Raw genomic sequence first — 144,179 nt, forward strand, 5'->3', positions numbered from 1 at the left:
CCCCGTGACCGACACAGAACACACACACACACACCCCGTGACCGACACAGAACACACACACACCGTGACCGGCACAGAACACACACACACCGTGACCGGCACAGAACATACACACACCGTGACCTGCAGAGAACACTCACACCGTGACCGACACAGAACACACACACATATACAGTGACCAGCACAGCACACGCACACACACAGTGACCAGCACAAACACACACACTGACAGACCAGCACAGACTCAGACAATGACCAGCACAGCACCTCCCATGCCTACTGATCAGCACAGACCCTGACACACATACACATGACTTACCATCATCACATACACATACAGACACACAGACTAACCTGTAGGAACCGGCTCCAAAAGAAGGGTCTGTAGACCAGAGCAGAGAGGAGCAACCACAGAACATCTGGCTGCTCACAGGCGCCCTCTGTGGCCTGATCTGAAACTGCAGGTTCCTTTCTTAATGCATCAGAGCAGCTACATTCAGCCCAAATCATGAAAATAAGCCCAGCACAGGAGGCAGTTGTTGTCCTGCCTGCCATGCCAGCCTGCTCTTGTGCTAATGAGTTGTCGTACAGATGTTGTTCTTGCATATAATTACCTTGGTGAATACGACATTAACTTGGAATATTACGGCCATCCATGTTCTATATAATGTCATGTTATGTGGCAATCTTAAGTCCCTGTATGACATAAAAACTTACTTAGAACTTAGTCAGGGAAAACCATAGAAGAGATTTAAAACATTTTTGAAATACCTGTGTTAGAAACATAACAAGGAGGAAGGGTGATGAAACCGCCAGAAGAATTATCTTGGAACATGGAAGGGAGAAGAGCGTAAATGCAACAGATAACATTTGTATAATGTGGGCTTGGATGATAAGAAAAGAGTAAAATAACGTGCTGTGCTGCATGGCAACCTACTATTACTATTGAATGGAAAAGCACTCGGCTTTGTAACAGCTTTTCAGCTTTTTTGTAAATCTAATGTCCAAGTGAACCAGAAGGCAACAGAAAAACCATATATATTTTTAGTTGCACTGTACAGATTGCTGCATAAAAGCATCGTAAGCATAGGTTTGCTGGGTAGGAATAGTATTTAAAACGTGTATGTCGGCAATAAGTGCTGTAAATATTCACAGATATTTCGGTACAACAAACAGTCGCACCAATTGGCAGAAACAAAATATCTGCATGTATCTAAAACCAACTACAGAAATAATACTCATTTCGGATTTACCATCAACATGGAAATACGCACTAAAAAGAAACGCACCCTCAATAGTACAATAAATTTAATGCAATTACTACAGTGTGTCAATGTGTCAAATGCCCACTCACAAGATGTCAGATGAAAAAGAACAGTTTCAGCACCAGTGCTAGTTACTTGAGAATCCGATGAATAGAAAAACCTCCAGTCCTGAGCAGTAGGTGTCACCAGGTGGATCTACTTGAGCAATAATTTTCCAGCGATAGCAGGGGTCGGTCGGATCAAGGGTGGATGTAGAGGGATCGGGGGATGAAGATGGAATTAACCCCACTCACGTCGTCCTGCTCGTCTAGGAAGTATCACCAAGCATTTCCAGGGTTCACAAAGTCTGCCCTACTCGGTGACACCACACGGTGTGACCGGGTGATCGCATCTTCACGCTTGCACACTGAGTGGGGTGAATTCCATCTTCAAGTAGGGTCCGTACGAGAAACAGCCCAAATTCAGTTTGAATATACAAACAGGAAAAACCTGTTTGCTTTCAGAAGGGATTTTAGTAGATTACTAACTAACTATATATATATATATATATATATATATATATATATATATATATATATCCTTTTTGCACCTCCAAAATAATGGGTGGCCGGATCAGAACGAGGGGAAAAAACAGTCCCAAATAACCTGAGTCTCGCCCTTGTTACCGTATATATTCCAGTTTTCCAAGTCTTACATTTTTTTGATCCACAATTTGGATCTCTTTGAAATTACTACACCCCTGGATTTGAGCATAAGATTGATAATGTCCCGTACCTCACAGCTCTTCGGTTTTTGTTTGTTTGTTGTTTTTAAGTGTGCAGACAGGGCGTTAGCGTATTCATTAAAAGAAGCTGAGTCAGCATGGGCTTTGCTGCTGGTGGACGTTGTTTAAACATTCAGAAAAAAAGTAATATTGTATTGTGCTGAGGTATAAAACCAGGAAACACCATCTCGATCTCTACTAATGAGGAAGAGCAAGTGTTGCTGTTTCTTACATTAAAGCTACTGAATGACATATTAAGCAATACATAGGGGAACGTAGAGGAGGCTGCACTAAAAATGTCATCTGTTGTCATTTATTTAAAGAATATTTTTCACGTTAATACCGGTGCATTATTTGCCCTGATATAACAGAGCTCTGGGGATCTGCCCCATAGTAGGCATTTGAGCTTCAATATAATTAGTGCTCTGCATTTTTATTACAGTATTTACCTATGTTCACCAAGAAATGACCAGGTTTTCTTTATTAGAGGAATTGAGTTTTTACTGACACACCTATTTATCAATCCACTCAATATATTTGGGGGTACTTGTTTTTGTTAAACTCTTAATACGATTGCTGTGTACCCTGCAGCTCTGACATTGTAGCAGTTCCTGTAAAACACAGAACAGACAAACAGTGGAGGTCGGCAAATGAAGCAAAGACATAACGTGCTCACGTCACATTGTTGTTGTTGTACAAATAATAGGGTTGCCGGATGTCCCGTACACACAGTTACTTATTTCATTGATTTGTCCCGTATCCCGGAAAGGTCTGTCGGGACGCATATTTGTCCTGTAATTTAGTGCTTTGATGTGAAATGCCTGAACTTAAAATTGCTGTAATGAATTTAGTCATAAAAACGGAATACATTTCTACCTGACTGTAATATTTACCTTTTTCGATAGATGTCGCCTTACTAAATTATTACAATAATGAAGTTAGGACACCTCTTGGTTATCTCATAATATCATGACCCCCACTCCTATCGGCGTTACTTTTTCTCCCACCGCTACTTGTTTATTCAGTGGGTGTCTTTCCCCGCCCGCCCGCCCGCCACCCCGCCACAGAGAGGATAAAAAACAAATAATATAGTGGTCAAGCTGGAGATAACATTCAGCTCACAGCATTTGCTAATCATTCATCACTCATTATGATGTCACACTTTCAGACTGGATTTCGGCGGCCCGTAATATCAAAACTTAAATGTGTCAACCCCAAGAAATATACATATCAATTACTTCATTTAATTAAAAGGAGCAAACTGTGTTAGGTTTATACAGATAACAACATACAGTATACTGTAGTAAAATCTGTATATGTGTGTGTGTGTGTGTATATATATATATATATATATATATATATATATATATATATATATATATATATATATATATATATATATATATATATATATATATATATATTGTGACAAACGGCTTACTCCGGGGCTCCGCCGTCTGTCCGGGACTGTTAGAACACGGTCTTTTAGGGTAGGTTAAATGATGAGACGTCACGTACTGTTCCTTTAAACAGGCTATGCCTGGTTTATTCAGTCCCAGGCACTGAGACTGCCACAGTTTAAACAGAAAACAAAGCCAAACAAAAAGCTGCTCGTCTGAGCGATAACTTAAACTTAGATGTCCCTGACTCAGAGTTGGAAGTGGCTTGTCCACTTCCACCAACAAAATAAGTACCTTTGCAGTCTTTAGACAAACTAACAGAATGAATGAAGCGATTTGGGAAAGAGGCTTTCTCACCCCTCTGCAGTTCAGCAGCCTTCCAGGCTCTTGGGCGGGGCTCAGAGGAAACAGGAAACAGGTCTTATATACCTGAACTCTAATCAGCATGACAGGTGACAGAAAACAGGCAGCAGACAAACTGTGGAATGGAGTGCCTGTACCACGAGGCTGCCCTGTTCAGCTTAGACAGGACAGAAACTGTTCAGTATCCTGGGAGCCCTGTATATGGAGTTTATTACCAACCCCTGGTTTCTGTCACATATCCTCCCCCCCAGCTCAGACCTCGAGGGGTGAGCGACCATGGATATTAGGGAGTGCATCCTTGACAACCCGTCGGCATTGCCATGTTTGTGCCCCGACCTGTGTTCCACAGAAAATTTAAAGGACTGTAGGCTTAGGAACCACCTGGTCACCCTAGCGTTCTTCTCCCTATTTTGACACATCCAGGTAAGGGGTGCATGATCTGTGACCAATCGGAACTTTCTCCCCAACAGATAATACTTGAGTGTCTCTACAGCCCACTTTATTGCGAGACACTCTTTCTCGACTATGGAGTAATTTTTCTCCTGGGGATTTAGTTTCCTACTTAAATAAAGGATGGGGTGCTCCTCCCCTTGAGACTCCTGGGAGAGTACCGCCCCCAGCCCTACCTCAGATGCGTCGGTTTGGACTACGAACTCTTTGGAGAAGTCAGGTGTGACCAACACTGGTTGGGCACAGAGAGCTTCTTTCAGGCTTCTAAAGGCCTGTTCGGCTTCGGGGGACCACTTTACCATTAGCGGTCCTCTTGCTTTTGTGAGGTCGGTTAGTGGGGTTGCCTTAGATGCAAAATTGGGAATAAACCTCCTATAGTAGCCAATTAACCCCAAAAAGGTCCTTACTTGTTTTTTTGTGACTGGCCTTGGCCAATTTTGTATCGCCTCTACTTTGAGTGTTTGTGGTTTGAGTAACCCTCTACCAATAGAATACCCCAGATACTTGGCCTCCTCCAGACCAATAGTGCATTTAGCGGGGTTAGCAGTTAGTCCAGCAGACCGAACTGCGTCGAGCACAGCTTGGACCTTTGGAAGGTGGGACTGCCAATCTTCACTATGGATTACCACATCATCCAGGTAGGCGGCAGCGTACCGAACATGTGGTTTTAAAATTTTATCCATCATTCTTTGGAATGTGGCGGGAGCTCCATGTAAGCCAAAAGGCAGCACCTTATATTGAAAGAGGCCGTCTGGGGTTGAGAAGGCTGTTTTTTCTTTTGCCCTTTCTGTGAGGGGAACCTGCCAGTACCCTTTTGTTAGGTCTAGGGTTGTGAGATATCGGGCTTTGCCCAGTCTCTCTACAAGTTCATCCACCCTGGGCATAGGATAAGTATCAAATTTTGACACCGCGTTTAGTTTCCGGTAGTCATTACAAAACCTTGTTGTACCGTCTGGCTTTGGGACTAAAACTATAGGGCTGTTCCACCCACTTTGGGATTCCTCAATTACGCCTAGTTTTAGCATTTTTTTAACCTCTAAACTTATAGCCTCTCTCTTGGCCTCTGGGATTCGGTACGGTTTAAGGTTAACTCGGACCCCCGGTTCAGAGACTATGTCATGTTTAATTACGTTAGTTTTACCTGGCTGTGTAGAGAAGATTTCTTTGTTCCTTCTCACTAAACTCTGGACCTCTCGTTTCTGATGCACGGACAGTGTTTCAGCTATGCTAACCTCTGGGTCAGTTTCTTGATTCTCTGACGGACCTGGGGGTACTAGGGTTAACAAGACCTCTCTATCTTTCCAGGGCTTGAGTAGGTTTATATGGTAAATTTGCTCAGGTTTCCTCCTACCTGGCTGCCTTACCCTATAATTTACTTCTCCCACTCTTTCCAAGACCTCATATGGCCCATGCCATTTAGCAAGGAATTTACTCTCCACGGTGGGAACCAGAACTAGTACCCTATCACCTGGAAAAAAAATTCTGACCCTAGCACCCTTATTATACGTATTCCTTTGTGCTTCTTGAGCTTTCTCCATGTGTTCCCTCACTATGGGTAGGACTGCAGCAATGCGGTCCTGCATTTGGGCAACATGCTCTATTACACTTCTGTAAGGGGTAACCTCGTGTTCCCAAGTTTCTTTGGCTATATCCAGTAAGCCCCTTGGATGTCGGCCATACAATAGTTCAAACGGGGAGAAGCCTGTGGATGACTGGGGAACTTCCCTAATGGCAAATAACAGGTATGGTAACAAACAGTCCCAGTTTTTCCCATCCTTATCGACCGCCCGGCGTAACATGCTCTTTAAGGTTTTATTGAACCTTTCCACTAAACCATCTGTTTGTGGATGATAGACTGAGGTTCTGAGATGCTTGATTTTTAGGAGTTTACATAGCTCTTTTGTTACTTGGGACATAAATGGTGTTCCCTGGTCAGATAAGATCTCTTTAGGAATTCCGACCCGGGAAAACAGAAGTACTAACTCTTTTGCTATGTTTTTAGCAGAGGTGCTACGTAGGGGAACTGCCTCCGGATATCGGGTAGCATAATCTAATATTACCAATATATGCTGATGTCCCCTAGCAGACTTTATTAGGGGTCCTACTAGATCCATAGCAATCCGGTCAAATGGTACCTCTATTATGGGAAGGGGTACCAATGGGCTGCGGTATGCTTTGAACGGGGCGGTGATCTGACATTCTGGGCATGAGGAACAATAGTTTGTAATTTCTGCCAGAACCCCAGGCCAATAAAAGCTTCGGAGTACCTTTTCTTTTGTCTTTTCCACCCCTAGGTGTCCCCCCAATGGATGACTATGTGCGAGGTGTAATACTACGTTACGGAATGTCCGTGGTACCAACAATTGTTTAGTTGTAACTGATTTTCTTTTATCAACCCGATATACTAGGTCGTTCTCTACCTCGAAGTAGGGGTAAGCAAGTGACCTATCTGGTTGGCCATGAGTACTATTCTGGTCCCGTATATTTCCCCTTGCTACCGCTAATGTGGGGTCCTCCCACTGGGCCTTCTTAAAACTCCCAGGACTGACCTCTAGGTCAGCGAGGGTCTTATCCTGTACTGGGGTGGTAAGTGCCTGATCAACATCTTGATTTGGGGTATTCCCTACCAAAGTAGTGATGGGGAAGGGAATTTCACAGCACTCCTCCTTTTCCCCTTTCTTATTTGGGCCCTCGTCAACCTCCATTTCTGAAAAAGGGAAAGGATTTGTTTCTTCTAACACTTCGTTATGGTCTGCTATTGAACTCTGGGCGCTATTCTGAGCTGGGGACCACATTTTTAGAAAATGGGGAAAGTCGGTCCCTATTAACACATCATGTGCCAGTTTGGGTACAACACCCACCTTGAAATCTAAAGAACCAAATTCTGTTTAAAAAAAAACATCAACAGTGGAATATTCATGATTATCCCCATGTATACAACAAATTGCCACTCTTTGTGAACTGTTTACCTGTTTCTTCTTAATGGGCAATAGGTATTCGGACACTAGTGTGACCATACTCCCAGAGTCAAGAAGTGCCCGAACCCTCTTACCATTAACCTTTACAAATGCCCACAGATGGTTATTCAAGGGGTCCTCTGGGCTAGGGCCCATACATTGGGACAACAGCGAATAAGGTTCCACGCTGTTGCATTGCATGGGCTCATCATTTAGTGGGCAGATTTTTGCTGTGTGGCCCCTCTCATGACAATTTACACATTTAGGTACATAGTCTGTGTCCCACTTAGAGCCTTTTCCCGGCTCCCCATGTTGGCTATTGCCCTTAGTGTGCGAACCACTGTTGCTGGTGCTGCGTGAAGGTGGTCGCCGCTCTTCAGCTCCCCTTAACCCCGGTACCCTTTTACCGTCTCTGGAAGAGTCCTGGAACCTCGGGTAGTGGGGTTGCTCCACGACTGTGGGTTGCGGGTGCTCTCCTGCTGCATTGTACCTTTCTACGAGGGCCACAAGCTCATCCGCATTGTGGGGGTCACTCCGACTGACCCAATGGCGTAAGGCAGAGGGAAGTTTCCTCAAGAACTGGTCCATGACCAACCGTTCCACGATGTGGCTTGCTGAGTTGATCTCGGGTTGTAGCCACTTCCGGGCGAGGTGGATGAGGTCATACATCTGGCTTCGGGTGGCTTTATCCATCGTGAAGGACCATGCGTGAAACCTTTGGGCGCGAACAGCCGTGGTTACGCCGAGGCGGGCGAGGATCTCGAACTTCAATTTTGCATAGACGTTAGCTTCGGCTGGCTCTAGATCAAAGTAAGCCTTCTGGGGTTCGCCGCTTAGGAAGGGTGCGATTAGACCAGCCCACTCAGCTTCTGGCCATCCCTCTCTCTGTGCCGTGCGTTCAAACGTGAGAAGATAGGCTTCCACATCATCCGAGGGTCCCATCTTCTGAAGGTAGTGGCTTGCCCTGGTCATTTTCGGAACTGGGGCTGCCGCTGCCAGTGGAAGGTTACTGATAGTCTCCCTCAGGATCTCGAGTTCCTGCTGTAAGCCCTGAGCGAACCGCTGTTGCTCCTCTTTCAGCAAGCGGTTTGTCTCTTGCTGGTTTGCATTCGCCTGTTGCAGGGCTTCATTCGCGTCTCTCTGGACAGCGACATTGCGTACCAGCGCACTCACCACGTCTTCCATCTTGTTTGGAGAGAGAGAAAAAAAACTTTTTTTTTTCTTTTCTTTAAAGTTCTTTAACCCCCAGACCTTTTAGTGTTCTGCCCGCATTCTCCACCATATGTGACAAACGGCTTACTCCGGGGCTCCGCCGTCTGTCCGGGACTGTTAGAACACGGTCTTTTAGGGTAGGTTAAATGATGAGACGTCACGTACTGTTCCTTTAAACAGGCTATGCCTGGTTTATTCAGTCCCAGGCACTGAGACTGCCACAGTTTAAACAGAAAACAAAGCCAAACAAAAAGCTGCTCGTCTGAGCGATAACTTAAACTTAGATGTCCCTGACTCAGAGTTGGAAGTGGCTTGTCCACTTCCACCAACAAAATAAGTACCTTTGCAGTCTTTAGACAAACTAACAGAATGAATGAAGCGATTTGGGAAAGAGGCTTTCTCACCCCTCTGCAGTTCAGCAGCCTTCCAGGCTCTTGGGCGGGGCTCAGAGGAAACAGGAAACAGGTCTTATATACCTGAACTCTAATCAGCATGACAGGTGACAGAAAACAGGCAGCAGACAAACTGTGGAATGGAGTGCCTGTACCACGAGGCTGCCCTGTTCAGCTTAGACAGGACAGAAACTGTTCAGTATCCTGGGAGCCCTGTATATGGAGTTTATTACCAACCCCTGGTTTCTGTCACAATATATATATATATATATATATATATATATTTTTTTTTTTTTTTTTTACCCAATATCATGCAGGTTATAATGTTTTGAAAATAAACACTAAACAAATATTTTACAAATCAAAACTGAAAAAGTGGAACACTAAATGTACGTGATTTAGGCTGCTCCCCTTATTGGCTCTGTGCAACAAAAGAAGTGGTCTAGTTAAAATATTACAAAACAGGCATCTTTAACCCCTACAGATAGATTGCAGCCTATTACTTTGGGTCGTCTCTTTGTTCGTTACAGCACTGAAGGAGTTAACAGCCGTGCCTCTCTTGCAGTGAGTCCTCCCATTCATGTTATGAAAGCATCGCCCCCTGAGTGTGCAATGTGAGAAGCTATTATACCAGCGTTACATAACCAGCTAACAGGGACACCTCCTGTAACAACCCAAACACGTTACAAGCTCACCCCAGGCAGGCAGAAAAGCTTGGGACAGACAGCAAACAGATCTACAGATTCCCGGGAAAAGGTTGGTATACATTTTATTCTATTAGCATTGCTGTTTTACCACAAATTGTCAGACTCCTCTATACCACCTGCTGTGAAGCCACCTTCCTCTTGCTCAGGAAAACTGGAGCCCCGTTCAAATGATCAGAGATTCAGAGACTGATTCCATAACATCCATAGTAATGTGACCGAAAACTTCACATTGATCTGGTCCCCTTAATCTTCCACAGCATATCGAATACAGCCGAGGTAATCTGAGCGCGTAGTAATAGTAAGCAAATGATGCCTTTATTTGAGCTCATTTTTAAAGGCTCCTATCAGTCCAATAATAGTTTATCACATGCATGTGTGCGGTATGTGTATCTTTATTTGTACAGGCAGTCCTCGTTTTACAACGCTTCGCTTTACAACGAATGGCTTATCCAACGCTGTGCAATACATACCTATGTTCATTTTTACAACGCCAAAATGGCTTATCCAACGCTCTTGCGACGCTTTGCAACGTGTGTGTATATATATATATATATATACACATTCACATAAACAACGTTGCAAAGCGTCGTAAGAGCATATATATATATATATATATATATATATATATATAATATTATACTATATAATATTATATTATACTATATAATATATTATTTATTATGTTATATTATATATATATATAATACAGTATATACGCTATATAATTTATGTGTGTGCTGCATATCTTATTGCCTGCATAAAATATTTGGTGTATTTTAGTGTTAAAAATGCCTTCAGGAACGGAACCTTTCATTTAAACAGTGTTCCTATGGGAAAACGTGTTTCGCTTTACAACGTTTCGCTTTACAACGCCATTTTGAGTAACGCATTGTGTCGGATAACTGAGGACTGCCTGTATAGTGCCATCATGTACATATAGCTTCACAGTAGTAGTGATATAATGGGAAGAAGCGCTTCATTGTAACAGTAAACATTAGGGAAAGGGATCCCTGCATCACAGAGTTAACAATCACATTCAATATACGCCTGACTTGTTTAATAATGTGCCCATCCTATATGTTTAATCTATTTGAATGTACAGTGGTTCTTTTTGGTCATAGTGGGAATGACAACATTTAAAGCAAGCAAGTTCTGCTCAAGGATGTCTTCTCTCTACCTCCTTTGTATCTAAAATCTAGAAGCACCGTGGCTAATACTATACACATGATACATAAAGTTTGGCCCCCTGCAGACGCACTTACCAGAACGTTACACATAGCCAGCAGTGTGTGTGTGTGTGTGTGTGTGTGTGTGTGTGTGTGTGTGTGTGTGTGTGTGTGTGTGTGTGTGTGTGTGTGTGTGTGTCAGTTGTATGGTCTGGTGCATGTCCCATAAAAATACGACAGAAATATATGATCCCCAAAGGAAATCAAGAAACAGCACTCGTGGTAGTGTACAAAAAAAATATTTGCATAAATGGCACACAAAGTCCATGGGGGTTTAAAAAAAAAAACATATTCAATCTTATTTACTGCCTTAAAAATATTCCATTACTCTTTTATGGTTTTATCTATTTGTTTGCTTGCTATGAAACGTGGATGTTTCTATTTTCTTTGGGTCATATCATCCTTATCGTATCTGGTATGAACAAAAAAAGTAGGATGGAGGCACACAAGTACTGCTGCAAAAATGACTGGGTTTTACTACGTAGTATCAGCAGAGCTGCAGTTATGTCTCGGGGTTACAGTCCCTTCCTCAGATAAGTCACATGGGTCTCATATTGTCTGAGGAAGGGGCTATGACCCCGAAACGTAACACTAGTTCTGCTGATACTATGCAGTAAAACCCAGTCATTTTTGCAGCAGGACTTGTGTGCCTCCATCCTACTTTTTTTGTTCATAGAATTATAGCCCTCTATTTGGAACATGTGCTACCTTGCACCAGGAGTGTGGATTAACAATTTGCAGTTTTACAGAAGAGATTAAACATCCAAAGCATTCGGTTGCTATAGAGACATTACCCTGTCTCCGTAGCAGTATCCTGGAATGGACCAATTGCTTGGGCGTAGAGATCACGTGGTACTACCGGCCTTCAGTGACGGGAATGCGAGGGGTAATGAACACGATATCTCCCTAGAAAAATCAGCAAGTCCTTCCCTGTATGTCATAAGGGTTCAACGGCCTTTATGACATACAGGGAATGTGGTATGGGCAGCATTAGTTAAAAGCTTTAGGTTGTTTTAAAAATATAATCGTACCATTTTTGTATGATTTCAATTTTTCACCTACTAGATGTGCCACTGACTTATGTGAACATTGGCTCTAGGAGGGATTGTCCCTTTATTTTGCAACTGCAAACCGCAGCACCAAATTTATCCAATACAAAACACCGTATTCCTTTCTATAGAGTTGTTTTTCTTTAATGAATCTTATGCTGCTTTTTTTTTTTTTGCACCTGATCTGTAGCTGGGAGACTTCCATAAATAACCAAACCAAATTAATTTTATTTTATTAAATGGAGGTCTAGAAATCGAACTCTGAACCCAACCGCAAATATGTAAGTAGATGCAATACACATTTCTGCACATGAATAGGACTGTACGTTGAAGACAATGTCTGCTTTCTTTTTTTAAAGGCTAACATGCTGAAGACAGTGACACAAGCTTTGTTCTCATCTGGACTGGAATTACCAAAGTGGACAGCAGTGGGAAATGAGGTATTATGTCAGACGGTGCTTTTGCCTAAGCTGTACAGTGCCCTAATGACGTACCTGGTGTGGCATTAACCCTGACACGCCAGTGGCCCTTATGATTTACCAGGTACGTCATAGACACTCGTTTTCTTAGGGGGTACGAGGGGGTTGATCTATCTGACTGCTCCAACACAGCGGCCAGTCTGATCGAAATGAAAGTGGAGAACACCAACTTTTCCAGCATGAGGAGCAATCACATGACCTGAAGTGCCGTAGGTCCGGTGACACTGGCACTGTTAGACACCCAATACTGCAAAGGTTAAGCCAGTTCTGCACCATTATCATTGTGGATGTATTCTGTCCTGAATTTTTTTTTCAGGTTATCAAGAGAACGGTGGTAACTCCAATGTCCACACAGATTAAATATAACAGTCTTGGGTAGGTTTTGGGTATGACTGTTGACTGGTGATATCAAATGTCATCTATTTCATATCCCATCTGTACAAGAAATACAGATTTAAAACTTTTGTGTCCACATACCATTTTCTGGTTACAAATCAGTGAGGTCCATGTGTCTATGAAAAGATAATTCTGCTTTGGTGTAAAATAAAATCTGCAGTATTGAATTCAGCACCATCGCTGCCAGAGAATAGTGGGGCTACAGCTGCCTTTATTGGTTTCCATTCTTTCCTGGGTTATTCCATAACATGTTTATATTAGACATTGTTGAACACATTTTAAACTTTATTTAATGCTCTAAAATCAATAGAATGGATGCATTGCACTGATCTGTTTTTGGTACTTAAAACACCAGCAGATAAAGTGGCTTGACACGTTTTACTGTATATATCTACATAGATTTACATGTAAAATTGAACATACTACATCGCATCTGTAGTTTTATAAAAAAAAAATTACAAAAAGTACACCAGGTACTGAATATTTCTTTCTTTGACCTTTTATTTACAAGACTCCATTCCTTTATGATTCTTAATATTTGGGTAGAGATCCCTTTTAATAAACCTTTCTATGTATCTACAGGTTTGGCTTGGTAATACACGACCATCCTTTTCTGCTAACGTAAATTATAGTTTTGGGCCTTGTGATTTAAAGGCATATTTAATGATCTCTTAAGAAGAAATTATAACATTAAATTGGAAATCCTGAATATTTTGAAGGGTATTGGGTTTTCCTATGTGTTGTTTTTAAAAATATATATTTAAAAAGCTCAAGTTAAAAGTTTAACCCCTTCACTGCCGGAGGTGCCCGTAACACCCTGCAAAACGTCACTACATCTTTAACACAGCTCAGGCTAAGGGACTGGTGATAGCGGAAGAAAGGGTATTAAAACATATGTAATACTAAACTCACCACATTGTTTAATTGATGGTTGTTTTACTTAAGAAAGTCCTTAATTTTCCCTCCCATCCCCGTTGTTACTTTGCATTCTCAGCATTATACTGCACATGTAATTGTTCGATGTTTCTGATTTGAAGGCTTCAGACTATGAGACTCGACAATATGAACCTGCAAAATGGGCGAGCACAGGGGTGGCCTGTGCGAGAGACTGGGACACGGCTGTCAGTACTGGATTCATGCGGCTCTTCAACTATATCCAAGGAAACAACGACAAAGTACGATTTTGTTTTGGACTGAATGTCCTTCTAAAGTAAAAATAAATAAATGACTTGCCATGCATGGGGTAACCAGACATGGGATGTGGGGACACTTGGGATTATTTTGGATTACTAATGATGTCCACTGTAAAGTAGCACCTGGTTTGGCTGACACAGAGGTGGTGGATGGGAGAGAACGTTTTGTTTCTGTAGCCACCACTTTGCCAGCTTTTTATGGAGAGCTGACTGAGTGACCCTTCTTCGCCTTTCACTCTTTCATCTGCATATCTCCATTCCCGTATGGTCCACTACTAGACCTCGGGGCAGCAGAATAAGAAGGCAAGCTGTCTTCAGATTTGGGACACTCCACTTAGATGGGAACAATCCCATACAATTCAAGATCATGCACATAGTTTCATTAATATGTTTTATTAGCTATAGTATATTCCATACATTAAGGTGGTCAGGCTGTAATAGTTAGAAGTATCTAAACCCAAAGAAAATGCAATAATGGAGAGTAAAAAAAATACATATCACTTAATTTAAAAGACCAAACAACATTTTACAAAGCTCACTTGTAAAATGAGTGTATTGTCGAGTGGTAAAACAGGTCAGACTACTGCCAGGACTGTCTCCTCTCACAGGCTGTGTCTCCTTCATGGGGCAGGGATTCATTATACACGCTCAGGGAGAACGGCCCGCCTGCACACAAAAGCAAGGTTTCTGACCCTCTTTCAATTATTCAGGAGAATGAGGTCGGTAATCCTTTTTCTGCAAAGATAACTGTGAGGTAGGAGGGATTGCATCTGTATTAGTGAATATAAACAAAAAAAAACAAGGACAAAAAAACAACCTTTCTCCCACCGGCAGGCAGCTCTGGGGACCTGCTCAGCTGAGACTGGAAGTTGGGCACAACTTTCGTGGTCATCTGCCAGGCTGGGCCTTCCTGCACGGCGTGGCTGGGCCCTCCTGAACGGCGTGGCTGGGCCTTCCTGCACGGGTGGCTGGGCCCTCCTGCACGGGTGGCTGGGCCCTCCTGCACGGCGTGGCTGGGCCCTCCTGCACGGCGTGGCTGGGCCCTCCTGCACGGCGTGGCTGGGCCCTCCTCCACTGCCTGGCTGGCTGGGTTCTCCTGCATTGCTTGGCTGGGCCCCCTTGCACTGCGTGACTTGGCCCCCTTGCACTGCCTGGCTGGACCCTCATGCATTGCTTGGCCTGCCCCTCCTGGACTGCATGACTGGGCCCTCCGGCACTGTGTGGCTGGGCCCTCCTGCCAGGCGTGGCTGGGCCCCCCTTGCACTGCCTGGCTGGGCCCCCTTGCACTGCCTGGCTGGACCCTCATGCATTGCTTGGTCTGCCCCTCCTGGACTGCATGACTGGGCCCTCCGGCACTGTGTGGCTGGGCCCTCCTGCACGGCGTGGCTGGGCCCCCCTTGCACTGCCTGGCTGGGCCCCCTTGCACTGCCTGGCTGGGCCCTCCTCCACTTCCTGGCTGGCTGGGCCCCCCTTGCACTTCCTGGCTGGCTGGGCCCCCCTTGCACTGCCTGGCCTTCCTGCACTGCCTGGCTGGGCCCTCCTCCACTTCCTGGCTGGCTGGGCCCTCCTCCACTTCCTGGCTGGCTGGGCCCCCTTGCACTGCGTGACTGGGCCCTCCTGCACTGCCTGGCTGGGCCCTCCTGCACTGTGTGACTGGACCCTCCTTCATTGCTTGGCTGGCCCCTCCTGCACTGTGTGACTGGGCCCCCTTGCACTGCCTGGCTGGGCCCCCTTGCACTGCCTGGCTGGGCCCCCTTGCACTGCCTGGCTGGGCCCCCTTGCACTGCCTGACTGGGCCCCCTTGCACTGCCTGGCTGGGCCCCCTTGCACTGCCTGGCTGGGCCCCCTTGCACTGCCTGGCTGGGCCCTCCTGCACTGACTGGCTGGGCCCCCTTGCACTGCCTGGCTGGGCCCCCTTGCACTGCCTGGCTGGGCCCTCCTGCACTGCCTGGCTGTGCCCTCCTGCACTGCGTGACTGGGAGCTCCTGCACGGCGTGCCTGGGCCCTCCTGCACTGCCTGGCTGGGCCTTCCTGCACTGCCCTGGCTGGGCCCTCCTGCACTGCCTGGCTGGGCCCTCCTGCACTGCCTGGCTGGGCCCTCCTGCACTGCCAGGCTGGGCCCTCCTGCACTGCCTGGCTGTGCCCTCCTGCACTGCCTGGCTGGGCCCTCCTGCACTGCGTGACTGGGACCTCCTGCACTGCCTGGCTGGGCCCTCCTGCACTGCCTGGCTGGGCCCTCCTGCACTGCGTGACTGGGACCTCCTGCACGGCTTGGCTGGCCCCTCCTGCACTGTGTGACTGGGCCCCTTGCACTGCCTGGCTGGGCCCCCTTGCACTGCCTGGCTGGGCCCCCTTGCACTGCCTGGCTGGGCCCCCTTGCACTGCCTGGCTGGGCCCTCCTGCACTGCCTGGCTGGGCCCTCCTGCACTGTGTGACTGGACCCTCCTTCATTGCTTGGCTGGCCCCTCCTGCACTGTGTGACTGGGCCCCCTTGCACTGCCTGGCTGGGCCCCCTTGCACTGCCTGGCTGGGCCCCCTTGCACTGCCTGGCTGGGCCCCCTTGCACTGCCTGACTGGGCCCCCTTGCACTGCCTGGCTGGGCCCCCTTGCACTGCCTGGCTGGGCCCCCTTGCACTGCCTGGCTGGGCCCTCCTGCACTGACTGGCTGGGCCCCCTTGCACTGCCTGGCTGGGCCCCCTTGCACTGCCTGGCTGGGCCCTCCTGCACTGCCTGGCTGTGCCCTCCTGCACTGCGTGACTGGGAGCTCCTGCACGGCGTGCCTGGGCCCTCCTGCACTGCCTGGCTGGGCCTTCCTGCACTGCCCTGGCTGGGCCCTCCTGCACTGCCTGGCTGGGCCCTCCTGCACTGCCTGGCTGGGCCCTCCTGCACTGCCAGGCTGGGCCCTCCTGCACTGCCTGGCTGTGCCCTCCTGCACTGCCTGGCTGGGCCCTCCTGCACTGCGTGACTGGGACCTCCTGCACTGCCTGGCTGGGCCCTCCTGCACTGCCTGGCTGGGCCCTCCTGCACTGCGTGACTGGGACCTCCTGCACGGCTTGGCTGGCCCCTCCTGCACTGTGTGACTGGGCCCCCTTGCACTGCCTGGCTGGGCCCCCTTGCACTGCCTGGCTGGGCCCCCTTGCACTGCCTGGCTGGGCCCCCTTGCACTGCCTGGCTGGGCCCCCTTGCACTGCCTGGCTGTGCCCCCTTGCACTGCCTGGCTGGGCCCCCTTGCACTGCCTGGCTGGGCCCCCTTGCACTGCCTGGCTGTGCCCCCTTGCACTGCCTGGCTGGGCCCCCTTGCACTGACTGGCTGGGCCCCCTTGCACTGACTGGCTGGGCCCCCTTGCACTGCCTGGCTGGGCCCTCCTGCACTGCCTGGCTGGGCCCTCCTGCACTGCCTGGCTGGGCCCTCCTGCACTGCCTGGCTGGGCCCTCCTGCACTGCCTGGCTGGGCCCTCCTGCACTGCCTGGCTGGGCCTTCCTGCACTGCCCTGGCTGGGCCCTCCTGCACTGCCCTGGCTGGGCCCTCCTGCACTGCCCTGGCTTGGCCCTCCTGCACTGCCTGGCTGGGCCCTCCTGCACTGCCTGGCTGGGCCCTCCTGCACTGCCTGACTGGGCCCTCCTTCACTGCGTGACTGGGACCTCCTGCACTGCCTGACTGGGCCCTCCTGCATTGCTTGGCTAGGCCCTCCTGCACTTCCTGGCTGGGCCCTCCTGCACTGCCTGGCTGGGCCCTCCTGCACTGCCTGGCTGGGCCCTCCTGCACTTCCTGGCTGGGCCCTCCTGCACTGCCTGACTGGGCCCTCCTGCACTGCCTGACTGGACCCCGCTCAACAATCCGGGGACTCAGGACCCCATGAAAGCTGTTGGCGGGCCTGCACATTTATAAAATAGAGTCTGAGCATATTTGATAGATTTATATTATGATAATTCTCTGTTGTACCCTGTGGGCCTTATAATGCCAATTGCAGCGAGATCGCAGGAAAAGTATAATTCATGTCAATAGCAGTTTTCCCGAGATTGTGCTACAACTGCTGCTATCGCAGCTTAATGGATAACGCTGTCTGTGTGTGTGACGGTAGCTTTGTAACAGGCTATTAATAATACACACCAAATATCACTGGGTTGAACTGAACGAGGCTTAAATATGATAAAATGTAATTTATTCCTTGAAAAAGGTGAACACACGAGATATACAAATAACAGACAAAATATGGACACTCACTTAAGATGGAAATGATGAAATAGTCAGAAATCGTGACTAGCAGTTCATACAGCAATCTTGAAAATCACAAAAGACACGAAAGACAATAGCCATAGGCTGAGCCTGGTTCTTATACAATTATTTCCCATTGAACACAACCTAAACCCAGCCTCTCTCATAAATCAGTGGTGAGATTGACTGTTTTCCTCTGAGTAAAACTCCTCCCACCCAAGGACGTTTAAAAACGGCTTTTCCTATCAAAATAACTTCATAACTTCAGTTCAGTAATACTTACTGGCACACGAAACATATTAATACATTCCGGCACGCATGACGCTCCCACTGAGACTAAATATTACCGTGTAATACTAAAATTAAGAGAGATATTAATATCAGTCTCTTAGGACCTGCCAGACATCATGTGTCTGTAATCATTATTTGTGGCTCGGTCCCCCGGTTACACATATGTAACTCTTAACATGTTCAGCCGAGGACATCTCATAATATTCTTATATTTAATAAGGTCACTCATTCAGAGATCTCCTTGCGTAACCGCACCCCTGGCCCCATCAAGAAATCCTTTGAAGCTGGGCTGTGTGTAGTGAACATTTGTCACCGGTGCTATATTTCACACCCAATGCCCCAGCCTGGGTCCTAGCTGTCTCTACTAGCCAGATGTGTTAACATACACCAAACCCCCTCTGTACTTTTCACACCCAACTACAATCAAGCCTTTTGAAGCCCGGATATTTCTGAAAAGACACCACGCATCCTAATGTATTTTCCTAAACTGCAGCTCATTAACCCTTTAAGCCCCAGTGTGTGTGTGGTGCAGACACTGGCCCAGAAACAATAAATTTATACAGGGGAATAAACAGTTGGATGGCTGAAGCAAGTCAAAAACACATTACTGGACCCCAGTCCAGTTAACCCCTTGCTTCCCAGGTGAGAGTAGAGGGTGGCCAAATGAGGTGTAACCGTTTTAATCCCGGGCCAAATCCCCTCTCTCTTGACACCTCCCCTGCTCAATGGGTGCCTGGGGCCCCAGCTGCCTTCCCTGGCACTGGGACACCACTGGCGTCCTTGAAGCACTCAATAAGTCCTGAGGGATTGGCCTGGCAAAATTGTCCTCCGGCATTGTCCAGTACATTGTCCTGGCCACAGTGGACAGTGAAGTCCAGATCCTGCTGAGCAGGGCTCCACCGTGGCCCACGGGCATTCTCCTTTGCTTCCCTCTGCCCCCCACCCCGTGCCTGGTGCACCAAGTCCATGGTGAAGGGGCATCTCTGCAGACCAGGCCGCATACTGCCCAGAGACTGGCATGTCTCTGCACCAGCAAGAGACCAGCTATAAAGCACAGACCGTCCCTTTCCTGTCAACCAAGTCTGGGAAAGAGCTATGTCACTATCCTGTAGGGACCCTACCTGCCGTGGCCCTGTGCCCACCTGTAGCTGCTCTGCTATACCCTTGACTCTCCTCCCTGGCTGCCTATCTACCCACAGCCCCTCCTCTGGGAACCCTGGGGAATCTGTCAGGGGGGTCACTCCTGGCCAGTCAGAACAAGGGACCTCCTGCCTACCTAGCCCATCCCTAGCTTCTGCCAGCTGCCTGACACCCCACTGACCTCCTATCTCCCCCTGCTCCACAGTGTCTCCCTGCCTAGCCTCCCCTAGGCCCAGCACCTCAGCCCCTGCTGATGACTCCTGCTGCTTACCTCCCTGCAGCCCACCTGCACTCCTCTCCCCCCTGGGCAATCCTAACCCAGACACTGGAACTACCTGAGTGCACCTACCTCCCTGACCTTGTCTCCCCCTTACCAGGGATGAGCTCAGGGGCACCTCTCCAGATGCAACCGCCTTAGCTCTTGGCTGGCAGGTATCCCTGGGATGGCACAAGCTTGCCACTGCCCATGATACCCCCAGCCCATAGCCAGGCTGCAACAGGGGGTTGCTGGTCTGAGAAACCCCCTGGGGCTCTGCCAGGGTAATGGGGGACTCTAGCTGCCATACCTGCTGCTTTCCCTCCCCGGCTACCACTAGCCCTTCTTCTCTCACTGAGATCTGATGCTGGCTACCTACCTGCAGCCTCCCCTCACTCCGCTTCTCCCTAGCTAATCCTAACCTGGATCCTAGGGACACCTGAGTGAGGCCATCTCCCTGACACTGCCTCCCCATTACCGGGGATGAGTTCAGGGTTGCTGGTGCAGATGCACCCACCTTAGCTCCTGGCTGGTAGGTGATCCTGGGGTGGTCTAACTTTGCCACAACCCCTGATAACCTCCAGCCCATAGCAAGGCTGCAACAGTGGGGCTCTTAACTGAGAGTCCCCGTGTTGCTCCGCCAGGGTAATGGGGAAATCTGGATGGCTCACTTGCTGCCTTCCCTCCCCGGTTCCCACTGGCCCACCCAACCCTCTCCCAGGCAATCCTACCCTAGAACTGGGTGCTAACGGGGCTAGCCCATCTCCCTGAAGCTGTGCCCCAATTACCGGAGGTGAGCTCAGGGTTGCTGGTGCAGAGGCACCCACCTTAGCTCCTGGCCGGTAGGTAACCCTGGGGTGGTCTAACTTTGCCACAACCCCTGATAACCTCCAGCCCATATCAAGGCTGCAACCGTCGGGCTCTTAACTGAGAGTCCCCGTGCTGCTCTGCCAGGGTAATGGGGAAGCCTAGCTGCCCTACAAGCTGCCCTCCCTTCCCTACCCCTATCTCCTGCCACCCCCCGGTCACCCCTATAGTGAAACAACAGGGTACAGTCATAGGAAAAAATAAGTCAGGGTCAGTCTGCGACTTGGTCTGGCTTACCTCGCTGGTCCCCGCAGAGACCGCCGCCTTCGTTGGTCCCGATTGCAGGGGGACTGGAGTGGCCGCCGCCGGCATCATCTGGGCCGGGCAGCAACGGGCCGCTGCCGCAACAGCGCCCGGGCTTGGTTCAGGTAAAACGGTGCAGGACAAGGGTCCCAGGTCTTTGTGGAGTATCACGGCTTCCGCCAAACAAGGTAAAATAACCCCCTCCCGCAATCCCTGTCCCTCCCCCCACTCAGAAAGGGCTCCGGCACTTTGCCGGAATCGCGGCTCTTCCGCCGCCGTCATGGGCGAGCCCCGGGTAGCTGCCGCAACAGTACCCGGCTTTGGTGCAGGGTCCCGGCGTGGATTGTGGGGCTCCGATCATCGCTGGGAATCGCCGACTCCGCCAAACAATGTAAAACACCCACCCTCCCCCCAAATAAAATTGCCGCCAGCAGGATGCCGGAATGGCGGCTTCTTCGCCGCCGCCGGGATCTGATGGGTGGCGCCGCTAACGGGGTTATCTCTTCCGAAGCTCGTGAGCGCTGGCCCTGAGGGGCTTCTTCGCCCGACCGCGCACGGTCCGGGCACCGGGCATTATTGTGGCCCGTGTGTTGGCAGTGCCGTAGCGCCGGCCGGAGCTTCTCCGCCACCGGTGGACTACCCCCCGCGAGGGGTTGCTGAGTCCAGACCGGAGTTGCTTGAGCGCCGGGCTCTGGGAGGGGGTAAGCGGGTCGGTGCGGCACCAACGCCATGAACTGGGTCCACTTCGCTGGAAACCACGTCTTGCCCAAAGCACACACCAGTGCTAGCTCTTTCAGGGAAAATGGACGGGCCGCCGCAACGGCCGTTACCTCTCCTGGTGCAAGACTTCCGTGGTCTCCGAGACCACCCGCTCCCTCCACAAGTCTCTTCCGTCCCGGAGCTGGGTCCCATCCCTGCTCTCCGGGCGGTTGGATGGTTACAGCGGCTGCAGCTGTGGATCTTTGCTCAGCCTGCCGGGTTTCATGCTCACCGATCGCTGCCTCTTTCTCAGCCTTGCCGGCTGCTGGTCCCCGCGCCGACTTGATACACTCCTCCGGTTTTGGTGCCCAGCTCCAGTCACACGGATGGCCGGCACTTTGGTTCTGGAGGCAATGCTTCTCACAAGTAGGGGAACAGTGAGGAGGTGCCATATCTTGTGTTATATGTTGTACACTGTGTGTTCAATATCTTTAGTCCCAGGAACTCGCAATTACTCTTGAGTTCCCACTATATGACAGAGTCCCTCAGAACACTGTAATATAGGTCCAGTTCAATCCCGCCGCTGCCACCAGTTTTATTAATGCCTGAGACGGCCGGGCCAAATCCCCTCTCTCTTGACAGTGTGTTTAACATTTATCCCCATCTCTTGCTTTGTGGTTTGCTTTGGTGTTTATCTCATAAAGGATCACATATAGTACACACTTACTGCACAAGGTGTCATTATACAAAAGAAATGGAGGTAAAAATTTGTGCTCTGGATCTGTAATTGTGAAATTTACCAGGTAAAAGAAAAATCATACTTCCGTTACAGCATATAATGGTTTCTACTCACTGTATGAAGTTAACAGCTGTATATAATAAAGGATTTATTTCCTCAAATTGAGATATTGTCACCATACTTACTCTAACGTGTTTCCAGTACATGAATGGCAGAATTGGAGTAGTCCTGCAGTATATTACATGCTAAGCTTTGGCACTTTCCATGGTTCTCGTCTGCTTCCAAACATTGTGAATGTACTTACAGTCAGTCCTCGGTTATCCAACGGAATCCGTTCTGGAAGTAGCGTTGGATAGTGAAACCGTTGTAAAGTGAGTCGCATGTTAATCAGTGGCGGTGAGCGTTGGATAACCTATTCAGGTGTCGAAAAACGGCCCCTAGGGTTGCATTGTAAAGCGCTGGATATGCCATTCGTTGTAAAGTGAAACGTTGGATAGCGAGGACTACCTGTACTTGTTACTATGTGTCAACTCGCCAAAATGTGCCATGTTTCTCTGATACATTTAGTTGTTTTTCTTCTGCATGTTATCATACTTTGGTTTCACCCTTTAGCATTTTTCTCTTTATTTACAACTTCAGATAAAACATATAGCTTCATTACATGGTTTTCTTTGGCTATGTTTGATTTCACTTGTTTACGTGGGTTTCCCTTGTATTTACGGTTGTTATAATGTCTGCTCTTTTAATTGATTAAATAAATGACGCCATATGCAGTTTCTGAACGTAGTAACTTCCTCTCGGGTGGGTGACATTTGTGTTGGGGCCCCCGGATCTATCCCAGTTTGTGCATGTCTGTGTTTCCCAAGCTGCGGAGGCTGGATAGCCTTATAAAGGTAGTGGTTCTGTACCCGATTTGTAGAAATGTTAAACCTGTGAATGCTTAAAGCAAGTTCTTTTGCCTCATTTTAGGAAGGTTAATGCAATATTCATGCTCTAAAATTATCCCACGTTGCTTAAAAAGAAAGTTGAACTGCAGGTTGGCAAGTAGTGGCACTTCTGGTTTGTAAATAAAACATTCTTTGGTGTACTCTTATTTTGTAAATAAAAAAGTACTCTTTATGACACATGAAGTCGTTACGAGTACCTCAACGGGGGCTTATGTGCAATAGTGAAAAAACGCTGCTGTATCATCACACTTTCGCAACTGCTAAATTGTTATTGTTTCTGTGCAGAAGTGAAGATAGAGATGACCGCGCCAGTGACCACCTATGTAACTCCCGGAGCGGGACCATCCTGTGAATCCACGATCACCGTTTCCTTTTTCGTCCCTCCTGAACAGCAGGCCGATCCACCCAAACCCTCTGAGAACAACATCTGTATTGAAGAAAGAGCGCAAACTACAGTTTATGTCCGGTATGGACTTCTCAGGGCTGAATATAAGGGGCTGTCTTACCTGTTACCCATTTGAGAATGTTTGTTATTCTTTATTGGTCCTCAACAAAACAAACAAGGATATAATGCTGTACTAGTATATCGTGCAGCATTTGAAGCGCCAATCTTCTGCCCATGTTATTGAAGTATTTACATTGGCGTAGCTAGCGCCCCTCCTTATTATGGAAGGGTGATGAGTTTTTATTGTTTTTTAGTGTTGACCATTCTTCTTTTTTTTAAATGCAAAATGATGAGAAAACCGAGCACTACTTATGGAAACAAGTAGCGTAAAAAATAGAGAATGTGTATTCTATAAAAAAAAATGTAAGTTGATTTATTGGTCATGAAGATAAGCTAGTGAAGGTGTCACCCCACCAACGCGTTTCACGTCTAAGCGCTTTCTAAAAAAAAGAAGGGGCGGGATTTCACCCATACTATTAACCCATTGACTACCAGAGCAACCTGCAACGCATTGAGGGAGTCAAAACAAGAGATGGAATGGAAGGACATAAATGCCCCTATTTATTATACTGTGAAGTGTTTTTCTCCAGGCTGGAGAAGATTTCAGCTCCATTCAAATGCTATAGACTAAAATATCCTCCAGCGTGGGACGCCAAATGTCTTCTTTATTTTTATTTTTTTCTTCAAACTCAACAAAATTGTTAGTAGAAGAAACCGTCTGCAGAGCTCAAAGGCAAAGTACCTGATGGCGTATGCCTATGGTGAGCATGGTAGGAGATGGAGGAGTGTAAGGAGGGAGAGGGTGTTGGAGAGATAACTGCTAGCCAAACTGAGACCGACCAAGGTCCGTTGCATGTAGTGCAGTGTAGTAGGGATGAGCCTGGAGTGTACAGGTACTCACGATGCAGCCGTCCTCTGTTGCTCTCACTCCCTCTCCCCGTGTCAGATGCGTCGAAGGTAAGTGATGTCACTCCCCGGCGCGGGCACGATCCAAGGTAACAGGAAGAAAGTCAGCGATCGATGCAGCAGCCGCTCCAAAACAGTGGGACTCACCAGGTAAAAATTAAAAGCAGAGATTTATTGGGTTACATTAAAAATGAGAACACTCAGGACAAACAAAAATAGGAGAACCTCCTCCCACGCGTTTCGGGCATGAATTGCCCTTTCTCAAGGAGTATGGCATAGGCAGTGGGAGGGAGCTATTTAAAACCTATGTCATACTCTTTGAGAAAGGGCAATTCATGCCCGAAACGCGTGGGAGGAGGTTCTCCTACTTTTGTTTGTCCTGAGTGTTCTCATTTTTAATGTAACCCAATAAATCTCTGCTTTTAATTTTTACCTGGTGAGTCCCACTGTTTTGGAGCGGCTGCTGCATCGATCGCTGACTTTCTTCAACAAAATTGTTGTTTGACAAATGCCGTAGTCTTTGCTCATACAGCAACTTGAAGAGAAACAATATACAATTTTTTTTTACAGAAGGGGAATTCAAACAGGTTGTATGACTTAAGTGACCTGGAATGTATTCACTTTAGATAGCTGTATTGTAGCTTTCCTTATAACTGATGAGATATGAATATATCATCAATATAATGGCTTTGTATTTGTTTCTTAAAGGTCCTTTGGAGGGTTTACCAACGCGGCAAAGAATCAAGAACAGCTCCTGCAGCTGTCAGAAAGCTTGAAACGGGACGGGAAATTGTTTGATGAAAATGTATACTACACAGCCGGCTACGACAGTCCATTTAAGCTATTCAACAGACATAATGAGGTGTGGCTGATAGCACAAAACTGAAAACCCAGCTTCCCATTAATAAGAGAATAACTAGAGCCACACATATGTTAATCCTTTGCTGAGCACCCACACAGCAATTTGCATTATGCTAATAGACTTTCAGAGAAAAAAGATGAAAATGTGCTCTAAAGTACTTCTAATTATGTGTGCGCAAAGAAAAACAAGTGTCTTGTACACTTTCATCCATACACATCTGGAAAACCATCCAACAAGCACTTATAAAGTGCTGAGAATTTGTCCCAGATAATATATTCAGCTCAACAGTTCTCAAAAGTGTCCAGAGATCTCTAGAATAAGAATACAAAAGGTAAGCTCCGTGGAGGTCCTCAGTGCTGCTCCGTTGCTGGGTAGACCATTCTCATCCAAGGAAGAAACAGCACAAAAAAATAAAATAAATCCTGTTGTGTGTAGTAAGTAAAGTATGATATCCAGAAATAAACTGGTCATCAAACTACTCACAAACTTCATAGTTTAAAGTAGTATGTATATCTGTGGCTTGTTTCCGTGTCTCCATTCATCATGTGGGGGCTCTCTGATGTCACGTCCCCAGTTTCACTTATCTGGGTTACTACCAAACCACAAGCTATGATATGCTCCCTACGCGTTTAGAAAACTCAATTCCCTTCATCAAGGCATCTGATATATACCTATGTACCTATAGACTGATGGATTGACCAACACATATGAAATCAAGGATTTCAAAAATCTATAACATCAGCAACAAGGAGGTATACGTATAAATAATTGTTTCAAACAAATAGAAAAAAGTTAATTGTCAAAAAAATCAATATCATCTTCTAAAATCATTGTTGGCATGTGTCATGGAACAAGTAGTCCCATTTCTGCTCTCTCTGATCACCCTCCCCTCCCTTCTTTGCAGCTTCTGCCTGTCAGTTCCTGGTTTCAGCTGCATGTATATTTGCTCTGCACACACACATAGTGCCTGTGTGATTTATACAATGTTTCTATTCCTGTCTCTGTTCATGAGGTCTGTGAGTTGCTATAGCAACCTCTGAGATCTTTCTCAGAATGAGCTATTCTGCCCTCCGCCTGCCTTGCTGACAGTAAGTTTGTCCCATCTCACTTCTAGTGTGACCCTTGCTCATCACTTCCTTTTCCACCCTGGACACAGTGAGTACAGCATCTGCCTGCTACTACCCTGGCAAGGCCCAATCCTTTTCACCTTTCCCTACTTTCAAGCACTCTCACTATAGAGAAACCCTCTCACAACACCATCTACAAGTGCCTTTGTGTATCTATGCTTTCCCCAATAAAGTGAAGAAAAGACAAAGAACTTGATGTGCTTGTAAAAGGAACGAGTTGAGCTATCTGGGGCTATTCACACATCACACGTGAGCCTGGCTTCAGAATAGCACGTTATTACATTTGGTGCACATTTCCTTATTCTTTGTATGGTGTGCGTTATATTCATTGTTTGCAAGTACTTTGTATGCTAAGACGGACAATTTTGACACATTTATGGGGCACATACTTGGAAGTTTAATATTGTTATTTACATATGTGTGCTGCAGACAACATCCAACCTCAGCCTCTCACTCCACCCTCTTGCGTCATTTCTTTCTTTTTAAAAAAGAAGTTGACGTACACATCGCACAACACATCCAACTTGGTTTTATACAATGGTGCATTAGGACACATGTATTTGCATCCTGCTCCCTGGGTTCACCTAAAGGCCGCCTTCAGTCAGTGAAATGCAACAGCTACAATATAACCTTACACTACTACGGGTAACATTGCATATTTTTACAGTTTTCAACTCGGCTGCAGTCTCCTGTTAGGAGCACTGCAACACTTTCCTGTTTCTGATTATTTGTTGCCCAAACTCTTGCACTGCTGGGCTCAAAAAGAGGTGTTTCAGAGCCTGCTATAGCAACTAAAGGATGCTCAGTACATTCAAACGCATTACAAATTGCATTTTTTTTTTTATGCAGTAAGTATCATCTAAAACTACACAACTGGCTTATTTAAAAAAAAATAATACATATATGATTTTGAATGTATTTCTGATTTATGAGACATAAATTGCTTTGGTATTGTAGATTTTGAGAATGACAACTCTTGAAAACCAGAAGAAAATGAAGACGCCTTAAAGCTTTGGTTCTTTGCCTATATTCTGCAAGTCAGACGAGCCTTGTTTTTTAAACCTGTTATTATGACTGAATTAACACTGAAAGTTGAGGTGCCTCATAACTTTTGAAATAACATTTAATTAATTACATTGTGTGTACCAGACTTCAACATAACCTGATTTTTGTCATTTGGCATTCTTTCAGTAATAAAAATGAAAACCCATTGCAATACATGTGCATGTTTTCTTTATTATGTAGATCTTTAAAGATGTAAATGGGGAACAGCGATGGCCCAAAAAAGATTCCTGCAGATTTCTCCACATTCCCATTTCCTCCTCCTATACAAACGCATATAGGAGCCACATTAGGTGCCTCTCCATATGTATCAGAGATACTCTCGGAAACTAAGCTGACAAATGTTTCTACTTCCACCTTTACGGACGTCAAAAGAACACACAAATCTCTCCATTTCACCTACAGATTTCACCGATATCAGTTTCCAGTATAACATTTACTTTCTCTTTTCCACTTCTTTTTTTACCCATTCCTGGGAGACAGCCAGACAAGGTTCTGTAGGCTGAGCAGGTCGGGGAGAAGCATAGCACCTCCACCTCCCTCACTTACCAGATGACCTGGAACTCAGCACTAGATACAAGCTTCCCTCCCCAGCGTCAGGCTTAGGAGAAATACTAACCTTTTTAAGTTTGTCTCTTTCCTTCATTCCCATCCTCTCAGCTCCAAACAGAATACATAAATTAAATAATTCCATATTCTTTTTACCAGAAGTTCTCTAAAAACCTGATAAAGCATCCGCTTTGCGAATTATTTTACTTTCTATTGTCTAGACTAGTTTTTAGTGTTTTTTTGTTTGTTCTGCTTTATTGGTGTATTGGATTCGTGGAAGCATAACAAATAGATCTTGTATAACGTGCAGCGCCATTAGCAGTGGCCCGCATGATCAGCCTCTTCTCACACCGGCATCTGTAGCAGGAACGAAAGGGAGCGGGGGCCTCGCTGCAGATATGGAAATGGGGCCGGCCCCACTTCCGGCACAGGTGGGTGCGCAGGCCGGCGTGAGAAGAGGCTGAGTATCACGCGGGCAAGGTTACATTTTTCCAGGGGGAGAGGAGGAGGATTTGTGAGGGGGAGGATTGTAAAGGGTGGCAGGTATTGTTGATGAGGTGAAGGGATTGTGAGTAGGGAGTTGAGAGAATAGGAGGGGGGGGGGGGGGGTGAGGAGAGGAGAAAAGGGGTGAGAGAAAAAAAAAGAGTGCTAGTAGGGGCTCATAGGGCTGCCAACTCTGGGGGCCCAGGTGCAAACTCCAGTCCTGGGCAAAGTTGTTGGCAGCCCTGCCTGCTCCACACAGGCTGTCGCCGGCCCCGCCACTGCAACACTACGGCAGAGACAAGGAGGAAGTGGCTCCCAATTTGTTTCCCCCTTTTATTGGCCTGCCTGAAAAATGGTTGGCTACCCCTGTCTCGGGGCACTACGGATTTTCAAACTCATTTATTCAGTCAATTGTTCGAGGTCACGGCCGTCACCGTGGCCTTTTTCAAGTGTGACTGTCGCACTGTGACAGACGAAAGTCGAACAATTGACTGAATAAATTAGTATGAAAATCCGTAGTGCCCGGAGTTATCTTCCTCTACTTGCATTCTGGATCACGGACAGGTATTAATTCCCTGAACCAGGAGCACCGGTAATAGTATGTATTTCATTTCAATTGTATGGTGTGCAGCACAGAGCTTGTATTTTGTATTACCCCTGTTTCATATCATAACTATCACTTAGCTCTGTCCAACATATATCATTACCCATTTGTTGCCATAAGGTCATCTAAAATAATGAGAGACTAAGTAAAATGCCATGACAAATCATAACAGGGCAGAGATTAGGCTCTCTATTCCGGATCATATAAGCAGTAAATCATGGTTTATTATATAAAATGCATAAATATAGTAGCACAATTTTGTTAAGGAAGCCGTGGAGCCAGAAGCGCAAAGGCAGCATGGCTGTGGGTCCGAATAAGCTGTAACCAAAAAGGACTATGTTTTTATTTTTAAATATCTTTTTATTGAGGAAAAGATATACATGGAACACATAAAATATACGTTACCAGCACAGTATATTACAAACAATCACATTATTATCCAAATGTTCATACAGTTGCCTTAGAAATATACAGTCGTCGTATATTTTATGTATGTCTATTTATATAGCGCCATTAATGTACATAGCGCTTCACAGCAGTGATACACGTGACAGTCATATAAATAACAAATAATACAAATAACAGATGACGGGAATAAGTGCTTCAGACATAAAAGTAACTTTTAGGAACAGGAGTCCCTGCTCTGAAGAGCTTACAATCTAATTGATTTGGATCTAATGGATGGGAAGGTATCCTGGCAGTTCAACACATGTACAGGATCTAGAAGTGGGTTCACCGGTGCGCTTGTGAGCTGGATCCCAGAGTCGGGCGCATTCATAATAGGTGTCGGCTAAGAGACCTCAGAGACTAAGAGTGCGCCCTGGCAGGGGACAGATTCAGACCTGGCCTCCTGGCTCTGTTGTTTTTCCGCTGAGTTCCTCTCAGACGAATCGTGTGGAAGGGAAGCTGTGATTTCGGCCTCACTTTCTGTGTAAGGAGTTTCTGGCTGTGGAGATTCCCCAAACCATTTCCGCATATAAAAGTCAAATCTGCTATTCGAACATTTCTCCCAAGAGTTCTTCTATTTCTTTTATTAGCTCACATTGTGCTTATGATAGTCTCTCACTCCTGCCCTCAGTCATATCCACAGACATGTTTGCCACAAGGACAGTCACAGTATCATCACTGGGCACAGAGTTTAAAAAAGTAGCTTAAAGATTCTTTGTATTCCCAAAACAAGCATACAGTAGAAAACAGAAATAATAGTCAGTGGTGGGTTCTACAATGTGGTGAGATTATAGCAGTCTGCCACCCTATCCCAGCATATAAAGAAGTTACTAGAAGAACACAGACTGTGTGATATGTGAACACAGCGCTCCCCATTCAGGCTGGTGCAGAAATTGAATACCCAGTAAACAATCCACCACAGAAAATGTCAGCAACCTTAAAAAAAAAAAAAATATATATATATAGTCATAGGTATTGAAGTTTGCACTCACGTTTTCACAGAAGGCAGATGCTCGTCTCATAGAAGAAATGTAGGCATATAGTGACCAGGGGGATCCTGATAACAAACAGACAGCACACCGCAGATATGATCCAAAAAAATATGTATTGTGAACACAAGGCAGCCAACATTTCGGTCCTCGTAGAGGGACCTTCCTCAGGGCAGTATATACGGGTATATTATATATATATATATATATATATATATATATATATATATATTATATGTATGTAACGGTGTTTCCCCCAACCGGTGGGAGATTCTGCCATTACAGTGTGAGTGGTGCACGCTACCTGTTGGTAAGCAGGAGGGCTGAGTCGTCCGCCGATGTTTGTGGGGATACAGGACAAGCTTCTGTAGGTCAACATAGGCTGCAGCTCCATGGCAGGGAAGGTGAGCCCTGGCTATGGTATGCTGGAGTACCCTGGGAACTGCACCCAGTCTCCCTCTTTCATCAGCACTTGCTCTGGAAGCGTACCTGATAACTTCCAGCCTTGGGTCGCTGAAAGCCTGTCCTGTTGAGCAGTATCTCAGCAGCGCCTCCAAATGTAACAGTGTTTCCCTCACCCGATGAGAGATTCTGCTATTACTGAGTGTGTGGTGCATGCTACCTGTTGATTACCGCAGACGATGGTGCAATGCTCCGGTGCCTATCCCCCACAAAGGTATCCCTACCCTCGTCAAGCCAGAGCAGTTATCAGGCATCTGTGGTGCTTCACCAGCCGACGTGTACCCCTACAGACCCTGCCAAAGATGGAGCCTGTACCTGTGGCATTTAGCGACGGTGCGGTCCCGAAGACAACGACTGTGCAACCCAAGCGGCGGAGGAGCGTCCCATTCGTGGAGTTCTCCAGCGGCCGGGTCGATGTATCCGCATCCCAGTCAGCGAGTTCCAGGGTTCCCAAGATACAGCTGAGCAGTGAGAGTCCATCTACTTACTCCCAGCAGAAACCGATGGAGACTTCAAGTGAAAGGATACCAGATGACAGCGATCTCTACGCGGAGGACGGTGACACCACGCCGATCCAAAAACTGGATGTTGACGCACTTCTGGTGCGGGACGTTGATCTCTATCCGGATCCCGCCAGATCATCTGACGTCAACAGAGAGGCGACCGCCGGGGCGCACGAGGAATGGCCGATTCCAACTCCGGTGAGTACCGCTTCCACCAGCACTGGCGTGGGACGTTTTATTGACTCTATGCGGGCACGTATGGAATGCGAGCAGGCTGCGGTGAGCACTAAGACACCCCCCCAAACACTTGGCCGCGGGCCCTGACCATTAACTGAGCCACAAGCCAAAGCCAGACGCGGAGCCTCACCTAGTCAGTATAGCACTGGTAGCTAGTCAGGGTGGACGTCACACCAAGGACTCTGACGAGATTTTAAGGCCTCAAATCTTGTGGCTAGTACTCTCTGCACTGCTCTTTCTCCACCCCCTGAGTCTCAGAGCTCTGCTAGGTGGACTCGAAATCGTCTGCGATCAGGTCTTTATTTTCAGCAACCCTGGGGTAGGGAGATTGAGTTTGAGTATAGTTCTGATGGAGATGAGGAACTAGGGGGATCCTCTACTAGGGCCTTCAGGTTTAGGGAAGATATTCCTTGCAGGGTCCCTGTTCGGGGTATCAGGATGGAGAATTGAGATTCTGAGGTTTCAGATGAGAATTGTGATACTGATGGGGAATTTAGGCATTGTGATTTCGATTTCAGTTTGGATGACGATTCTGGGATATCAGTGGACGACACTTCTGAGTTTGGTCTCCCTACGCAGAGGTCCCCCAGTTCTAGAGCAGACCCTCTATGTGGTTGCCTGGCCTGTTGAATGGAAATCTGCTTGGAGTCTTATATAAATAAGTGGAAAGTAGGGATATCCATACACATGGACCGCGTAGAGTATGTTTTGAAAAGACCACCCTAAGAGGGTATTTTCTGTAACTGTGCCTGATAGTACTGGGGCACTTGTTAACAAACCAGACCCGGAGCATTACTACTGATTAATTGGGTTCTCCATGTTGGGAGGGACCTGGGTTTTTCATGGAATGCTGTGATGTAATTAAAGTTATATGCACTGTAATACAGAAAAGTATGTTTCTTTTACATTATGATTCTCATACTGTTGTTATTGATTCTCCAGTTCTATTTAGGATATGCATCTGAAGGATTGTACCTGCAAATGTCGGTCCCTGTGAGGACATGGGAGTTTTCACCAGAGGGATAGTGTAGCCAGGACTGGTTTTTGGCTACCAGTCTACCCTCACTGGCAGTAAGCCCTGGTAAGAGCAGGCCTGCCAGTACTTATCATGGGTTTTCCCCACTCCCAGCAGTACCCTTGAGTGACAGGGGAGGAGATGGAACCAGACCTGAGTTCACCCAATGCTAGGTCAGACCTGGTGCCCTCCTCCTGGCTGTACTTAAGGGGAGTGCCGCCCAACTGTAGTCAGGGCCTCTCCCCACTTGAGAGCGACATGTCACACACAGGTTGTCTGAATACTGGCCTTCCCTGTTCCTCTGCCCCTTGGGGGAGAGTGAGTGTGCACATTTCCCCTGATCCTGATAGAGGATCAGAGAAGAGCAAGGACTGCTGCGGGGGCCCTTGACCCAAAGTGCAGGTCCAGGGACCATCCAACAGCTGGATACCAACCCAGAGACTGCATAGGGCAGAGGCCTGCTGTGACTGCATTGAGCTGAACAGAATAAACCGTTCCAGTTATTATACATCCTGCCTGGTGTGTGATCTTTCTGGGAAAGGCAAGGGGATTGTGTTCTACCATAGGAGAGCCTCCATACATCTGGAGCCTGCGGAAGATGGAGGCGCTGTACAACTAGAGATCTATGTCGGGTATGTACGGGCTAGAGGGACCATGCACAGGATGACAGGTAATGGGAGCCTAGATTGAAGGTGCACCCCTGAACCTAGCCCTGGTAGGGGTCTGGAATTAACTCCAGAGCATTGAGGGTAAATGGAGTGCACAATCCCATCACCCTTGGAAACTATGAATAAGTGACAACGCCAGTTGTGCCTCCCTGGGCAGCTGTCTGAGTCCCAGGGAAGAAGTCTGAATGTATGTGACAGAAGTCAAGAAAACTTGTCCTGTTTGTGCAACAAAGTTCCTGGTGCTTTTATTATTCCACTTTCAACACTTACATCACCAGCCCGCCCGGGCGCCCGCACCCTGAGAAAAGGTATGAGAGTCTGTGCACCAACATCTGCACCTTTCCACACTACCTCACTGCAACAACTCCACATTGAGCCGGGCGAGGTGGGGTTACACTATTTCATTATATGTACACTGTAATTAGTTTTATAGCGAGTGCTGATTTTATATTGTTTGGTTTCCTATTCACCTTCTGTTGTATATGCCTAGAGGGCGCTGTAACATGCAGAGTGAATGTGTATCTTCTTAGAAACTCTGCTTTGTTTATGTTTCCGTCTATGGATAAATGTTGGTTCCTGTTAATAACATGTTCCTGCGCTGCATGTTGCTGCAGCAGAATAATGTGTTATGACAAGTTACCGCTGCATTCTTTTTAACCAATCACACACTACCCAACACCTTCTGTACGAATAGCCTCACAATCGTGTTTGTCTATTAATGTGACAACAACAAAAATCAACAGTGAATGAATATGCATAACCCTTATGGGAACAAAGTGGGATGCTCCCAAGCCACGGAGTTGCACTTTCTAGAATCCGTGAAATATACCATGTTTAGTATCGTGTATTGAAAATCATATAAAAATGTGTGCCTCCAATGTAGGTCTTAACTACTAAAAGATACGAGTGTGCTCAAATTAGAGACCATTTGTTTTTAATTTCCGCCGTCGCTGCAAAGAAAGCACCGTGTTTGCTAAATGCATGGTTGGCATTTTTACAACTTGCCCATCTAAGCATCACGATTGCAGATAGAGCAGGTTATCAAGTGAAACCCGAGCAATCTTACTGCAAACTAACACAATAAACTCTGTGCCAGAAAGGGAAGGTCTGGTATTGCATTTGAAGTGCTTCCTGATTGTGTTCCTGGCAAGGAGTGAGATATTTTAAAGGCACATTTGTTTTATGTAAAGGTCAAAATCAACTTTTCTAGAGGAAAAAAAACACAGGTTTGTAGGCCTGTGGGATAGATGCAGATGGGTCATTTGTCTTTGCTATAGTGTTCAGTAATCGGCATACAGATGTATTAGGCGTTACTGCTGCCATTAACAGAAATGTTGGGGCTCAGGCCAAATTAAAGGAGTAGGGCCCCCACGGGGAGAGGATAATGTGTCAGGGGGGAGGTAATTATGTCCCTGAGAGGAGGGGGGGGGGGGTTGTTATGTGCCTGGTGTGGGGTGGTAGTTATGTGCCTGGGAACAGAGGAGGCAGTTAAATGCCTGGGAAGGGGGAGAGAAAGGTATGGGCAGAGGGGTAGGTAAAGAGAAAAAGGTATGGGGCAGGGGGGTAAGGGGAAAAGGTATGGGGCAGGGGGGTAAGGGGAAAAGGTATGGGACTAGGAGTGGGATTTCTATGGGCCTGGGTCGAGATTAACTGGTATGGGGCTGAGTGGGGAGGAGGAAACAGGAACATGTGGGCCAGCGACAGCCTGCGCATGCCCAAGTCTATAATGACCCGCTGAGGGGCCTGTGACATCCCACTTAGGGGTCTGGATCAGGAAAGCATTTGGGGGGGAAGGGTTGTTATCTGCTAGGGTTTTTGGGAGGGCTGGAGGAGGGTTGTTATGGGCTGGGGGTGAGTGTGGAAGGAGTAGTGGGTGGTCCCTGGGGTGGGCTGGAATGGGCTCCAGGGGGTGTCTGTCCGGAGGGGCATTGGGCCTGTGGGGTCTCAATGAAGGTACTGAGGCGGAGGGCCGTACAGATCCGTGGATCAGGTCCTAGTGGCTCGGGGGAGGGGTGTGTTATTGGACCAAAGGGTATGAGAAGTACCATGGGCTGGATGTATTGCATGAGCGTACATTTGCTTGTACAATGTTTTGTTAGTACACGCTAATTTAGTTAGTACACTCCAAATTGGTACAAACAAACAGAACGGTTAGTAAAGCAAGGTAAATTGGTATATTTATATCTTAACCTTCTCAATGCCAGATTGTTCCGCAATGCCTTGCAGCCTGCTATGGCATTTCTTTTAGTTCCTGTGACGTATTTAATGAATATTATTAATGTAGCCATGCCTGGTTTGGCTACCAGTCTGCCCTCCTTGTCATGCAGGCCCTGGTAAACAGTGCAGGCAGTGACAGGACCAATTACGGATTTTCCCCACAGATGCAGCTCCCTTTAGTGACAGGGGAAGAGGTGGGACAAGGCCTGTGTTCTACCCAATCATGGATTCAGACCTTGTACCTTCCCTCACTGTACTTAAGGGGCTGCAACCCCAAATTTAGGCAGTTGTCTCTACCGTTGAGAGAGACAGGTATCACACAGGATTGCTTGCGCATTGGCAACCCCAGTTACTCTTCCCCTTGGGGGAGAGTGGGTGATTACCGTTCCCCTGTCCCTGCTAGAGGGGTAGGGAACCTGAACTGAAATAAAAGTTATTTAGTTCTGAAAACCCCATGCCTCACATCCATATATTAAAAGGGGGGCCAAGGAGGATTGCTTTAACATATTTGAAAATAAAATGCTGCACAGCAAAATTAAAATCGAGCATGAACATTCATATAGAGAAGATGCTTGGTGCAAAATGAGGTGAATACACAGCAGAACATATATCAATGATACGAAGCCCATTAAAGCAATGTTTTTTTTCTTTTCTCATATAATAAACCTGAAGCTATGTATTTACACCAAGATTGATTTGTTGCTTCACACAGGATATTCTATGTTAAACAGCCTCTTAAATATGTTAACAGTAAGAAGACAAAATAAAGACATTTGTGAAAATGCTTTTATTTCTGATGAATGTTTTTAATGCTTATAATCTCAAACATGTTTCTGTGGCATTTTTCTATTGCGACTATGCTCTTCTTAGCTTTAAAAACAATATGATCTATTTAAAAAAAAAAATCACATGCCTAGTTTGCTAAAATGATCTATTCTATCTTTATAATACTTACAGTACTTTATACTTCAATAATTGAGAAAAATATTACCTAAATGGAAAGGGTAATATTTGAACAAAGCACTATGCAAATAAAACATTACGCATAATAGATATGATGTGGATTATCCTTGCTTAGTGCTAGCATGCCTAATGCCTTTTGAGTACAGTTTGGACATTAAAAGTATATACAGTACAGTACATTGGCTTTTCCTGATGTAAGGAGTGGAAGCAGTTTCATAAGAAGCTTACTCAGCGACTGAGCATAATTCCAGTTGTAGAGTTTTATCAGCACAATTTCTTTCCGATAAGCAACTTAAAGGAGAAATGTCTTGAGCCTGTGGTAACAAGACTAAAGAGGAGTGATTTCAATTGTTATAATAAAACAGAGAAATGTAATAGCATCGTACTTAAAAAAAGACAAGAAAAGAGAAGTATCATTTAAGTCCAACCACTTACAACCTAACTAAATAGTAATATTGCAGCCTTGAAAATGAGATGTCAGCTTTAGACCTGAAGACTTGATTACAGCTGCAACTGCCAGTTGCAGACTGCTTGCTTTGAGAATTCTGCACTTACACCCATCCCACGCTGCGAGACTCTGCAGCCAGACTAATGGCCCATCGGATTAACACAGCGGGGGTCCCTGCATTTGAATAGGACTCACGTCTAGAACTAGAACATGGGTGGCCAACCCATGACGCCGTTTGGAATTGCCCACGTGATGATACATAGTTACATTACACAACACAAACAAAGAATAGCGCTAAAAGTGTGAAAAATGAAAGTGTCGTGATGGTCAAACAATGAAGTGTATAAAGTAATAAATATATATGCTTATATAAAAGTGCAAAAAATCACAGTGAAAAAAGTGATAAACAGATAAAGTGTCCAACCAATCACAAAGGTATGATGAAATGTCCAGTATCAGGAAACAGTCTTTATGGAGTAGGCAAGCTTCTCAAGTGATCTAGCCTGATCACTATTGACCTACAAAAGAAAAGAAGCACCAGCTCCATAGCATAATACTGTAAAGGGAAATTGTATTATAAATGGAGTAGTGTTTAAGAACGGTACTCACATAGAGGGTAAAAAACACATTCAGTTGAGGCAATCTGTAAAATGCTGACATGTGGGTTGGCGGACACTGTGTTAATAACACACCACATACTGTAGTATATGAGGTTGAAAAAAGACATACGTCCATCAAGTTCAACCTACTGTATGCTAAATTTAGACGACAGATACTTTATCCAATATTTGTACTTACAGTATATGGATCCAGAGAAAGATCACCAAAAAAAACCCCAGTGAAATATCATCTAATGATATCTCATAAGGGGAAAATAAATTCCTTCCTGACTCCAAATATTTGTAATCATTATTAAAAAACAAGTATAAAAGCAGTGATCCCAGTACCGATCCTTGAGGTACTCCACATACAACTATAATAACTAAGAGCATAAAATGCTTCTTACACTCACCAATTACCGATTATATTTTTAGAACAGGTTACTACACTTGGCCCTTGCACTAGGCCAGAGACCCCAAAGGCCCCAGCTGGGCCCCGACTCCCCCTTTGAGCTTGTGGCTGCAGCAGGGACAGTAGATAGGGACACTGCCCCTGTAGCACCAAGCGTGAAGGACACAGCCAGGATACGGCGGTGACCTGGCATCTGGTGGTCTGGGACCAGATTACCACACACAGAGAGAGTATTATGGTGGGACCTTCCAGCTGGATACCACCCCACGTGGAGGCAGACTCATCGCTGATGATGACAGCATGGGACCGAACGGCCCCCTTGTCTTGCGTCGACATTACCGGGTGCTGGAGCCCCCGGCCCGTATCATCACATCACCAAGTGCACCAACAAATAACACTTTAGTTGTGGGCAGCACTGTTGCACACATTGGGTGGGTTGACTCTTGTGGACACCAGGGTAGTTGTGTGCCATGGGGCGCCTCCGTGCTTTGGGGGGATATTCAATCAGAGCATGGACATTGTGTTGGAGGGCACTGTGGGGTTACGGCCGTGCGTGGCCTATTTGGTGTGGGTTTTACCTTGTTATTCCTATTATTATCTGCATGTAGTAAACTGTTATCTATACCAGGGGGGCGCAATCTTTTCCCCCTAGCCCCGTTCCCAGCCCAGCCCCCACTTTTAAAAAAAAAAATTGAATAAATTCCTAGTAAGAACTAATAACAACATTAGTTTTTGACGTGTTTATTTATTGTATTACATTTATACTTTACTACAATTAGTCCTTGTTACATAGTTACGTGTATGTGTGTGTTTGTGTGTTTGTGTGTGTGTGTGTGTGCGTAAAATGTAGGATCTAGAAAAAACCCCAGATATAAATGACTAGTTTCTTGAACCCCTTAACTAGTGCCTGGACGCCCCCGCTTCACAATATCTAAAGCAGCAGTCCCGCCTGGGATCTTACCTGATCCGCAGTCCCTCAATGCCCAGGTACCCTCATTCCCGCAATGTTATATGTTGGAGGGGAGGTGTTCCCTACCTGTCTTCTGGGTTAGGGGGGGTTCCGATGTCTCCCGTGTGATGCTTGAGTCAGATCTGGAAGAAATCAGTATAGGTTATTTCAGTGAAGGTATAGGGCAGTTAAAATATATAGGGTAAATAAGAGATCCAGATCCAGAGTGTGAGACAGAGAGAGAGGGTGAGTGTGAGAGAGGGAGGGTGACAGTGAGAGAGAGGGAGGGTGACAGAGAAGGTGACAGGGTGACAGAGAGAGAGAGAGGGTGAGAGAGAGGTTGACAGAGAGAGAGAGGGAGAGAGAGAGAGGGTAACAGACAGAGGAGAGAGAGAGGGTGACAGACAGAGAGGGTGTGGGTGACAGAGAGAGAGAGAGAGAGTGGGTGACAGAGAGAGAGAGGGGATGGAGGGGGTGACAGACTAGCACGTGGGTAGGTGGGTGACTGACACGTGTGTGGATGGGTGGGTGACTGACAGTTGGTATGTAGGTGTCTGTATATATACACACACGCAAACACTCACACTAAGACACTCACGCACACAAGCACTCTCACTCATACTCTCACACTCACTCACACTCACTCACACACACACGGAAGGGGGGGCCACATGGGGGGCCGCATCGGGGACCAGTGGGGCCGCATCGGAGGCCAAGGGGGGTTGCATCGGGAGCCAGGGGGGGCCACATGGGGGGACCGCATGGGGGGCAAGGGGGATCACATGGGCTGCAAGGGGGGACCGCATGGGGGGGACGCAATGGAGACAAGAAAAGGCAATGGAGGCAGGCAGTGAGGGAGTACTTGTTCAAGAATACCAGGATAGGAAAGGAAGGGCTGGTTCAATGCGCGGGAGAGCCTGGCTGCTGGCAAAAAAAAAACCCCTGGCAGCGCGCTAAGTCGCGTCACACCAATCAGGTAGGGGGATTTTTTTCAGCACAGAACCGCGTGCACTGCAGGGACGACCATGAGGCATCGCCAGGGGGCAAAATCCGATCGCCGGATATATACAGTATACATATACATGCTGTGAAAAAGAAAGTACACCCTCTTTGAATTCTATGGTTTTACATATCAGGACATAATAACAATCATCTGTTCCTTAGCAGGTCTTAAATTTCGGTAAATACAACCTCAGATGAACAACAGCACATGACATATTACACCGGGCCCGTCCGCTCTGTTTATCCTCATCTAATCAGTGAATGGAGCATAGCCTGCTGTGTTGGTATCCAGTCTCATCCCCGGCCGCCAACTCTCGCGGGATTTGAGTATCAGGAGGAGATTGTGCGCGCGCATCTCCCTGACGTACGCAGCAGGAGCCGGTCTGACACACTACACGTGGATCAACAAACGGAGGGTCCTGCGGGTGAAGTTAAAGACTTTTTAACCACTGCTTTCAATCAATTTATATATTGTAAGTGTCCTTATTCTATCAGCATATACCATCATTAAAATACAGTATTATGCTATGGGAGCCGCGCTGTCCTCTTTTTGTCATATATATATATATATATATAATCAAAAAAATAAATAGATGATACCGTTCTGTGGCTAATGAAATGCTTTTATTTGTGCGAGCTTTCGAGATACACTGATCTCTTCTTCCGGCGATGTTATCAGTGTATCTCGAAAGCTCGCACAAATAAAATCATCCACAGAACGGTATCATTTATTTATTTTTTGATTATTGAAGCTCGGCTAACACGGTACTGATACCTCTACGTGTGTGTGTGTGTGTGTGTGTGTGTGTGTGTGTGTATTTAACACCATGGGACAGGTGGGCATATAGTGATACATGGATATTGCAGGGCATTTGCAAAAACCAGCCCTACTCTCCCCTGTACTCCTTGCTTCCTCACTGTGCTCTTCCCTGTACTCCATGCTTCCACCCTGTGCTCCCTACTTTTGCTTCCTACCCTCCCCTGTTCTTCCTTTCCTCCCGCCTCCCACTTGTCCACTCCCACTCCTCCTGTGTTCCCTACTCTCCTGTGCTCTTTCGTGCTCTCTCCTATGCTCATTGTTCCCCAGGACGGAGTTATAATAGTCCACGAGACAGGTGGGTCCCTCATGGGATATAGCACAAGGCACCGCATTTGCTAAAGATGGCCCCAGGTGATGGCAGCGGGGAGCGTAATTTAGGTTTGTGTTCAAGGGGATTAATGGTGCACTCAAATATATATAAACAACTACTTAAAAATATATATATACAGTGAGATGCAGAAAATTCCATGAGAGGGCCCCTCAAACAAAATGGGGCCCTAATAATCAATGATGAAATGTCAGGGAAAGAAACTCAAATGTGATATACAAAAAAATGATGTATTTCAATAGTGTCCAAAAAAGGTAAAAAAATCATAATATAATAATGAAACAAAATACAGATGATACAAACATGCATAAAAGGGCTGACACACCTGCGAAATCCTCAATGTTTCGGGAGACAGCCCTTTGTATAGATATAATTCCATGCTATGGATTGAAGTTGGGATGTGTGTATGCACTCTTTAAACTGTTTACTTATCTACAATGGTTTGTGAATAGGTTCCGTTTTAGGGTTTTGCACTGTTAGTATTGCCATGTTGCTATGACGCTCATCCTATGATGTCACTGGTGATGCCGGTGCGTACACATAGCACAGGGGCGGACACCCCTGAGGGATGTGGGAAGACACCAGGCAGCCAAGATGGCTGTTTAAAGACAGCAGATTAAGGTTTGTTCTGATTTCCTTTAGACAAAGGGCTGTGTCTCAAAACACTGAGGATTTCTCCGGTGCGTCGTCCCTTTTTTGCATGTTTGTATTATCTGCATCCCCCCCCCGTTATTATATTGTGATGTTTGTACCTTTTTTGGACAATATTGGAAGATATAACTTTTTTGTATATCGCATTTGAGTGCAGACTCTACTTTATGACTGAGTTTCTTTCCCCGATTTTTTTTTCTTCATTGATTTGGGTTTGTCGATAGCGTCCCACAAATTCAGGAAATACGGTAATCAAATAGCGCAATAATGACTCTATTCAAATAATTCCTCACTAACAACTGCATAAAAATATCCTTCTCATTACCAGCAAATAATTGACGTTTTCAACAAAAGCAAAATCATTGTCATGTATGGCTGTGGGTCATGTATTCTTTATTTTCTTTATCACTAAAGTCAGGAATATTTTTGCACAATTCCAGTTATAATAAACAGGATGTTTATGTTGAAAGCGTTTCATTGTCTGAGGATGATACAACATTTCTAGGAAGCAATGCTTTGAGGTCTCGTCTTGCATTTAGCAACCAAAAGTTAGAAAATAAAAAAGGAATGAAAATCGATAGTCATTTTAGAGTAAGTAAAAACGGGCACTGTTCCTCAGGTTCCCATATGACCTTTAACCCCTTTGCAGTAAAATGCAGAACCCTCCAGCAGAGCTGAGGTCGTAAAATATATTAAGTACGTTCACAGTCCGGTATAAATATTGCCAACCGCTGAAGGGGCAATTCCATGCGTGGTGGCAATTGGATATGCCAGCACGTTCCTGGTAGACTCACTTTAGTTCAGTGTCTATACCGTTGGATTTTTGACTTTACACAATCTAAGCAGGAACTGAGCAACAAACATAGAATGGAAATAAGTTATAAAAAGCCCTTTAAGGTGGATGCTGCATAACATGTCCTTGAACTTCCAAGTCCAGCTGAAGCCCATTGCTAAGGCCACATTCCAAGATTGGAACATTATTTGCTTGACCTGCGTGGTCTTTCTTCATATGGAGGGACAGGGTCCGGACAGATGCTAATACAGGAGTCACTTGAAGCCTTCAAGATTGCCTCTTCGTAAGGAGGAGGCAAGCATATGGTAAAAAAAGAGGCATCGGGTAGCAGTGTGCAGTATTGGAAAGGCTCAGTGCTCCAGGGCAATGTGGAGAAGAAATCCATTTCTCTGTCTGGCAGGTTCTCCTGGAGGCCTGCGGCAAAGATTTGCCCCTGTGGATTCTTGCGTCTACACCTCCGATAAAGGAACAGCAGGAAGAAGCCTATCAGGAGCAGGGCTGTTGTGGGTAGTATGATGCATACAAGTGGCTGTAAGTCTTCTTTGGTTGAGCTGTTTTCATTCTGATGCTTGCTCTGCAAGAACAAAAGGGAAAAAAATCAGCTTTGCAAACATTTACCCAGAAGTGGTTCTTGTTAATTGAGGGCTTGGAGTAAGGATACTTTGGTCGTGCTCCACAACCCACAAAATTGCTTGCTAATATATAATTCATATAAATCTGTTCAATAGTTAATAATGTATGGAAGAAAGCAATAGCATCTTTGTTGCACTCAGGAACAATAATTTTTCAGTCAAACTGACATTATAAAAAAAAATTGATTGCAGAAATGCATAGTGTTTCGGGGCAAAAAGGCCCCTTCGTGAGGTGTAATTTGTGAATGTACAAATATTCAAGTATAAATACCACAGATGAGTAACAAGGAATTGCCTTGCCCTCTCTTTCGCACCATTACTGATAGTGATATCATCGCTCATGAATATTCACAAGGATCGACTAATACTGAACTCACATGTAAAAATATACACAGCGACAACAGGGAAGTAACAAAATAGTATTATATCATATAAACGACTTATATCTTATTAAACACAGTGTTCCAGTTTCACAGTGCATGTATTGTGCAATATTTTATTTAACCCTACATATATTATGCAAACAAAAGAAATATGTGCACAATAAAAGCTTATGTAATAATAAAAGCTGGACAATAAAATATTTTCGTATAATAAAACATGCCCAATCAAAAAGAAATTATATACAAACTGAATATATATATATATATATGTAGCCAGGTCCCCTTTGGCTCCCCGGTTCACCATTGATAAGGCAGAGAGGCAGGAAGGCTCTCTAGAGGTCGCGTAGGCGCAGTTAAGCATAGCGGTGACCATTACAGCTTTGCACAGGCGCAGAAAGGATAGCGCACGCGGTCCCAATGCTAAAGAGGTCCTGAGTGGACTACAATTCCCAGCAGCCACTGGGGATTGCCCTTTCACTCACATCATGTGCAGCCAGCCAGCAAATAGGGTTTTGCAGCTTCTCCTGTGGAGGAAGGCTACAATGTTGCGGGGACCACGTTTGGCAGTTGGAGCTGGGAGCAGGAAGGGGGAGGAGGTGTGTAAGGAGCAAGGCTCTTACACTAGGCCAGGTTACCCCCAGGTCCCAGGTAGGTCCCACTCCCCACTAGGTTAGTGGGTAAGTTCTTAGGGAAGGCCCCTTAGATAGGGACCCTGCCCTTAGGTGTGTGTAATCTTGTCAGTGACATAGCTGTCGTGCTGTGTGCTCTGATTACAATATGTCAGAGTGGCTTTGTAGTGCAGCCACAGCAGTTATTTGGCTGTGTCAGTAAGAGGCCCCTCATAGGAAGAAGGGGGGTTGCTTTCTACTTGTTCAGTGTGTGTTATATCACCAGTGCCAGTTGCACGTGGTGAGCTGCCAGAGTCTGGGATCAGACAGAAGCTACAGGGAGAGTTCTTCTGCGTACAGGGACTAGGGTAGAGGTATACCCCAGGGCCCAGTTAGTTCCCTATGACACCAGAGGAAGCTGTATGCTATAGGGTCGGCCTTAGGACAGGAAATTCCTAGAATCGCTCCTTAGAAAAACTGGTGCTACTAAATGAAAACTGGCAAGACCTACAAGAGAACCAGATCCATAAATCACAAACAAATGTCCATAATAATCTCTTCCGTTCACTTTTCCTCTAGTAAAATGAACACAGTAATAACATCCCTGTTAGAAAGTGCATGGCTTATGACTACCACGGGTAGGGGCTAGATGTGGTAGGGAGGAATGAATAGCAGTGATACCGCCGTGTCTCCAATAGGAACCACAGGCGAAGTACACCGCTACCCTCCGCCACTGCCCTCCTACACCCGGTGTCTACCACGGACCCAGAAATCCTCTCACGGAGGCAGGGGAAGGGAGATAAACTCACAGTCTTGACTCGCCGGGCTCCGGTCTGCGATGACGTCACTGAACTGTGAACCGGAAGAGGATGTCAGCGTGCTCCAGCCCAAGGGTATGTAGGACAAAAATAGAAAAATGGAAGGCGGTCACTGCTGCCGCCGGGGTATGAATGAAGACAACTCTTTGACAAAGTTCCTGCTAGGAACGAAACGCGTCAGAGTTTGCTCTGTAGCAGATTTTTTGTGTAATATGCACCAATAAATAACCCTTTATTTTTATTGCGTGTCTTCATTCATACCCCGGCGGCAGCAGTGACCGCCTTGCAACTTTCTATTTTTGGCCTTAGGACAGGGACTCCTTCACCATATTTAGAGAGCAAGAGGATTTCTGTTTGACAGCATCTGACTGTCAGTACAGCGTGTATCAGAGACAGGGAGGTAGTATACATTAAGTGCACCACCGGGCCCCAACACAGGGAAGCGCTATCCCTCACACTCACACTGGTCTTTATTGTTGTGGACACTCAAGCGATTGAGGGGAATATGATGATGGACATGTGGGTGAGGGGATGGTATGCACACTCCCACCCCGTTGGGATCCCTCATCAGTGGAGGCGCTGCCCGAGTGTAAGTACATACCCCAGGTTCCCTGTGGCGGAAGCTCAGCTCTCCTGGTTGCCAAACAGGTACCGCACCACACTGAGAAGTAGTCAGATACACCTACCCACCCCAATCTCACTTAGGGGGGGGGAAAGAGGGCTACATTTGGAGGTGCTGCTGAGATCAGACCTGGGGTGCCCTGTTCCATTTTTTTTGTCAAATTGTCCACCATGTTTGTAAAGTCCGGACACGAGGTCCTCGCCTGGGCCTTGAGGATAGATGTTAGCCCCCGCCGTGTGGTGGCCGTAGAAGGCCTTCCTGCCAATATATCAGATGAGGAGGTCCATGATCATTTGCATAAAATCCCCGGGTGGCAGAATGCCTTTATTATAGATGTAGATGATGACCCCACGTCTACGTGGAGCTCAATGCTTTTTGTGGTGACAAACACGTGGGATATATGCCTGTCAGATGCACCGTCCGCGTTGTTTATGCCAGGGTGTCCCCCTGAGGGTTACCCTTTAGTCTACTCCGACCCAGCGCCATGGCAACTTTCCCCAAGTTGGCAGCGTGCCCGTGCTGCTGCGCTCGAGGAGGAGAATTACCTTGCAGAAAGTTGTCCGGGATTGGCGGGAAACCCTAAGCCCCGTCCCTGCAACACGAGTGGCTTAGCACCGAGCCAGAACTATCCCTTGATAGAAAGTGCCCCTCTTCTAGAGTCCACCCAGGGGGAGAGAGCACCTTGAGAAGCAATCAGCCACTTCTGTTCACCATAAGAGAGTTAACGGATGCAGCGACATACACCCTCGGCTGTATAGAGTCATACGGGCCCCAACGTTAGGCTCGCCCCTGGTAGTGTGCCCATATGTAATAGAAGACTGGAATGTGACTGGTGGCTGGACTGACGAGTTATCTACGTTACCATTAGTGCTCACAACAACAGTGGTAGATGGGGAAGGATGCCTGCACTGCCGCCTGAGCGGTTGTGATTGCTCCGTCGGTGAATTGACCCGAGGGCCCAAGTGTACAGACTGCGAGATGCAGTTCCTGAAACCCGGGCTGCTGCAGCCTACAGAACTGCCAGAGGAGGAGGAGGAGCCTGACCTAGCTGCTGAAGTGAGTTACACTGCTAATCAGTCTGTCTTAATCCCAGAGGTTTCAGGGGGCCTGTGTGTCCAAAGTGATGTTCCAGACACTGTTGCAGAGGCAGAGTATTTTCCCCCTGGGAATGAAATAGACTGCGAGAGGTTACACTGTAACGGAATAGATACATTTGTGCTAAGGTGTGACATGATTTATGAAGAAGATGACACGTGGCAGGATGACCTAGAGCGGTGGAAGACTCGCAGAAGAAGTGCTGCACGGGACCTGATAAAGAAAGAACAAGAAGGGAAAAAGATGGAGAGGTTACTTAGTGGAGAGAGCTACCTGTCTGAACCGCAGATTCCGGAATCACAGGGTAAGGTGTCTCTACCCCCAACCTCTCTTAGTGATTCCAGCAACCAACAACCAGCTGTGGTGATGCGCCCGCCGGCGGACCACACAAGTGAAGCTGGAGATAAAGAGACAATTATCCCATCTGCTACGGATCCTGATATGGGCCCGTGTGCCCTACAACGGCCAGTCCGGCCTACCACAGTGGTACCATCGGTCCCAGGCTTGGGATCAGTACCTGCTAACCACGCCAAGGGTAAGGTGAATGCCCAGGAAAAGTTAGGTGCACTTCCGCTAGTGGCACCAGAGCAAGCACTGGTGCGGCCGGAGCCGCGGAAGAGTCCCACGGCCGTGGCGACTCCCAGTGTGTCGGAGGGACCGGAGGAAGAGGAACCCATCGCAAGCCAGCGGAGTGGTGAGGAACCTCCTTACTCCCCACAGGCTCCGATGGGGGCGGCCATGGAAAAGGCCCGAACTAAGGCTCATGACCTGAGAGTGAGCCTGTGCGCTCCAACCCAAATGGTCCCAGGACTGGGATCCAACGCTCCCGAGTTTCGAGACAGTGAGTGGACTGCCCCAGAAGGGCCGGGGGCAGGTCCCAAGACAGCCGAGGTGGGAACTGACAGCGTCCTCAAGGACCGGTTGGCCACCGTGCATCGATGCAGTGGTAAGGTATCAACCCTTTACCCCCTGCAGGATGTAACCGGGACCCTGAGTATAGAGACTTTGAGTAAAGAGACATTGTCAATTGCTCGCTTCCCAGTGGAAGCCTCGCAAGTAAGTAGGGACAAGGACTGTGTGGCGAGGGATTTAGTAAAAATTGCCTCCTTTAAGCCCAAAAAGGAGCGTTCCATTCACCATGTGGTAGACCGTGGAAAAGGTCAAGACCTCCTGGCCTACTGCCTCCATGCCGCAGATGGCCGGGTAAAGGTCTGGCCAAGAGGCACTGCTATTCCTTCCACCAGGGGGAGGAAGCAGTATGGAACCAGTGACTGTTGCACCTGACCATGAGTTTGCGGAGGCTCACGAAAGTCAAAGTGAGGTACCCCCACATTATCAGTTAGGGGCACCCCACAATTGGTCTCAGCAAACAGCAATCACTCAGCTGGCCTCGGGTATAAAGGTTATGATTAAGTTATGCACTGTTGATGGTGAAGCACCTGGGATAAGTTGTATATACTATGCCCTGCATTTTTATTATATAACTCTGTGCTGTGTGATGTTGTCCTCCAAGCGGGGTCGTTGGTATTTCCACCAGGGGGAGACTAGCCAGGTCCCCTTTGGCTCCCCGGTACACCATTGATAAGGCAGAGAGGCAGGAAGGCTCTCTAGAGGTCGCGCAGGCGCAGTTAAGCATAGCGGCGACCATTACAGCTTTGCACAGGCGCAGAAAGGATAGCGCACGCGGTCCCAATGCTAAAGAGGTCCTGAGTGGACTACAATTCTCAGCAGCCTCTGGGGATTGCCCTTTCACTCACATCACGTGCAGCCAGCCAGCAAATAGGTTTTGTAGCTTCTCCTGTGGAGTAAGGCTACAATGTTGCAGGGACCACGTTTGGCAGTTGGAGCTGGGAGCAGGAAGGGGGAGGAGGTGTGTAAGGAGCAAGGCTCTTACACTAGGCCAGGTTACCCCCAGGTCCCAGGTAGGTCCCACTCCCCACTAGGTTAGTGGGTAAGTTCTTAGGGAAGGCCCCTTAGATAGGGACCCTGCCCTTAGGTGTGTGTAATCTTGTCAGTGACATAGCTGTCGTGCTGTGTGCTCTGATTACAATATGTCAGAGTGGCTTTGTAGTGCAGCCACAGCAGTTATTTGGCTGTGTCAGTAAGAGGCCCCTCATAGGAAGAAGGGGGGTTGCTTTCTACTTGTTCAGTGTGTGTTATATCACCAGTGCCAGTTGCACGTGGTGAGCTGCCAGAGTCTGGGATCAGACAGAAGCTACAGGGAGAGTTCTTCTGCGTACAGGGACTAGGGTAGAGGTATACCCCAGGGCCCAGTTAGTTCCCTATGACACCAGAGGAAGCTGTATGCTATAGGGTCGGCCTTAGGACAGGAAATTCCTAGAATCGCTCCTTAGAAAAACTGGTGCTACTAAATGAAAACTGGCAAGACCTACAAGAGAACCAGATCCATAAATCACAAACAAATGTCCATAATAATCTCTTCCGTTCACTGTTCCTCTAGTAAAATGAACACAGTAATAACACCCCTGTTAGAAAGTGCATGGCTTATGACTACCACGGGTAGGGGCTAGATGTGGTAGGGAGGAATGAATAGCAGTGATACCGCCGTGTCTCCAATAGGAACCACAGGCGAAGTACACCGCTACCCTCCGCCACTGCCCTCCTACACCCGGTGTCTACCACGGACCCAGAAATCCTCTCACGGAGGCAGGGGAAGGGAGATAAACTCACAGTCTTGACTCGCCGGGCTCCGGTCTGCGATGACGTCACTGAACTGTGAACCGGAAGAGGATGTCAGCGTGCTCCAGCCCAAGGGTATGTAGGACAAAAATAGAAAGTTGCAAGGCGGTCACTGCTGCCGCCGGGGTATGAATGAAGACAACTCTTTGACAAAGTTCCTGCTAGGAACGAAACGCGTCAGAGTTTGCTCTGTAGCAGATTTTTTGTGTAATATGCACCAATAAATAACCCTTTATTTTTATTGCGTGTCTTCATTCATACCCCGGCGGCAGCAATGACCGCCTTGCAACTTTCTATTTTTGGCCTTAGGACAGGGACTCCTTCACCATATTTAGAGAGCAAGAGGATTTCTGTTTGACAGCATCTGACTGTCAGTACAGCGTGTATCAGAGACTGTGTTCAAGGATCATTCCGGTTGGAGATTCCTTTCCCTGTGGAGTCAGCGTGTGCATCCATTCCTGCAGAGAGCAGCGCAGAACGCCGTGGGATCACTTTGCGGTGTTGCAGAGTCCCAAGGATTTTCCTGACCAGGACTGGTCAGGGAGGTAGTATACATTAAGTGCACCACCGGGCCCCAACACAGGGAAGCGCTATCCCTCACACTCACACTGGTCTTTATTGTTGTGGACACTCAAGCGATTGAGGGGAATATGATGATGGACATGTGGGTGAGGGGATGGTATGCACACTCCCACCCCGTTGGGATCCCTCATCAGTGGAGGCGCTGCCCGAGTGTAAGTACATACCCCAGGTTCCCTGTGGCGGAAGCTCAGCTCTCCTGGTTGCCAAACAGGTACCGCACCACACTGAGAAGTAGTCAGATACACCTACCCACCTCAATCTCACTTAGGGGGGGGGGAAAGAGGGCTACATTTGGAGGTGCTGCTGAGATCAGACCTGGGGTGCCCTGTTCCATTTTTTTTGTCAAATTGTCTACCATGTTTGTAAAGTCCGGACACGAGGTCCTCGCCTGGGCCTTGAGGATAGATGTTAGCCCCCGCCGTGTGGTGGCCGTAGAAGGCCTTCCTGCCAATATATCAGATGAGGAGGTCCATGATCATTTGCATAAAATCCCCAGGTGGCAGAATGCCTTTATTATAGATGTAGATGATGACCCCACGTCTACGTGGAGCTCAATGCTTTTTGTGGTGACAAACACGTGGGATATATGCCTGTCAGATGCACCGTCCGCGTTGTTTATGCCAGGGTGTCCCCCTGAGGGTTACCCTTTAGTCTACTCCGACCCAGCGCCATGGCAACTTTCCCCAAGTTGGCAGCGTGCCCGTGCTGCTGCGCTCGAGGAGGAGAATTACCTTGCAGAAAGTTGTCCGGGATTGGCGGGAAACCCTAAGCCCCGTCCCTGCAACACGAGTGGCTTAGCACCGAGCCAGAACTATCCCTTGATAGAAAGTGCCCCTCTTCTAGAGTCCACCCAGGGGGAGAGAGCACCTTGAGAAGCAATCAGCCACTTCTGTTCACCATAAGAGAGTTAACGGATGCAGCGACATACACCCTCGGCTGTATAGAGTCATACGGGCCCCAACGTTAGGCTCGCCCCTGGTAGTGTGCCCATATGTAATAGAAGACTGGAATGTGACTGGTGGCTGGACTGACGAGTTATCTACGTTACCATTAGTGCTCACAACAACAGTGGTAGATGGGGAAGGATGCCTGCACTGCCGCCTGAGCGGTTGTGATTGCTCCGTCGGTGAATTGACCCGAGGGCCCAAGTGTACAGACTGCGAGATGCAGTTCCTGAAACCCGGGCTGCTGCAGCCTACAGAACTGCCAGAGGAGGAGCCTGACCTAGCTGCTGAAGTGAGTTACACTGCTAATCAGTCTGTCTTAATCCCAGAGGTTTCAGGGGGCCTGTGTGTCCAAAGTGATGTTCCAGACACTGTTGCAGAGGCAGAGTATTTTCCCCCTGGGAATGAAATAGACTGCGAGAGGTTACACTGTAACGGAATAGATACATTTGTGCTAAGGTGTGACATGATTTATGAAGAAGATGACACGTGGCAGGATGACCTAGAGCGGTGGAAGACTCGCAGAAGAAGTGCTGCACAGGACCTGATAAAGAAAGAACAAGAAGGGAAAAAGATGGAGAGGTTACTTAGTGGAGAGAGCTACCTGTCTGAACCGCAGATTCCGGAATCACAGGGTAAGGTGTCTCTACCCCCAACCTCTCTTAGTGATTCCAGCAACCAACAACCAGCTGTGGTGATGCGCCCGCCGGCGGACCACACAAGTGAAGCTGGAGATAAAGAGACAATTATCCCATCTGCTACGGATCCTGATATGGGCCCGTGTGCCCTACAACGGCCAGTCCGGCCTACCACAGTGGTACCATCGGTCCCAGGCTTGGGATCAGTACCTGCTAACCACGCCAAGGGTAAGGTGAATGCCCAGGAAAAGTTAGGTGCACTTCCGCTAGTGGCACCAGAGCAAGCACTGGTGCGGCCGGAGCCGCGGAAGAGTCCCACGGCCGTGGCGACTCCCAGTGTGTCGGAGGGACCGGAGGAAGAGGAACCCATCGCAAGCCAGCGGAGTGGTGAGGAACCTCCTTACTCCCCACAGGCTCCGATGGGGGCGGCCATGGAAAAGGCCCGAACTAAGGCTCATGACCTGAGAGTGAGCCTGTGCGCTCCAACCCAAATGGTCCCAGGACTGGGATCCAACGCTCCCGAGTTTCGAGACAGTGAGTGGACTGCCCCAGAAGGGCCGGGGGCAGGTCCCAAGACAGCCGAGGTGGGAACTGACAGCGTCCTCAAGGACCGGTTGGCCACCGTGCATCGATGCAGTGGTAAGGTATCAACCCTTTACCCCCTGCAGGATGTAACCGGGACCCTGAGTATAGAGACTTTGAGTAAAGAGACATTGTCAATTGCTCGCTTCCCAGTGGAAGCCTCGCAAGTAAGTAGGGACAAGGACTGTGTGGCGAGGGATTTAGTAAAAATTGCCTCCTTTAAGCCCAAAAAGGAGCGTTCCATTCACCATGTGGTAGACCGTGGAAAAGGTCAAGACCTCCTGGCCTACTGCCTCCATGCCGCAGATGGCCGGGTAAAGGTCTGGCCAAGAGGCACTGCTATTCCTTCCACCAGGGGGAGGAAGCAGTATGGAACCAGTGACTGTTGCACCTGACCATGAGTTTGCGGAGGCTCACGAAAGTCAAAGTGAGGTACCCCCACATTATCAGTTAGGGGCACCCCACAATTGGTCTCAGCAAACAGCAATCACTCAGCTGGCCTCGGGTATAACGGTTATGATTAAGTTATGCACTGTTGATGGTGAAGCACCTGGGATAAGTTGTATATACTATGCCCTGCATTTTTATTATATAACTCTGTGCTGTGTGATGTTGTCCTCCAAGCGGGGTCGTTGGTATTTCCACCAGGGGGAGACTAGCCAGGTCCCCTTTGGCTCCCCGGTTCACCATTGATAAGGCAGAGAGGCAGGAAGGCTCTCTAGAGGTCGCGCAGGCGCAGTTAAGCATAGCGGCGACCATTACAGCTTTGCACAGGCGCAGAAAGGATAGCGCACGCGGTCCCAATGCTAAAGAGGTCCTGAGTGGACTACAATTCTCAGCAGCCTCTGGGGATTGCCCTTTCACTCACATCACGTGCAGCCAGCCAGCAAATAGGTTTTGTAGCTTCTCCTGTGGAGTAAGGCTACAATGTTGCAGGGACCACGTTTGGCAGTTGGAGCTGGGAGCAGGAAGGGGGAGGAGGTGTGTAAGGAGCAAGGCTCTTACACTAGGCCAGGTTACCCCCAGGTCCCAGGTAGGTCCCACTCCCCACTAGGTTAGTGGGTAAGTTCTTAGGGAAGGCCCCTTAGATAGGGACCCTGCCCTTAGGTGTGTGTAATCTTGTCAGTGACATAGCTGTCGTGCTGTGTGCTCTGATTACAATATGTCAGAGTGGCTTTGTAGTGCAGCCACAGCAGTTATTTGGCTGTGTCAGTAAGAGGCCCCTCATAGGAAGAAGGGGGGTTGCTTTCTACTTGTTCAGTGTGTGTTATATCACCAGTGCCAGTTGCACGTGGTGACCTGCCAGAGTCTGGGATCAGACAGAAGCTACAGGGAGAGTTCTTCTGCGTACAGGGACTAGGGTAGAGGTATACCCCAGGGCCCAGTTAGTTCCCTATGACACCAGAGGAAGCTGTATGCTATAGGGTCGGCCTTAGGACAGGAAATTCCTAGAATCGCTCCTTAGAAAAACTGGTGCTACTAAATGAAAACTGGCAAGACCTACAAGAGAACCAGATCCATAAATCACAAACAAATGTCCATAATAATCTCTTCCGTTCACTGTTCCTCTAGTAAAATGAACACAGTAATAACACCCCTGTTAGAAAGTGCATGGCTTATGACTACCACGGGTAGGGGCTAGATGTGGTAGGGAGGAATGAATAGCAGTGATACCGCCGTGTCTCCAATAGGAACCACAGGCGAAGTACACCGCTACCCTCCGCCACTGCCCTCCTACACCCGGTGTCTACCACGGACCCAGAAATCCTCTCACGGAGGCAGGGGAAGGGAGATAAACTCACAGTCTTGACTCGCCGGGCTCCGGTCTGCGATGACGTCACTGAACTGTGAACCGGAAGAGGATGTCAGCGTGCTCCAGCCCAAGGGTATGTAGGACAAAAATAGAAAGTTGCAAGGCGGTCACTGCTGCCGCCGGGGTATGAATGAAGACAACTCTTTGACAAAGTTCCTGCTAGGAACGAAACGCGTCAGAGTTTGCTCTGTAGCAGATTTTTTGTGTAATATGCACCAATAAATAACCCTTTATTTTTATTGCGTGTCTTCATTCATACCCCGGCGGCAGCAGTGACCGCCTTGCAACTTTCTATTTTTGGCCTTAGGACAGGGACTCCTTCACCATATTTAGAGAGCAAGAGGATTTCTGTTTGACAGCATCTGACTGTCAGTACAGCGTGTATCAGAGACTGTGTTCAAGGATCATTCCGGTTGGAGATTCCTTTCCCTGTGGAGTCAGCGTGTGCATCCATTCCTGCAGAGAGCAGCGCAGAACGCCGTGGGATCACTTTGCGGTGTTGCAGAGTCCCAAGGATTTTCCTGACCAGGACTGGTCAGGGAGGTAGTATACATTAAGTGCACCACCGGGCCCCAACACAGGGAAGCGCTATCCCTCACACTCACACTGGTCTTTATTGTTGTGGACACTCAAGCGATTGAGGGGAATATGATGATGGACATGTGGGTGAGGGGATGGTATGCACACTCCCACCCCGTTGGGATCCCTCATCAGTGGAGGCGCTGCCCGAGTGTAAGTACATACCCCAGGTTCCCTGTGGCGGAAGCTCAGCTCTCCTGGTTGCCAAACAGGTACCGCACCACACTGAGAAGTAGTCAGATACACCTACCCACCCCAATCTCACTTAGGGGGGGGGGAAAGAGGGCTACATTTGGAGGTGCTGCTGAGATCAGACCTGGGGTGCCCTGTTCCATTTTTTTTGTCAAATTGTCCACCATGTTTGTAAAGTCCGGACACGAGGTCCTCGCCTGGGCCTTGAGGATAGATGTTAGCCCCCGCCGTGTGGTGGCCGTAGAAGGCCTTCCTGCCAATATATCAGATGAGGAGGTCCATGATCATTTGCATAAAATCCCCAGGTGGCAGAATGCCTTTATTATAGATGTAGATGATGACCCCACGTCTACGTGGAGCTCAATGCTTTTTGTGGTGACAAACACGTGGGATATATGCCTGTCAGATGCACCGTCCGCGTTGTTTATGCCAGGGTGTCCCCCTGAGGGTTACCCTTTAGTCTACTCCGACCCAGCGCCATGGCAACTTTCCCCAAGTTGGCAGCGTGCCCGTGCTGCTGCGCTCGAGGAGGAGAATTACCTTGCAGAAAGTTGTCCGGGATTGGCGGGAAACCCTAAGCCCCGTCCCTGCAACACGAGTGGCTTAGCACCGAGCCAGAACTATCCCTTGATAGAAAGTGCCCCTCTTCTAGAGTCCACCCAGGGGGAGAGAGCACCTTGAGAAGCAATCAGCCACTTCTGTTCACCATAAGAGAGTTAACGGATGCATAGACATACACCCTCGGCTGTATAGAGTCATACGGGCCCCAACGTTAGGCTCGCCCCTGGTAGTGTGCCCATATGTAATAGAAGACTGGAATGTGACTGGTGGCTGGACTGACGAGTTATCTACGTTACCATTAGTGCTCACAACAACAGTGGTAGATGGGGAAGGATGCCTGCACTGCCGCCTGAGCGGTTGTGATTGCTCCGTCGGTGAATTGACCCGAGGGCCCAAGTGTACAGACTGCGAGATGCAGTTCCTGAAACCCGGGCTGCTGCAGCCTACAGAACTGCCAGAGGAGGAGCCTGACCTAGCTGCTGAAGTGAGTTACACTGCTAATCAGTCTGTCTTAATCCCAGAGGTTTCAGGGGGCCTGTGTGTCCAAAGTGATGTTCCAGACACTGTTGCAGAGGCAGAGTATTTTCCCCCTGGGAATGAAATAGACTGCGAGAGGTTACACTGTAACGGAATAGATACATTTGTGCTAAGGTGTGACATGATTTATGAAGAAGATGACACGTGGCAGGATGACCTAGAGCGGTGGAAGACTCGCAGAAGAAGTGCTGCACAGGACCTGATAAAGAAAGAACAAGAAGGGAAAAAGATGGAGAGGTTACTTAGTGGAGAGAGCTACCTGTCTGAACCGCAGATTCCGGAATCACAGGGTAAGGTGTCTCTACCCCCAACCTCTCTTAGTGATTCCAGCAACCAACAACCAGCTGTGGTGATGCGCCCGCCGGCGGACCACACAAGTGAAGCTGGAGATAAAGAGACAATTATCCCATCTGCTACGGATCCTGATATGGGCCCGTGTGCCCTACAACGGCCAGTCCGGCCTACCACAGTGGTACCATCGGTCCCAGGCTTGGGATCAGTACCTGCTAACCACGCCAAGGGTAAGGTGAATGCCCAGGAAAAGTTAGGTACACTTCCGCTAGTGGCACCAGAGCAAGCACTGGTGCGGCCGGAGCCGCGGAAGAGTCCCACGGCCGTGGCGACTCCCAGTGTGTCGGAGGGACCGGAGGAAGAGGAACCCATCGCAAGCCAGCGGAGTGGTGAGGAACCTCCTTACTCCCCACAGGCTCCGATGGGGGCGGCCATGGAAAAGGCCCGAACTAAGGCTCATGACCTGAGAGTGAGCCTGTGCGCTCCAACCCAAATGGTCCCAGGACTGGGATCCAACGCTCCCGAGTTTCGAGACAGTGAGTGGACTGCCCCAGAAGGGCCGGGGGCAGGTCCCAAGACAGCCGAGGTGGGAACTGACAGCGTCCTCAAGGACCGGTTGGCCACCGTGCATCGATGCAGTGGTAAGGTATCAACCCTTTACCCCCTGCAGGATGTAACCGGGACCCTGAGTATAGAGACTTTGAGTAAAGAGACATTGTCAATTGCTCGCTTCCCAGTGGAAGCCTCGCAAGTAAGTAGGGACAAGGACTGTGTGGCGAGGGATTTAGTAAAAATTGCCTCCTTTAAGCCCAAAAAGGAGCGTTCCATTCACCATGTGGTAGACCGTGGAAAAGGTCAAGACCTCCTGGCCTACTGCCTCCATGCCGCAGATGGCCGGGTAAAGGTCTGGCCAAGAGGCACTGCTATTCCTTCCACCAGGGGGAGGAAGCAGTATGGAACAGTGACTGTTGCACCTGACCATGAGTTTGCGGAGGCTCACGAAAGTCAAAGTGAGGTACCCCCACATTATCAGTTAGGGGCACCCCACAATTGGTCTCAGCAAACAGCAATCACTCAGCTGGCCTCGGGTATAACGGTTATGATTAAGTTATGCACTGTTGATGGTGAAGCACCTGGGATAAGTTGTATATACTATGCCCTGCATTTTTATTATATAACTCTGTGCTGTGTGATGTTGTCCTCCAAGCGGGGTCGTTGGTATTTCCACCAGGGGGAGACTAGCCAGGTCCCCTTTGGCTCCCCGGTTCACCATTGATAAGGCAGAGAGGCAGGAAGGCTCTCTAGAGGTCGCGCAGGGCAGTTAAGCATAGCGGCGACCATTACAGCTTTGCACAGGCGCAGAAAGGATAGCGCACGCGGTCCCAATGCTAAAGAGGTCCTGAGTGGACTACAATTCTCAGCAGCCTCTGGGGATTGCCCTTTCACTCACATCACGTGCAGCCAGCCAGCAAATAGGTTTTGTAGCTTCTCCTGTGGAGTAAGGCTACAATGTTGCAGGGACCACGTTTGGCAGTTGGAGCTGGGAGCAGGAAGGGGGAGGAGGTGTGTAAGGAGCAAGGCTCTTACACTAGGCCAGGTTATCCCCAGGTCCCAGGTAGGTCCCACTCCCCACTAGGTTAGTGGGTAAGTTCTTAGGGAAGGCCCCTTAGATAGGGACCCTGCTCTTAGGTGTGTGTAATCTTGTCAATGACATAGCTGTCGTGCTGTGTGCTCTGATTAGAATATGTCAGAGTGGCTTTGTAGTGCAGCCACAGCAGTTATTTGGCTGTGTCAGTGAGAGGCCCCTCATAGGAAGAAGGGGGGCTGCTTTCTACTTGTTCAGTGTGTGTTATATCACCAGTGCCAGTTGCACGTGGTGAGCTGCCAGAGTCTGGGATCAGACAGAAGCTACAGGGAGAGTTCTTCTGCGTACAGGGACTAGGGTAGAGGTATACCCCAGGGCCCAGTTAGTTCCCTATGACACCAGAGGAAGCTGTATGGTATAGGGTCGGCCTTAGGACAGGGACTCCTTCACCATATTTAGAGAGCAAGAGGATTTCTGTTTGACAGCATCTGACTGTCAGTACAGCGTGTATCAGAGACTGTGTTCAAGGATCATTCCGGCTGGAGATTCCTTTCCCTGTGGAGTCAGCGTGTGCATCCATTCCTGCAGAGAGCAGCGCAGCACGCCGTGGGATCACTGTGCGGTGTTGTAGAGTTCCAAGGATTTTCCTGACCAGGACTGGTCAGGGAGGTAGTATACATTAAGTGCACCACCGGGCCCCAACACAGGGAAGCGCTATCCCTCACACTCACACTGGTCTTTATTGTTGTGGACACTCAAGAGACTGAGGGGAATATGATGATGGACATGTGGGTGAGGGGATGGTATGCATTCAGAGTGATGCACTGTTATTGATATATTGTTTTGATGTTATGCAAAGAGGTGTTATTGGAGTTACAGTTCATGCTCAGTAAATACTATTTATTCACACGGTGTGTATTTAGTGTATGTGGGTTCTGGTGAGGGCACACTCCCACCCCGTTGGGATCCCTCATCAGTGGAGGTGCTGCACCGAGTGTAAGTACATACCCCAGGTTCCCCGTGGCGGAAGCTCAGCTCTTCTGGTTGCCAAACAGGTACCACACCACACTGATAAGTAGTCAGATACACCTACCCACCCCAATCTCAATTAGGGGGGGGGAAAGAGGGCTACATATATATATATATATATATATATACACATATATATAATACACACACACACACGTATATATATACATATATACACACACACACACACACACACACACACACACACACACACACACACACACACACACACACACACACACACACACACACACTATTCTTAAAGCGCATCATTTAGAGACAAGGATCAAACTTTCCCTAAATTGATTATGACTCAGACTCATTTTTGTTAATAGTAAAGTGCAATATCTTTATCTCTATATATATAATATACATACACACATATATATATCTACCTGCAATCATTTATTCTGCACTATATATATATATAGATATATATATATGCTGTGGAGGGTTTTTGTCACTTTTTTTACTCACCATAACTTAACTCAGTATGGTAAACCCCATCCTTTAGCTTATTTGCATACCCAGTTCACCAACCCCACACTGATGAGACCCATTAAGGCTGAAACAGCTGTCTGTGGCTTCTCGGCCTTTTGGCTAAGATCACTAACAGATGTTAATATGCAAAATAGAGGGAGTAGGTCACAAGAAGCAATCAGTGAATTTCATTCATATTAATACATTATTCTTATTGTTATTAGATTAGATACACTGTTTACAATTTACAATTCAGATACAATGATATGGGGTTATATAGTTATGATTATTACTGATCAAGTTTCCAGGATTTCTGGTCTGAACATACGTATTACCTCACATGTTATAATATTACATACATGTACATGGCAGTTTATTACAATAGACTGAGATTTGTTATTTGTTTTTATATATTTGTGAATGTCTATATATGTTTATAGAGATGTAATTGTCTCTTTGTTTGGTTTAATGTTCAGAATTCACTGATTGCTTCTTGTGACCTACTCCCTCTATTTTGCATATTAACATCTGTTAGTGATTAGAATTATCTCTACGATTGGTTACATTTTGGAAGTGGGTGTTATAGATATACTATAAGAATGTCAGTCAGTGATCACTTGTTACTCTTTGATAAAGCACCCTGCGTGTGAAACACGTTAGAGTGGCAATATCAGTATTTTTTTTGTCCATGTTTTTAACTTAATAAATCCTTGATTATCTCAACCCAAGACTGAAGCTGTGCACCGGTTTTTTTCCCCTCATTGGGGTGTTCTACATACTGGTTGGTGTTTAGCAGGGAGCACGCAGAGCAGGGGACTCGTGTGGGATTGGAATTCCTAACAGCAGGCTACCATAGCACAACAGTGCTTGATTCAGCAAAGGAATGACGTCAGTCTGATGTGAGAGAGAGGCTGGAGGTTCCGTGTGGTTCCAGAAGCGTAGTGTGCTGAATGACCGCCGCCGAACAGATTCACAGTTGAGGGGGACGCAGACATCCTCCTACTCGACATCATCGGTGCCTGATGTGACGGGCCAGTCGGGATTCGTGACCGGATAGGAGGTACAGAGCGGAGCACTACTTACCTTACAAGGTTTACATCACAAGACTCTCTTCATCTTCAGCCTGCAAAGAAGCCGTGAGTATAGACTCTCGTGGAAAGTAACTGCTTGTGTTACACAGCAAACCCCTATCCCCTGCTTAGACATACCAGTGAGGAACTTTTGAGCACCAGATCTTTGAGCTTTGCTCTGACAAAATCTATTTCTAAGTTGTAGTTCTGTACAGAGTCGTTTTCTATTGCAGCCGCATGCGCATAGTGTCCTGCGCATGCTCAACTCTTAATGGCCGCCATCATGTCCTCTGCGCATGCGCAAACTTCCTGGAGTGCGCGCGCAACCAGCAATGGCGGCGGCCTGCGAAGGGAGCCGCCGGCGAACCCGTCGCCATCCCTGCAATAACCCCTACAGCAGCGGAGGTAAGGGGGTGAAACCGGGTGATCGGGGAACCAGAGGGGGACTGGAGGGGATACCTGGCTACATCTACATTCCCCTTTTTTTTTTCTTATTTGTATATGCAAAGCGTGTGCAAATGGCTAAGTCTACATCCTTACCTAAGCTGGCAATCGTTTGGTGCTCCTGTTATAAATCTGTTAAAATCCTAACGAAGTGGTTGCCTTCTAAGGTCAGGCGTGCGGGGCCGTGACGTCATCCGCATGAAGTGGGTGCGTTCTTTGGCCATGGTACACGCCCCGTTCGTGGGCGTGTCTAGGGGCATGCCAGTGACGTCACAGAGCTGGTTCGCCCTCATTGGGCGAACCACTCACTGATTTCTCACGCTTCCTCCTGCTTCCGCGAGGACGCGCCCGCACTCCTCATGGACGCGAACACTGCCTTAAGGCAGTCTTGTTCGCTCAGCGTGTGGACACCTCCGCACGGTCTGCGGTATCATGGCCCCTGCCTAACTGTGCTGCAGTCTGTGAAATGCTGGAACTGATATGTGACATTATATTACTAAGTGTAACATATTATTGTTACAGCTTTCAGAGCAATATACAGTCTGCTGTTTGGAACACCGCAACAGATCTGTTTGTGATACTTTGTTGCCCAATTGCAGAATTCAAAATGTGTGTGTCAGGGCCTGTTTCAAAAGAAGAAGTGAATATGACTTCTAAATGGTTGCTAAATGGTATTAGGAGGTATAAAAAATGTAGACAGTGTTATCTAATTAAGTAATAATCCCCTCAGAACAGGGCATTACTGGCCAATAATGCCCTGGCTGGAAGAGTTCAATACTTTAACCCAGCCAGGGCATTATTGGCCAGTAATGACCTTTTCTGAGGGGATTATTACTATTATAGGCTAAATGTAGGCTTATTTCATAAATAGAAAGCAAATGGGGATGAATCCCCCGGGGTGCTACCAAAACTCCTCCGTATGATGTAGTCAGCGTGGGTGTCATAAATAATTCAAACAAAATGGAACGGATGAATAATAATCCATAAATCGCTGTGTAGTGGCACTAGAATGATGCTATTCCAATCAGGTGGCAGTATCAATAGGGGATGGAGGAGGGGGGAACAATAGGGGAGACAGAAACAATGCTGGTATGAAGCACTCCCCTAGCACATCACAATCCCTTACCCTTCTCCTATTGAATCCTCTAACTGCACAATGTCCTGGGACACACTAACCACGTTCCAGCAATAATTGTATTGTATTGTATGTCTTTATTTATATAGCGCCATTAATTTACATAGCGCTTCACAGTAGTAATACAAATGGTAATCAAATAAATAACAGATAATATAAATAAAAGATCATGGGAATAAGTGCTGTAGACATAAAGGTAACATTAAGGAAGAGGAGTCCCTGCCCCGAGGAGCTTACAGTCTAATTGGTAGGTAGGGAGAACGTACAGAGACAGTAGGAGGGAGTTCTGGTAAGTGCGTCTGCAGGGGGCCAAGCTTTATGTATCATGTGTTCAGAATATCCACAGTGCTATTCATATGCTACTTTAAGCAAGTGTGTCTTAAGTTGGGTCTTAAAGGTGGATAGAGAGGGTGCTAGTCGGGTACTGAGGGGAAGGGCATTCCAGAGGTGTGGGGCAGTCAGTGAAAAAGGTTTAAGGCGGGAGAGGGCTTTAGATACAAAGGGGGTAGAAAGAAGACATCCTTGAGAAGAACGCAAGAGTCTGGATGGTGCATAACGAGAAATTAGGGCTAAGATGTAAGGAGGGGCAGAAGAGTGTAAAGCTTTAAAAGTGAGGAGAAGAATGGAGTGTGAGATGCGGGATTTGATCGGAAGCAAGGAGAGGGATTTCATGAGGGGAGATGCTGAGACAGATCTAGGAAAGAGTAGCGTGACTCTGGCAGCAGCGTTTAGGATAGATTGTAGGGGAGACAGGTGAGAGGCAGGAAGGCTGGACAGCAGGAGGTTACAGTAATCAAGACGGGAGAGAATGAGGGCCTGAGTCAGGGTTTTAGCAGTCGAGCAACAGAGGAAAGGGCGTATCTTTGTTATATTGCGGAGGAAAAAGTGACAGGTTTTAGAAATGTTTTGAATGTGAGGGGCGAATGTGAGAGAGGAGTCGAGTGTGACCCCTAGGCAGCGTGCTTGGGCTACTGGGTGAATGATCGTAGTTCCAACAGTAATGTGGAAGGAGGTAGTAGGGCCAGGTTTGGGAGGAAGTATGAGGAGCTCTGTTTTAGCCATGTTGAGTTCAAGGCGGCAGAGGGCCATCCAGGATGATATAGCAGAGAGACATTCGGAAACTTTGGTTTGAACAGCAGGTGTAAGGTTGAGTGTTGAAAAGTATATTTGTGTGTCGTCAGCATAGAGGTGATAATTAAACCCAAAAGATTTTATTAGGTCACCTAGAGAGAGTGTGTACAGAGAAAAGAGAAGAGGTCCCAGGACAGAGGCCTGGGGTACCCCCACAGAGAGATCAATAGAGGAGGAGGAGGTGTTAGCAGAAGAGACACTGAAAGTACGATGGGAGAGGTAGGATGAGATCCAGGATAGAGCTTTGTTCCGAATACCAAGAGTATGGAGAATGTGAAGGAGAAGAGGGTGGTCCACGGTGTCAAATGCTGCAGAGAGGTCGAGTAATATGAGCAGAGTGTAATGACCTCTGTCTTTGGCAGCATGGAGGTCGTCAGTTATTTTAGTGAGGGCTGTTTCTGTGGAGTGAGCAGTGCGGAAACCAGATTGTAGAGGGTCTAGGAGAGAATAGGTGTTGAGAAAATGGAGCAAGCGTGAGAATACAAGACGTTCAAGGAGTTTAGAGGCAAAAGGCGGGAGGGAGACAGGTCTATAGTTAGAAAGACAGGTAGGGTCAAGCTTGCTATTTTTGAGTAATGGTATGACTGTTGCATGTTTGAAGGAGGATGGAAAGGTTCCCGAGCAGAGGGAGGAGTTAAAAATGTGTGTGAGCGTATGGATTATAGTAGGAGCAAGAGGTTTTAAGAGATGAGAGGGAATGGGTTCAAGAGGGCAAGTGGTAGAGGGAGAAGAGGCGATCAACAGCGACACATCCTCCTCTGAGACCGTGGAAAAAGAGTCAAGGAAGGCAGGAGGAGACTTAGGAAGAGGTGTAGGATGGGAGGAAGAGACGGAGGGGATGTTCTGACGTATGGATTCCACCTTTTCCTTAAAATAGTCAGCAAAGTCCTGAGCGGAGATGGAGGAAGGAGAGGCAGCTGAGGGTGGTTTGAGTAGAGTATCAAAGACAGAGAACAGTCGGCGTGGGTTAGACTTGTGCATGTTGATTAGTGAAGAAAAGTAGGCATGTTTAGCTTGCGAGAGGGCAGAGTTGAAACAGGATAGCATAAATTTGTAGTGAAGGAAGTCTGCGAGAGTATGAGATTTCCTCCAGAGGCATTCAGAGGAACGAGAGGAGGAACGCAGCATGCGCGTGTGGGAATTTAGCCAGGGTCTAGGGTTAGAAGGGCGAGTGCGGCAGAGAGAAAGTGGGGCATTTAGATCAAGAGTGGAGGACAAAGCAGAGTTGTAGCTCCTGACCAGGTTGTCAGAGTCTGTAGCAGAGCTGAGAGAGGAGAGGGAGGAGTGTAAAGTGGACTTAAAGTCAGGTAAGTGAATAGAGCGCAGGTTTCAGCAGAACCGGGGGGTAGATGGAGGTGGAGAAGTTGAGAAGCGAGATAGAGAGAATGAGATGAGGTGATGGTCAGAGAGAGGAAAAGGGGAAATGGAGAAATCAGAGAGAGAGAAGTTTTTTAGTGAAAACCAGGTCTAAGTAGTGGCCATCCTTGTGGGTGCTGGCTGCAGTCCACTGTTGAAGGCCAAAAGAAGAGGTTAGAGAAAGAAAGCGGGAAGCCCAAGGGAGAGAGGGGTCATCAATGTGGCAATTGATGTCCCCAAGGAGAAGAACAGGGGAGTCTGAGGAGAGAAAGAAAGAGAGCCAGGATTCAAAGTGAGAGAGAAAGGCAGAAGGGGGATGAGTAGAGGTAGGTGGGCGATAGATGACCGCCACATGGACAGGGAGAGGAGAGAAGAACTGGACAGTGTGAACCTCAAAGGAGGGAAAAGCAAGAGATGGGGGAATAGGAAGGGTTCGGTAACGGCAGAGAGAGGAGAGCAGGAGCCCCACGCCTCCACCCCTGCCATCAGGGCGCGGAGTGTGGGAGAAGGAAAGGCCACCGTAGGAGAGGGCAGCTTCCAGAGCAGAGTCAGACTGAGTGAGCCAGGTTTCAGTTATAGCAAAGAGAAGCAGGGAGTGAGAGAGAAAGAAGTCATGCACAGAGAGGCACTTGTTAGAAAGGGAGCGAGCATTCCAAAGGGCACAGGAGAAAGGGAGAGAGGAGGGAGGGTGGCAGGGGGATGGGTATGAGGTTGGAGGGGTTAACACAAGAAGGAGTAGAAGTTGCATGTGGGAGGCGAGGACGAGAACATGTAGGAATAAAGCAGGGACCGGGATTGGGAGAAATATCCCCAGAAGCAAGGAGGAGAAGCATGGAAAGAAAGAGAATGTGTGAGGATGATTTGTAGGGGTGTTTTTTAGTGCAGGGGATATAGCTGTGTGGTGTCAGAGGGCGCAGGTAAGAAAGGAGTTCATGTGAACTGAGAAGTGGGGAAGAAAGGAGAGATGGAGATATATGAATAGAGTTAGAGACATAAGGAGACTGGTGGAAGGAAGTGCATAATTTGAAAATAAGTGAGGTTACAGCAAATATAAAAAGTAAAGGCGGCATCACAGCAATAGTTAAGTGTTGAGATATGCAGTCTGGGATGGATGATATCCTCCTTTCCAACGTAGATTAAATGCAGGAATCAGAAGCAGTAGATGTTGTCCACTTTTCCACTTCTTTTTGAACTTCCTTTTTAAACTTCATATCTACTTTAAACATTTCTACTTAAAAGCATATCTGCTTAAGAGCAGGATTGTACTCACTGATTGTACGCACTGATCTTGATAGAAGGCAAACAGACTATGTAACTATGTAAGACCTTGATGACACCCGTTTCAAAAGGCATGCATCGCTCCCACAGTAGGCAGAGAAAGTAAGAAAAAAGGTGGCAAGCACTGCAGTGCTTGCCCCCTTTTTTCTTATTTCATAAATAATAGACACTTTTGTATAGTTATATAGATTTTTTAAATTAAAATAAAATGGTAAATACATTAAACCATCTCGGTTGGCTCCTTTTTGAGCACAGGTGTCTCCCATGTGTTGTTTCAAGAGCTCACTCTCTCCCCCATCTTCCCCCTCTCTATCCCTCTATCCCCCCTCTCTAACTCCCCCTATCCCCTGCAGTCCCCCTATTCTCCCCTTTCTCCCTGTTGTCCCCCTAGCCCCCTCTCTCCCCCACTCATCTTCCTTTTCTCCCCCTCTCTCCTTCCTCCCCTTCTCTCTCCCTCATCCCCCTCCCCCTCCCACCCGTGCTCCTCTCCTCTCTCTCCTCCATCCCCCCTCTCTCCTCCACCCCCTCTCTTTCCACCCCTCTTTCTCCCCTCTCTCCCTGCTCCCACCTCTCTCCCCCTCTTCCCCTCTTTCACCCCCTCCTCTCCCTCTCACCCCCTTCCGCCTCTCCCCCTCTGCCCCTCTCTAATCCGCTCTTTCCTCCCCGCTCTCTCAACCTCCCCCTCTCTCCCCTGTCCCACCCCTCTCTCCCTCCCATCTTTCTCTCTCCCCGTTCTTTCTCCCCCCTCTTCCCCCCCCTCTATTTCCCCCTTTTCTCTCCCCACTTTCTCCCCACTCCGTCTCCCTCTCACCCGTAGGTATGACCTAAGTAAGAAATGGTTAAATCCCTGCTCAGTGGAGCGGAGCTGTTACAGGGAGCAAGTCTTTTGCAAATCATTAGCACTAACGGCCGTTATACTAACACAAGGGCCCATTACGGCTAATAACAGCAGTTAATACTGTGTTAGTGAGCTTTGACGATCCCTGTTGGCACTTAACAAGGCGTTAACTTAAGTTAATGCACTAAGTCGTTAACGAAACTTTGTTTTTCAGGCAATAAGTGACGATAATTATAACATTACACGTGATGTTAATACAGTTTCCTGTTCACAAAATATATTAAGACATGCTTTCAAGAGTTGGTCTTTTTTTAGTCCAAATAATAAAGGTATCAACTGGCTAATGAAGTACTCACTTTTATCTGTACAATTGAAACTGGACGAACCCATTGCATCACACAGAAGCACTTTCACCAATACTGCATATGGTAATTACATTTTTTAAATGATTAGACTATTTAACGAATAGCTTTTTTTTAATTTATTCACAGGCACAATCTGCCTGCAATAAACTTATTGCAATCCATGAATTATTAATTCCCAACTCTTGCAACCTTCTAGCCATTACAGAAACCTGGCGCCGCTTCCCCTGCTGCTCTCCTCTGGTGGTCTGTCCCTTATCCACACCCCCAGACCAGGGAATAGACAGAGTAGTTGGAATACTACGTTTCCCATGTTGCACATTTCACATCATACCCCCCTTTCCCTCCCTCTCCTTCGCATCCTTTCAAAGTCCATGATGTCCGTATCTCCCCCCCCCTTTTTTCTCCATGTTGCTGTCATCTATCACCCCCCTGGACCAACCGCTCAATTTCGTGACAACTTTGCCACCTGGCATCCCCATGTCCTCTCTTCTGACACTCCTACTGTCATCCTGGCAGACTTTAACATACGTATTGGCAATCCCAATGCCATTTCAGCTGCCCATTTTCTCCCCTTAACCTCTCTCCCAATAGACCACCTCTCTTACTCACTACAATGGTCACTGCCTTGACCTTGTTTAATCCTGCCTCTGCTCAGTCTCTAACTCCTCGAACATGATCTTTCCCTCTCTCTGACCATCACCACCTAACCTTTAGCCTCCCTCTGCACCCTCCACAACACCTACTTCCACACACACAAACAGAAACCTAAATGCTCTAGACTGCCTCCAATTTTCAACATATTTACAACCTCTAACCATTCAATCTTTATCCTTTCTTGCCCCGACCTAGCAACTTCTCTACAGAACAGTACACTTTTTTTCAGCCCAGACAAGACGCTCTTGCTACCACACATTGCCCCCTTAATCCTATTCCCTCACATCTCCTCTGCTCCCTCTCTAGCACACTAAGCCTACTTCTAGTCACGTTTTAACCTCTCATCTACGGCACATTCCCATCGTCCTTTAAACATGCACTCATCATGCCCATTCTAAAGGAACGCTCTCTTGACCCAACCTACCTCTCTAGATACCGCCCTCTCTTCTCCCTTTGCATTCAAGCTACAAACGCTTGACTCACTTTCCTCCAACTCCCTGCTTGACTCTTTGCAATGTGGTTTCCGTCCTCTAAACTCCACAGAGAAAGCACTAACAAAAGTAGCCAATGACCTACTCACAGCTAAGTCTAAGGGTCAATTCTCCTAGCTAATTCTCCTGGATGTCTATGCTGCCTTCAACACTGGTGATCACCCCGTCTCCTGCACACTCTTCATTCCATTGGCCTCTATGATGCAATCCACTCCTGGTTCAAGTCCTACCTATCCAACGACTCTTTCAGTGTTTCCCTCTCTGGTGTCTCCTCCTCCTCTTCCCTCCATCTTTCTTTTGGGGTCCCACAAGCCTTTGTCTTTGGCCCGCTCCTATTCTCACTCTTCACCTCTTCTCTTGCTGAACTAATTCAATCTTTTGATTTTTAGTATCATCTTTATGCCAATGATACCCAAATGTATCTCTCCTCTAACCTCCTCTCCTCTCTTGTCCCATGTCACCAACTATTTCTCTGCAATCTCCTCCTGGATGCCCCACTGTTACCTGAAGCTTAAAATGTCCAAAACAAAACTAAAACACTTAACCCCATCTGCTGCCACCCCTAAACCCAAACTCCCTCACGGTCAATAATACCACAATCTCATCAACACCCTAAGCCCGCTGTCTAGGGGTCATTGTTGACTTTCATCTCTCTTTCATTCCTCCTATTCACTCTCTTACCAAGTCCTACCTTCTCCACCTCCAAAATATCACTAGGCTACACCCTTTTCTCACTCATAAGGCAACTAAAATCTTAACTCGTTCATCTTGTCCCACCTTGACTACTGCAACCTTCTCTTAATGGTCTTTGCCTTCATCCACCTGTCCCAACTCCAGTCCATCCAAAATGCTGCTGTCAAACTCATCTATCTAATCTATCATTGCTCCACTTCTGCTGCGCCACTATAGAAATCCCTACACTGGCTTCATATGTAATCTACAATCAAATTTAAAACCCTAGTTCTGACTTACAAAGGTCTCAACAATGCTGCCCCCCCTACATCTCAGCCATGATCCCCAAATATATCCTTAAACGCCCCTTTCGTTCTGCCCATGACATCCGCCTTTCCACCTGCCTTATCACCTCTGCTCACGCCCGCCTACTAGACTTTTCCACTGCTGCTCCCTCTCTCTGAAATTCCATACCACGCACCATCAGACTCAACCCCATCATTCGGATATTTAAAGTCTCCGTGAATACTCACCATTTCAAGGGAGCCTATGTGACATACCTCGAACATCCAACCCCCACCCCCCGCCCCCCAACACCTGCAACCCTATTGGGACCAGATGTTCGGCTGGACCAAATGTCACGCTAACACCTCCTAACATCCTCACCCCCACACCTAAATGGGATCAGCTGTGCGGCTGATACTCTATCCTGAAGCATACTCTGTTAATATTGCCCTTATTTCCTCTAGAGTGTGAGCTCTCACGTGCAGAGTCATCATTACCTGTTGTATCTGTTTGTGCATGTTCATCTTTATTTGGTATGTCGTTCTGTTTATGTAATATACATAACTCTGTACCCCCATTGTACCACGCTGCGGAATATGTGGGCACTTTACAAATAAACGATAATTATATTAACTTGAATTGTTATATTTTGTGGTATTTCGCTGCTGATAAGAATACCGTTGTATACTGTAGGTCAGTGCTTGTGGTATATGGTGGCTACACCTCCCATAAAGAAATAGCAGGAAGTAACCAGTCAGAGGTGAAACTGTGGTCTCTCAGATAAAATACATTAGCAAACTGACTTCACTTATAATCAGCAGCTTTTCGATGCGCAGCTATCGTAATTGCCAGAGCTTTGCTGAGAGTTGAAGAGATGCTTTTTCACTGTCATTGGGAACCTTTCAATTGCTGCTCACATTATCAAGCTGTACTGTAGGAGTATTGAGTGTGAATCTGCTGGCTGTATATTACTGTATAAGATCATTTATTGGTTTTACTTGCACTTATTTGTCTCTGTCTTCCATGCCACAGTACTATACTGTCCTGTCACACTATATAGATATACACTGTGAACATTATTGATGAATCTGAAACTGGCGTTGATTCAATTTTAGTTGTGCAGATCATTTTATCACAATAAGACATGGTTCAGACCAGTTCTTTGGTTTGTGCTGAGTTCAAACTACTACATTATAAACGTATTGGTATTCATCATGTTTTACAGGTGCATCCACGAGTATTCTAAAACTTGCCTTGGAAATTCTGGGGCAATATCCAGGTAATGCTGCCAACATTTCAGTGACATTTCTACAGACAGATTAATGGCCCATCGGATGAAAACATCGTGGGTCCCTGGCAGTCCCATTCAAACTGACCAGGAATCCCTGCTGTGTGAATCCGAGGGGCCATTAGTCTTTCTGCAGAAATGTCTGAGAAATGTTGCAGGGTATTGTTGGTGATTGCCCCAGATTTTCCAAGGCAAGTTTTATAATACTCGTGGCTGTGACTGTACAATATGTCTGCATGAATTAAAATGTCACAACATCAAACTGGGAAGTAGCATGTCAAGCCTTTCTTGTAACTTTTCCTATATAATTTGTGGGCCTTTTAGAAGGATTTGTCAAAATAAAACTCTGTAAATCCCCAGTATATTTTAATCTTTTTTTTTAAAACAAGAAGGAAGACATCTTTATCCTGGACATCTGTATCTTATCTAACATATGAGACTGTGATCTGATCTTGTATGAATGTGTTTTTCAGCCGAGGTTTAGTGTGCTGCGTAATAAGACAACGGGAGAACATTTGCTTATCAGGATTTGTGGAATTGCAAAGAATATATGAATTAAATATGTGTCGTAATATCCATAAGGGCCTGCTCCACAGATATGTCCTATATATTTATTTGTCTTTTTTTCTACAGACCTATGGAAACTGACAGTGCCCTGGATAAACAATGATGTTTGGTTGCTTTATTTATATGCCCATGTTAATCTCAGCAAAGATAACACAGGTCCCAGTTTACCTGGGACAGTCCTATTTGCAGAGGTCTGTAGAAAAGTACAAATACAGTAGGTGAGGAATAGCTGTTGACAGCATAAAAGGCTTGTTAAAGTCACAAAAACTATGCCCCCTATTCAATATCATGTGAAGCCCCTTCCCTGTGCCAGAGATTAGCTCCAATTCCATGTACAGTACTGTGTGGGAATAAAGTCTTATCTATCAGCAGGATGCACTTTAACCACATGCTGAATAAAGGCCTATGCTTTCCTTGCAAAAAGGGTCACAGATTAGATTAGCAGCCCTCTACTGTCTTCAAAATATTGCTGGTTTATGTCAATCTGTTAAACATCCTTTGTCTTTTCTATAGATTACTCCAGCATAACAGAACTCAGCATTCTGTTTTTTTGCACACAACAATAAACGTTTATTTTGAAGATAAATACTCACATACAAAAAGCTTACAGTGAGGGTAGATATAGCAGAACAGTCTCTCCTTACAGTGAGGGTAGATATAGCAGAACAGTCTCTCCTTACAGTGAGGGCAGATATAGCAGAACAGTCTCTCCTTACAGTGAGGGCAGATATAGCAGAACAGTCTCTCCTTACAGTGAGGGTAGATATAGCAGAACAGTCTCTCCTTACAGTGAGGGTAGATATAGCAGAACAGCCTCTCCTTACAGTGAGGGTAGATATAGCAGAACAGTCTCCTTACAGTGAGGGCAGATATAGCAGAACAGTCTCTCCTTACAGTGAGGGTAGATATAGAAGAACAGTCTCTCCTTACAGTGAGGGTAGATATAGCAGAACAGTCTCTCCTTACAGTGAGGGTAGATATAGCAGAACAGTCTCTCCTTACAGTGAGGGTAGATATAGCAGAACAGTCTCTCCTTACAGTGAGGGTAGATATAGCAGAACAGCCTCTCCTTACAGTGAGGGTAGATATAGCAGAACAGTCTCTCCTTACAGTGAGGGTAGATATAGCAGAACAGCCTCTCCTTACAGTGAGGGTAGATGTAGCAGAACAGCCTCTCCTTACAGTGAGGGTAGATATAGCAGAACAGGCTCTCCTTACAGTGAGGGTAGATATAGCAGAACCGTCTCCTTACAGTGAGGGCAGATATAGCAGAACAGTCTCTCCTTACAGTGAGGGTAGATATAGAAGAACAGTCTCTCCTTACAGTGAGGGTAGATATAGCAGAACAGTCTCTCCTTACAGTGAGGGTAGATATAGCAGAACAGTCTCTCCTCACAGTGAGGGTAGATATAGCAGAACAGTCTCTCCTTACAGTGAGGGTAGATATAGCAGAACAGGCTCTCCTTACAGTGAGGGTAGATATAGCAGAACAGTCTCTCCTTACAGTGAGGGTAGATATAGCAGAACAGTCTCTCCTTACAGTGAGGGTAGATATAGCAGAACAGGCTCTCCTTACAGTGAGGGTAGATATAGCAGAACAGTCTCTCCTTACAGTGAGGGTAGATATAGCAGAACAGCCTCTCCTTACAGTGAGGGTAGATATAGCAGAACAGTCTCCTTACAGTGAGGGTAGATATAGCAGAACAGTCTCTCCTTACAGTGAGGGTAGATATTTGTTAAACAGCACTCACAGAAACAAATCCACGAAGGATAGGGGATATATAATAGGTATTTGTGCACGGAGGCCCTGGTATCTCGTTTACCCCAAATAAAATGACTAATGCGCTTCTCAAACCATCATCAGGGGCAGCGCTCTGCCTGAAACCTCACACTTGCATCACGGCACGTTTCCCTTACTGAGCCTCTGATTGAGCCACCTATGCTGAAGCAGGGACTGATTGAGCCACCTGTGCTAAAACTGAGATATCCTGAAAACCTGACCTGTTGGGGGCGGGGGGGGGACGACGACTTGAGGACTGAAGTTGAGCACCCTTGCCCTACACAACAGCTACCCTGTTCAGGAATTCAAGAAGTCAGAGGACCGCATAGACTGCATCCAAATGGAAAAGTACACAGTAACAAAATATATATATTTTTTTTTTTTTTTTAAGGAATTGTCCTGTAATCTACAGTATACTGTAAGGACTAACATCATATGGGGTACAATGTATCACCTACTTAACCTATAGTATGTTACTGTTGTGTCACTTTGCTATAACATCATTGATGGAACGCATCATATATGCCACTTGCCTAAATCCTTAATAATTATATTTGCAGAATAGTGTTTAGTGAATTTAATACTGACAATAACACCATTTAGAAAGCTCAGTTGTGGCAACATTTCTGGTGGTTTTTATTTTATTTCACTCTCTCAGCTGTTTATACAGCGTACATTTCGGTCAATCAAATTGTTCTGCTTTCTTATTTGTATTTTTACAGCTTGCACATGCCACACTGATTCTTATTCCTGGCAGGCAGATCTCTTACTGACAACAAAATACTGTTTACATTGAGAACAAATTCTCTCCAAAATAAGTCAGTAAACTTGTGTCAAGCTTCTAGCACACTTCTAGAAAGTGCTCTATATTCAAAGTATAGAAGTATTTCAATCTAGCAGCAATTTGTTTTTCACACCTTTTGCCTAGCACAGTAAATGTGTTGATATTTTTGAGTGTCATAATGCATGCCCTTCATTTGATTTAATTTCATTGTGATCATTACATTTTGTATTATCCTGTGGATATTTAAACCGTAGCAAACGATTACAAAAGATGACAGGTACACACTGGTTACATGAATTAGCTGGTGTAGCTGCATAAACATCTCACACTCTGGTAGAGAATATTTTAACAAACGAATTGTGACACCAAATGACAGTAGAAGTGGGATTCCTCTCCTTGCATCTGGGCCTCCTTACCTACTGCACTAGTGTTGTTAATGTTGATTGTTTATTGTCGTTCTCTATTGCATTGCAAAATATGGTGGGGCTCTATAAATTACAGTATGAATAATAATAACAACTTTATACTTCAGTTCTGCATAATAAAAACACATTTTTTAACTTTCTTTTTGGCAAATTTTAAACAATACAACTGAACAAATAGTAATGATAATAGTAAAAACTTTATTTATATAGCGCTTTTTTCCCAATGGGACTCAAAGCGCTTCACAATTACAAAAAAAGGAAAAAGAAGATAACATTTAAGGTTACCAAGAAGACCAAACACAAGGAAAAATACATGTGATACAAGTGATAACAATTTTTTTTTTTTTTTTTACATTGCACTAACTGTATACGCTTAATAAAATAGAAAGAGTGATTTGCCTATACGGAATTCAAGTAGTGTAGTGTACATAGCAATTGATTATGTTTTTATGGATCATTCAATGAAATAAACCAATTTCGTAAAAAAAAAAAAAAAAAAAAAAAGTGTCGTCTTCCACTATTAGAAATCAGATAAAATACAGTTCAGAAGAGATAAAGTCAGCACTGTGTTTAGGACGTGATGCAGCAGTAATAACAATAATAATAATAATTATTATTATAATAATAACAATAATAATTATAAATAGATATTGGTTACACGTAATAATCTTCCCCATATTCTACAATCTAGTGCAATAACAAACAAGGAAATAAAGTCAATTTAATAACAGTTAAAAGAGTTTGTTAGTCTCACGTTATTTTTCAATAAACAACGAAGTACCTTATTAATATATGTGAATAAAGTGGGAAGACGTTCTGTGTAATAGAGTATAGGGAAAGGGGTCTCCGTTCTTTATCCTAGGCATTTTGATAAATAGATCAGACAGCTTGGACTCCTTGCCTATCATAATTATGTTCCACTGCATGCAAGTAGATGTACCTACCTGCAGCTTTGTGTCCACAAGTGGTAGTCCTGGCTCACTAGTCAACCAGTCGTATGTGCCCCTGCCAGCGTGCCCAAATTTGCTCCAGCTGCTTCCTAGGAGCCACCTCATATTTCCAAGAGACGCTGCCGTTGCCTAAATCCCACACACCAAGATTCTGAGTTTCCCACAATCCCTCCTCCGCCTGCCCTTACACAGCTGGGGGCCTGGGAGCTAATGATCATTGGTATAAGTTCTCTCTTGTTATTAACAGTGGGGGGGGGGGGAAAAAGCGTGGCTGAGGCTACTCTATCAGCCCAACTCAATCTCTCTGGATTTGTTACGGTGGCCTACATTACCAGAAAAGCTGGCATCAGGTATCAGAGACAGGCAGGGGCTGTGATTGGAGAGTTCTCTGCATTAGGATTATTAAAGAGGAATTTACCAGCACATGGTCTGACTCTGGGCACATAACCGTCTAAAATTAGATACCGTAGTCACAAATAAAATAAAAACAAATCATCTAAAAGAAATTACCCTCCCCAAAAAACAAAAATTAATTCTTAATCCAAAGTTTTTGTGTGTGAATAAGGACGTAAATAGTGCAGCGTTCTGAAAGGATGAGCAAGAAAGGTCAGAGGCAGCAAGGACACAGGCTAAGTGCCATGCTGAATTATTTAGAACCATTAGCATTTAGATGTTAATGATAAATCTGTGGAAAGCTTTTAGCCTATAAGAGGTTCTCGTTATTTGGAAGATATGATTACACGAAGACTGCAAAAAAAAAAAAAAACAGAGACACGCACTAATAGTTCAATCTTTGGTATCCCTAAAGAGTGGGCTTTAACCCCTTCACAGCCAGAGAGCCCTACAACTTTGCTTCACTGCATGTGAAGAGGTTCAGAGGCTTTCATTCGAGGTCACGTTTTATAGCACGCTTTGTTTATGCCTTGTATTGTTACGATATTAAATGGCTGGGTGGCTTGGTTTGGGGAGCAGAAAATAGATGCCATGTGTTAGAATAGAAAGTGATTTTCTCCATGTAATGAATTCTTTGTTTGTGATAACATTTATTAGAAATTTTAAGCCAGAATGACTGATACAGATTTCTCACTTCTAGCGCATCGATTGTTTATAAAAACTTTGCCCAAAATATGACTCCACTATTTATACATGTTTGTGTATATTCCCGAAGGCTCAGTTATGTTCTTCTGAATATTTGGTCTGAACAGAGAGGGGGATGTGAATCTTCTGTAAGGCGGTATGCAGGCACCTTGGCGTTAATGTCAGCTTAAGAGTGTCAGTTTTAATTTGCGTCCCTTTGCCTCAATGTATCATGTTGCTTTATATCAACAAGAGCCTTTGAAATAGTTGCCGGGATTCGACTAAGGAACCGAACCGAGGAGTGGGAGAGATTTGGGCTGGGGTGGTGCTGCTGAATGGTGGCCCACCATAAGCTTGTTCAGTGGCCACAAATTTGGGCTCAGGAGTTTCTTGGCCCATGGGGATCAGACACGCCAGGCTGTTAACACTTCCCTGATGTTAGCCCTGGAGTCCGCTTTGTTTTCTTATAATGTGAGCAATTTCAGGAGCTGGTATGAGGTCAGTTAGAGGAGTTGCTCTGGGAAATATTATAATTGTTGCATCAAAGTTTGTGTATAATCCTTGTGTGTCAGGTTTGAGGTGTTGTAATCATCAAGAAGCTAAGGAAACAGACTGCATACTTTTGATGCTACCACTAATACATATAATTGGAAATTCTGGTAGTACTTTAAGGAACAAATTGCATGATCTTTATGTCGACTTCCCACAGTATTTTTGCACAAGGTGCTCAATTGATGCTGCTGACAAATCTGAATGTAAACCAAGATGGTAAGGTCAAAGGTTTTTTTATGACGTGTGACCAATGTGGCCACCCATTTTCAAGGCTATTCCTGATTGCCACTTGCATTATCTAATTGTTGGTAGTTAGGACTACATGCTGTGATTTACTAGTGTGAAATTGTACATTTATATAGTATGAGCAGCTGATTAGTCTGACATAGTATTGTGGAAAACAATACCAATGAAGGCCAGAGCCCTGCAGTCACATTAGTAGGAAAGGACAATGGTCAAGAAACAAATAGAGGATGGTACCATGTTAGCCCTTAAAACAGATAGACAAAAATAAGGTACTGTACAAGTGATACCTTTAATAGCTAACTGGAGGTTAAAAAGAGTACAAGTCAATGGAACATGGTATGGTTAACGAAAAAGGACAAGAAGATAGATCTACACTCACTTCCATCGATGTTACACTCACTGTACCTGTGGGATAAAGTTAAAGTTGAGGTGGGGCTGATTTCAACAAATAGTAACATGACCCCAATTCTATGCAATCCTGCCTTCACACCAGGACTGCATTTAAAAAGCTTATGATGGTGACATAAGAACGGCTTAACCAAAATAAGGGATCTTCTCCAATGGAGTAAAATTAGATCTTTTTAAAACTTGAAAGAAAAATTCAAAATCCCAAACTCAGAATACTTTAGGTACTGACAAGTTGGGGCACTTTAAAATGGCAGATCCGGACATCAAATATCTAATGTATAATTTGGACATACTGTATGTGTAGGTCCTCCCCACTGGGGAAAAGTCTAATATCTTTACTATATAGGTACCTTGTTCCTCTAGATGGAGACAATAAGTCCCCCAATATAAGACAATTGGAAACAGACCTAGGTGCGGAAGTGGAGTCATATGAGAGGGAGAAGACTTGGGAGGTCACAATGACCGTTTCAATGAAATACCATCATTAAAGAAAATAGCTATAAACTACTCTTCAGGTGGTATTGAACACCAGAGCGATTACACAAATTAGACAAACAAAAATTAAGCTTTTGTTTTTGGGGAGATGGTCAGGTAGGGACTTATGTACATATCTGGTGGACATGAACCCCGTGCTGTGGAACCATGGAGACAGATCTATGATCTTCTAGCAAGGGTTTTAGGAACTACATTTACTATGGATCCATGGTCTGAATAAAAACACAAAAAGAGCGTAAAAATCAGCAAAAAATAATTTATAAAATACAACAAGGTAAAAACTTACATGGACAAATATAAAAGGCCGTAGTAACTCTGAAGTCATCAACTCAAAACTGAAGAAAACATCAAAGCTGACTGTGGATACAGGGTAGCCAAATGCAAATGGTTCCATAATATTCTACAAAGAAGAGATAGTCCGGGCTGAACCCGACCAGGTGGTGTGGATATGGTCAGCGTCCTTGTGGGAATGCCGAGTATCTGACATTACAGCGCGATGACAAATACCTCAACCCGTTTCATGTAACATACGCTTCTTCAGGGGGTTTGTCTAAAGATCTCAGGGGAGTCTATAAATACAAATACACTAAAGTGGAGTCCAATCAATGAAATGTAAACCTCTCATGCATAAAACTAATACCGACATAATGACTAAAGAATTATACGAACAACCATACATACATCTCAATACATAAAAATTACATCAAATAGACCAGCTGTGCGAAAACTGCGAGGCGGGAGATTTTTGTGGGGGGGCGCGGGCTGTTGCAGAGCTCCCGCGCTCTTCCCCCAGGCATTTAATTTAATGCCGGGGATCGCGTGAGGCCTCTGCAACAAAAAAAACTTACCGGGGTTCAGACACTTTGACGCGTCTCCATGGCAACGTGGCATCAGATGACGCCGCGGGGTCATGTGACGTCACCGTTGTCAAATGACGCAGCGGGTCACGTGACCTGATGTCACGTGACCCTGTGACGCGACTGGAAGGTAGGATGGTGGGCGCAGCTTCGGCACAGGCCAGACAGGGGAGCGCAGCAGGAAAAGGTGCGCTCCCCTGAAATAGATAATAAAAAAACAATGAAAATACTTGAAAAATACAAAAAAAGGAAACAAATTGTAAAACATGACAAGATGCATTGCACCTAAATGGGAAATGATTCCAAAGGGTTTGCTCAGATTGCAGGTAAAGGTGGAAGACCTGCAGAAGGACATGGAATACCTTATTAATATAATGGTGAATAAAGTGCTTAGAACAATATTGAATGTCCAGTGTGAAAACTTAGATAGATTCATTTGAGAAAAGGATTGAGTTTAATCATCTCATAGACCTAATGGTGCCTTACTATCCAGAGTAAATTTCCAAATTGTTCTCTCTGTTGTAATTTAAGGTCTCTATCTCCCCTTTTGTGATCTCTAGGGATCACTTCCAATCCTCTAAATTGAAGACCCTCATGGTTACCTGAATGAAGTCCGCAGGGGCAATTGGTGATGTAAATGTCAAAATTAGTACAACAATTGATGAAGTTTAACACTTTTAATTCTTTGCCTGTTTCGTGATCTTTCATAGTTTTATCACGTGCATATATTTACACATTATCCTCCACAACAATTTCCAATGCGTTTATGGAGAAAGTTATTGTTTGAATCTTTTAACTTTTGGGCATTTTAAAGCAATTTTTGGTCTTGCTGAAAATGAATCCGTCAAAATGGGGTCCATTTGTAATAGACCCCAATGTTTCCTCACTATCTTTCTTATCCTTGACTCCAGTTTACAAATGTCCGTTATGAACATACGGGTACCACAGGATTTTGAGGGAGGATCTCGGATTTTGGGTACCAAGAGAGATTCTCTTGACCTGTTCTTACTTTTAGTGACCGCTGATGCCACTAGGTCACAATTGTCTATGAATTTTTTGTCCAGAGTTTTTGCTTGATTTTGGAAGTCATTAATTTTACAACAATTCCTTTTGATTATTAAAACATATAGCGGACAGGAGAGAGAAAGACAAAAACAGAACATAATGTAATCTGTAAAATATAGATAGATATTCCCTGCTGTAAATATATACCCTTACAAGATAACAATTCAAATCAAGCAGAGTAAGTAATCTTAGCTGGATATGTTGTTTGAGAGAATCCACGTCACCAGACTTCACTCAGCTCCTCTATGAAGATGGGAAACCGTGCAGCGTTATTATCTGTGTTGGTGTTGTCTGTTCGCGGCTCAGAGTCCTCTGGGTTGTAAAGTCCTTTTGCCGATGACTGTTGCTGTGGTAAGAGGAGGGCAACAAAGGGAAACGACCGAAAGAGAGACCAGATCTTAAAAAATCAGAACATAATTCAGAAACAAATGCAAACATGTAGCAAGAAAAGAGAAGAACAAAGAGTGGAAAGAGGGGAGGAGAACACTCCTCCGAGCCTATCAGTTCAGAGGAAGCTGCTATAGGGGAGGAGGACGTTTCCTGACCGAGCCAAGCATCTGCATCTTCATAGAGGAGCTGAGTGAAGTCTGGTGATGTGGATGCTCTCAAACAACATATCCAGCTAAGATTACTGACTCTGCTTGATTTGAATTGTTATCTAGTAAGGGTATCTATTTACAGCAGGGAATATCTATCTATATTTTACAGATTACATTATGTTCTGTTTTTGTCTTTCTCTCTCCTGTCCGCTATAGGTCCTTTTTTTTTCCATTACTACATTGACTTTTATCTCTGGGTGAGAGTCTGGGCCAGCTGCAGGGAGAGATTAATTCAGCTAGTATAGATAGTGTTTTATATCTGTGTATCCTTTATTTTTGTTTAGTGTATACTGTATCTTATTGCGCGTTTCTGTTTCTTGCCATTTGATTATTAAAATGACCTAAAATAGCATGTTATTGAGCCAATGGACCTAATGGTTACTCTGATAATCCAAATATGAATTGACATCTACTGTCTTAAAAAAACTTGTTAGTGATTATTTGATTGTTTTCTTATTTGGTTGCTTTCTATGGTGAAATTTAAATTTACACAATTTCTTTGGGCTCATGTTCATCATTTAATAATATATTCCTATCGTTAGCATTTAAGTACACAATAAATTACTCCAAATTTACCAATGACCCAGACAATACAATCAAAATGTCATCAATATACCTTCTATAGCACTTAACATATTCTTTAAATGGATTGCCATTACAAATAAACACGTTTTTCCAAAATCCCATAAACAACCCCGCATAATTGGATGAAAAATGAGTTCCAATGGCCGTCCTATTGATTTGGGCATAGTATTGACCCTCAAATAAAAATTATTGGAATTTAAAATAAATGTGATGCTATCTATAATAAATTGTTGCTGATTGCCAGGTAAAGTGTTACTTTGCTTCAAAAAATAATTGACTGCTTCTATATCTTACTAATCAATGAAACAGGGCTGGACTCCTAAAAGATCTTGCATGTGCCGAATACATATATATTACAAAACTACATCTAAAGTGACCCAAATAAATTTCTCCTTCCAGACGAAGGATTGTAGGGAGTTGACTACACCCATATGTTTAAATCTCCCCATCCCTGACATTTCAAAAGCTGAGGGAAAATTGGTTTCCCATGGTTTTTCTAGTGTCTCGATGCTGCATAGTCACTACCTGGAAAACTCCCGCTCCAACATTGGAGAGAGAGTCAAAAATAAGGTCCGGCAAGTACTTCAATAGGAAAAGCTGACGACGCTTCTCAATGATAACATAAACAGGGTCATGAAGGTCTGGCAGCCCTGGAACACTTTTGATGATGAAACACTAGTAATCTAATTCTATTACAGAAACAGCTACGTTCCCTCTCCACCTTGAGGGGTGTTTTTGTTTCTTCTTCCTTGCTCACCTTCAGTACTGCTATGGATTGTGATATTATGTGGTCTGTAATATTTTCTTTCCCCATGTTCGGTACCCTTATCCCTTACTGCTAATAAATGTAGGTTTAAAAATGAAATTTAAAAAAAGAGTGCAAGCTTTCAAAAGTAGATGCATGCAGATTTTTTTTGTATAAATAAAGTGCTATTTCATCTTCATTTGTACAAATGTACCTGAAGAAGAGGACTTTGTGGTCCTGAAAGCGTGTTCTCTTTTTAACCACCAGTTAGCTATTAAAGGTATTCATTCTACCTTTTGTTTTGGTTGTGAACGTTAAACTGAAATCAATTTTAGGTTTAACACACAGGACACACAACAGGGGAAAATCCATCTGTCAAAGTACTGCTAAACAAATTTTTGCTAAAAAGGTGATATAAAGTCAGTAATTGTGTTGACACTGGGGAGTTTACGATGAAGTATGTTTTTATCTTTCAGATGTCATGGTCTGCTGTGCAGTCTAATAGTCTTAGGTCTCCAGAGTTTTCTGCTCTGAGCACAGCTGCCCAGAGGATATGAATTATTTAGTGCTCTTTGAAGAGGAAAGATAATGGATACAATGGAAAAAGTAAGCAGTTGAGAGGACTCACTCTGATAAGACACAGATATAGGATCTGTTTTTGTTTGTGTTTTTCTTGCAAAGAACCTTTGGTGCTATTCTGCAACCGCAGGGAAATATGTATCATGCAGTCTTTGTAAACATGTGTCTAGTGTGCTATTCTGCTCTCTGCCTTTCAATCAAATGTAAGAAAAGTTTATTTCTTATGTTTGATACAGGTAGTTAAGAAAATCTCGTGATGGTTTGGGATCTATCATCCTTAAGTCCATCTATTTGCTCCACATACTCACTTCACATATCATTGGATGGCACAAGCATGGTAAAATCAATGAAAAAATGGAACTTTACAGAGTTGGATGGTTGGTCCCAATTCTGGTCTGGTCTTCTTATAGATATATGGTAGTTATTGGTGATGTGTGGCACTGTAATGGAGCCGCCTCCTAGGTAGGCAGGTATGGCGTTTCACACATCAATTTCCGTTAAAGATAGTTTTTTTTATTTCCCAGGCTGGGGAAAAGTAGGTTGCAATACACTTACATCATCAGTGCAATACAACCAAACAAAAATAACATAACTCGGTCAAACAAATGAAATATCTTCAGCTTTGGTGCAGGGTGAAAGTCCCAGGTTTCCCCCCAGATAAGCCATATGGGAACCTGCTCCCTCGCAGGTTATAAATCTCTCTGCCAGGTTGTCTGCTGCCTCCTGTGTAAACCACAAGTCCTAATCAGGAGTTGATTGGGAACAGTCCTTGCATTCTAGGCAGAACCTCAGACTTGGGTGTGGTTCCCTGGGCCTCACAGCGTGAAGGGGATTAACCTTTTGGACAATTGAAGTGTGCCTGAGAGCTACACAGAGAGAAAGAAATCCTATTCGTGGTACACTCCGCTAATTAGTGAATGTTTGAATTGAGATAAATTGATAGAAGGTAAAATGTAACCTTTATTACAAGGGAGTAACAAAAAGTATGTACTATAAAAGTAAGCAGGATTGATTGCCTGTGTTGCTGGTGATGAATAACCACCAAAGTAAGTGCATACAGCAGACACCAGGTGACTGAAACAATGTGTAACCACCTTGATTTACCAAAGGTATTTAAAACTAAATAAACTTGAGGTGAACTTCACCTCATTACAACAGAGTGCAAGCTGTAAAAAACAGCAAAGGTAGACATAGTAGTGATTGTGGTTCAGTGAGCATTTAACTGTCAGTCAGCACTAAAAAGCAACAGATGAGACACGTGTGTTATTTTGTTATTTAGTAGATTGTTAATACTGAAACGTTATACGACGGCTCAAATATCTTTATATAATTTTTTAACGGTGCAAGCTGTAAATTACAGCAGATAATTGCTATTACTATCTGGATGATAGTTCTAATAAGATATATTGTAGATACTATAGCAACTTGATAAGTTCAGTGGTGGGTGTGTTTTGTATGTAGTTTTGTGAGCATTTGCCTGTCACTAGAACAAATGAGGTTCAGGTGTTTGTTTGCTTGTTACGGTAAGTAATAAGTTGATAGTTTAGATGCATCACCAATGGCTTAGATGTCTAATAGTAAGTTAGGACTGTATATGCCTAATCACTACTCGGTGACACTAGTGTGATGGTCACTAGAGCAGTGATTATATCTAGTGGAGTTAAGGCAGTACGACACCTGAATAGAGTCAGGATTAGTTGCTACCTGTACTGTATGTGGAGCCATTGTTAATTAACTGGTGCTGGTAGGCGGTAGATCAGAGTCAATAGTATATAAGTGCAGCAGACGGCAGCTGCAATATCTAAATGTAAAACATACACTCCTTTGCACCTTCCACACCCATGGGAACTTGCATCCAGTTTGATTGCGACAAATCTATTACAGAGTGCTTTTCCTGGTATTATACAGGTTAATAAGAGCTTCAATCAGACTTAAAACGATGCAACTAATTTTGACAGATTTATTATAAATCATTCTTCCTGGTAATGTACAGGTTATTAAGAATTTATATTAGTGTTAGGACCCTTGAGACGTGGTCTGCCTTGGAGGGGCTCAAGGGCTTACAACACTTTGGCGAAAGAGTTAAACTAAAAGACCATTTTATTCAAAAGATATATATATATATATATATATATATATATATATATATATATATATATATATATAGAAAAAAGGAGGAGAGAGCGCACGCCCATAGCGTAAAATTGTAAATTTAATGAGGGGAAGGGGAGGAGGGGGTAAAAAATGCACTTACAAAAGTACAATAAAATCAAGCATTGCGTGATTATAATCACCACCATCCGGTTAGTATTGCAACATCTTGGGGCAATCCCAGTCTTGCAGTATAAAGGATCGACGTCCCAGCAGGTATCCAGGGCAGGTGATGCTGTACAATGCTGTGTTAGAGTCCTGGAAAGTGGCTCCGTATGATTCAAGCCTCTGCAGCACTCGCGCATGGATCAATCTGCTCCAGCGCTCGGTGATGACGTCAGTGTCAATGCGTCCGACGTGATGACGCTCCCTGATGCGTTTCGTCACTCACGGGTAACTTTTTCAAAGGGAAGTGTGGAGAAGGGGAAGGTCCGGTATTTAAATAAACAACCTAATGATCTTAATTGGTTGGAACGTCCCCCCTCTCAGCTGAAAGGTGCTTTGTGCTAATAGAATATATCACCAATGCATTTAAAGTACATATTAAAACCTATAAGAATTGGAGGAGATAGAGTATAGGAGGTAAAGTAAAGCAGATAAAACCGCAGATGGTGAATCTAAGGGGAACATACATATCACATAATATCACATTAATTAAACAAATAGATATTAAACTCATCATGAAACCATAATAAAATTCTAAAAACAAATTAAGCAACTATTTAGTTATCTAGAAATATATGGGTCAGTGAAAAAACCCCTTTGTGGTATACAATCGTGATAACACAGTTCCCAAATATATCAGAGACCATTTATTTGACCATCTTGTTTCGCTCAATCAAATGATCCCAGTTATAAAAAGGAACCTGGTCTCCCAAGACCTACTGCATATATACAGTATGGGTGCCCTCTGTGGACATACAGCAGCTCTTGAGGAAGCGGCTGGAGAATGTCTGATCGTTCCCCACGTGAGGCTGCTGATATTGCGCTGCCTGCACCATCTGTTATCACCTTCCTACGCATGACACAACTCAATGCTTTGAGGCCTGTTTACCGGTTCCGGGGCGCTTGGAGATGTCCCCAGCAAACACTAGAGCACTGAAGAGTTTGTTTCGATGGCTTGTTACATGCCTTAAATGTAATACAGGCATACCCCGGTTTAAGGACACTCACTTTAAGTACACTCGCGAGTAAGTACATATCGCCCAATAGGCAAACGGCAGCTCGCGCATGCGCCTGTCAGTACGTCCTGAACAGCAATACCGGCTCCCTACCTTTACCGAAACTGTGTTCAAGCGGGGAGACTATAGAGCTTGTTACAAATACGTTATTTACATCAGTAATGCACATATATGACGATTGCAGTACAGTACATGCATCAATATGTGGAAAAAAGGGAGTGCTTCACTTTAAGTACATGTAGCCCCCTGTAAACAGCACAGGCTATACCTATCTTCCTTCTGCTGTGGTAAGTCCTGTTAAGATCAGGCACCAGTAATCATCCTGGGTTTTCCCCCTTTATAGCCCTATCCTGAATGATAGACGCAGGCCTGGACTCTGCTGCAGGCGTGAGCACGAGGGGAGGTCCTGTTGACATCACAAGGGGCGGGGCTAGCTCTATATTTAGCAGCCAACTCCGGGGAGTAGGGTTCTTCGTTCGAGATTAATCAGAGTCTGGAGTTGCCGGTTAGTTATGCCGGGAGTATGCAGTGCCGCTAACAGGCCATGAGTCTAGAAATCCTGCGGATCGGACCGAGGATTTGGAGAGAACTACGGTTTCCCCTGCGCAGAGTGCAGGCAAAAGGAGAGCGGAAAGAATCAGCGTCCTTTAGTAGAGCTGATAGAGTTATAGACTTGGTGGACCAATGCCCTCACCCCACTGCCAGGGGTGAGGGGGAGAATCTAAGACCCACCGCGAGGCTAACCTCGGGGGTGGGCTATGGGGTATTGAAGCCCTAGCTCAGACCATCCTGCCGGAGGAGTGACTGGGAGGGAAGGAGCGGATGAATTATCTGGGTGAAGGCGAGCAGCGTATAACCCGTCCTGGCTATTGTGTTGTGGCTGTTGGAAGCCCTTATCGTTGGGATATTGTTGCTGTGTCCAATAAAGAGACTATTCTTCATCCGTAAAGACTGTGTGTGACTTGGAAAGTCCTACCTTGGGACCCAAGGGGTTCTTCTATACCGGTCCTGTCCCATATTCCTGGGAGTACAGAAGATGGAGGCGCTGCACCACTAAGAGATCAATGGAGGCTACCACCCCAGAAGCCCGGTCCTGGCTCCCCCACAACATTGCGGGAAGCTCAGGCCCTCTTGTTCCTCACAGGTACACACCACACCGCATGTAATCTGCCCTCATGCACCCTAGACACCACCGTAGAGTCTGGGGGAGGTTGGAAGCAGGGTTACATACATTTTCGCTTTACATACATACTCCGGTCCCATTGCGTACGTTAATGCAGGGTATGCCTGTATGTTTGAGTGCATTGATTGGATTTTGTATCATTCTCCATTGAGTAAATATCATTCTACTCTATGACATGCACTTTCCCTGTGATTTCTTTGAGGTACATTTATGAAATAAGCTCCCAAAATGCTTGGGATACACGTAAGACTATCCTATATATAAAGGAAAGATAAGTATCAAATAGGGTCTGGAGTTTTCAAACTGATAGGAAAATTGGCTGACTAGGTGGACTAAGTGGTTCTTACCCGCCATCATATTCTTTGTTTTTATTATTCACTGGCAATAGTTACTGGCAATTAATTAGAAATTCACTTATACTTAATGGTGGGACCTTTCTGCAGGGTTCCATTATGACTAAATTAACTTTGACAAGTACCTGAGTAAGAAATGACAGTGACACATAAGCTTGAACAGACGGTTATGTTGCTTCTACCATGTGATGATATCAGAATCTCTGTTGTGTTTTTGACCTCTGTGCTTCCAAATCAATGCTGCAGCTTTCTGCAGTTGTTGTTTTTTTAGAATAAGAAGCTCTCGTTGTGCAGAGCCAAAAACACATGATAAATAATTAAATACAATTAAACGTATCTTGGAACTTTACCTTTTATAGTCTATTTTTATAGTTAAGTTTTATGGTCTATTGACATACAAATAGAATAGGTGCCTTGCTTGTAATGTGCTAAAAACATTTAATAGCATTATCTGGGTTGTAGAACGTGTCATTATCTGAAAGCTATAGGAAAACAAAATATACCTACGTTGATATGTTAGAACATATTTTGTCTAAACAGGGCCATCTACAGCTTATATGGGGCCTTGGACAGATTGGAGCCCTGGGCCCCCAGGTTTGGTGAGGGGGTAGGTGGTAAAAGTTTGTGGAGTCTATGGGGAGCATTGAATGCAGAATACTGGCGGAATTTGGAAGTGGAGGGTTAGCAAGCAGAAATAGCAAGCAGTGTCATTTACTAATTACCTAATATCTACACTATGTAAATCTCTCAACACACCACTTAGACTGCAAGCTCTCCATGGCAGGGATTAACTTTCTTATTGTCTACTTTCATGTTTGTTGCACTTACTGTATTGTATTATAATTAGGGATTCCGGTTTTTGGTTTTACCCAAAAGAATTCGATAAAACACCTCCGACCAATCATTGCGTGTTTTCAGTTAAAACCAATAAAGCCCAAAAATGTCATTTTGCACTCCGGTTATTTTTATTGGTGGAGTGTCATCATGTGGTAGTGTTCCAACGTGCCCTATATAACTGGGAATGCGATCGACGGACCACGTGAAAGAGAAAAGGCAGCATCAGATGGAGACAGCATCAGACCACCGTGAGAAAGAGGATGCTGCAGCTCCAGAGCCAACCCCTGCACCAGAACCAACTACTGCACCTACCAGCCAGCAGTGTGAAGAAGACAAAAGAAAGGCAGCATCACCAGGTATTGCAACCTTCCACATTTCCCCTTGCCACCCAATACCCGTAGGCTCCCGCTCTCTCCTACTCAACATCCAAAGGTCCCCCGCTCAACACCGATGGGCTCCTGCTCAGTACCGGCAGGCTACCCCTCAATCCCACTCAACACCCAATGGTTCCTGCTTCACACCCATGGCCTCACTACCTCCCGCTTGGTAACCACAGGCCCGACCCTCTCCTCCCACTCAACACCCGCAGGCCCTAGCTACCCCACCACTGAAATCTGAATGATTTATTTTTTCTCAAGAGAAAAATAGGGCTCTAATTCCTTTGCTACGCTACCCTACCTGCACAAGACCACAACATGAACCAGCCTTCCAGAGGAACCTTAACTATTTTGTTGGCTTCCCTTTTCGGTTCCATGCTAGCGGTTATATCGAATTGGAACGGAATGGCTGCAGGCTAGGACGTAGCTACTGCTATGCTGCAGAAAACCAATTTATTTCAGCACAGGATTCCTGTGGAGCAATGCCACAATGAAGTAAAATTGCTGATGAATATGCACTGCAGGACAAAGATTTTACTGTGGAAGAAGTTAATGGTAAGAGACATCTTATTTGCAAATGTTGCAGTTACCAATCCTGTATTAAAAGGAAAAACTGCTAGCAGGATTAGTGAGCTTGTGCAGTCTGAGGCGCACAGCAAGCTGAAAGAGCCAACTGCCAAAACGGATACTGGGTAGTTACAAATGTCCCTTTCTCCCAATATTACTAGTTTCAAATGGAAGCATGAAGAAGGGAAAGATGTGGCAAATACGTTTGCTAGAGCTATGGTCCATTCTGGGGGTTGTCTTCATCAGGCCAATGGTGCCATCAGTTAACGTTTTGGAAGTGTGCTCAGGCAGCACGCACTTTGCTAAAATCAAGCTAGATGTATGAAAAGAACCTATCAGAAATGTATACCGCTGATATTGAGCATACTATTTAGTTAATGGAATAATCAGCATTAGCAATCACCATTGATGAGACGCCAGAAATGCATGGTGATCCTGCTGTGACTGTCATATTTACTTTTGCAGACTAAGCAGATGGCTGGGTGCAGCACACTGTTATGGCAGACATGGAAGTATTAGAAACCTGCAATGCTGTTTCTATTGCAATAATAAGGTGCTTCACAAATATGCATACAAATGGGAAGATGTTGTTTGTATTGCCAGTGACTCTGGCAGCCCCCTGTTATTGGAATATAACAGAGTATGGGACCAGATGATATTAGTACCTATACCACCTCTAGTTTTATAGTATAATGTGGTAGATCTAGGTAGGTATTAGGGTGGAGATAATGGTGTTTATATATATATCTCACCTAATTTCTATACCCAAATATATCTGTATGACCTCATGCTTCCATTCATGAGTAAATACTAGGGAGAGGAATATCTATCAGGGATTTCATACCCTTAAACAAACTTTTTCAATGGCAGTAGTGGCTTTTAAATCCATTTGTGTTTCACTTGGGTGTCGGTTGTTTATAGTTTTTTTGTGGTAGTATTGCTATTCTCTTTCTACCTATAGGACTCCCAATAAGGAATTAGCAATTGGTGTAGCTGTCCCTTCTTTTAAAAATGTACGTAATAACGGTTATTTTTTATATACTTCTTCGTTTATCATTGAGGTATGCGCAATTACATGGATTTGTTCTCCTTTTGTGCTTGCACTAACATTTGGTTACACAGTAAACCCATCCTGGGCAGCACCCTCCACTCATTCTACTGCTTGGTTGAGCAACCCTTCATGACGTCTGAATTCCTCCAGAATATCTTTAGTTTGCTGCAGTTTTTGAATAGCCGAATGTACGGTATGTCTAAGTTCTTTTTCTGAAGCTGCTTACCAGTGAGGTTAATCTCAGAAAGGTGTTTCCTTTTTTTTCCAATCGTAATTCAAGTTCTTTCCGATTTTGAAACCATTCAAAATGTTCTGTACTTCATTCATAGGAAGAGAGAATTGAAGATATGGTTTACAGTCCTTCAACACTTCAACACTGAATATTGTAACCAGTTTTTTCGATTCATTTCTTCCCCATTAATGAGTTTCCTCTTGTAACACTAAGCAGAGAATTTTCTTTTATTTCCATTCTTAGGGAAGGGAAATGCATGAACTTGTTAGGGTCCATGTAATCACCAGGATTTGCTGCACACTGTCACCACATCTGGGCCATGAAGATGGGTCCCCATAATGTAACGTGTGTCTAACTTTCTCCCCTTTTCTTCCTTCTCCTTCATTTACTTCGATTTCTGCATTTGTCTCTGAAGGTGAATACATTTTCTCCATGTCCATATCAGTCTGATGCTGTTCGCCGCCTTCATATACAAGTAAATATCCATTATCTTGAGTTTACAAACCGCTTTATGGTGCATGTGAGGTACCCTCATCTCAAAGTAATATTCTTTCATCTTTTTGTTCCAAACTGCTTTACATGCGGATGTGAGCTAACCTCATCCAAGTAAAATTCCTTCATCTGGATGCTGTGAACGGCTTCCCTCTTTATTTGGATTAAAGAAAAGATATTTCAGGAGAGGGATCCGCACTGTTTTGCTTGCTCCTTTTCCTTCTCAGCCTTTCGTTTACGATTCACAGCTCCTGGGGGCTTCCTTCCTCCACCTTCCGCCATGGGGCAATCTTCTGTAAAGAAACAGAAAAAAATGAATCGCTACATCCTTTTCAGCCAAGCTACACAGTGAAGCAAGTATTTTTTTTATGCCTGAGATTTTGATATAAAATGTAATTCTATTTACAGGGCATTACAGCATTAAGGTTGGCTGAAGCACCACATGGTTGGTGATTTAAACCAGATTGCAGATTTGCAGTCATCCCAAGGCGTCCTTACACTGCTTAAATGTTCAGTGATTAGTACCATCCACTCACTTACCTTTTAAAAGAACAAACGAAAAAGCTGCGACGCACCATCGATATGATGAAGGAGGGTGACTTGGGATACAAAATAGCTTTATTGGATCTGACGCAAAAAGGCCATCATGTTTCACGCTTACGGCGCTTTCTCAAGGTCCCAAGGACCTTGGGACTTAGAGAAAACGCCATAAGCGTGAAACATGTTGGTCTTTTTGCCTCAGATCCAATAAAGCTATTTTGTATCCAAGTCACCCTCCTTCATCATTTGGGGCGGTGCGTCGCAGCTTTTTCGTTTCATCTACTTTCGCAGACAGCACACCGGAGGACAACGATCAGGCCCGGACATCAAGTCATCTCAAGATATATCTCTGACTTTGTACAGCAATTGTCAGTTACCTCATTGGAGTAAGATAGATGGATATTTAGGGGAAAGGATATATAAGAACATTATATGTCATTTATTTATTTTGTCTGGTTTTGCACACACTGTTTTGAATGTGACCGGGTAAGCGTTCTCTTATCACGTATTTTTTGGACACCCCCGAACCCATACTCCATTTGAATATTTATGGGCCTGATTCTATCCTAAACTCCAGAAATAATGTGTAAAAGTAAGGAAACATCAACAGTCTCTTGTTGCAAAAAATTATTTTTGAGCCCCAGATTTCACAGAACTTTTTTCCACTTACCTTTAAAAAAAAGTTAATTAGAGAGTTTGCACAGATGACCCTTGTCAATGTTATAACCTGACACCAGTGGTTTGGAAATGAATCCTCTTCCTCAGGGTTACCCGCTTAGAGTGTGACATCATCACTTTCTTTGTCTATTAAGAGTTAACGCAGTTACTTTTCTCGAATTTACCTTATTTATTCAATGTGAACCAGTTATAACAAAGAAAAGTTCATAATTATTCAGCCCGATAATAACGCTAAGTTTTTATACCGCTTAAGGATACTGTACTCACATTTTGGATTTATAATAAATGTTAAGATTTGCATTATTATTGCATAGCCTGCCTTGTAATAATCATTTTAAGTATAATCCAGTGTTAAAACATGTTGTTGACCACAGAACATGACATGACTCGAACTACAGGTGACCCGGCACTGGATTATATTGTAGACAGGGTTGTAGCTATAGCCCGGGCAAAGCTCTTGGGGGCCCGCTCTCCCCTGTCAGCGGCCCGGCCCCCTGCCAGCATATTCATTCTCTGCAGCGGGCAGGAAGCACAGAGGGAAATCCCTTTCTCTGCAGGTGGGCGGGGCCTGGGTCAGGGGGCGGGGCCCTGAGATGCAGTAGGAAGGACAGAGGGGAAATTCCTTCCTCTGCAGAGCCTCTGTAGGTGGGTGAGGCCTAGGTCAGGGGGCGGGGCCTCAAGTAGTGCAGCGTGCTGGAGCCTCAGCCTGAGAGACAGGCTGGGAAAGGTGAGTGACAGGAAAAAAGCTTTGTGAGGCGGTGCAGCTGCTTTGGGGAAAAAACATTGTGGCCCGGGACCGCTCTTTCTGTACAAAATGTTGTACCCCCCCCCCCTCTTCCCTTTGGGAAAAGTGAGTGGGAGGGGAAGGATTAAAGCACAGGGGTAAAAACAGACATGAAAGGGAAGAAGACAGAAAAAAAGAGACTAAGAGAAAATGAAGTACAAGAGAGAAATACATAAGAGGGAAAAGAAAGGGGGGAGGGGAGGGGGCTCTGCCCCACAGCATACAGAGGTCCAGGCAGCTGCACTCAAAAGTTGGGCATCTGACATCTTGCCAGGCCCAACTTCCAGGTCCCCTGCAGATGTCGGACCTCCCCGCAATGCGGGATTTAGTGGGACGGTAGTTCCACCACCTGCTAATTATTGTACAGATATTAACATCAGATGCATGTGGAGTGGGGCCCGCCTCTGTTAGTGACATTCAGCCCCCTACTGGAGTTCTATGCGAAAAGGAAATAACGTCCCATTGCTAGGCAAGAGGTAAGAAACAAGATTAACAAGCTTTATCTCCTCGATGCATATGCCTCAGAGGTTTGATACTATTTAAATAATAACCTTTCATTAGCAATTGCCTCACCCAAGGTCGGGGGGGGGGGAGGGGAAATGAGTCTCTGCATGGCCAGCCACAAAGTGGGACAACTACTCCTCCTCCCACAATCCCCCAAGAACTCTTACTACCCACAAGTGCTAAAAGAGGTACGTGTGCGCTGATGCAGTTGGGTCCAAAAATTAGCATTTTTTTTCTGTCTGAAATTTATGACATGTATTTGTACTGTTGTAGAATTTGGCGCATGCTGTGTTAAAAAAATACTGGCGCGGGTGACCATCAAGAAAAGTTGCTCAAGCCGCACATTCCTTAATACTGTACATAGACCCGCGCCAACATGTAAATGTGAACCTTCCCTAACGTCTTCCACTTACTCCATGAAACCCTCGTCTTTACCCAAAGTAGCCCACGCAAGATTAACACATAGACGCGCTCTGTCGCAGGTATATTTTAGCGCGGGTTGTGACACAATGACTTTGCGCTAGAATTTGCCCTTTGATACATTTGCCTGCACAACGAGTTTGCACTACATCTCCATTGTAGTTACTCAAATCTAAATCAGCCCCATAATATCATATATCGTACATCATACATAATATCATACCGAAAATCATACATCATACAGAATATCATACATCATATCATAATATCATACAGAATATCATACATCATACAGAATATCATACATCATATCATAATATCATACAGAATATCATACATCATACAGAATATCATACATCATATCATAATATCATACAGAATATCATACATCATACAGAATATCATACATCATATCATAATATCATACAGAATATCATACATCATACAGAATATCATACATCATATCATAATATCATACAGAATATCATACATCATACAGAATATCATACATCATATCATAATATCATACAGAATATCATACATCATACAGAATATCATACATAATATCATACAGAATATCATACATCATACATAATATCATACAGAATATCATACATAATATCATACATAATATCATACATCATACATAATATCATAAGCATGTTAAATAATTCTGTAACCTATTTACACATAAAACTACTGACCTATATTTTTTTTCCTTTGACCGATTTAATTCCATCCATCCAGAATTAGGATAACTCAATCTGGGGCCCTGACAGTGTACAGTATTGAGAGAGATGAGCGAAGAAAGACCGGCCTCTTCTTAGACAGGATTTTATTATCTGGCTATTAGGCAGGGCTGCAGATTAAATACCTCGAAACCCAGCCAAATATCACAGCAACAGCCTTTTTCAAACTGCAGTTCACCATCAGTCTGCTTTTGCAGATTACAGGCATAATTAAAAACAGAATCCTTCTATCTGGAAAGCTAAGCATCAAGAGAATACAGGCATTGTACATCATACGCCACATGTATACTCATCTTAGATCAGGTAGCACAGATACCGTTCTCAGATGCTTACCATGCAACAAAATGAAACAGATAATGAACTAAATGAGGATACAAGGTGGTATGGAGATAGAATGGGGGGCAAGTGCAAGTTTGACAAGCAGTGAGACACCCATAGTAAATACAGATAATACTAGAAAACTTCTAAAGACTAAACAAAGTGGGCGCAGAAAGGAAGGAGCAGATAAGATAATAGTACAGGCTGAAAAAAAACTGAAATGCATGATTGCTAATCCAAAAGAAACCTGACAGATAAAATGGGGGAGCTTGAATTAATAGCTGCAAGGGAGCAGTATGATATCATCGGCATTATTGAAACATGGTGGGATGAAACTCATGACTGGACAGTTAATTTAGAGGGTTATTCTCTTTTTCGGAAGGATCGAACAAATAGAAGGGAAGGTGGAGTATGTTTATATGTTAAACCGGATCTAAAACCTATTATAAGGGATGATGTCTATGAAGGGAATGATGAAAATGTAGAGACTTTGTGGATATAAATTAGCAGTGGAGGTAAAAGTATAAAGAAAATGTTTGTGGGAATATGATATAAACCACCAAATATCTGTGAGATTGAGGAAGCTAAAATACTTTTGCAAATGGAGAAGGCATCAAAACTGGGTCATGTTTGCATAATGGGGAATTTTAATTATCCAGACATAGACTGGGGCAATGAGATTAGCGTTACAACAAAAGGGAACAGGTTTCTGGGGGTGCTTAAAGACAATTATATGACCCAAATTATTGAGGAACCAACCAGGAGAGGGGCAGTTCTGGATTTGGTCATATCAAACAATGTAGAAGTAATAACAAATATTCAAGTCCTGGAACATTTGGGTAACAGTGATCATAACATGGTCTCGTTTGAAATAAATTATCAAAAAACAGATTACTTGGGTTCAACAAAGACCTTCAACTTTGGAAAGGCAGATTTTAATAAACTGAGGTCTAATCTAGAAGTTATACAATGGGATGATGTTTTTGCAGGGAAAAATGTAGAAGATAAATGGGCAGTCTTTAAAACATTGTTAGAAAAGCACACTTATCAGTGTATACCCTTGGGTAATAAGTATAAAAGAAATAAGTCAAAACCAATGTGGCTAATTAAACAGGTAGGGGAGGAAATGGACAAGAAGAGGAAGGCGTTTAGATTCTTTACATCAGAAGGGACAGAGACATTGTATCAGAATTATAAGGAATGTAACAAAAATTGCAAAAGGGCAATCAAATTAGCAAAAATGGATAATGAAAAAGGATTGCAATAGAAAGTAAGGTCAACCCTAAAAAAATCTTTAAGTACCTTAATAACAAAAAAATGAGAAAAGAAATATAGGACCCTTTCAGTGTGAGATGGGTAGGCAGATTATTGGAGATAAGGAAAAAGCAGAGGTATTAAACAAATTCTTTGCCTCTGTGTTTACCAGGGAAGAATCAAGTTCAATAGTAGTGCCGCAGGAGGAAGCCACAACCTCCATATTAATGAACAATTTGTTAACTGAGGAAGAAGTTCATAAGCGACTTGAAAAAATTAAAGTTAATAAAGCACCTGGTCCCGATGGCATACATCCAAGAGTTCTCAAGGAGTTAACCTCAGTAATAGCAAAACCATTATATTTAATATTCAAGGACTCCATTTCCACAGGCTCAGTACCACAAGATTGGCATAAAGCAGATGTGGTGCCTATATTTAAAAAGGGAGCTAGATCACAACCGGGAAATTACAGACCTGTAAGCCTGACTTCAATAGTAGGGAAACTACTTGAAGGTTTAATACGGGATAATATTCAGGAATACCTAATGGAAAACAAAATTATTAGTAATAGTCAGCATGGATTTATGAAGGATAGATCTTGCCAAACTAACCTTATTTGTTTCTTTGAGGAGGTAAGTAGGAATTTAGACCAGGGTAATGCAGTTGATGTGGTCTACTTAGATTTTGCAAAGGCTTTTGATACGGTTTCACACAAGAGGTTGGTGTACAAAACAAAGAAAGTTGGACTCAGTAATAATATATGCACCTGGATTGAAAACTGGTTAAAGGAAAGACAACAGAGGGTTGTCATAAATGGAACTTTTTCAGGTTGGGCTAAAGACGTGAGTGGAGTACCTCAGGGATCGGTACTGGGACCCCTGCTTTTTAACTTGTTTATTAATGACCTTGAGGTTGGGATCGAGAGCAAAGTCTCCATCTTTGCTGATGATACTAAATTGTGTAAGGTAATAGAATCAGAGCAGGATGTAATTTCTCTTCAGAAGGACTTGGAGAGACTGGAAATGTGGGCAGGTAAATGGCAGATGAGGTTTAATACAGATAAATGTAAGGTTAGTGATAGATAGGAGATGAAACTCCCGAGTACCGTGCTCAGCTATATGGTGTTCCATATAGAGGTAGATGTAAACAATATATCATATATCATTTGTGTTATAACATCCAGGAAAAAAGCCAGACTGAAAAATAATAAAAAAGCTATTTATTGACAACTAATGTGGGGTTCTGGAGGATGGCTGGCAGACACCAATCCGGGGGGGGGGGGGTAAAATCGTTGCCCTACTCACAAGATGCAGGATAATATCAGGCAGTAGGACTGGAGACACAATCGGTGGTTTCAAGATGGCGACCGGAGCTCTCTCACTGGCGTCCCCACGTGAGGTAGATGCTGTGTGGAGCTACACAAGTCACAGGAGCTGAAGCACTTCCGAACGGATGTGACGTCACGCTCTGTCTTCCTCCCAATACTGTTGTCCTCGCACGTATCTCGTCCCCCACACCTCAGACCGGATAGTAAACTTCCACCTCCAGGAACCAAAACTTCACTCTAAAACAATGTCAATTGTCAATGTCGTGAAGACATTGTTTTAGAGTGAAGTTTTGGTTCCTGGAGGTGGAAGCTTACTATCCGGTCTGAGGTGTGGGGGACGAGATACGTGCGAGGACAACAGTATTGGGAGGAACACAGAGCGTGACGTCACATCCGCTCGGAAGTGCTTCAGCTCCTGTGACTTGTGTAGCTCCACACAGCATCTACCTCACGTGGGGACGCCAGTGAGAGGGCTCCGGTCGCCATCTTGAAACCACCGATTGTGTCTCCAGTCCTACTGCCTGATATTATCCTGCATCTTGTGAGTAGGGCAACGATTTTACCCCCCCCCCGGATTGGTGTCTGCCAGCTATCCTCCAGAACCCCACATTAGTTGTCAATAAATAGCTTTTTTATTATTTTTCAGTCTGGCTTGTGTTGTTGTTAGTCTGTCATGTCTGTTTTGTGTTGTTAGTGTTAAATGTTTTTATGTCCGCATTGACAGACTTACTGCACCATAATCCATTTTCTTTTATTTCCACATATTGCACCGCATCTTGGAGAGAATCCACAGTCCGTTTGCACACCATTTGATCATCCAAGGACTACAATTGGACTTTCAATCGTATGGTTTGGACTATCTATTATTATCACACTTGGCGCCGACATTTCCCTTTTTCTCCTATGTTGTCTAAATTTAGCATAGGTTGAGCTTGATGGACGGAAGTGTTTTTTTAACCTCATCTACTATGTAACTATGTAACATGGCGCCTGTTTCCTTGTGCCTTTATCCTTCCTATAGTATTAATTCTTAATATTTCTTACCAAGAATGTTCATATGCCCTAAAGGTTACACTATGTATTGTGCAAACAAACCTGTCGACATTTAGGATAGATTCAGTGCTTTCATATAACTTGCATTTTTTTGAACAGGAGTATAGGTTAAGGGCTAGGTTTGGGAAATCTTAATGTGCCTTTAAAACAGCAGTCCAAACTGCCATTTAAAAACATTTTTCGTCCCTTTAATATGTGTATCAATACAATCCACACAATGATGAGTAATTAACCAAGTTACCGATTGATCGGCGAAGATTTGGCTTGGGGGCTCACTAAAGAGCTGTCAGTGCAGCAGAAGAGGACCAAAGATGCAAAGTTCTGTGCGGAAAATCATGTGACCAGGCAGTCACTAGATACAAGGCATACTAGAGGCAGGGCTCAACAAAGGGTGTGCCAGAACCTCTTTCAGAAGATGAAGGGGATGTGACTTTTAAATGGTTGTTATAGAAACAGAAAATGCTTATTACATTATAATACATTAAAAATGTCATCCAGAGTTGTTTTTTTTAGTACAGAACTGATTTATTAAAAAAAAATAAACGCACACGTAGGATATTGCTTGATCTGCAGCTTTAAGATGAGTGTCAAGTTCAAGCACATGCAGTTTTGAGGCGCACATGTATTACTAGTGGAACTTCTTCAATGGTTTTCTATTGCCCCAACTTGAGCTAAATGATAGTTACATGAACGGTTAGTAGATTTCTTAAACTCACTGGGGCCTATTCACTAAGCTCCGTTAAATAGCGCTGAAATGGGTTATATCGCTCGGCCACAAAAGGCCGGTTACGGCCTGCCTTGCCCAAAAGGGCCATAGCGCGCGATCACCTTCTTACCCCCCTGATATCATGCTAAAAGGTATTTAGCACGATAACTATTATAAACAAAGCAGCCTGTAAGAACTGCATGGAGACGCTGCGTCTCAATGCACGGCTCTTACAGGCGATCGTGCTGTGCAAATATGATTTTTAATACTAGTGTACATGAGCAGGGGGTCTCATGAGCTGAACAGCATTGGTTTCAGGTCCGAGGACCCCCTACTTCAGGAGATATAGGCTCCGTTATGGGGTGCCGGTATCCCCTGCAGAATTTAAATATCCCGGTCACGTGACGTGGGAGCTTTAAAGTGCAGGGGATACCGGCACCCCATAACGGGGCCTGTATCTCCTGAAGTAGGGGGTCCTCGGACGTGAAACCAATGCGGTTCAGCTCAGGAGACCCCCTGCACATCTACACTAGTATTAAAAAACACATAACAATAAATAATAATTCATTACCATAGCGGATAGCCGCTATGGTAATGAAGCTGCTTTAATGTACATTTTAATAATATTGTGCGGGAGCAGGGGGTCCCCTGAGCTGAACCGCATTGATTAATGCCTCAGAGACCCCCTGCTTCCCGAGTTACAGGCCCCGGTATGGGGCATCGGTGCCAGTGTCGCCGACATCTTTATAGCATAAAAGACGCGACATGGGCTCAATAAAGATGGCGTCCACACTGGCATCCGATGCCCCTTACCGGGGCCTGTAACTCGGGAAGCAGGGGGTCCCTGAGCCACAAATCAATGCGGTTCAGCTCAGGGGACCCCCTGCTTCCGCACACTATTATTAAAAATACATTAAAGCAGCTTCATTACCTTAGCAGCTATCCGCTAAGGCAATGAAGGGGATAAGGCATAATAGCATGTTTATTGGGGACAATTGCCCCCAATAAACATAGCAATATACAACACACATCCCCCCCGCCCCCTAACACATACACACTACAGTAATGGGCAACATTACTATTATCCACATATGGATAATAATGCATTTGCCCATTAAATATACATTAATCACAATAAATACATTTTGTACTCACCCTTGTCCGGCACCCACGATGAAGGCCACCCTCATCTTCCTCCCCGTCCATATACTGGGGTGCTGAAAAATAAACACAATATGAAAAAGAGCCAAACTAATGTCCCCTAACCCCTTAATGACATTAGCGGTTATTAACTGCTACAGTCATTAAGGGGTTAAGCCACCCTGACCCAATATCCACCCTTCACCCATTTATTTGTACAGTGGCTTCATCATATATATATATATGCACTGCCCTGAGGAAGGTCCCGTTGGGAGGACCGAAACGTTGGCGGCCTTGTGTTACTGAATACACTTTTTTGATACCATACCTGCAGTGTGCTGTCTCTTTTTGGCTATCAGGATCCCCTGGTCTCCATATGTCTATATATATATATATATATATATATATATATATGGAAAAAAGGAAAGAAAAAGAAACAGGCGCACACCCAGTGCATTACCATAATAAAATTGTATTAAAGGAACTTAAAATCTGTAAAATGCCCACTCACAAAGGTACAGCAATCAATAGCATGTATGAGATAGGCTCTCATGTGCCAACAGCTCGATCATCAGCGTCCGGCTCAGGTTAGTGGCGTCGTCACGTGACCCTCCTTCGTGCAGCAGAACCCGGAAGCGGAACACCTCGCATTCAGTGTTCACCGAGAAGGGTCCCTCCAGGGAGCAGTGCTTGGAAGGTCCTTTGATTAGTAGTAAACCGGCCGGTTTATGGGTCATATCCCCATGTATATGTTCGCATAACTGGGAGCAAATCGCGTCCCCATGGCTGTGCCACACAACTGTAAATAGAACTGATTCATAAATAGGATCCGACGAAAAGTTTTGTCTCTGAGCTACAGGGCCTTCTTGATGAGGCTGTTGCATCCACAGTACTATCTAAATCTGAATATCAATTTTTGAATGTTTTATTTCCTACTATACCGGTGTATTATCACCTTCCCAAGATACACAAGACCTCTATCGATCCACCGGGTAGACCTATAATCTCCGGAATTGGATCATTAACGTCGAATTTGTCGCAGTATGTGGATTTTTTTCTGCAAAAATATGTGAAAATACTGCCATCGTACATTAAAGACACCACTGCCATTTTGAATTTAGTTAAGACAATTCAATGGCAGGAAGGATATAGATGGGCAACTTTCGACGTTCAATCCCTTTATACATGTATTCCCCATGATAAAGGGATTGGGGCAATAAAGGAGACATTAACAAAAGATATAGATCTCCACCCTTTAAATTGTGATTTTATTATCGATGCTATTACTTTTATTTTGTCGCATAACTATTTTCTATTTTTGAATCAGTTCTATTTACAGTTGTGTGGCACAGCCATGGGGACGCGATTTGCTCCCAGTTATGCGAACATATACATGGGGATATGGGAAGATAACTTTATTTGGCACAATAACCCATTTGCGAATAGGGTTATTGTATGGCAAAAATATATCGATGACGTCTTGTGTGTCTGGGAGGGTGATGAGGACACTCTAGAGCTCTTCAAGGTCTATCTGAATACTAATGACTACAATCTGAAATTTACATCCGAATCAAATGTCGGCCAGATAGACTTTTTAGACCTCAGTCTAGTATCAAGAGTTGGTGAAAAGATTAACACCAAAACATATTTCAAAAAAGTGGATACTAATAGCTTCCTTCTGTCATCCAGCAATCATAAAAGATCTTGGATTGACAACATACCCCAGAGTCAGTTTATGCGCATCAAACGCAACTGCAGTCTCCAAGCTGACTTTGAAGTTCAATCGGTCTCCCTTTTGGAGAGATTTATCGAACGTGGGTATGATAAGGCCCTGTTGCTCAGTTCTTTAGAAAAAGTAGAAAGAATGGAGAGGGACTCTCTATTGGTTCAGAAAAAAAGAATAGCGAACGAAGAGGCAGATGACAAACTGAACGTTCCATTCATCATAGAGTTTAGCTCGGTTAGCACTAGTGTGCAAAAAATAATCAAAAAGAATTGGAATATTCTCTGTAACGATCCGATTCTGGGCCCCTCCCTCCACCAAAATCCCAGTTTTATCTACCGTCGGGCTAAGACCCTAAAGCACTTCCTGGCACCAAGTGATATTGGGTCTCCAATAAGTACACCTTTGGAGTTATCATGGATGCCGTGCAAACCCAACGGTAATTATTGCTGTGGGAAGTGCAAAGCCTGCAAAATGTTGAATACTAACCGTAAAACTTTTACATCAAATACAACAAAAGAAAAGTTTACTGTGAAAGATTGCATATCCTGTAAATCTACTTATGTGGTCTATTTACTGCAATGTCCTTGTGGATATCAATATGTTGGGCGAACAAAAAGATTTTTAAGGGTCAGGATTTTAGAACACACTAGAAATATTAAAATAGGATTTGAACAACATAGCGTGTCTAGACACTTCAAAATCAAACATAACTGCGACCCTTCGTTTCTGACATATATAGGTATCCAGACTGTCCAATCAGGAAGACGCGGTGGAGACAGGGATAAAAAATTATCCAAACAAGAAAGTCTGTGGATATACAAACTCCAGACTCTGTCTCCACTAGGTCTTAATGAGGAGATTGACGTATGGTCTCTTTTTTAAATGACTATCTAAACAGTACCAGTGATTTCATTTTAATAATAATTTATTCTATATATTTAATTTTCAACAAACTCTTCTCTCTGAACAAATTAAACTAATGTCTAAATCCAATATTTATTCCTAGACCATTTCATTATTTTTATAAAAAATATATATACTCGTTTAAAGTAATATATATATGGTAATTTTACCATTGGGAAGTAGCACTTTATGTTTTTTAATATGAAATTGAACTGTGATTAATTCTTGTTTCTTTATTTTTTAGAGCTTTTTGATGCACCATGGCATGCTATTAAAATTGATGTGTTTTTGTAAGTGTTATTAACCCTTTATATTTCTATATGTCAGATTGCCTGTGCTGACTGAGACCCTCCACGGGATGAGCATTTGTCTCTCCAGGGGGGGGGAGTTGAACTCAATCAGTTTGGCCAATCACAGTAAAGCTGAGAGTATATGAACCGCCCCTGGAACTTCCTCCATTATTCCCTGAAGAAGTACGAAAGTACGAAACGCGTAGGAGAGGGCGCGTTCCTTCATTTTCTATATCTACTCCCATTGCGGTTATATATTATTGCACTTGTTCTATGTGGGACTTGTTCGGGACTTTCCTAACCACTCGATAAGCTATCGTTGAGGAGAGACGCACTAAAGACGCGACCGGCTGAGAGACGCCGCCAGATGACGTCAGACGTAAGCGTGGACTAACCCGGAAGCGACTAGGAGATTACCCCTTCTGAACCACCGGCTGGAGTACCTTCAGCACACGGGAAGGCTCCCTAAAGTGGAGCTGCATACACCGCTCCTGGATACCAGCAGCTAGAGGGAGGACGTCCAAGATACATCTGTCCGTGTCCTGCTGTCCCCGCCGAGTGGTAACATGTCCCTAACATGTCATGCTGTTAACCTTTTTTATTGATGTACGTGCAACACTCACCCCCACCCTATAAATAGTTTTTTAAATATACTACACTATGGTTTTTTTGCGCTGTCTTTTCTCTGTTTCCATTACCCCTAGCCTGCCTGAAATGTACCTAGAGTTCCAGAATGACTTCGGCAAAAGTCAAGCCAATAACTTACCCCCGCATCAACCCTATGACTGTGGCATCGGCTTTCTCCTATGCTTCATTCCTCCTTGTGGTCATACTTACCCTCTTCTGAAACTGAAACAAGGTTCCTAGAGAACCTTAAAAAATGATTCATTCACAAATCCTCTTTGCCTATAGGGGCAGGGTTCCTTTTTGGTAAGAACCACCCATCCTTGAGAACCTGCATCGACTATAGGGGCTGAATAGAATCACCCTCACGAACCTGTATCCTCTTCTCCTGATTCCCAAATTATTTGGCCGACTTAGAGGAGCTATGCTGTTCACAAAGCTCAACCTCCACAAAGCCTGCAACCTGATTCATATATGGGAGGGCGACGAATGGAAGACGACCTTCAATACCAGAGATAGAAACTATAAGTAACTGGTCATGCCCTTTGGCTTTTGCAATGCCCAAGTGATATTTCAGTTCTTCATCAACAAAGTATTCCAGGATCTCATTGATTTCCCGGTCATCGTATACTTGGACGATATCCTAATTTTCTCAAAATCTATGGAGGAACATCAGGCTTTGGTCAGGCAGGTCCTATAAAGACTTAAGCAACATCATCTCTTCACGAAGTTGGAGAAATGCCTCTTTGATTTCCTTACTGCTGTTCTTGACTGGCATATTCCCACTACCTTTAAACCCGTCAAGAGATTTTTGGGTTTTCCCAAATTATTATTGCTGGTTCATCCGGAATTTTTCCCAGATTACGGCTCCCATTACAGCCCTACAATGAAGGGGGAGAATCCTTCTCAATGGTCACCAGAAACCCTCACTGTGTTTCAGTCACTCAAAACTACCTTCTCTTCAGCCCCTATTTTGGTTCACCCAGATCCTTCCAAGGCCTTTGTTCTCGAGGTGGACACTTCTGACATTGAGGCTGGTATTGTTCTGTTGCAAAGGAGTTAATTTCAGGGCAGTTTACATCTATGCGCTTTCTTTTCGAAAAAAACTAATCCCCAACAGAACATTGTACATGTGTACAGTATGTGAGACACAAGTGTGTGCATTCATATAGCACAATGTTTATAGACATGGGCCTACACACTCGTGGGAAGAGAGTTCTCTTGTGTCAGGGTAGTGGCTCATGAAGCTGCGATCTCGTTTAGACCACCGGTGAGTATCCTGAACAGTTTCATAAATATGTATTCATGCAACAGTCTCTCTTTCGGTGTTCCGAAATTTCCTTAGTGTATGGCCAACTTCAGATCGTTATCTTATGGCCAGAGTCAGAAAAAATGTTTGCTGACAATGTAATTATATCCCTATATACAGTACCAGGGGTGGGCAACCTATTTTTCAATATAGCCACAGGTGTGGCGAATTAGAAGTGAAAATAGCCACACCATATAAAAATTGAGGTATTATGTTGCGCATGCGAAAATTTTAAACACACTGTTTCTCAGGGCCATTCTATTGTGTGTGCGCCGGAGCTTGTGCGAACGCGCATGCACGTGACGCATGCTTTTTTTGTGTATGCTGTGAGCGAGTGAGGCACAGTGTGTGTGTAACTGTGTGTGTGTATGTTATAAATACGTTTGAAATAAATAAAGAAATACTTTAATAAATTATTTATTAACATTTTACATACACACACATTTCAGCGGCGGTAGCGAAATCTTTCTTTTCCTCATTCTCCCCCTTGTCAGCCGGTCCCACACTCACTGCCGTGCGCGCGCGGCACCATTATAGAAAGGCTGACAAACCTCGGCCAACTATAACTGCCATGCGCGCACACGGTGCAGCAAGCGCACACACTATAGAACGGCCCTCACACCGCAACCCCCCCTTATCCTCTCATGCCACCACCACTACCCTCCTCATCATCATCTTCTCACCCCCCCTCACCATTGATTCCCCCCCCCCCAGCACCCTTGATTCCCCCCCCCCTCGGCACCCTTGATTCTCCCCCCCCCCCTCGGCACCCTTGATTCTCCCCCCCCCCTCGGCACCCTTGATTCGCCCCCCCCCCTTGGCACCCTTGATTCGCCCCCCCCCTTGGCACCCTTGATTCGCCCCCCCCTCGGCACCCTTGATTCGCCCCCCCCCCTCGGCACCCTTGATTCGCCACCCCCCCTCGGCACCCTTGATTCGCCACCCCCCCCTCGGCACCCTTGATTCGCCCCCCCTCCTCGGCACCCTTGATTCGCCCCCCCCTCGGCACCCTTGATTCGCCCCCCCCCTCGGCACCCTTGATTCGCCCCCCCCTCGGCACCCTTGATTCGCCCCCCCCCCTCGGCACCCCCAATGCCTACCAGATTGCGACGCACCGCCGATAGAAGAAGCGGCGGCAGCAGTGGTGGCGACCGGCGGCAGTGGTCGCGGGCTGGCATTTTTGGATGTGCAGCACATCACGCAGGAGCAAGCAGGGGGGCGGGGGGGGTGCGCATCACCGCGTCACCACGCTGGAGAGAGCTCAGAGGGGAGGGAGAACAGGCGGGGGTGTGGGAGGGAGGAGAGCGACAGCGGGAGCGCGCTCCTTCCCTACCAAGGAAGGGGAGAGGGGGGGCTGAGGGGGCCGTCGCGGGCCGCAGAGAGAGTCAAGGCACACTTTCCCTGCCAATTCGCCACAAGTGGCGAATGGCGATAGGGTTGCCCACCCTGGCTATATACCAATAGGGACTACATAGTTGCCACACACATGAACAGAAATGCAACACCTTTACATTTCAACACCTACCCCCACCATTGTTATACACTCCCCCTCCACACACACCTTTTGTGAAGTACTGTACACTCTGTGGGCGCTTTATAAATAAAGATTTACACACACACACACACACACACACACACACACACACACACACACACACACACACACACACACACACACACACACACATATATTTAGGGACCATCTAACACCTTAAGTCATAAATCGCATACTGCACAGGGGGGAGGGGGAGGCATCACCCACAGATAACATTCCAAGCTGCACTATTTCAAAGTAAGGTTTTTTGGCTTACTGCATTATAACATCGCCCGAAGGAGAGATCGTTGTATCTCAAAAGCTCGCACAAATAAAAGCATTTCCTTAGCCACAGAACGGTATCAACTATTTGTTTTGGATTATTTATTTGTAGCCAGGCTCCCCAGACTCGCCCCTATCACTGTATGTGCAGGGAAGGTTGCAGCGAGTACAGGGAGCGCTCCGACATACCGGAGGCTCCGCTGTATCCGAGTGATCAGGGCACCGCCATGTTGGGTGCTCGCGCAAGCGCAGCGGGCTGTGGAGGTGGTGATGGAGTAGAGGTCGCGCATGCGTGGCCGGAGGTTGCAAAGCCCGCGAAAGAGGAGCGGCTCCTATAGGGTGGAGCACACGGGACTTCGAGTCCCAACAGGCATAGCGAGACCAGGTGACGCCAGGGAGCCTATAGGGCGGCCAGGATATCTGGAGGAAGGTTAGGAGGTTGCGCAGGGGAGCACACTTGTCAGAGCCGAGCGGGAGGAGGAAGGAGAAGGAGCTCTACGTGTGGGGAGGCAAGTAGCCCCTACACTAGGCCATACCCCGGCCCAGTTAGACCCTGAGTCCCCGTAGAGTGGAGCTGAAGTAGGGACCGGCCCTCAGTTAGGTTACAGTCCCCCTTTAGTGCCCACTGGTGAACTATAACCACAGAGACAGTGCAATTACCCAGTCAGAGGTTTGGGCTCAGACCTCCACAGCCGCAGCAGCAGCCGACCGGGTGGGATCGCCCCGGAAGGTAGTCCTGGCATTCCACCGTCATCGGATCCTTTGTGAAGTTCCTTGGCAGTCCCGGGCATTGGAGTGCCCGGCAGGTAACATCATCAAGTGCACCAACTATACCATACATCCATATCAGGACATAGTGGCTGCGCAGTCACACACATATTTCTCACGTGAGGGTGGGGGAACATTGAGTGTGGGTACTGGTCACGGGGTGGGATCACCCGGTGAAGGGGGAAGCGTCCTGCAAGACGCAGTAGTTTAGTGTCTCCTCTAGGGAGGGACACCTGTTGGTTATATGCATACTTACAGTATGGTTGCGTTAGTAAAGTCATTGGTTATTTTACATGCTGTGTGTGGAGTGATATATATATATATATATATATATATATATATATTTGTCCTGTATGGAAGCACTCCCCCTCTGGTGGGAGCCATCGCAGGTGGAGGCGCTGTACCAAGTAAGAGGTTCTCAGTACTACTGTGAGCGCCCCAGGCTCTCTGTGGCGGAGGCTCAGGCCCTGCCAGCTAACAGGTTACACAGCATTGGTAGCGTACTGTATTTACTAGGCAACAGGGCTACATATTTATAGACACACACCCCTATACTTTCACAAACAAATGCATACAGTTCCTCTACCCCTCTGTACCCACTTGTCTCTCTCTCTCTGCCCACTTGTCTGTTTGTCTCTCTGTCCCCTTTTCTGTATTTCTCTCTCTCTGCTCCCTTGTCTGTCTTTATTTCTCTGTACTGCCTTGTCTGTCTCTCTCCCTGTGCCCTTTTTCTTTTTGTCTCTACTCCTGTGCCCACTTGTCTGTTTGTCTTTCTCTGTGTCCCCTTGTTTGTATATTCCCTGTAACCCCTTGTCTGTCTCTCTGTGCCCAATTTTCTCTCTCTCTCTCTCTCTCTCTCTCTCTCTCTCTCTCTCTCTCTCTCTCTCTCTCTCTCTCGCTCTCTCTCTCGCTCTCTCTCTCTCTCCCCCTCTCTCCCCCTCCCCCCTTTGTCCATTTGTCTCTCATCTGTGCAAACTTCTGTCTCTCTTTGTTCTCACTTGTCTGCCTTTCTCTAGATGTGCCCATTTGTCTGTGTCGCTTCTGCCCCTTTCTCTGTCTCTCTCCCTCTGCCCCCTACCTCTGTTTGTCGCTCCTCTGTGCAAACTGGTCTCTCTCTCTCTCTGTTCCCTTGTCTGTTTCTAGGTGCCACCCTCTGTCTGTTTGTATCTCTCTCTCTACCGTCCTGTCTCCCTCTGTGTTCCTGTGTGTGTGTGTCTGTCTCCCTTTTGTGTCCCCTTGTCTGGCTGTCTCTTTCTTCCCCTTTGTCTATCACCCCTCAGCGACTGTAGTTGTCAGGCCTTGTTCTTGTCTTCTTCTACTCTGTCCTGCCCTGTTCCTCTCTTGATTGGTCCTTACTTCCCCCTCTGTACCACCCCCTAACTCCTCCAATTGGTCCTCTCTTTTATGACATGTTTTCCCTCCTCCGGCATGGCGGCACTTTCCCTCAGGACTCTAGCCCTGATCAGCTTAGAGGTGATATTTGAACCTATGAGATTTGATAAGGTCACCTGGAGCAGTGTTTTTCAAACTTTTTTTCTTCTGACCCAGTTTAAGAAACACATTTTTGAATGTGGCCCAAAGAAAAACCGATGACCGAGTTTTCATAAAAGCAAGATAAAAGAGAACAGATATACTAGCTTGAATCTATTTAACTTGAAAAAATAACTACATACAGACGTTACTTTAAAAAAAATATTTCAGGCGATAGATGCAACTGTCGGTTATGGCCCAGCGTCTAAGGAAAATCCCCAAGCATCTCGCAAACACTCTGCAGCATAGTCCATAGACGCTGTAATGGCCCATCGGATTAACACAGCGGGCCCCTGCATTTGAATGGGACTCGCAGCCTAGTAGGACTCGCCCAGCGTGAGTCCCATTCAAATGCAGGAACCCACGCTGTGTTAATCCAATGGGCCACTACCGCGTCTATGGACTATGCTGAGGATTTTCCCCGACATGTTCATGGAATTCCTCAGAATCTGGTGCAAAACCGACAGTTTCATCTGTAGGTTCCCCCCCCCTCTCTCACTCCCCCCTCCTCTCTCACCCCCCCTCCTCTCTCACTCCCCCCTCCTCTCTCACCCCCCCCTCCTCTCTCACCCCCCCTCCTCTCTCATTCCCCTCTCCTCTCTCACTCCCCCCCTCCTCTCTCACTCCCCCCCTCCGCTCTCACTCCCCCCCTCCTCTCTCACCCCCCCCCTCCTCTCTCACCCCCCCCCTCTCTCACTCCCCCCTCCTCTCTCACCCCCCCTCCTCTCTCACCCCCCCTCCTCTCTCACTCCCCCCTCCTCTCTCACTCCCCCCTCTCCTCTCTCACTCCCCCCTCCTCTCTCACTCCCCCCTCCTCTCTCACTCCCCCCTCCTCTCTCACTCCCCCCTCCTCTCTCACTCCCCCCCCTCCTCTCTCACTCCCCCCTCTCCTCTCTCACTCCCCCCTCTCCTCTCTCACTCCCCCCTCCGCTCTCACTCCCCCCTCCTCTCTCACTCCCCCTTCCTCTCTCACTCCCCCCCCTGCTCTCTCACTCCCCCCTCTCCTCTCTCACTCCCCCCCTCCTCTCTCACTCCCCCCCTCCTCTCTCACTCCCCCCTCCTCTCTCACTCCCCCCCTCTCTCACCCCCCCCTCCTCTCTCACTCCCCCCTCCTCTCTCACTCCCCCGTCCTCTCTCACTCCCCCCTCTCCTCTCTCACTCCCCCTCCTCTCTCACTCCCCCCTCTCCTCTCTCTCACTCCCCCCTCTCCTCTCTCACTCCCTACTCTCCTCTCTCACTCCCCCCTCTCCTCTCTCTCACTCCCCCCTCTCCTCTCTCACTCCCCCCTCTCCTCTCTCACTCCCCCCTCCTCTCTCACTCCACCCTCTCCTCTCTCACTCCCCCTCCTCTCTCACTCCCCCCTCTCCTCTCTCTCACTCCCCCCTCTCCTCTCTCACTCCCCCCTCTCCTCTCTCACTCTCCCCTCTCCTCTCTCTCACTCCCCCCTCTCCTCTCTCACTCTCCTCTCTCATTCCCCCCTCTCTCACTCCCCCCTCTCCTCTCTCACTCCCCCCTCTCCTCTCTCTCACTCCCCCCTCTCCTCTCTCACTCTCCTCTCTCATTCCCCTCTCCTCTCTCACTCCCCCCCTCTCCTCTCTCATTCCCCCTGACATATTTCTGGTCTCTTCTACGCTCTTTCTCTGTGTGTAGATGGTGTGTTTCTGCTGTTGTCTCACTTTCTCTGTCTTTGGCTAGCAGTATCATACAAGCCTCCACTTTCACCTCTGATTTTTAGGCTATCTCTCTTAAGCCCCTCTCACTGTCACCTGGGCTGTCTCTCTCTCTCTGTGTTTTGGTCTCAGAATGGCAGTTGAACTTTCTCTGTGACTTTCAAACTGACCACTTGCTCCAACATTCCATCCGTTCATCCTGCCATCCAATCCCATATCTCCTGTCATGTGTTGCCAGGCAGACCAGGGACAGCGTCTCCCATTCCCAACTGCACCATGTGCTAGATGGAGCAGACCAACTATGCACTGTTCACAGTATATACGCATTTGTAGCAGGGGCTACATTCTTTATACTTAACAATAGGACATACTTGAAAACAAGAGGTAGCTCTCAATGTATTACTTCCTGGTAAATCAAATGTAAAAATAAATAATCATTGTGTGACTTTCTTCAGGCTCCATTTCTTTAACCACAATGGTTTTTTTCTTTTTTCTTTCTGTTTTCAGTTTATTTTTTTTAAGGTAGATTTGATCTACACAGCGATGCAAATGTATTACCCAGAAGCAAATGTGACTAAAGATTCACAATCATGGTATCATCAAATCAGTTATTGAAATGTCCGTTGCACTACTTTCTATGCGACAGGAAGCAGAGATGTAAAATGTGTCACTAAAAGTGATTCTGCCGTAAGACGCCTCTCAGAATGGCAAGTTAGTGCTATGTGTGCGCCAACTTCTTTCTAATAAGGAAAAATGACTCTGGAGTTAAGTTATATTAAACTACAAGCAGTTTTGTGAGTCAAAAATGTGTTAAAATTGCCCGTCAAGATTTTCTTGTGCAAAAGACACAAGTCCACGCAGACATTTCTTAATGCATCCATATATATGAACACTCTCAATTTGTTGACGCTTTATCAGGAAACAATTTATATAATTTGTTATGGAACAAGAGCCACATTTCTGACTCACCCCCCTCTCTCCTTTGCAGTTTCTGCCTGTCAGATTTTATTCCCAGCTGCATGGAGTCTGCAGACACATACTGTGCCTGTGTGGCTTGCAACAATGTTGCATTCCTTGCCTGCGAGCATGGAATCAGTGAGCTGCTACTGCAGTTTCTGAGATCCTCACCAGAATGGGCTAGTCTGCCCCCCCTCCTGTTTGTTCAGACATGGTCTGCCCCTAGACTATTCCTTTGCCCACACTGCACCTCACTTCCTTTTCAACCCTGGAGACAGTGAGTAAAGAACCATTCTCTGTTTATCCCCCTTGGTGAGGCCATCTCTTTTTACTGGTTTCTAACTAATAATCACCACTACACACCATCCACAAGTATCTGTACCCTGCTGCCTTTTCCCAATAAAGTGGAGGAAATATTACAGGACTTGGAGTGATTTAAAAGGGAACTGTGTTAATGCTATCGGGAGCCATTCATACCAACGTGCCCTGGCTTCAGAATAGTAAAAAGAGGACCGTGTGCCTTGGGAAATACACACAGAGGAGCTGCTACCCACAGCCTTTATGCTAAAGATACAAGCAAGCAGCTTACATAGCATATAAACAGCAGTCTCTCACCACATTGCACAAGCATACTGCTCCACGTTGCTACACAGAGCCACAAGCCTCTACACAGCAAACTACCACAGCTTTATGCAAAGACAGTGAGCAGCCTTACTTTGCTAATAGTACACAGAGCTGCCTCTGCAACTGCACACAGTCTGCAGCTTTCACAGACAAACAGTAGCTCAAACTGCACGGCAGCCTTGCAACAAACAGTGCTTCTCTCACAATTCCTAACTGCCTTTTTCTCTGTCTGAGTCCACCCGCTGCTCAGCCCCACAGTGAGGAGCCAACGGACACCTGTAAGTACAGCTACCCCAACGCTGCACGCTGCAGGACACCGCTCGGCACCATCTGAGACAGACGCCCATCGCTGACAAGGTAAAAAGACCGCACGCCACACGCACTGGCAAAAGGCCTACACACCTACAGCATGGCAGAACTCAGAGCCTCACCAGACATCACGCAGGAGAGCGATCACTCACACAGAGACCGCCACGCAACTGCAACAGGCGCAGGCAGGCGCAAGGCCCAAACGGACCGTCACACTGACACAAAAGGCCCGTGAAAAATACTAGACTGACATTGAAGCGCACCGCGCTAAATTAGAGTTGGCCTGGAACACTACCACACTTGGGATACGCAATGTCGCCGCCGCTGGCAATTCCGTACAACAGCTTGAGCAGGCAATAACTCAATTAAAGATAGACCACTTATGCTACCAAGGGCTGTCAGAGGCATACGTCACTTACCTGGCCAGGGCTAATACCGGTGAAAGCCTGCATGAAAGGGACTTACAGCACAATACGGACTCGACACGTGATAGCCGCGTGCGAACCGCCATCGCAGACGCCCAAAGCGAGAGAAAAGAGCTCCTCCTGGAGACCGCATCGCAGCGCTCGAGCACATCCAGGCACTCATCAAGGTCAGCAAGATCAGCACAATCTCACGTGTCTAGCGCAAGCACAAACGCCACCAAGGCGCGAGCCACCGCGGAGGCCGCACGCGCCAGGGCCGCATACGCTCAGAAAAAGGCAGCCATGAAACTAGAAAGGGCCCGCATAGAAGAGGAGGAGCAGACCGCGGCTGCCACCGCCGCTGCAGCCACTGCCACCGCCGCTGCCACCGCCGCTGCCACCGCCGCTGCAGCCACCGCCGCTGCCACCGCCGCTGCAGCCACTGCCACCGCTGCACGGAAAAAGACAGAGGTGGACGTTAGCCTAGAGGCCCTAAATCAAGAAAGAGAAGCTGCTGCCGCTATAGCCTAAGCCGAAGTCCTAGAAGCAGCCGCGCAACAGGATGGCGGGGAGCAACCGTACGGACGGTTTGCCTCAGAGGATCCAGCCCGACGCACTGAAGACTACGTAAGGAGCCTCTTCAGTGTAAACACCAGCGCACCATCTCAACACGGATGGAGCGACTCCACAGATACCGAAGACCTGCTAGGCCCACGAGGAGAAGATGCCGTTCCTGCAATGGCACATGCTGCCTGGGACAGCCACAGCCACAAGAGTGATCCACACGCCAGCGCGCACACGGATGCACCACAACAGGCTCGCAATCCAGGTACACCCACGCGGGAGAAAACAGCCCCTCACACTGGCCAGCAGCCATCACGCGTCCACGCCAAGGAAGAGGCGACCGCACAGACCGTCCCAGCAACCACCTCGGAACGGGACAAACGCGCCGATGTCTCAGGTCTGACAGACATAGCCAAGTATAGCAAAGGAGGGGAGAAAACGGAGCACTAGATCCACGAGGCTATGCCAAAAAATGCAAGGATGCGTTCCCACAGTGCAGGCTTATTTAATGGTCAGATACAAAAAAGATACACACCAACGCGTTTCGGACTACAACAAGTCCTTTCTCAAGCCAAGTACATGATCCGGCGCGACTTGGTGCACGCAGGACTCATCAGCTTCGACGACCGCCCTGAGAACTACCGGACGTGGAAGTTCACGTTCAAAGCTGTCAAATCGACAGCTTGGACTTCTCAGCAAGGGAAGAGCTCAACCTGTTAGTCAAGTTCCTGGGGAACGTATCCAGGGAGCAAGCGCAGAGACTTCGGGCGGCAAACGCGCACCAACCCCAAGTAGGTCTTGACCTAGTGTGGGAAAGGCTAGAAGAGTCCTATGGCAGCCCCGAAGCAGTCGAAGATTCACTCTTCAAAAGAATCGAGAGCTTCCCCAAGATCACAACTAAAGACTACTCGAAGTTACGAGATCTTGGAGACCTGCTGCAAGAACTGGAGTTCGCAAGGAAAGACCATTCCTTAATGGGTCTCAACGCCCTAGATTCAGCTCGTGGAGTGAGACCCATCCTGGAGAAGCTACCCTTCAACCTCCAAGAAAGGTGGCTTTCACAAGGTTCCAAATACAAAAGGGAGAAGCAGGTTGTCTACCCCCCATTCTCAGTTTTCTTGAGCTTCATTCGCGAAGCAGCAAAGACAAGGAACGATCCCAGCTTCATCTTAGGGGCGCAAACCACATCCAGCGCCAGCCACCCGAGGAACGAAAGGTCAACAGCAAGGTACAAGGATTCCAGAACACCCATCTCGGTCCACAGGACGGACGTGCCCCCTACGACCCACGCGAGTCCCAGCCAGATGGCCGACAGGGACAAAAAACCAAGGGACCTTAACAAAGAATGCCCTATCCACAAAAAGCCGCATCCACTTAACAAGTGCTTCGGATTCAGGATGAAACCCATAGAGGAGCGAAAGAACCTACTCAGGGAATGGGGAGCCTGTTTCAAATGTTGTGCTTCCACAACTCATTTATTCAAGGACTGCAAAGAAGCTATGAAATGCACAGAGTGCGATAGCGACAGGCACATAGCCGCTCTACACCCGGAAGCTATGAAGCCCAAAGCAAGCAAAGCCCCTAACCCTCCGACAAAGCAGGGCGGGGAGGAAGAAGTGGGAGACACACCCCCCCGACATCAGTAGCATCCAAATGCACAGAAGTATGCGGAGAAGGAAACGACGGTAGATCTTGCTCTAAAATATGTCTGGTAGCAGTGCACCCAGAGGGACAACCCCAAAGAGCCAAACGGATGTATGCAATCATCGACGACCAGAGCAACCGATCGCTGGTCAGGTCAGAATTCTTCGATATGTTCGACATACAAGACAGTACTTCTCCTTACACTCTCAGAACGTGCGCAGGGCGAATGGAGACTACAGGGAGAAGAGTGAATGGCTATACCATATGCTCAATAGACGGCAAAGTGAGCATGCCCCTTCCCACACTCATCGAGTGCAATCACATGGCAGAAGATAGGACTGTGATCCCCACGCCAGACGTGGCGCGACACCATCTCCATCTAAAAACCATTGCCGATCATATCCCACCACTAGACGAAGATGCCCAGATCCTGCTGCTACTTGGCAGAGACATCATGAGAGCACACAAGATCCGCGAACAGCGAAATGGGGACCACAACGGCCCAAGCGCTCAAAGGCTCGATCTAGGATGGGTGGTAGTGGGAGAAGTATGCATAGACAGGATACGAGGACCCGACAACGTAGGCGCCCTACGGACGAACTTGTTGGAGAACGGTCGTATGTCCCACTTCAAACCTTGTCCGAACCACTTTCAGGTCCACGAGAAGCTCGAGACCAAAAGGAACTATGGAGACGCGCCTGTGGCAAGAAAATACCCCAACAACCTAGGGAGTACAGTGTTCCAGACCACAAAGGACGACGACAAACAGGCGCCATCAATGGAAGACAAAGAATTCTTGAGGTTAATGGATAAGGAGCTCTTCAAGGACGAATTGGGCAGTTGGGTGGCCCCATTACCTTTCCGCTCGCCAAGAAGACGCCTCCCAAACAACAGAGACCATGCTATGTCTAGGCTCGCTTCGCTCCGCCGTAACCTACAAAGGAAACCGGAGACCAAGGAACACTTTGTGGCCTTCATGCAAAAAATCTTCCACAGTGGCCATGCAGAGTCGGCGCCCCCACTGAAAGAAGGCGAAGAATGCTGGTACCTCCCGTCGTTTGGCGTCTACCACCCCCAGAAACCTGGCCAAATCCGAGTGGTATTCGACTCCAGCGCTCAGCATCAGGGAGTCTCCCTAAACGATGTTCTCCTCACTGGGCCGGATCTGACAAACAGTCTTCTGGGAGTGCTGATCCGATTCCGCAAGGAACCTATCGCCGTAACCGCAGACATTCAACAGATGTTCCACTGCTTCCTTGTGCAAGAAGACAACCGTAACTACCTAAGATTCCTGTGGTACCAAGATGACGACATAGAAAAAGAAATCACGGAGTACCGCATGAAAGTACATGTCTTCGGGAACAGCCCATCACCTGCAGTGGCAGCCTACGGCCTCAGAAGAACGGCCCAAGACGGAGAAGCAGAGTTCGGGAAAGACGCCAGGAGCTTCGTCGAAAGAGACTTCTATGTGGACGACGGATTAAAATCAGTTCCCACCGAAGAAGAAGCCGTAGATCTACTCAAGAGGACACAAAAGATGTTAGCAAAGGCCAACCTAAGGTTGCACAAAATAGCTTCCAACAGTGCCACAGTGATGAAGGCGTTCCACGCAGATGATCAAGCACCAGATCTCAAGAATTTGGATCTGGGGACCGACACGCCTCCCATACAGTGGAGCCTGGGGATAAGCTGGAATCTTAAAACAGACACCTTTACGTTCCAGGTAGCCATCGAAGAAAAACCCTTCACACGTCGCCGAGTCCTGTCCACCGTTAACAGTCTCTACGACCCGCTAGGATTCGTGGCTCCTGTCACTATACAAGGGAAGTCTCTCCTCAGAGAAATGTCCTTTGAAAAACAGGAATGGGACACCCCACTACCTCCAGAAAAACGGAAAGAGTGGGAAACGTGGAAACTCTCCTTGAAGGCCCTCGAGCAACTTCAAATCCCACGCCCCTATTCACCTATATCTCTCACCGCCGCACACAGCAAAGAGCTTTGCGTGTTCTCAGATGCCTCCACCAAAGCTATAGCAGCGGTGGCCTACCTAAAAACCACGGACGTGGATGGAAGTTGCCACATCAGGTTCATCCTTGGCAAAGCTAAGCTGGCGCCACAACCCGACCATACTATACCCAGACTAGAGCTGTGTGGTGCAGTGTTAGCAGTAGAACTGGCGGAGCTTATCGAGAATGAGATGGACAGCAAACCAGATGCCGTCAAACTCTACACAGATAGCAAGGTGGTGCTGGGATACATATACAACAAGAAGAGGAGATTCTACGTATACGTAGCTAACCGTGTAGAAAGAATCAGGAAATCAACTCAACCAGAACAATGGCACCACGTGCCCACAGATCAAAATCCCGCAGATCATGCCACCAGATCAGTACCCGCATCTCAACTGCAGAATACGTCGTGGCTCACAGGACCAACGTTTCTTGCGCAGCCTGCGGAAACGCTACCAACCCCAGTTGGCGATTTTGAACTCGTGGACCCCGAAAAGGATACGGAGATAAGGCCCCCACAAGTATCCGTGGTACTCACCAATGTATCGCACAAAAACGCATTCGGATCACACCGATTCCAACGCTTCTCAAGATGGACGGCCCTTCTGCGAGCAGTAGCCCATCTCGGGCATATAGCCTCCACCTTCCGCCAGACACCAGATGGTAAAACTACCGGCTGCCACGGCTGGCACATCTGCAAAGAGCTGCGCACCGTAGAGGAAATTACAAAGGCTAAGGAAACTGTTCTCGATCATGTTCAAAGAGAAACGTATGCGGAAGAGATCAATTGCATTCGCGGAAAGAAGAGTGTTCACAAAAACAGTCCACTTTGGAAGTTGAATCCCTTCATCGACAACGACGGCCTCATGAGAGTAGGAGGCCGCCGCAATAAGACCCATTACAGAGACTATTCTTCTAATGCCCAAATCAGACTGTGATGGGAAAAAACTGGTTACCAGTGCCGTGGACTTTTAAGAGACATTGTGGTGCATCAAGCTAACCAAGAGCTGCGCACCCACCTGGCTTCCCTTACTGGAAGGCCTGGCCAAAGGACTTTGATGCCATTGGTACCAGCCGGTATCACGTTGCTATGGAAATATGGACCTTTGCAGTATATCGTTATGTTGTATGTATTGCACATATGTTCCACATAGCTTGTTATATAGTGGTATCTACAGATACCAGACGGGGAGTGTTATGGAACAAGAGCCACATTTCTGACTCACCCCCCTCTCTCCTTTGCAGTTTCTGCCTGTCAGATTTTATTCCCAGCTGCATGGAGTCTGCAGACACATACTGTGCCTGTGTGGCTTGCAACAATGTTGCATTCCTTGCCTGCGAGCATGACATCAGTGAGCTGCTACAGCAGTTTCTGAGATCCTCACCAGAATGGGCTAGTCTGCCCCCCCCTCCTGTTTGTTCAGACATGGTCTGCCCCTAGACTATTCCTTTGCCCACACCGCACCTCACTTCCTTTTCAACCCTGGAGACAGTGAGTAAAGAACCCTTCTCTGTTTATCCCCCTTGGTGAGGCCATCTCTTTTTACCGGTTTCTAACTAATAATCACCACTACACACAAGTATCTGTACCCTGCTGCCTTTTCCCAATAAAGTGGAGGAAATATTACAGGACTTGGAGTGATTTAAAAGGGAACTGTGTTAATGCTATCGGGAGCCATTCATACCAACGTGCCCTGGCTTCAGAATATAATTGATGAACTGTGCATTTTATTAATGATAAGATAACAGTAAGAGTTAAAAAATGAATATATCTTTATAATTCATGTATTTTTAAATTGGGTTTTATTAAGACTATGTACATGTGATTAACATGACACACTGCAGACAAATACTAAGAAGACTTGCCTCATGTAAGCACATGAATAATAATGGCATATCAACCTCGCTACAGATTTCATTAAGTCAATTAATTTTTAACACAATGCACGTTCATTTCATTTTGAAAACACGTCTTTATACATAGCCCCCTATGTGATTAAACTAAATAACGCAGCCATCTGTCCTTGATGAAACTGGACCTGTAAATCTCCTAGGTTATCCTAGAACAGTCATGCAACAAGTTCAGCAAAGGATTACCCAATGTGAGAATGCTGCCAAGCTGTCAGAAAATTCTGTCCCAGATTTAAGGCCACGGAAGGTGATATTTGCATTTATTTATAATCATCCAAATCCTAACGGTATTATTAAAAGGAATTTTTTTTAGCAAATTATAACTTAAAAGGGTTATTAAACAACTTTTATTTAGAATTTCGAGTCAATTTAAGCTCATTGGCATTAATGAGGGAGATGCATAGTACTGTGCTCCTGAATGTGCTACTACTGCGTTTACTTTGTTTTAGTCAATTTCAGAGTATGTGACATTGTTTTTTTTGTTTATAACACTACTACTTTTAGTAAAATGGTCCCTCATTCATATCTCTACAATAGGAGCTCTTAAAAGAGCACCCATGCCAGACCTTTATTTCTGTATAATGTAACACACATACATGTATATTCCTATTTTATATTTATTGTAAGCCTACATCTGTGTTGCCCCAAAGGTGAACGTCTGAAAGGGTTCCCCCAAGAGCTGCTCCCCTTCTGCACAGACCCAGCGTGCTAAGGGTTAACATAGGTTAATCAGGAGGACAAAGGACTCTCAAATCACAGCTGAATTCATACTGAACCCCTTCGGCCTACATCTGTGTCGCCCCAAATGTGGCAGCCAAAGGGTGTCGCTGTTTGGTAATGTTACAGCAATCTATTGCAATCTGAAACTCACCAACCCTCTCATCCCCGCTACACAATGTTTCAACATACCCTGCCTTATAGATTGTAAGCTCATTGAGACAGGGCTTCTTCTAGCACAACACATTGCAGGCCAATTTTAACCTGGTCTGTAAATGTTACATATACCCATAATCATGTCTCCAACTGTCCACAAAATGTCTGCAATTTGAATATATACAACCTTTGATCATTTAATGTATTATTTATAACTCTGGCTTTTCCTGTCTTGTGTAACAAAATAATTGTATTGAATTTTAGTTGTTCTCAAACTGACAGTAAAGTATTGTGAAGCCCCCTTAAGTGGAGACCTGCATTTACTTATAAAATACATGATGATGTATTATGATATTATGAATTGATTACTGGAGTCCGGAATTGATTTTTCCCCTTATGAGACAGCATTGTATAATGTGTCACTTGGGTTTTTTTGTTTGCCTTCCTCTTGACCAAAATACTGTAAATACAAATATAGGATAAGTATCTGTCTTCTAAATTTAACATAGTTTGTACTCGATGGATATATAATTTTTTTTCAACCTCATCTACTATGTAACGGTGTAACCAACAGGGGGTATGCATATTGACGTTCAAGGGGGATTAATAAGCATAAAAGTCGATAGTATGCTGTTATTTTTCCTAGTAAGACATAATAGTATATTTGGGATCTAAGGATTCTATATCAGCCCAAGCTGCCGATCGGGCTTCTATCGGACAAAATTATCTATTCACTTCAATAGGAAAATTTGGCCAAAAATGGTTCAGTCGACTGCATCAGCTTGGAACAAACAAATATTGCGCTCATTAATGGTGTATAAGGATTAAGTGATATTGTGATCAAGATAAATACAACCTTGGTATAGGGAGGTTTTGTGCTGCTGCTCTTAGGGGATGGCTCAGCTATCCAGCTAATACAGAAAAAAAGAAAAAGAAAACAGCGCAAAAAAACCTCATGGTGTAGTATTAAAAATAATTTTATAAAGTAAATTGGTGATTATTGCACGTACATCAATAAAAGCATAATTCAGCATGACATGTTAGGGACATGTTACCACTCGCAGGAAACAGCTATGTGCAGGCTGATGTGTATCTGGATCGTCCTCTGGTCCTCTGTATACAGCTCAGCGACGGGTTGCACGTCTCTTAGGAAATCCTCCTCGTATGATGTTCACCAGTCTCCGGCAAGCCGCTTGGTGGGAAGTTTAAAACTCCTTCAGGGATCTCCCTGTAGCAGCCGTCAGCTCCGACACGGTATTCTCACAGGCAGTTCCGGATTGACCGCAGTAGCGTCTGACGTCATCAGACGGCGCCCGTCTATGCTCGCGTCTCTCTGCTCACAGTGTTCAATAGAGTGGAAGTCCCACAGGTCATACGCACAAGTTATGCAGTGAAATAAAGCCGCAATGGGGTTCAGATAAGGAAGGTATTGGAACGCGCCCTCTCCTACGCGTTTCGTAATGAATACTTCTTCAGGGAATCATGACCTGTGGGACTTCCACTCTATTGAACACTGTGAGCAGAGAGACGCGAGCATAGACGGGCGCCGTCTGATGACGTCAGACGCTACTGCGGTCAATCCGGAACTGCCTGTGAGAGTACCGTGTCGGAGCTGACGGCTGCTACAGGGAGATCCCTGAAGGAGTTTTAAACTTCCCACCAAGCGGCTTGCCGGAGACTGGTGAACATCATACGAGGAGGATTTCCTAAGAGACGTGCAACCCGTCGCTGAGCTGTATACAGAGGACCAGAGGACGATCCAGATACACATCAGCCTGCACATAGCTGTTTCCTGCGAGTGGTAACATGTCCCTAACATGTCATGCTGAATTATGCTTTTATTGATGTACGTGCAATAATCACCAATTTACTTTATAAAATTATTTTTAATACTACACCATGAGGTTTTTTTGCGCTGTTTTCTTTTTCTTTTTTTCTGACTGCATCAGCTGCTATAGAATAAGCCCCCAAGTACAAGAAGCACCAATGAACGAAACATCTGCTGTTTATCTCAGCAAGGCTATACGGCAGTATTCTGACTTTCAAGTAATGCATGTTAAAATAACACAAGCAAAATGCAGATGTACCTTTTCATGGTTTTTATTGTACAATACAAGCGACAGATATACAATTTAAATTAATTTGATGTTAAAATATTTTTTCTTTCAGAAATGATTGTAAACAAAATATACACAAAGATACATCTGGCAAGCCAATTTACACGGAATAATTCGACAGTAAAGTCAGTCAAACAAAAAAGATACACAAAACAACACACCTCGGACTTTGCGAAAAAACTGTCTCCCTTTGCCAGGAGAAATAAATAGGGCAAGAAATGTAGACATGAAAGAAAACTCATGTATATGAAATTATTTATTAGCAGCCAACATGCATAGAGCTGAATGTGAACATCAACTGAAGAACATATATATTTAGCAAACATTAAACACGGATGTACAAAACACAATCCTAATGTATGTAGCCACCTCCCGACAGTGAAAGTGTGAACAAGATGTGCTAGGAAAAGTCTGGATCGAATACTTGGCACTACGCTTAGTAAGTGAGATTTGGCGATTTCCCTTTTAAGGCAGCGCGCACTTCCTAACTTTCTAAATGGAAGCGGTGGATAGTTAGGAAGGAAAAAAGTTAATTTCAAGGACGTACCAAGTTGTGTACCACTACAATATAAAAGCTCCTGACGACTGTGGTTAAGAGGAGACCAGTCACTGGACAAAACGTATCAAAGTCTCCTGACTGCAAAACTGGTACAAAAATAACACCAGGTTCATCACTGACAAAATACCTTTGAAAATTGTATTTTTATTTCTTTGATTAAACTAGCTCTATGATATTTGTCCCAGTTTTGCAGGCATAGGACTTTAAAGGTACAGGACCAGAATTAACCAATGGCAGGGACATGTTTAAGGAGATGACTCTGTGGGAAGGGCGTCTTTCTTCTTTAAAAAAAAAATATCAAACACCTAAAAATAGTTTTCAATGAAGCTATAGTTTGTAAACTTGGTGAGCTGAGAGGTGGGAAGTGTTTGGTTCCCTCTAGGCACTCCATTTATATGATATCACTTTCTAGTCAACAATCATTGGTACTGTACTCTGTCTCTTTTCCTTATCTGTACTGGCCCAATGACAGAGACAAATTATAGAGGAAATAGTCATTGAAAAAGAGAAACATTTTCCAACGCGGCCAGATCTTATTCTTAATAATGGTTACATTTGTTTACGAAAGGCAATTCTTTTGCTAAGTTGCTTGTACCATGTTTGTCCGCTACGTTTGGCAGCTTTAATAAATAACCCTTTTTGTAGCCTGATTAGCAACTTATTGCAGAAAGCTGCACCAATCATCTACAGTATCAGCTCCCTCGGAACTGTAAAGCTACATTTGTACTGATTCTTTGTCGCTAACACTGTAGGTTTAATTATTAAAGCTAAAACGTTTGGGCAAACTGACCCCTGCAGTGGACAAGTATAGGAATAGAGAACTTTTTCTATGCCCTGCACATATTGGTACATACAATTAAAGACACTCACATCAGATGAAGATTTAGCAGTACGAGCTGAGCATCTCTGCAAGAGGGTACTGCTGATTAGCTCATTCAATAGTTCATAGTAACAGATTACTGTCATTTTTGTGGGAGGGTGCATCAAGGGAGAGAACATGTTGTTTTAACGTACAGCACCATTTTCTGCTCGCAACTATATCAAAAGCAAGAAGCTGGTTAAACACGTTTCATATATTTGAGTGGGACTGTGAGGAAAGATTATACCACCTCAGAACTGGCGTTCAACTTCACTTATTCACACTCTTTAAATTACAAGCTGGCCCACACCTGGAACACTGGAGCCAAGGTGCCATGGTACATTGATACGAAGATATACAGAGGTAACATGGGTAACGTACTGTAGATTTGCCATGGTACATCTCCGGTCGGGAGTTTAACAATTCAGGGTTTGTTTGTTTTTAACGTTAATACCAATTTGTCTCTCCATATAAATTGGGAAAGACATATTGTAGGAATTTAACGTATTCTTAAAACATTTACCTTATCCGCTCAGTATTCATACCGACTGAATCTGTAGGTAGAAACCCGTTTACTCCAATAAAGGAACTTTAAAAACGTTTAAAAAAAAAACAACTAGCCGATATCTCTGGATGGTTACAGCATAAAACAGCCACCGAACAGAGAATAATAATGTAGAACGGTGGCAGCGAGAACTTTAATTTTTAAAATACAGTGTCATGGATTGCACCTTTAAATATTCCGGTACATTTTATGGACGTAGCTCTGTGTAAATGTTAGGGTTTGAGGTCCGTGTCATCGCCTTTAAGGCTTCTATGGGTTAGTATGTTATGAACGGCAATCATTTTAAATAAGATGCAAATGATAGCCACTGACATGTACAGTATGTGTCTTGAGTTTGTAGTGCAGATGTGTTGGATTTAATCACTACAAGGGCACAGGGCCCTGAAACTCTTTGCTATCAGCCAGTGAAAGGGTCAATAGCTATTATACAACTATTTGTTTTTACTGTACACATGCTTTAAAATCAATAAACCAGTGCTTATTTATTTCTGTAACTGTGCTGGGAATCATCCAGTATTTAATGGTGTCCATGCACGTTGTATGACTGCACGGTGTCAGAAGCAGCATCCTAATGTGGATATCTGTGACAGTCTGATTGGACCATCCTGGCAACCATCTCAAAACATGGGCTTTCCTTGGTAAAGCAAAGACTGATGGAATAAATCAAATAGGGTTACTATTGTTTTCTAGTGAGGATATACTAAGAAAAAATGGCTACCTACAACTGTAACAAAACAAAACATATCTAAACTTGGTATAAAAAGGAGGTAACATATTATACTTGCGTTACTTTACTTGATCTTTAAGGTGATTACATTATAACAGGTAAAGCTTATGTAACCCATTAACAAGTTGAAAGATGTATATATCTTGCTCAGAAAATGGGTGTTTTGCTATTAACTCAGTGCTAAAGAAAGTCGCTTTGAACCTGCTGCGTCTTTGAGCATTAATGCTTGCATGAGTGAGCGATTTAAGGAGTATCAATAGGAAAGACTTTACAAGATGTCATATTCTAATGGTGTATAGCAACTTCTGCTTTTCTTTGAGCAAGACACATTTTTTCCTTTACTATGTGTAATTATAGATAATCAATCAAAAAAACATGTTTGAGATGTCCAGCATAAATCCCCCTGCTACCGTATGGCAGTTTTAAGTCACTTGATTTTTCACGTTATGCTTCAAGGAACCTTTTCCATGGCAGCTCAATGCTTGGAAGCCCATAGGGTGAGAATGGCTGCAGAATTCGTTTTATTATGATGCCCTGCACAACCAGGACAGGCATTCATATAAGATTCTGTGGGGATGCTATCCTCATAAGAGAGACTGTCAAAGTAAAACCAACATGTCTTATCACTGTAACATAGCCTACTAAGTATTGTCATTTAGAGACTTATTTTAAAATGAATTTTATATGCTCCCCCCAAAAAATCACAACATACTGATCTCATTTGCTTAGAAGTGGAAATATAGCTAGAATAATTAGATTATCATGATTTCATTGGTAATGCATACAGATGTAGCTGACTTTACTTCCCCACAGCCGCAGGAGAAAAACCAATGTCCCACGCCTCCAGGGCAGCTGCAGTTGTCTTTGCTTCCTTCACTGCTGCCAGCAGCTTCCCCCGTGCATGGGGTTTGCTGCGGTTCTCTCTCGCCGGCAAAAACCCGTTGAGAGGAAAGCAAGTCAGGCCACATCTGTATGCGCTTGTGGGATGTGAATCACTTTATAATGATAGTAGAAGTTTTATAAGAAACTCGACGATTCATATGTACATATACATATACACATACACACACAGATTAATGTACAATTAAAACCTGCCAGAACACTAAAGCAAACTACCTGATAAAAAAGCAATTTAGTGACTAATTTCTTTACTGACCTAAAATAATGGTACAGAAATTTAAATATGATGCAATATATTTATAAATCTGTAAAAGTACATTTAAGATATTCATCTATAGTCTTTTGACCTTTAGAAAATTCTTCTCTCAGGCGTAAAATTACATCCGAATAAACAGTGTTCAGGACAAACTGGTTTTATTTTTTTACATCCTGAATTCTCAGGGCACTTTTCTTTTACATTTTTTACAGTTAAAATTGGGAAAATAGTTGGAGGTACAGGTCCCTCCAAACTCAGAGCAACACAACAAAGGAGGGGAAAATATACCCTCTGCTCATATACAGATAACCATAACCAAACTCATTTTCCCAAAGGGATCAATGTACAAAATATGTTTTCCTTACTGATCCAATTTCTTGGTAGATGTACAAATCTGGAAGTTTGGCAAAATCCAGTAAATGAAAGCAGCAATACGGATACACAACTATGTTAACATGTAACATGTTTATATGTGCATATTGGAGTACATTCATACTCAGGCGTAGCCTAACCAGGGCATAAACATTCAGTAATTATGTATTTATCTACAAAATGTCATTGTTTTTCTTCATGTTAAATGCTTTTTGACTTCATATTATTTGACATCACCGTCAGTAAATCCTTTACATTGTTTAAACAAATTCACCCATCTTTTTTTTAAATTTCAGTTGACACTAATATAGCTTTTCTGAGCACTTGCATAATAGTGCAGACTATGTATGTATACACACTTTATATATATGTCTTTGCCAAGTCAAGGGAGGTAAATAGGCTCGTCCCCTTCCAAATTCTAGTGAGAGTTTGTTACTGTCCATATTGAACAATTACTACTTTACAAGGAAAGCAGAGGTCATAAGTAAGCTTCATGTGTATTGGTACTGTACTCTATGAAAGCTCTCAAACTGCTCTGAACAATCTGTTATCTCAAGGATACACTTTCCGAAATTATTACTAACCATGCTTCTCATAAAATACTTTTCAATGTGTCACCACATTACTAGTTTTTCATTACATTCTCCCTCCTCTCCCCCCCCCCCCCACATTTGTTTTTCTTCCCCTGTATTTGTGATGGCAAAGTCACATATATTAAGAACACAATGCAGAAAAAAGGTGTTACATGCAACTCAAAAAAGCTGCACAATTGTCTTGTTTCTGGACTGAGCACCTCTACCAAATTATTGGTTTCTAAACATCTCCTAAAAAGGACTTGAACCATGTTGGTCCAATTATGAGAATGGTAAATTTCTATGGTTTATTTTGGGTCATTAATCTACTGTAAAAGTTTAAATGCTTTATTGATAGTTTTTTCCCCCCTACTTTGGCAGTGTCCTTCATGCGGGAAATAATGCATTAATTCCTTATTAATTTATGGCAATATCACCTAATAAAAATCAAATTACAGTGAATAAGTACTCCGGATCAGCGGCGTAACTACCGTCCAGGATGCCCCGGCTTGTCCAAGGGGCCTCAGCCCGTGGGGACCCGAAGGGAGTCATAAACCGGACTCGTGATAAACCAAGTGGTTATAGAGGCCCCGCACTCTTCCCCACAGCAATTAAACTGATTATGGGGGGAGAGAGTGGGGCGTCTTTAACAATGCAGCCCTCCCATGGACATTGCGTCATGTGACGGTGCGTCGTCATGGCGACGGGACTCCACATGGCGATGCATTGTCATGACAACGTGCCAACACGTGTCACGTTGCCCGGGGGCTCCTTACGGCATTGTTACACCACTGCTCATAATCTACTGTAGCCTTGTCTAATGGTTCCTAGAAGAACACTGCTGGAACATTAAACTGGAACTCACAAATTCTGGTCTTCTTGTCAAAAAGATGCCACCCAGAACCAGAGATTTTTACCCAATGGCCCTTATTTAACATCCTGTTAAACTGATTCCGTGTGTAGAAAATGTTAGTCTGAATTCATATAAACGGAAATAACCTCTTCTAACGCTCTAAAACTTGGCTTCACAGCCCAATAACTAGGGGTAGGGGCACCGACAGGGGGTGAGACAGCCAGGACAATTGTCCCAGCTCCGGTGAGTCAAGGGCCAGCAACCCTAACATGTAGTGCCAGATCTATGGGCCTGTAAGGACCTCCCTTCCTCCGGCAGGCACCTTCGTGGGTCCCCTCCTGCAGGCCTCCTCTGGCAGGCACCTCCTTGGGTCCCATCCTGCAGGCCTCCTCTGGCAGGCACCTCCTTGGGTCCCATCCTGCAGGCCTCCTCTGGCAGGCACCTCCGTGGGTCCCCTCCTGCAGGCCTCCTCTGGCAGGCACCTCCTTGGGTCCCCTCCTGCAGGCACCTCCCCAAGATTTCTGTTGGCGGCCCTGACTAGAGTCGCCTTTCTCCATGAACCACTATCTATAATTAAACAAGCAGTGTGGGGATGGATTGATTATATTGTGGATTTTGTCAACAGGATTGATACTATTTTTGAAACCCCACCAGCTATCAGATTTTAAAGTAATTTTTCAGTATAGTTGTAATTGTTTTTTTATAACACGGAGTTACATTTTTCTGAATTGGAAGGCATTCTCCAGGTTACAATTTGTGCTGTGATTAAAACACCAATTTTATGTTCAACAACTTTAACAATCGTATTTAAATGAGTGTGCTGAAATAGCAGGTGATCCTACCTTAAGAAGATGCTCTTCCATGGTGCTGGCTCACTTAGCTCACAGTCTCAGAATTGAGCAAATATGTGAACTTTCAAGGCATCCTATCGGTGCATACTCTATTCCAATAATGAATGTGGCCAGACAAAGAATGGTGTAAATTCCCAATTCATTCATCTCAGAGTGAATTGAGACAATAACTAATTCAGATAAGCCTAAACTTGAAGTGGTAACTTGGATTTGATCATCCTCTAAACATACATTACATGACTCTTTCTAATTCCAAAAAAATAATATAATAAACCATTATTAACTGTATTTTGGTTGGAATCAGTACTTTGCAATGTCAAAATAATGGAGCCCCCTTTTTTCTCTTTACCACTTAGCAGCATCTATCATTTTTATACAATAATGTCATAAATTCTGCCAACTCTCCCCAGCCATTCCCTGACTGCCTGTCGCACGCGTATGTCATTCACATGACACGTCAGCTGACTGATGCAGGGGAACACTGCAGGCTGCAGAGCAGTGAACATCTTATCTGGTAGGATCTGAATTTGATTGAGAATGATCAACACCATGTTGGTCCACGCCTAAAATATGAAACAAGGAGACCATTACATACAGTAGAGAACAAAAAGGAGTTATTCATTCAGTGTAATTTAAATGCAGCAAAATATAATTGGCAATAAAAAGTTGCAAAAAAAAAACCAGTTTATTGTTAACTTTCAAAAAACTAATAAAAACATTATTATATAAATTATAATTATTATACTAATTAAATTATTATATAAAGTCCAAAATCATAGAATCTATATTTTTCATGGGTACAGTATTTATAAAAACAAATTCAACAATTTAGAAATACTACTCTGTTGTCCCTCCAGCTCTACTGTAAAGCGCTATGTACATTTATGGCTCTATATAAATAAAGACAATATTGGTAATGCTTTTAACAGTAGTTCCTGAGCTTTGGTGCGGAGCAGAAATTCATATACACAGAAATTGTATTCAGTTTAAAACACTAGAGATAACTACATTTAATGACTGGGATAATAACATAATATTAACAATATGCGTCTGCATACCATTTGACAAAAGTCTTCATCATTTGCTGAAAATCGATGCAGCTGATAATGTTTTTGTGAACTGTAGAGAAAAGTTATAATAAACAAAAAAAACCTTCAAGTAATGACTTACCTGGATTTGTGCCTCAGAATCTCTTGTAGAGATGTTGAATGAACTAACTGTAGAACCTGAACGAGATCTCCTCTCCTGCCGAAGGATCTCTGGCCCAGCACTGAAAGAGTGTCTCATTTGAGTTTGGTCCACAAGATGCTGCGGTCTTTGAGGCATGGTTGAATCCTGCCCTCTTGAACCCAACATCTCCCCTTTCTTGTCTATTTTGGGGTCTTTAATGAACGTTGTCAGGTTATGTTGCTGCTTTCTTTTTTTGTACTCAGTCATAAGTTTTGCTATTGTTTTATCAGTAGCAATGGTGTAGATTTTGTTCCCAGCACTTTCCCACCATTCTTTCTTTCTGCCTTGGTCCTTCTTCTCTAGCTTAGGACTTGGTGGCATCACGCCTGCGTTGAAGCTTTTGGGTGTCACATTCTCGGTCAGCTGGTTTCTGTCATCTTCTGAAGGTGTATCTTTCCCAGACGGCCCTCCTGTTGATGGAGTCGAGGTCTCTGACTGAAATGACGGCAAGATAAAAAAGTGATCTCCTTTAAAAATTGGAGGCTCATCATTATTCTCCAGGTCCAGGTGCATCTGGATGTAGTTGTTGCAAAGTTCCATGCAAAGCTTGTGAAGCCTTTTCACTAGCCAAGCCCAATCAGCATTGCTAACTGGCTGGACACTCAAGGATGGGATTCTTGCCCTCCATTGTCTTTTCTCCTTTCCTCGAGGGGGGCTAACTTGAGCAGTTTCCTCGAAAATGTCTTCATCTTCTGAGGAGCACTGTTGTGAGGAGTCTGTGCTGTGCTCTTCATCTTCAAAAAGGATCTTTTTCACCAGCTCTGCAGTGATGTTCTCCTGATTGGTTAGCAGGGCACAGACCAAGGTCTGGAAGTAGATGTTAAAGCTCATCGCTGACTGGCGGTAAAGGTTTGCTGCTCCACCAATCCCAGAAACCTTCATAAGGAGGCACTTTAACCCGGGCCTGGCATCAAACTCCCTTGCAGTCCGATACGAGTCCAGTAGCAAGTCAAAAATAACGGCCAGGTTTTGCATTGAGATGTACCTAAGAAATCCAACAGTTTTGGATTCTGGCATTTGCACTGCGTTATCTTCTACGTTTGCAGGTCCTTTTACAAACTCTTCTAGCAAAATGTCATACAAGTTTTGCAGTAGTACTTGGTGGGAGAGCAAACTGACTACAATTGTCCTAAATGGAATGCTTTAAGAGAGAGAAAAAGTATGTTAAAACTGAATTGTAAATATATGTGCAAATATAAAAGGTGCATTACCACAGTTACAATTATTCACAATATACTGCTGGAATGATAATTGCTATTAATTGAGTATATAGTCACTCATAGCAGATTCCTCTTATGAACAGTAAATGGCCATTAGGACTTTTGAACCAAAATAGAGAAATTATAGAATGAGTCACTTTTTTTGTTTTTAAATACATTTGTCCACATTAATTACAAATATATATGGTAATATTAAATCAGCCCCATATAGAAGTTGTCTTTATACCGCATCTTATGGACTACAAACCTTGGCACAAACTGAGAGACTGGATTATTTTCTGTTATTCAAAGTACCCTATGGTCTTAAATTGTTAAATTTACTGTGGGCTACGGTTTATTTACTAAGCCAACTTCTGCCGTAAGACACCTTCTGGCACTGGAAGTCACCGTACAGCCAGTGGTGGGATCCAAACATTTTAGTAACCTGTTCTTTTCTTACCTTCAGCACCCAGCATCGTCCCTCTGCCACTCTTTCACCTGTGTGTGCGGGCGGCAATGTGCTCCGAAATGTTTCCCCTGCAAATCTTCTCAATATGGCTGAGCAGTGACACATGGCGCCATGTTGCCATGACAATGCAACGCCGCGTTACGTCATGACATCACATAGTGCCCTGTTATAGCAATGGGCGTCACGTGATGAGGTTACGTCATGTAGCAGTCCGTTGGCATGGAAACTCGGGGCCATTTGACGCCGCGCGGCCATAGTGAGAAGATTTGCAGGGGAAAGATGCCGGGAGTTGCTGGTAGACGCCGCCCGCACGCGAGTTCAGAGAATTATAGCAACAGGTTTGCACGAATCCGTGCAATCCGGCTGAATCCCACCACTGCTTATAGACCATTAACGTGCCTTACACCAGGGGGTCAGCGGTCTCCACACAGAACTGGAAAGATCTAAAAAGGAATTTCACAGTCTAGCAGTTCACACATTCCTTATTCCAATGTATGCATATAAGTATTGCATTCTCTCTCATATGTATATATATATATACCTGTGTATATCAGTATTGCTTGACCTGAAGAAGAGAGGAGAACTCTCGAAATTACATAAATTTTTAGTCCAATAAAAAAGGTATCACCTAATACTGAAGAACTCATTTATTCTGCACTATCGCAACTGGACTAAAATGGCTATTTTATGCTTTATATATATATATATATATATATATATATATATATATATATATATATATATAAAAATTTAGTACACTTTTTCCTTTATTCATCTACTGTTCCATGATACCCTTCATTCTAATGCCCCTTCTGTAAAGCACGACATACATGGTTAGGACTATATAAATATATACATACATACAGTACATACATAACACCTTTATTGCTTTACAATGTGCTTTGTGCCCCTTTTTTAGTGAAATAGTTTAAACTGTTTCAGGCTCCTACACCATGGGTAAGAGATTTACATGCAAGCAGTAACTGCCTCAAAAATACATTTGTAGATAGGTTCACATTACGATTCTTCAACGCAATACCAAGCCAGTTACTCCCCCCAAAATTTTGGATTAACCCCTTGTGACTTCTATAGTAATAAATGTTTTCAGGAATAGAAAATGGCACAAAGATACTGAAAACAGGTTTCAAGAAAGTAGGACCAGCAAGCTCAACGGTTTCCCTAACAAAACAGTGTCTATTTTTGAGTAGAGCAGCGAGGTTTGTACATGCCATAAAACTGGTAAGAGATCTGAGCTAAAGCAAAGCATTTGTTATTATTCACAGTTCATGGTGATATTTTAACTCTGTCCAAGTAGGGCATGTAACACATTGTAAAGCATTGCAGCTCTGAAAGTTTTCAAGCGGATATACAGTATATTCCCTCTTTGATAGCCAAATGATGCAGGATAGCAGTACAAAGTAGAAGCGTCTTACCCCAGCTTCCTGTTTAGTAGCACAGTGTTAGTTAGAGGCAGAAGAGAAAAATGCAGAGAATTAATCAATTGTGAATGGCTGCACATGCAAGAATTACGGCAATAATGAATGCACACATTAAAATACAACATCAGCAGTAAGTTTGAAGGCACCAAGTAAGGGATACAATTAGCTTACTTGGAAGTGTGTGTAACAAAATAGCATATGAAAAGCGCAAACTAACAAGAAAAACTTACCATGTTTAATAAAGTTAAATATAAATAAAGTAAAGCATATTGTAAGAAAGTCCAAAAAAAAGAAAAATCCCTGCAGTCTGTTTGAAATAAATGTGTTCCACTCAAAATAAAGTGAGATGACACACTCAAGTAACAACCATGTGTTTTTGTATGTCAATAGTGGGTTGCATTCTGTGGCTTTCACCCCTTATGAAGCCCCGCAAAATGCGCAGGGTGTTGTGCAGAAGTGAGCAGAAAAACGGAGCACAGGCGAAAGACCGCGAGATGAGAACGGGTGTGTCACGTGACCCAAAAGAACTTGCAACCTGAGACCACGGTGCTGAGAGCAGTTCCTCCAGCATATGAAAGATGCTTTTTACCTCAATTGTGAGTGCATCGTGTAGATTGTAATGTTCTTTATATTTAGGGTATTGTTACACTGACTATACTACATGTAATAGCTTTTCTTTTGAGCTACTTGGGAGAGGAGAGGTGAGGAGAGGTCACGGAAGTGAATGCCAGAGGCTGCCACGGAATGGATCTGACTATTGACATACAGGAACACAAGATACACAGACTCCCCGCTCGCGCACAGCTTCGGTACAGGTAGGGAGCCGGTATTGCTTTTCAGGACATGTTGACAGGCGCATGCGTGAGCTGTCGTTTGCCTATTGGGCGATATGTCCTTACTCGCGAGTGTACTTAAAGTGAGTGTCCTTAAACCGGGGTATGCCTGTTTTTGTTTTGAGTATAAGTACACTTTATTTTGAGTTGAACACATCTATTTCAAACAGACTGCACTTTTTTTTCTTCTCTTTTTGCGCATAGCGATTTTTCTTTTTTTGGAAATATATACGTGACTGTTTCTGTCCTACGGATAGAATTTGCTTTATTTTAGTCCATATTTACCAACTACCGTTAATCCATAACACACTAATTAGTAAATATAACACATAATGTTCAAACACACAATGGAAAACACCGTCCACTAAATTAATTATAATTATATTGTTTGAATTTTTCAAAAATGGGTGCTACCTATGTACTGAGGTTAATTGGTTATAACACATAAATGAAAGGTTGACAAAGTCAAACTATCATCCACAGAAAGTACATTCGCGGCACACACGACACTAATTTTATTTTATTTTTACACTGAATAATTATAAGTGAATATTTATAAGTGAAAAAAACGTGATGGTGAAAAAATAATCAATAAAAACTAACACATGATGCCCTGACCTATAATTGCTGCTGCCATAACTTAACCGCTAATGACAATGATGTTGGTAAGCAACTATAAGACAGTAGGTCCTAAGTTGCAACAATGACACTTAACACTTCATTAATGGATTCATGCATATGTACAGATATGGAGTCATACAGTTCATAATAGGTTAACTTGCTCTCAGATAACTATGAGTTCACATACATAATTTAATGTAGACTCCCTTGGAATAAGGTATTGTAGTTCACAATTCAGTTATATACCAAAGAGACCATACTGATAAATAATGAATACAATACCATAAATCACAGATTGTAAATAAATAAAAGTGCTATGAAATCCCTTGTCTAGCTAAACTCAATTATGAGAAAAGCTGCTTTTCTAAAGGCAGCGCAGTTCCAACATCACTGCCAAGGTTTATTCTGGACTCACTCTCTCAGATGACAATACTGAATGTATCCTAATGAATTTGCAAAAAATGCTCATATATTGCATTTAACAGTGTATATATTTACTGTATACAGAGAGATGTGTATCCAGAGTACACTCATATTCCATGTTGCAACAACGAAGTAACAATTAATAATAGTGCTGGGGGGTCCCTCCACTAAACTAAAATATAGAAAAGCTGCTTAGTGTTCTAACCAGTGATACTACCCTATTGTTCGGCTGCTCCCATCATACCCTCCATTATACCTTCACCTCTATGCACTGTTTTCTTTCCTCCTTTGCAATATCTTACTTACATTTGCTCATATTTACTGAGTGGTGTTTATTTCATAAGACACCTTCTTGCACATTCAAAGGCGTCCTCTTTAGAATAGGTCAGAAGGTGCCTTACACAATAGCAGTGCTTAGTAAACGTGGAGCGTATTGTTTACAATTGGATCTTGTTTGACTGTGCGATAATTAGTTACCTTTTTTGGGTGTGCCCATTCGGTTTCTCATCAGGAGGCAACTCAATAATGAGCACACAAGACTGGGCATGCTCAAAGCCTTCCTTGTTGTTCGGTGTCTTTGGTGAACACTGTGCATCCAACATGAACACCTGTTAAGCAGAAATGAGTAGAGCGCTAACTATGTAATATCATAAAGCAAATTGTACTTGCAATGCGAATTTATCATTGCTCTATTATAAGAGAACTGGAACTGTGCCTGATTTCAAGAGTCTAATACTATGAAATAAGGTGAATCACTCTTTAAAAAGGTGCTACTGAAGGTTATCTGCCCATTAAAAGTACTGCATTTCACAAGTTAAACTGTGGCAAAGACCACTCAGTCACATTATCTCGTTCATGCTAAGAAATCTCTGTAAAAAAATTCCCACTGATGATCCATGGATGCATATTCTGTAGCGCTCTGTAACCAATTTAAGTTACTTAAGGAAGTGAATGTAAATTCACCCATCAGAAGGTCCTTGGTGAACCACAAATAACTAATATACAATAAAATTATTTTTAATCCAGTAATATCAAGCAAGATTTTAAACATGTATCTCTTATAATCAATGTATCTACTGTAGCTATTTCACCTTTTTTTTTTTTTACCGTGGTAAAAGTCTGTCAAGAATGCGTAAGCCTTGTTCAATATCAGGTTAGCATTAAGTGAATAAAGGATAGCTTCTTACATTTCATGCAGCTATGAGTTTAAAAAAAAAAGAAGGTTTTACAGAGCACATTCACTCTAACCAAACATCGGCGACCTCATAAGTAGCATAGCAGATATATGGGTGTTTTCTAGCAAATCATCGGGGTAGTATAAAAATAAATGACACAGCCGGGCACTCTTTAGAAGTCTCGGCACTGTGTTAAAGGGACAGACCAACAAAGAGCCAGATCCACAAAGCTCTGTAAACTCGGGGCTCATAACATGACGTTACCAAGAACCATAATGGCCGTGATTTCCCCTCAAGTTAACACATGTCCTCAAAGCTAATTATATGCATAAACAACAGCCACTGTATATCTCATTAGCATAGGTTTAACGTCAAGTTCGCACAACATTCCGTTAGCTTCCAATAACGTAGTGTTAAGTATATCTTGCATAAAGGTGGCGTTACTCCCATCCAGACGCTGAAATATACTAGAGTACCCAGTGACTTACATTCCTCCCCAGACACTCCTTTCCACAATGTGTGGAGAGAAACCTGTGAACACACCTGATAAATGTGCCAATTTAAATCATTTGACTATACTGTACATCACTGTCATGATGATGCCAGAAGATATTCAGTATTTGAATAAATCTGGCACAGAGGTTAATGTTAATTGCAAATTGTCTTAAAATACAAGAAATGGTTTGTATGGCGGGTAAAACCGCAGCCTAGTTGTGTTTATTCAGAAATAAGGTTATCTAATTAAACACCTGGTTTTGGAAATTGGATAATTGAAACCTAGCTTCACAATTCTTCTCTGACAGTAGAAATAAATGAAAACACTTATGTATCTTAAAAGGAATTCCTGGAGGGGGTCTGTAAATACCAGGGTGTGTGGCCAGGAAGGTATTCCAGAATAGATTTACTAAAAATAAAGATATCATGGGTCTAACAACGATTCACGAGAATTACAGATGAATCTTTGTAACAGTTGCAATCAGCTGATTAAAGGGATACCAAGAATGGCTGGTTGGTTTATGTTATATCGGTTTTCTCATGCAAAAGTATTAGTTGCGTTGGCAAAAGGGATTCTACATGTTTATATAAATGATAAAGATGCAACAGTGAAGATGGCGTTCTTATAAGTATTATAGGAGTAAAGATATGGGAGATTTTATATATTCAGACAGCTCTGGATAGAGAAGAAAGCTGTTTTTTTTCCTCCTAAACTATAGAAATGTAACTGGCTGCAGATTGAGGAGAGGGTGGGCTTAGGCTGTTTTCCAATGCAGAAATGTTTAGGATATAAGCCATGCATTTGAGAAATGAATTAAAAATTGAACATAGATGGGTGCGTTTGTCTATTGCACACATGGGTTTCCAGATTTTCAACTTCAAGCCCTCTCTGAAGCAATCTGATATTATGCGGTAACATAATTAGATAAATCTATTGTTACTCCTTTTTATTTGATGAAACAGTCTGCATTTATTGTACTGTATGTTCTTGTAATAATCTTTTTTATATAATCCAAGTACTGTATTATTTTTGGATATTAAATCTAAAGTTTAATAAGTAATGCTTTGGGCTCTGATTGAACTTTGCACTTTTTTGAAGAGTGATTAGATTTTCGGACACATTTTGCTACAATAGATTTTCTAGTGCTAAATGCATATTTTGCTAAGTAAACAGGGACCAAGGACCCTAACGATTGTATTTTTCCGTATCTTTGGTGGTGGCAGCGATTAAAGATATATATTGTGACAGATTGAGGGTAGACATTACGCATTTGAGCGTCGCTGCAGGGAGATAAATGTGTCAGCTGGATAGCTGTGTGTTTTAACCCTTGTTGCATATACAAGTCACGTGCTCACAGGTCTGCCATTCGTGACAATCACATCCAAATTAACATATTTCCCAGGTAGTGTCGAGTTGAAGTTAGTTAGCTGCAGTTGTGTATCTTAGCTACAATAGGTATGAAGATAGAATGTTTGGCTAATGTTTTGGTCAATGCAGCATGTGATACTTGCACCTGCTGTGTGTCACATCTCATTCATATTATGCTGTTACAGCTTTATTGCAGCAAATGTAACCCCCCTCACTCCTTAATAACCTTCTGCAGATACTGAATCTCTCTCTCATGCGGGGCATACCTGTTGAGTCATAGCTCGGGTTCTCCAGTATTCAGCCTCAGCATTGGGGGAGAGAGACGGTGCTGCCACTTTGACCTCACAGGCATCTCCAGAAAAGCTTTCTGAGCCACTGTGGAAATAGCCCAACAAATTCTACAGGGAGACGGACATGAAAACAGTTCATCAATATGCATTGTTATGAGCCAGCTACGGCCTTCAAAAGCATTCAGCCAATCCCCTTTCCCTAGAGTCCAATGTCTAAATGTTTACTAACAAGAAACTATACCTATAACGATATGCAAGAGATGTTGGGCCATATTTATTAAGCAATGCCATGACATAAAACATCTTCTGGTGCCCGAAGGTGTCTCATGGCATAACACCACTTAGTAAATATGGGCAATCATGATATAGGTTCTGTAGGAGAATACTGTACACTATGTAATTAGAGGACACATGTAAAATGGAGGGTAGAAGACCAAATGATAATATTTTACTGCCGTTTTACACTAGGACAAATCCAGTATAAATGCTGCACTGGAGCAAAGTACTTTGTAGTCAATCTCCCGCTGTATCTAAAATGTAAAGCACGAGGTCTCCGTTATCAAGGCAAAAGTGCAGCCATTCTGGGACAAACAAATGGTACACAATGTATCAAAGAAAAAAAATCCTATTGATTTCAATGGGACTCTTTTCTTTAACGCATACGGTGCATTTATTTAGCATTTTGTATTTATTTTCCGCCGAATTTCTCGACTTTTGCCTTGATACATAGGCCCCTATATTTCTTTCAATGTAGGGATCGGCATTGAAGATGTGAGGTAAAGGCTAGCTAGTGTCAATGGGGAAGGCATTGCAACTAAAATCTATTCATAATAATACATTGTTGAACAATTAGGTTAGGATGAGGTAAGGTGCTCAAAAGTGTCCTATACACAGGTAGGAGGGGAATACAATCTGGATATTGACTATTTAAGATACATTCATTAGAGTCTCAATAAATTCGGGCACCAGATACCCTGAAGGCAGGGGTAGGTAGTCCTAAGACAGCCTCCTCTGCCTCATTGGGCTGGCCCTATGTACTCACTGTACCACTGCTTTCACCAGAATTTCCCCTCCATCGCGTGCTGCTGTAAAGTGATGTCCAGAAGTGCAGAAAAATGATGCGGTGCGCTGCATCATTTTTCTGCACTTGTTGAACAATAAGTCTGGGAAAGATCCTGTTCATGGAAACTGGATCAAACTAACATTACACAAAAAAGAAAAATGTCAGATTTTCTGTGGATGTCTCGGATATGTTCTTATTTGTTATTGTGAGACAACTGTCTGTTTGTAGGCCATGTAGTATATAGTGTTATGTGAGGAAATATACAGCATTTGGTTGCGATGTGTGCAAGTCGTGCCTTTGCTTCCCAAATATTTGAACACATTTTTATAGACGGCTGCATATTTACCAAGTGATGGCGAAGCATTACATCCACGTGGCAGGTTTTCCAGTTTGCCGCTAATGTTAGGAACTTTTGACAAATGTATGTGACTATAAGCATACAGAAGAGCCAGAACCACTTAAGCATCTATATGAAGGAGTGTTTGGGGAGGTATATAACTTAAGTCACATGGTACTTTATAGAAAATAAGTCTGTTTCTCTCCCTTGCTCTCAACGCCACCTATAGGTAAGATGCATAACAACATGCCATTGGAAGTTAACATGACATTAAGCCGATGCTAATGAGATATACAACATTTGCATATAATAAGCTTTGTGGATATGCGTTAAAATATTGCATTCATTAGGTTTATTGAACAGTTTTTAATAACCAATTGTATAGTGCATGAAAAATGTGCTCAACTTAAATTTTCAATTAGTTCTTTAAAGATTGATTACAAACTGAAAAGTACAAGGCACCACTAAATCAAGTTGAAAAGGAAAAGCTAATGTGTTTTCTCGAAGAAACACATTTTAACTGATGAAAATGGGACTGCATTCAATGACTGGTGCATTCATCAACTTGATAAAAAAAAACCCCATAGTTTAATTATTACAAACAATTTGCCACTTCGATGTACGCGGAGCTGTTTTTACCTTCATTGGCTCCAGTGTAGCAGAAAAGGCATCCTGTAGAGCACAGCATGCCAGTCTCCACATTTCCTCCGTGAAAACCGGCCCTGCTGTTACCAGGATATATCTAAAAAAAATAATCAAACGGGAGAGGTTTATTTACAGACAACATACAGATGTAGGGAGGGTTACTGTCTCCAACACCAAGGCAAGCTGCAGTCACACAGTGGCCCGGGCACCGGAGGATTAATGCTGCTGCGGGGTCTGATCCGGAAGCATGGTCTCCCTGCAGCTAGGGTGGCCAGGTGGCTTCTCCAAAAATACTGGACACAATGTTGAAAGGTGTGACGCGCTGGACACAAACACACACACATTCCTCTCACCTCTCTGTGCTGTTTCCTCCTCTCCTTGGCCCCACCCCTGGGCTCCTGATGCATCCTCCTGATTGGCTGCATTACCCAGCAGCAGCCAATAAGGATGGAGGAAGCTGCCCAGCCCCCTAGCAACAGCCCTGCTCTCTCCCTGCTCTGGGAAATCCTGCGCCCCCCCCAAGCAGGTCAGATCACTATGTCCAGAGAGGTAATACCAGACACACACATACATGTCCAGTATTACCTCTACTTTTTTACTGGACAGTGTGTCCAAATACAGGACAGTCCGGTTCAATACTGGACACCTGGCATCCCTACCTGCAGCATTCTCTGGAGTGGTGGATTTTTGCTTTTTTTGACCTCGGCTCCGGAGATAGTAAGTCATGCTACATCTGTAACATTTGTCTGACTCTTTCGTGAAGCCGGTAATTAAAGGCAGTTCATTAAAGCTGCAGTTCAAGCTGCCGTTTTTTTCTCCCCATTCAATATGTGCATCAATACAATCTGCACACTGACAAGTGATTAGCTAAGTTGTAGATCAATCCATTCTCCTGTAATCGATCGCTTTGCTCAGGGTTATTTAATTCAGTTCTTGGTGGACTGCATTACCCAGAATGCAAAGTTCTGTGGGGAAGATCATGTGACCAGGCAGTTACTAGATACAATTGGTGCACTGCTAGAGAGAGGGCAGGGCTCAAGAGCCACAGCCTGCCTCAGAAGTTGAAGGGGCTGTGACTTTGTAAATGTTTTTAGTATTTTCTCATAGTACAGAACTGACTTATTAAAAAAAAACACACATGTAGGATATTGCTTCAACTGCAGCTTTAAAGCAGTATTGAAAAGAAAATGACAAATGTATACAATTTATTGCCTGTATTCATAACACAGTATTTTGGGAATGCAAAAAGTGTAGAAATGTTTTAATGTCGCTGGTAAATTGGGAAGAGGGCAAAATAAATACATTTTGAAAAAGACACGTTTCATTTGAATGTTGATAAGATTATAACGGGCTGCTCAGTGATAACGTCACTCACTGAAGTTGGTCAAACAGGTTTTAATCTAACTGTCAGCTCCTTGTCACCTTGGGGAAGTCACGTAATCTCCGTGCCTCAGACACCAGTATTAGATTGTATGCTGTACAGCATGCTGCTCAACTCCAGTCCTCAAGACCCCCCCAACAGGTCAGGTTTTAAGGATATCCCAGCTTCAGCACAGCTGACTCAATCCGTGACTCAGTTGAAGACTGAGTCACCTGTGCTGAAGCAGGGATAGCCTTAAACCCAGACCTGTTGGGCGGTCATGAGGACTGCAGTTGAGCACCCCTGCTCTACAGGGCAGGGACTCATAATGACAGCCACTCTCCATGTATACGCTGTCAGCGCTACATAAGAAAAATAATATTAATAAAAAGTTCAGTCACAATAACATAGCTGTCCCTCGCCTCTCACTTGTAGTCACAATACTTACATTGTAAAACAGACCGGATTTTCAGAATATATCCCAAGCTAATGAACTACTATACTCTTCCCCCCCCCCCTCCCACTGTGTTAAGACAGTGATGGTTAATACTACGAAGCCTAGAAGAGATAGAAACATCATTTGTAATGCATCCCTGTTTCCTGCAGCAAGTGAAGGGCTAAATAAGTGCATTTTATTTGAGACTTAAACATATATAAAGTTGAAGGAATCTGTGCAAAGAATATACATTTTTGTGAACAAGTTCCACCTTTTTACCTGATGCAGGAACAGCCGACCCTGGAGATGGCCTCAGTGGGCTCTGCCACGCAAGCTACCAGCAACTTGAAAAGTTCTTTCAACATTGTGTTGATCATGATCTCGTAGCAAATATCTAGGGGGGAAAAACCACTTTAACATCTGTACTCACAGTTTTAAATCTACCTACCTGCACTTGTTATTTACAGCTAGGAGTATAGATTTTATTTTACACGCATTAATTGTACATTTTCAATAGGCATTCATGTTGATCAATGTAAAAACCCAGCTCCATTGTACAATTAAGCTGTATATTCAAAATGCAAGACATTCCCAAATAGCTACAAATCTGAGAAGCTAAAACATTCGCTGGGCAGTGGGGGTTAATGTACGGGACCCTTTCTCTTGAATGATAAAGAAAGCTACTTGGACGACAAGCAAATAGAAAGAGAGGAGGGAATAAACACAGATGCAATACAACGGAAACAGCAAAAATGAATGGGTGTACCAGAAATGGTAATTAATCTGTTATAATCATGATACTATGTGGGATTTACTTTTTGAGTGTACTTGTGGAAGTCTGATGCCCACAAATTTGTGTAACTGGTAAGGCTGCGTCCAGGGTTGCAGCAGCCGTGCGGAGGCGCGCTGAGGCTGAGGGAAAGCGGGTGCTTTCCCTGGCCTTGGTAAGCGCGCCATCCGGGGGCGTGTCGGGGGGCGGGCCAGTGACGTCACGGAGCTGGTTCGCCCTCATTGGGCGAACCGCTCACGTGACCGGCCCTGCGCTCCCGTGAGCGCTTGAAACTAAATTTTTTCTAAGACCTACGCTTCCACAAGCGTGCGCGAGCCCCTGCTAAAGCCGCTCTCATTGCGGCTGCAGGGGCTCACTGGTAAGCGCTAGCACGCCTAAGCGCTGACCATGCCCGAGGCCTAAGGATGCATTCACATATTCTTCTTATAAAAATACCACTTGTGAGCACATTCACATGTCTCAGACAGGTCTGCAACCCTCCCTTTTTCCATGATCACTTAGCATACAGTGCTTTCACTGCAGCCAGGGATTCTGGGAAATTACATGCAAATGAGCACACTGGGGCTATTCAAGTCATATCTTACTGGTACTGTCCAGTGGAAGAGGATATATATATATATTAATTTGACAGATTTACTTGCCATGAACCTTTTGCTTCCTGTCTATTTTAACATGGACCTGTAAGCCCATGCCTGCCGTTTAACACAGCTTTTCAGCACAGACTGGGTTAAAGAAATACATAACCAGTAAACCTACCCACAGACAGCTGTATCATGGGTCTCATCAGTGTGAGAATGGTTATACTGGCTTTGCAATGTGAAGCTCAAAGAGGTTTCAACCACATATTACATAAGTTATCATGGGTAACAAAGTGACAAAAACCCGCCACTATACAGCAAATAAAATGACCACTTGTGAGCACATTCACAAATCCTTCTTACACGGGATGTATTCACAAATCCTGCTTACACTTAAGGTTCCTCGCAAAATAGTGTTCGACAATAAATTAAGATCATTCTTGTCTGAAAGCTCCACACGCATCCCAAAAATAAACACGCAGCAATACGACAATGACAAACACAGGCATTGCAGGAAGTATGAAATACGTCACCACTCTGCTTTTTTCTGTAAAAGAGATGTTTAGCTGAGAGTGGCCCAAATGCCTTGGTCATATTATTAGAATTTCTGTGTCATTGCTAATTTCAGCCTAAGATTTGAAAATGAATTTGTGTGATGGTTAAACAATGACAAAATAAACACCATTCAGCAACAAATTCAACTACTAAGTTACAGCACCAGCACCATAGCACTTTTTGGCACATGGAAAATACGTTTTTTTCCCCCTTTCCCATTGGGAGACGT

General features: G+C 44.9%; 3 protein-coding genes and 1 long non-coding RNA gene across 8 annotated transcripts in view; 1 reads left to right on the forward strand and 3 right to left on the reverse strand.

The window, feature by feature from the left end:
- The first annotated feature begins 2,066 nt into the window (after positions 1–2,066).
- On the forward strand, positions 2,067–27,806 carry HEBP2 (heme binding protein 2). 4 transcript variants are annotated; one of them, XM_075597824.1, is made up of 7 exons: positions 2,067–2,172; positions 9,368–9,558; positions 12,144–12,224; positions 13,697–13,834; positions 23,536–23,716; positions 25,310–25,463; positions 27,548–27,806. In XM_075597824.1, the coding sequence occupies exons 4-7, from the start codon at positions 13,735–13,737 to the stop codon at positions 27,596–27,598; spliced, it is 486 nt and encodes a 161-aa protein (XP_075453939.1). In that variant the 5' UTR covers positions 2,067–2,172; positions 9,368–9,558; positions 12,144–12,224; positions 13,697–13,734; the 3' UTR covers positions 27,599–27,806. The 4 variants fall into 4 exon arrangements, with proteins under 4 accessions (XP_075453939.1, XP_075453938.1, XP_075453941.1 ...); XM_075597823.1 differs by having other exon boundaries at positions 2,068–2,172; positions 9,333–9,558; XM_075597826.1 differs by adding an exon at positions 23,223–23,226 and having other exon boundaries at positions 2,069–2,172; positions 9,333–9,558; positions 23,539–23,716; positions 25,310–27,806.
- Positions 27,807–42,382: 14,576 nt separating this feature from the next.
- SMIM28 (small integral membrane protein 28) lies at positions 42,383–75,292 on the reverse strand. Its single transcript, XM_075594807.1, has 2 exons — positions 74,971–75,292; positions 42,383–43,366 (listed from the first exon to the last, which is right to left on the reverse strand). Exons 1-2 carry the CDS (start codon positions 75,079–75,081, stop codon positions 42,977–42,979), a joined length of 501 nt encoding a protein of 166 aa, XP_075450922.1. The 5' UTR covers positions 75,082–75,292; the 3' UTR covers positions 42,383–42,976.
- Positions 75,293–84,413: 9,121 nt separating this feature from the next.
- Positions 84,414–110,836, reverse strand: LOC142493582 (uncharacterized). Its single transcript, XR_012801142.1, has 3 exons — positions 110,724–110,836; positions 100,097–100,158; positions 84,414–90,901 (listed from the first exon to the last, which is right to left on the reverse strand). It is a non-coding gene; the product is annotated as an uncharacterized LOC142493582 (long non-coding RNA).
- Positions 110,837–127,308: 16,472 nt separating this feature from the next.
- Positions 127,309–144,179, reverse strand: part of ARFGEF3 (ARFGEF family member 3) — a 127,025-nt gene continuing 110,154 nt past the window's right edge. Inside the window, exons 29-35 of one of the 2 annotated variants that reach the window (XR_012801143.1) lie at positions 142,307–142,421; positions 140,226–140,328; positions 138,163–138,294; positions 135,335–135,465; positions 129,814–131,014; positions 128,235–129,206; positions 127,309–128,154 (exon numbers count right to left, since the gene is read on the reverse strand). Coding sequence is in view for 1 of the 2 variants with exons in the window: in XM_075597828.1 (XP_075453943.1) it covers positions 129,015–129,206; positions 129,814–131,014; positions 135,335–135,465; positions 138,163–138,294; positions 140,226–140,328; positions 142,307–142,421 (1,874 nt within the window). In the remaining variant the exon portion in view is untranslated. Of the gene's footprint in view, positions 129,207–129,813; positions 131,015–135,334; positions 135,466–138,162; positions 138,295–140,225; positions 140,329–142,306; positions 142,422–144,179 lie in introns of both variants that reach the window. The other variant, XM_075597828.1, reaches the window with a different exon arrangement.

The sequence above is a fragment of the Ascaphus truei genome, chromosome 4, assembly GCF_040206685.1.
Source record: "Ascaphus truei isolate aAscTru1 chromosome 4, aAscTru1.hap1, whole genome shotgun sequence".
Taxonomy (NCBI): Eukaryota; Metazoa; Chordata; class Amphibia; order Anura; family Ascaphidae; genus Ascaphus; species Ascaphus truei.

What these genes read in the sequence shown, in the direction of transcription:
- SMIM28 (XM_075594807.1), bottom strand. Translation starts at nt 75,081, where the DNA reads ATGAGGTGGCTCCTAGGAAGCAGCTGGAGCAAATTTGGGCACGCTGGC. An exon ending in TTGTGGACACAAAGCTGCAG is followed by an intron (nt 43,367 to 74,970) that starts GTAGGTACATCT and finishes TTGTTCTTGCAG; the next exon opens with AGCAAGCATCAGAATGAAAA.
- HEBP2 (XM_075597826.1), top strand. Translation starts at nt 12,150, where the DNA reads ATGCTGAAGACAGTGACACAAGCTTTGTTCTCATCTGGACTGGAATTA. An exon ending in GGACAGCAGTGGGAAATGAG is followed by an intron (nt 12,225 to 13,696) that starts GTATTATGTCAG and finishes TCTGATTTGAAG; the next exon opens with GCTTCAGACTATGAGACTCG. An exon ending in CAAACTACAGTTTATGTCCG is followed by an intron (nt 23,717 to 25,309) that starts GTATGGACTTCT and finishes TGTTTCTTAAAG; the next exon opens with GTCCTTTGGAGGGTTTACCA.